The sequence below is a fragment of the Antechinus flavipes genome, chromosome 2 (genome assembly GCF_016432865.1).
Source record: "Antechinus flavipes isolate AdamAnt ecotype Samford, QLD, Australia chromosome 2, AdamAnt_v2, whole genome shotgun sequence".
Taxonomy (NCBI): domain Eukaryota; kingdom Metazoa; phylum Chordata; class Mammalia; order Dasyuromorphia; family Dasyuridae; genus Antechinus; species Antechinus flavipes.
Window position 1 is genome coordinate 636,661,503 of NC_067399.1, and position 144,179 is coordinate 636,805,681.

General features: G+C 38.1%; 4 protein-coding genes across 14 annotated transcripts in view; all 4 read left to right on the forward strand.

Annotated features, from left to right (window-relative positions):
- The first annotated feature begins 5,565 nt into the window (after positions 1–5,565).
- PPP3CB (protein phosphatase 3 catalytic subunit beta) lies at positions 5,566–55,787 on the forward strand. Of its 7 annotated transcripts, XM_051982150.1 has the most exons (16): positions 5,656–5,725; positions 6,835–6,906; positions 15,818–16,018; positions 17,632–17,756; positions 19,847–19,958; positions 20,906–21,051; positions 21,347–21,486; positions 21,590–21,667; positions 21,774–21,868; positions 25,151–25,276; positions 37,094–37,171; positions 42,482–42,508; positions 44,724–44,808; positions 47,745–47,842; positions 52,810–52,839; positions 54,187–55,787. In XM_051982150.1, exons 3-16 carry the CDS (start codon positions 15,991–15,993, stop codon positions 54,363–54,365), a joined length of 1,347 nt encoding a protein of 448 aa, XP_051838110.1. In that variant the 5' UTR covers positions 5,656–5,725; positions 6,835–6,906; positions 15,818–15,990; the 3' UTR covers positions 54,366–55,787. The 7 variants fall into 7 exon arrangements, with proteins under 7 accessions (XP_051838107.1, XP_051838108.1, XP_051838104.1 ...); XM_051982144.1 differs by lacking the exon at positions 6,835–6,906 and having other exon boundaries at positions 5,568–5,725; XM_051982147.1 differs by lacking the exons at positions 6,835–6,906; positions 52,810–52,839 and having other exon boundaries at positions 5,566–5,725.
- Positions 55,788–55,883: 96 nt separating this feature from the next.
- Positions 55,884–63,479, forward strand: MSS51 (MSS51 mitochondrial translational activator). 2 transcript variants are annotated; one of them, XM_051982152.1, is made up of 6 exons: positions 55,884–60,849; positions 61,079–61,234; positions 61,317–61,441; positions 61,692–62,258; positions 62,547–62,640; positions 62,858–63,479. In XM_051982152.1, exons 1-6 carry the CDS (start codon positions 60,665–60,667, stop codon positions 63,075–63,077), a joined length of 1,347 nt encoding a protein of 448 aa, XP_051838112.1. In that variant the 5' UTR covers positions 55,884–60,664; the 3' UTR covers positions 63,078–63,479. The 2 variants fall into 2 exon arrangements, with proteins under 2 accessions (XP_051838112.1, XP_051838113.1); XM_051982153.1 differs by having other exon boundaries at positions 62,788–62,950.
- A 3,832-nt stretch (positions 63,480–67,311) lies between these two features.
- ANXA7 (annexin A7) lies at positions 67,312–96,035 on the forward strand. Of its 2 annotated transcripts, XM_051982154.1 has the most exons (14): positions 67,312–68,426; positions 73,522–73,576; positions 74,960–75,158; positions 76,063–76,173; positions 78,349–78,419; positions 80,406–80,471; positions 86,603–86,705; positions 87,173–87,267; positions 90,307–90,420; positions 90,620–90,790; positions 92,884–93,054; positions 93,140–93,215; positions 94,834–94,946; positions 95,579–96,035. In XM_051982154.1, the coding sequence occupies exons 1-14, from the start codon at positions 68,167–68,169 to the stop codon at positions 95,699–95,701; spliced, it is 1,728 nt and encodes a 575-aa protein (XP_051838114.1). In that variant the 5' UTR covers positions 67,312–68,166; the 3' UTR covers positions 95,702–96,035. The 2 variants fall into 2 exon arrangements, with proteins under 2 accessions (XP_051838114.1, XP_051838115.1); XM_051982155.1 differs by lacking the exon at positions 80,406–80,471 and having other exon boundaries at positions 67,611–68,426.
- Positions 96,036–100,390: 4,355 nt separating this feature from the next.
- The window catches only part of CFAP70 (cilia and flagella associated protein 70), a 69,519-nt gene continuing 25,730 nt past the window's right edge, over positions 100,391–144,179 (forward strand). For 2 of the 3 annotated variants that reach the window (XM_051982156.1, XM_051982158.1), the window contains exons 1-15: positions 100,391–100,506; positions 103,053–103,239; positions 105,311–105,409; positions 105,567–105,646; positions 108,420–108,596; positions 109,101–109,283; positions 109,971–110,065; positions 112,929–113,028; positions 119,502–119,636; positions 126,210–126,359; positions 127,378–127,455; positions 129,692–129,783; positions 134,917–134,981; positions 142,531–142,718; positions 144,104–144,179. The exon at positions 144,104–144,179 is cut by the window's right edge and continues 56 nt beyond it. In XM_051982156.1, the coding sequence (XP_051838116.1) occupies positions 100,444–100,506; positions 103,053–103,239; positions 105,311–105,409; positions 105,567–105,646; positions 108,420–108,596; positions 109,101–109,283; positions 109,971–110,065; positions 112,929–113,028; positions 119,502–119,636; positions 126,210–126,359; positions 127,378–127,455; positions 129,692–129,783; positions 134,917–134,981; positions 142,531–142,718; positions 144,104–144,179 (1,768 nt within the window). In that variant the 5' untranslated portion in view covers positions 100,391–100,443. The remainder of the gene's footprint in view (positions 100,507–103,052; positions 103,240–105,310; positions 105,410–105,566; positions 105,647–108,419; positions 108,597–109,100; positions 109,284–109,970; positions 110,066–112,928; positions 113,029–119,501; positions 119,637–126,209; positions 126,360–127,377; positions 127,456–129,691; positions 129,784–134,916; positions 134,982–142,530; positions 142,719–144,103) is intronic. The other variant, XM_051982157.1, reaches the window with a different exon arrangement.

Genomic DNA, 144,179 nt, shown 5'->3' on the forward strand with positions numbered 1-144,179 from the left:
ACCCTTTATTCTTATTTTTACCTGCTAGAGCCAAGCAGTGGAAAAAATTCTCATTTTTAAGTGACAGCCCTTCAAGTATTTGAAATTTGCTATGGTGTCTGTCCTCTACATATCCCTAGTTCCTTCAGGTCATCTTTATAAAGCATGAACTTAAAGTCCTTTAACCATTCCTTCCTTCTTCCCAATGTCCATCCTAAAATTTGCCTTAAACTGATCACGATATTCTGACCAAGACAGAGTAGAGCAGGATTCTTGCTTATTCCAGGGCATTATGTCTCTCAATGTCACTTAAAAATGTGTTTGCTTTTTTGTCTTTCATGGTTGACAGGTTGAGCTTGCAAATCTTTTTTAAACTCCTGTCTGGCCATGTCTCCTCAATCTTGTACTTAAAATCATTTCTTGAATCTTGACATTGGTTTCTGTTTGTTTCATCTTAAATGATCTGGCCCCTTTGTTCTAGCCTGTAAAGATCTTTTTGAATACTGTTAGCTAAGGTGTTCAATTTCCCTCCCAATTTTGTGTCACTTGCAGATTATTTGCTATCTATACATTAGTCCAAGTTGATAATGTTAACAGTAGGGCCAAGCCTGAGGAGCTCTGCTGAGACCTCCTTAATTGACTTCAAACCATTAATCATTACTTTTGGGGACTGGCCCTTCACTAGTTTCAAATCTAGCTAATAGGCTATCCTGTAGTTCACTCTCCTCCTTTTCTACAAAAATTGCATGAAAGATATGTGACTAGTATTGCTAAAATGTGGGTAATCTCTATAGGACAGTCCTGGCGTATATCTGATGAAAGCATGCTGTTTCTGTGAGCACTGATTCATTTTCTAACTACTCACTGTCATTTCAAAATATTTTCAAGAATTTTTTCCAGGAATCAGTATTATACTCATTGGCTTCTAGCTTTTAGATTTCATTCTCTTCCCTTCTTTGAAAATCAGAACATTTGTCCTTCTGTAATCCTTTGTTCCTATTCTTGATCTTGTAAAAATCACTCAGTGGCTTAATCACATTTAAGATATATGAGCCAGGCAACTTGAACTCATTTCAAAGGGCTGCTCACTAAACTCTCAAGTTTAAACTGTCAAGTTGGATATCAGCTCCATTTTAGCAGTAATCCGTTTTTCCAGTCCAAAGATCATTTCCTTGACAGAGAAAATAAGCAAAAAAAAATTTTTTTTAAAAAGGTCCTGCCTTTTCTGTCATCCATTATTGTATCACACATCCCCCCCACTCCAGCAGCAGGTATAACCCTTATATGGAGTTCTTATACTCATAATTGCTTTAAAAGGTGTACACACACACACACACACACACATCCTTTTTGTTGTCCTTGGCTGTCCTGGCTAACTGCCATTCAATCTGATGACTCCTGACATTTTTCTTATATAGTTGTGCCATTTATGCTTTTCTATTTCTTTTGTCCTTCAATTAAACAACAATTAGCACCTACTGTATGCCAGGCCCTGTGTCAGGTCTTGGATAGGAAGATACAAAGAATGAAACAATCATTACACTAAGGAGTTTATCAGTCTTTGGTGGTTGAATTATCTGTATACCCTCACAAGTATCTGTTCAGACAACTCCCTTTTTTCTTCTTCACTGGAATTATTTGTCCTTGTGCCTTTAGAATTTCATTTTTGAGAATTTCCCATCTCAATGGAATGGCTTATAGAAAAGCATCATGTATTATGGTTCCTTTTGTTAGGAGGACCTAATCTGAGACAAGTACTGACAGAGCTATTTAGAATGTTAAAATTTGTTGAATTATTTTTCAGTTGTGTACAACTCTTAATGACCCTATTTGGGGTTTTCTTGACAAAAATACAGGAGTGGTTTGCCATTTCCTCTCCAGTTCATTTTATATGTGAGGAACTGAAGTAAATTGGGTAAAGTGACTTTCTCAGGATCACAAAGTGTTTGAAGTCGTATTTAAACTCAGAAAGACAGTGTTCACGACTCCAGGCCCAGCACTCTAACCACTGCATCACCCAGTTCTCCTGCAGAATATTAAAATATGCAACAATAAAGTAGCCTCCATTTATTAAGCACTTACTATGTGCCAGGTACTATGCTAAGTGCTGTGGTTCATAAAGGCAAAAAATTAGCCCCTGCTCACAATGTAATGGGGAGCACAACATGCAATGGTTGCACAATTAGAACAAAATGAAAGCCATCTGAGAAAGAAGGCACTGGGAAAGACTTCATACAGAAAGTGGACTTCAGCTGAGACTTTATGGAAGCTTTCATTGAGATAGACATGGGGAAGAGCATTCTAGGCATTGGGGGAGGGGGAATAGCCAGGGTAAATCCTCCGTCTGGAAATGAGTCAGGAACTTCAACAAGGCCTGTGAATCTGAGTTACATAGTACTTGCAGGGGAGGACGTTGTAAGAAGACTGAAAACCTAGCAAATAAGGGTCTAAGTTATGAAGGTCTTTAAAAGCCAAAAAGGATTTTTATATAAGAAATGGGAGCTGCTGGGATTTATTGACTATTGGTCAGATTCATGGCTTAGGAAAATCATTTTGACATCTAAATAGAACATGGATTGAAGTGAGGAGAAACTTCAGGCCAATTGAACTTGGCTATTACAGCAGGCCAGACATGAGGTGATAAGGTCCTGGATGAGCTTTGTGACAGTGTCAGAGGATAGAAGGAAGAGTTATTTTAGAATATATCACAGGGCTAGTGGACTAGCTAGTCAGTGGACTATATATGGAGCACACAGAGACCCAGGAGTTGAAGATGACACTTCAGTGAAAAGCCTAAGGAATTGGGATAATGAGAACAGGAGGAGAGAACTCTGGAAAGAGTATTTGAGGGAAGAGATGGTTTCAGTTTTGGATATAGTGAGTTTAAGATGTCCAGTAGGTGTTTGTAGAATACAGGATGAGAGGATGGGAAAGAGAAGGCTGGAAAAGTAGATGTGAGAATCATCTGCCGAGAGATGATCATTGAAATAATGGGAGTTGAGATCAAGTGAAATAGTATAGAGGGAGAAGACAGCATAGGACATAGTCTTTTGAGTCCTCCAATGTAAGAGGTGTCATCCCATATAGGATCAGACAGGTAAGTGGAGAACCAGGAGAAAGGAGTTTTACAAAAACAGAGAAGAGAAAATTGAGAAGTCATCCAAGGCTTCTGAGAGTTCAAGAGGGATTGAAGACAGAAAAGGTAAGAAATTTTAGTTCTTTCCTAACTTGAGAGAGATCAGCTTCCATTGAAAAATGAAGGCAAATTCCACATGGTATAATTAAGAGAGGGTGAGACATACAATAGGAGAGCTAGAGGGTGATAGTTATTGAGGATGGAGTTTGCAAATGAGGGAGACAAATGTTTGCACGTTTGTGGGAAGTATTGCCCAGACCTAAGGAAAACAATGGGAAGAGAGAAATTTGAAGGGACAGGAAGTGCTCTCCTATCAACCAAGTAACAACCTCTAATTTTTTTTTTTTTTTAACGAAATCTTGAACTAGATTCCACTCCACCACCCATAAGACCTTCTTATGGCCAGCTGCAACTAAAGGCACTGACCATTTTGTTTAATAAATAGCATTGATCTTGGAATCTGGAGTCAGGAGATATAGATTCAAGTCCCATTTACAATTCTTACAAGGAAAGCCTCAGTTTTGTCATCTATAAAATAAGGCTAATACTTGTACTGGGCACTTTACAGGGCCATTGTAAGGAAAGTATTTTTCACATATTGGGGCGCAAATTATTTCAATTCTACACTGTCATCTTCTTTCATGTCCCTTGCTCCTTTTCCCTACTGAAGATTTTGTCTTGCCAAACCCTAGCCTTGGATTACTCCTACCATCCACTCCCTTCATAATACTTTTTGTTCTTTAGTCGTTTTTTTTTTTTTAAATTGTGTCCAATTCCTTATGTCCCCTTTTGGGGGCTTTCTGGTAAAGACATTGGAGTAGTTTTGCCATTTCCTACTCTAGCTCATTTGACAAATGAGGAAACTGAAACAAACTGAGTTAAGTGCCTTGCCCAGGGTCACAGAACTAGCAGGTGTCTGAAACCGAACTGCAGCTCAGGAAGATGAGTCTTCCTGAATCCAGGCCCAGTACTCTATCCACTTTGCCACCTAGCTGCCCACTTATCTGCTACAGGAAGCTGGAAGGGTTCACAAAACCAGGCTGACTAGGTCCACTACAAATTTGTTTTAAACTCAACTGGGCTCTTACTGCATCAAGGCAATCCTTCTAATCTAATTTTCCTCTTCTATTTCCTGTCTCCTCCACTAGCCATGGAATTTTTTCCAAGACATTTCATGCTTCTTCAAACCCCACATGGTTCCCTTCCACTTTCCCTCTCAACTGAGAACCTTGCATCCTATTTAATGAGGGGAAAAGAAGGTATTTGCTGAGAGCTCCCTTTTCTCCCTTCATTTTCAATTCACATCACTAATGCATTTTGCCACTATCTTTTTCTTTACCCCTGTTTCACATGAAACGGCTCTCCATCTTGCCAAGGCGGACCCATCTTCTCCAGCAGGTTTCCCACTCTTAGAACCAGTCTTCAACCCATCCTTGTTTTTGAGAAACAGCCCAAGGCTTCCACTCTCTCCCTAGCCCCCACCCTTGATAAAAAGCACAAGTTATGGACAAATGGCTCGTGCGCCCCCCCAAAAAAAACAAGATCCGGCAGGACAAGGGTTACTTCTTTTAACCCTCCGTGCCATCCTTTTTAAAAAAAAGATCCTTTAGAAGTGGTTATGAGTAAAGGGCAACTTCTGGGGTCGATTCCCCTAAGAAAGCCTACATCGGCCCCCCTTCCTTGAGGATCATCCTTGCTGTTACTAGGGTTAGGATCACAGAAACAAAACAGAAAAACGGAACTAAGGTTTAAGCTCCGTCCTTGGAATCCAGGACGCAGCTCGGGACGCTCGCTAGCCCCGTGTCCGTCCGCTTGGCCATCCTCCTCCTCCGTCCCCTCCCAGGACCGTCGGGGCATTAAAGGCCTCGCGCCCACCTCCACGGCGCTGTACCTGCTCTACCTAGGGCCGGAACCCTTACACCTCCATTCTTTAAGGATGGAAGTTCTTTTACAGCCATTTTCATTGGGTTCTTCGAAAGAACCTTTCGAGGTCAAATAAGTTACTATCTCCTAAATTGTTTCCGCTGTGCTAAAAAACGCCTCCCAAAACCAAAGAAGTGAAGACAAGTCCAAAAGGCGTTCCTGCTCTCAATGGGCTTACAGTCTAATGGGGAGACAGCACACCGGCGGCTAGGCACCCACAGCTATGGGCAGGATTAGTTGGACTGAACATTAGGGAGCCAGAGAGGTGGGCCGGGGTCCCAGCTTTAGCGGAGCACCCATTTCGCGCTCGTCGGTCTTTCCCTGTTTTTCAGCTTTCGGGAGGCTTAGCTGCTGGCAAGAACTTTATCCCGACCCCTCGCCTCGGGACTGGCCTCATTTTTTTCCTTTTTCCCGGTGGTCGGTAATTTTGCTCCGGTCCCTCGAACGCGCCCAGCCCCCGCCCACGCTCGCGCGGTGCACGCCGGTCGGCCCCAGCCGCGCTGGGAGGAGAGAGGCTCCGCCATGTTCCCCGGCGGCGCTGCCGCTCGGCCCTGCTAGCCGCCGCCCCCGCCCCCGACCCCGCCCGGCCCCTCAGCTGAGCAGAGTCCCGGCCGAGCATGGCCGCCCCGGAGCCGGCGCGGACGCCGCCGCCGCCGCCCCCGCCCGGGGCAGACCGCGTAGTCAAAGGTGAGAGGCTGAGGAAGCCACGGGAGCGGGGCCAAGGAGGAGGAAGGAGGTGTCTGGCCGCCTCCGGGCGCGAGCGGGTCCGGAAGGGCGGGGGACTGCGTGGCGCGGGAGCGGGTGGTCGGCCCGAGGCCCACGGCCGCCGTGCCCCCTATGCAGGCCGCGGTCCAGCAGCACCCTCCTCCCGCCCCTGCTCAGCATGGGGGGCAACGGGAGCCGAGGGGAGTCACGGGGTACTGGAGGAGCGCGGCCGGGCCTAGCGGGGGGCCGCAGAAATGGGAACCCGAGCTGAGGGGGCTGTCAGGGCAGCGTCCTCTGAGGAGGGGCAGGGAGGGGGTCCCCAAGGCCGGGTCAGCCAAGGCCCTGCGCCGGAAAAGTTACCCGGGTGCCCTTCGAGGTGGGGGCGGGGGCGGGCGCGGGGGCGATTTTTTACGGTGTAGGTTTGCGAACCTCCGTGGGAATGTCAACTTCATAGATGTTGTGGGGGTTGGGGGGAATGGGATCGTTCCCTGCCTTGATTTGTGCTGCAGCCATATCAGTAAACCACAGGCACCCTGAAATTGTCTGCATTGCCTTAGCCACTGATTCTTTTTCCTTGGAAAGGTAGAGAACAGTACCCCATTTTCTCCTCTGTAAAATGCTGAGTGTCAGACCAGGCCGGGATTTCAGATGTGAACAGATTTTGCCCATATTAAATATTGTCTTAATTAAAGTATATATGTATGCATGTATATGTGTGTGTATATTTCCTTTTGTTTAGTTGGAGTTTTTCCCTTTTTTGGACCCCCAAATTTTGGATATCGGTACCTGTTTTCAAGCGTAACTGAGGGGGAAAACGCCTGTGCTTATGTAGATTATGTTAGCGTGTAACATTGTATCCAGTTTAACCTGAGCACACCTGGAGATTAGGGGTCCTCAAAGCCCAGCAGTGCAAGGGCAGAAAAGTTATTAGAAGGAGCTCTTGGAGGCCTTTGTGGAGTTAGTAACCCCGAGGTCCTGAAAAGGATAATTCCTCTCGTCTTCTTAAGGCTTTCATCTTCAGGAAAAGCGGGCCCTGACCCAGATAGAATCCTTTAAGGCCTGTTTAAACTCAGATATTACTCTCTTTTCAGTCTCAGCTAGTGATTTGGGTTCACTTCTGCAATCCCCCTAGGAAGATGCATCCAGCTCTAGGGTTTTACAAGGTGAGGCTTTGTGAGCTACTGCTTAATTTTCTGTCTGCCTGCTCACTGTAGTCCCTAGGCACTCTGGCAGGGATATTAGATTAAAGCAGTTACATTCCTGCAGCCTGGATTTGTGCTTTCCTTGGGCTTGTGAACCCACCCATCCTTTGTATGGTGATGCTTTATTTTTTTCTGCTTATATCATGGAAGTCAGATACATTGAGGTTTATTAGAGTAATGTGCTTTCTCCTCACATTGCATGAAAAGTAGTTGACATGGAGCAGAGGGTATTTGGATTAAGAATATAACAAATAAATATTACTTCTCCAAGGAATTTAATTGTTTGATGAACACTGCATCTTAATTATCTGTGTCCCTTTGTGACAATTGTCTTTTTTTTTTTTTTTTTTAATGGTATCTCTCAGACAGCTAGCTAGGGTGCCTAGCTTAAGGCATGTGTTCAAGAGTGGTACTAGTTAACACTCTTTATGTTCTACTTATTGAACATATTATAACATCCTAACAGTTCACCATGAACTTCAGTCACCATGAACTTCAGCATATATTCAGCAATATAGATTCAGAAAATCTTTTAAGTTTTTTTCATCTTTAGGTTTTCATTATATCCTTAATAATTAAATCAACATGATATGATGGTAGGAAGCAGCAAAACTTTAAAATTCCATTTACATTCCTATTGTTTCATTTATAGCCATATTTCTTTTAGATTTAAGATATGTACTGTTTTTTGACAGCTGGAGAAAATAATAACTTAACAAGCTAAAACCTCTTGGCATTCTTTTTCTAATTTGTCCTATGTTTTATATATACTATCTTTAAATGTACACCATGTCTTTTCAACATTGCTGTAAAGTTTTTTCTTTGTTTTCACAAATTCTGATTTTACATTTAATGCCATGGTCATTTGAGAATGGAATATGCATATTGTGATAAAGTACTCTGGAATTGAGAAATCATTAAAGAAAAGATAATCCAAATAGCCTCACTAATAAAGGTACTTGTGTTGATTACTATTATAGAATGTCAGCTGTTTCATTGTTTGCATTTGTATTTCCAATGCCTCAGACCCAGTGTTTGACACACTAATTAAAACTTGTTGCTTGACTGTTAATTTTCAGAATCAGGAAAATTGTATTTGAAGGTTGTACAGGTTTTGAAAGTTATAACAATCTGTATCATAATGTTAGTTGTGCAAGAAAAACATTTGACAAGAAATACATAAGCCTGGGATTCTATTATGAAACTATAGTATAACTGAAAAGAATGTTATCTATGTAATTTGTGTTGATTTCATGCAGCTGATTGTGGGTTATCCCCCTGACCTTTCTGTCCCTGGCTAATTAAAGCAGATGCTGCACTGATCCCATTAAGGAAAGCTTAAGCTACTTGAGAAGATCAAATTCAGCTTTCTATAGAAAACTAATGTGTACCAATTGGGTGAGACTATATACTTCCTCAAATGGTTCTATTAAATAATTGCCTCTTCCTCTATTCAAGAAACAGGAAAGAAGAACCTGGAAAAAATAAAATAAGATCAGTTCTTTATATGAGGGGTATATGTACCTGTGTGCATATGGACCTGAGTGCATTTCTGCTTTATAACCTGCCATACTACTGTTGATTGGATGTTTCAAACAGAAGACATTATATTTATCTTTTTTTATTCTCTTGTATCCCTCTAAAAAACATTAAGAAAATGTCGGGTTTTATCCTGATTATCTAGTAGTTCTATCTAATCTCATAAACAGGGATGCATTAGATTCATGAAACTAAAATGTATGGGGTGTTTTTTTTTTCCTCTTTTCAATTCAATAAGTATTTGATGATTGTTGTTCAGTGAAATGATGGGCAAAAATTTAAAAAAAAAAAACAAAAAACATTTCTTGCCTTAAAAAGAGGTAGCTTTTTTGGGTACTTACTAATATTTTTTCTAATTACATGTAAAGATAGTTTTCAGCATTTATTTATTTATTTATTTATTTGCTTTTGGGTTTTCTTTTTTTTTAATAGCTTTTTATTTTTCAAAATAAATGCAGATAGTTTTCAACACACATATTTGTAAAACCATGCGTTCCATATTTTTCTCCCTTTTCCCACACCACCCCCTCCTCTAGATAGCAAGTAATCCAATATAAGTTAAACTTGTACAAATAATTTTAAACATATTTTAAAAGAGAAAAACCAGCCAGCAAATAACAAAAAAGGTGAAAATACTATGATGTTGTGATTCAAATTCAGTTCCCCACAAATCCTCTTCTGCATGCAAATGACCCTCTCCATCACAAGTCTATTTGAATTGGCCTGAGTCACCTCATTGATGAAAAGAGCCATGTCTTATCACAGTTGATCATCACATAATCTTGTTGCTGTGCACAAAGTTCTTTTGGTTCTTCTCACTTCACTTAGCATACTTCACTTGACATCAGTTAATGTAAATCTCTCCAGGCCTTTTTGAAATCATCCTTCAGCATTAATTTTGTCAGATTTTGAGTTTCAATTTTTTCTTCCTCCCACTCTCTCCCTAAGACAACAAACAATCTGATATGTTATATATGAACACTCGTGTTAAACATTTCCACATTAGTCATGTTGTGAAAGAAGAATCAGAACACAAGGGAAAAACCACGAGAAAGAAAAAAAAAGTGAAAATAGAATCCTTCAATCTAAATTCAGACTTGGTCATTTTTTGTCTGGATGTGGATAGCATTTTCCATCAAGTCTTTTTGGAATTGTCTTGAATCATCATATTGCTGAGAACTAAGTCATTCATAATTGATCTTTGCATAATGTTGCTGTTAATTGTGTGCAATGTTCTCCTGGTTCTGTTCACTTAGCTCAGCATCAGTTCATGAAAGTCTTTCCAAGTTTTCTAAAATTCTCCTGCTCATGAAATGTGTTTCTTTCTAGAGGTTATTTAGTTCATTTTGTCATTAAGTAGGATTTCCCCCTCATCTACAGGTTCTTAGGTTGTCAGGAAGGTTGGGTTTGAGTCCTGGCACTGTCTTTACTCTCCATAAAATGCAAGTCTTGAGTGCTATCAATTTCCTCATCTATGAAATGGGAGTGAGAACAAGAAAGTAAAAGTCATTCATAAAGTTATGAATATAAATCATTTTGTGGCATCTGTATCAATTACTTATAATTGTTTTAAGTTTTTTGTGTTCAGTGACTGAATTAGAAGTAAACGGTGATGGAACTTCCCTATCTGTTTTATCCCAATCTTTGGAACAGCAAGTTGACATCATAGCATCATTTTTCATTTCATATTCTACTTGCTATGAAGATGGCCTAACTTCTATTTTTTCTGATCAGTCCATGCTGATTTGGCCTGCTACAAATTTATATGATTTAATTTTTACTGGATCTTCACTACAGCAAGACAAGACATCCTATTCTTCATTGATTGATTGACTATTCCACTTGACTTCAGCAAATTGCTCCCATTATCACCCTCATTCTCTCTTATCTCCAGCCACTCCCCATCTCCTGACTCCCATTCTTCTGCCTACCAATAGCTATAACCACATTTTCCCTCCGTCCTTAAAAAATCCTGCACTTATTCTGATCATTCTCACTACTTATTGGTCCATATCTTTCCTCTCTTTCATGGCTAAACTCTTTGAGAAAGCCACTTACAGTTGGGGTTTCCTCTTCCTTTCACTCTTGTAAACTCTCTGCAGTTTGATTTCTGATCTTATCATTCAATTGAAATTACCTTCTCCAAAATTACTTTGGTCTCTTATTGGCCAAGTTTAATGACTTTTTCTCATTCCTAATCTTCCTTGGCTTGCAGATTGGACAGGTTTACTTTAATTCTTCTAATTAATTAATTAATACTTTAATACAGAATAGTGCTCTCTGTGTTTTTTGTGACACTTGTCTCTGGGTTCTCTTTATATTGGTCTTACTGCTCCCCAGTCTCCTTTACAGATTCTTTGTTGTTTCATGCCCTCTGACTGTGAGAATCTGCCTTCGGGTCCCTTATCTTTTTACTCTCTATTATCTCATCAGTTTCAGTGGTTTCAGCTATTACCTCAAATCTCATGACCTCTACCTGTAGATATCCGTTTTTCTCTTTATCCATGCATCTTACCCTATCCTCTGCTGCTCTGTAGTCACATATCTTAATTACTTCCTAGACATTTTGAGCTGAATGTTCCATAAGTATCTCAAACTCATCTAGTCCCAAAATAGATCTTAACTTTCCTGCAAAACCTACTCTCCTTTTGAACTTTGTTATCCTGTGCAGAATATCACCATCTTCCCAGGGCCTTGATGTCATCCTTGACTCCTCATTCTCACCCCATATATCCAGTATGTTGGCAAATCTTCCCTTCCCCTTCCCAGTGTCTCCCATATATACTCTTTCACCACTCAGAGCTGCAGTTCTCATCACTTTAAGCCCTCATCCCTTCTTTTCCTGTTTCCTCCAGGATCAAACAAAAACTTCTCTCTGTGGCATTTAAAGCTCACCATAACCTGGCCCCTCTTAGCACCTTGCTCCCTGCCATGAGCTTGCCATACTCTACAACTTTTCTTAAATCCTATTTTTGCCAGGTAAGAAAGGACTTTCCTGGTCTCCCTAGTCTCTTTCAGATAACTTTTATGTAGCTTGTAAATGTTTATGTTGTCTCTATATTTATGCTTCTCTAGAGCAGGGACTGTGGGTTCAGGGGCCTGTGTCCATTGCTTTGCATAGTGCCTGGCATTACAGATGCTTTAAAATTTATTTCCCTATGAAGAACTCGGCAATTCTTTTGGCTTCTGTGGCAGGCTACGTTTTTAAGAATGTTTTTAAGTCACTTAGCAGGCTTCTTCCATGCTCTTATCTTAGCCTTACTAAAATTGTTTATTTTCATATGGGTTGGCAGGTGCCTAGGCTCATATCACTAAAGGTAATTACACTGCTTCTTTTAGGTACATTTTTCTGAATCAGTTTTAAATGTTAATTTTTATTTCAAAATCCATTTTTACCTGATTTTTAAAATCTCAAGTAAACAGACCTTAGGATTCTTTTTCTCTTATCCCCATTGAAATATTAACCCAGTTAAAACTAAGACCTAAGTGTGTCTCTAAGTAAAGCACTAGAAAATGTGAGAGAGAACTCTGTGTTGAAGAGGCCACGGAGGAATCATAGCTGTTAAGTAGAGAAGGAAGATGCATCAATGCATCTATTGATATTGTGTGGCTATGGGCAAACAATATCTTTACCGTTTGGGACCCTTGTTTTTTTCCTTCTATTAAATGGGAGGGTGAAATATGTAGCCTAAAGGTTGTCTTTGTGTAAATCTGATTGTTTGGATTTAGCAGAATTGGCCAGAGCTTTTAACAAAGCATCTCATGAGAATATCTGTATTTTATTTTGTTGTTAATGACCTTATTTCATTATAAAGACATATGTAGGAATTAGTTACATAATAATTGTTAGTATAATCAGATGCAAATTCATTAAATATGCAGCTAGTTGAAACTAATTGGATATCCTTGTATGGCTTATGTAATGAACTTTGGAATGGTAATCAATGAACAATTTTAATTGAGCTCCTACTATGTGGAGAAGAAAGTGATGGGACTTGAGAGGAGGATAACAAATCATAAGATGGCTCCTGTTCTCAAGAAGCTTATATCTAATTAAGGATGCAAGATATAAATCCATGGAGAATGATTAAATAGTGCAAAAGATCTCCTAAGCATAGGATTGATTGCCAAATAAGTGGAATAAAAAAGGATTCAGAGGAGATAGAAATCATCCCGGAATTTTTAGTGCTTAACAAAAGATTTTGTAGAGAATGCGGAACTTGAGCTGGGCTTTGAAAGATGGATAGAATATGAATAAAAAGAATGGGCAGGAATACTTTGGGAAGAGACAGGTGGGTTCAAGTTCAAATTCAGGTTCTAGGAATCATGGTTCAGCATTTTGCTTGGAGCAAGGTTTTACAATTGAGAATGGTAGGTGATAATTCTTGGAGGTAATTATGGAGTTCATTAGATTGTACATGTCCTTGGAATGTCAGACTAAAGAGTTGATTTTATGCTTGAGGTATGTGGAACATTTTTTGAGTGGGGGAGTGACAGAATTAGTGGGTTAGGAAGATTAATTAGGTAGATAATTTGCTGGGTGCATTAGAGAGGACTGAAATGGGAAGAGCAAAGAGACCAATTACATTATGGTAGAATAGGTGTTGAGAAGAGCCTGAACTAAGGTTGTAGGTAGCTATGTAAATGGAAAGGAAGAAATGGATTCAAGGACCTTTGCAAAAGACTTAGGACTCTGGCTACATATAGGGTGAAAGGAAAGAATAAATGATAATGAGAAATACCTGTGGCTTTCTTGGTAAGGTCCCGGGTGTGCTGTTAAAAGTTGTATTTTGAACAGATCTTGTGTTCTGGTTGTTATTGAATATTCATGAGCTGAACGAGTTTATAAATGCAGTTTCCTAAATCAAACCAGAACTATTCTCATAGCTTGATGAGAACACTGAATCCCATTTCAGTTTGAGAAACTTGTATTTTGGAAGTGTTTGACCTTTTAATTTTTATTAACATTTCTACCAAAAAGCAATTTTTGTTTATTTAAAAATCATTTGATTTAAACGCATATTATTAAAGCATTTGAAAATTTCAGATTCAGAAAATTCAAATCTAGGTATATTGTTTAATTTCTAGCTGGGAAAAATGATTTGCAACAATTTTTATTTTGTTAAAGTAAAGCTAAATCACATATAGAGAACAAAATGTATTTCCTTGGGCCTTGTTCCAGTTTCTGTCAGCAGTAATGGGAATAAATGTGTTTGCAGTGAAAAGAAAATAAGTACCTTCAAGGTTTCTGTCTTGATGAATCTCATAAGGAAAAGCAAGAGAGATTGGTGACTTCATATTATTTTAGAGGTGGTTAACATCTCTTTGTCAAATTTCATCTTGTATTCTTAAAAGGATTGTGTTCTACATATGTTTTTCAAGTAAGATAATGTAATTTTTTAATTTTTCAGTTGCTGGTCATATCTTCCCTCCCCCAACCTATCCACTTATCCATCTTTGTAATATAATCTGTTCCTATTTGGTCCCATCTATTTTGAGGTGATTCTCTTTTGAATACAATACTCATTTTAAGTTAATTTGGAAAACCATTTTTGTATTCTAGGATCTTTTTTAAGTCCAGCCTCAGTAATACTAAATGTAGCGGAGTCCCTTTCATAAGTCCTAAAAAAGAGCTTTTAAGCAGCAAAAGTAGATATAACAATTCATTTCACTTTGCTTTTAGAATTCTCTAGTTCTTCATTCAAAGACTGTTTGCTTTTTTGCTTTAAATATTCTGAAAAGTTTGATTATTTGGTTTTTCTGAGGATGTGGACAAGTTTAAGTTAGAGGAAATAAAAAATTGTAAAAAGTAGACAAAAAAACTTAAGCATAGTAAATCAGGATCCATTTATTATAAGAACAAAGGGCCCTATATAATTAATTTAATTGAATGTTTTAAATATTTGCATACTTATGTATATATCATTGTGTACAGGGTTGAAAGAAACAGTTCTTGCCTTCAAAGAGCTTACATTCTACTAAAATATAAGATAATTTGAGGAAAGGAAAGTTATAACTGGGAGATACTGGAAGAGCTTACTATAAGAGGTTTGAGCCATGAAAGAAGCTAGGGATTTTAAGAGGTAAGGAGAGAAAGAAAGGCTAGAACCACACCAGAGATTTTCTGGAAAGTCAGAAATATTTTCAAAATAATATTAAGATTATTTGCCTAATATTCTTCTCTCTCTCTCTCTCTTTTTTTTTTTTTTTTGAAATGTTCAATGTCTAGTTAGTGATTTTGCTTTGATATTTGGTACTGATATTCAAGAGAAAAGTTAGGGCTAATGGTAAGTTATTTGCACAGAGTTGGTAATTAAACTTCTGGGAGTTTATGAACTCACACACATAGAGAGAAAGGGGTTCCCCAAACCTTAGAGAGAGGTATACTCACTGTTAGGAGGGGTAGTTACAATGATGGTAATGTAGTGAAAATGACTGAAGATATGTAAAAGGAGTATCAGGAGAGAAGAGTGTAATAAAAGCAGAGGGAAAAGTTAAGTGTCCAGGAAGGAGGAGTGGTCTAAAAGCTGCACAGAAATTAGAAGAGCTGTTTTGGTTCAAGTAAAGTCAGAAACCATATCACATGCAGTTGAAAAGCTAGTGATACAAGTATAAGTTAAATACAATATATGTATATTTTATGTATATGTATACAATATGTATATCTATTCAATATTAACTTATACTTTAACATATTTAACATGTATTAGTCAACCTGCCATCTGGGGGAAGGGGTGGGGGGAAAGAGGGGAAAAGTTGGAACAAAAGGATTTGCACACATCAATGCTGACAAATTACCTATGCATATATCTTGTAAATAAAAAGCTATAATAAAAATAGTAATTTTTGACTATTTTTGACTACTATATAAAAATAGTAATAATTGAGAAAGCAGAGGCAGCGAACTTGGGAAAAAAAGCAAACAAACACTTATTAATAACCTTTCTGTGTGTTAGGCAATGCAACTGCGATTACAGCAACAAGGAACTGTCTTTGTCTTCTTTCTGTAGGGCAGCCCTTATAAAAATTGAGTCAATTGAAGAGATCTTTTTTGGTTTGTTTGTTTTCAAAGGCTAAGGGAGACCTAGTTATGTATGTGATTACCAGGAAAGGAGCTTGTAGGTAATGGCCGACTGATGATGAGAAAAGGAATATTTGGGGAAGTTCCTGGAGGAGAGGAGAGAGGATGAGATCAAGGGCACAACTGGAAGGATTTGCCTTGGCAAGAAGGACCACCTCACTGTCATAGCAGTAACTGAGAGAATAATGGAGGGTTTAGTAGCAATGTCATCAATAGTGATGCTGTTTTTTCTACTCTTTTAAAAATTTACAGCTGTCCCTTTCCCCCCAACACACCGCTTAACATCTGAAGAAGTGTTTGATCTGGATGGGATACCAAGGGTTGATGTTTTAAAGAATCACTTGGTAAAAGAAGGTCGGGTTGATGAAGAAATTGCACTTAGAATTATTAATGAGGGCGCTGCCATCCTTCGGAGAGAGAAAACTATGATAGAAGTAGAAGCTCCAATTACAGGTAATGCTTCTGTTTTCATCCTTATTTCATTATAAGACATATAGTTGATTAATTGAATTTAGAGAGGTTTTCATTTTAAATAACATTTTATTTTACATTGACATTGAAATTAATTTTCTTTTCTTGAAAACTGACATATTTAAAGTAAAGTAGATGTTAGAGTTTCCTGTATTTTATGTCTTATCAAACTTTGGGAAGGGGCAGTCATAGGATATATTTGTTTATACAGTTTTCAAGGAATGCGATATAACTGGATCTGGAGTCAGAGGTCTTGGTTTCTAATCTTGTCTGCCATTTACTATTAGGCAGCCAGCATATATTAAGCATCTACTGTGTGCCAGACATTATACTAGAAATATAAGTATAAAGAATAAAATTTCCTATTTCCAATGAGTATACATTTTTATAGGGGAGACAGGAAATAATATATAAATATACACAGCATAAATAAAATAAATAATGGGAAAGGAATTCTAAATGAACCAATATTTATATAGCAATTTATAGTGGCAGGCAACTCTGCTAAACTCTTTACAGATGACACTCATTTAATCCTTGCAAGATCAGTGATATTATCCCCATTTTACACTTGAAAAAACTGAGGCAAGCAGAGGTTGAGTGATTTTCCCAGTATCACACACTGGGGCCTGAGGTCTGAGGCTGGATTTGAATTCAGTCTTTCTGACTATAGGCCCAGTACTCTGTCTGCTGTGCAATATGTACAAGGAAGTTAAACAAAAGAAAATTGGGGAGAAAGGGCTCTAGCAGTTAGGATACTTGAGCTATCTCTTTTAAGGACAGAAAGGGAGTCGGGTGATGTGTAAGTGAAGGAGGCGGGTAGCACCCAGACTGGAGGTGGAGTCTGTGAAGAAGGGACAAAAGAGGAAGAGGTATCGCATCCTGGGAGGGTAAAGGTGTAGAAGCCACATGGAGTTCTTTTTGTCCTAGAAGAAGTAGGAAGCCACTGGAGTGGTGGCATGAAGAGCACCAAAGTCAGATGGGCACAAGAGGAAAATCTCTTAGTAGAAAGGATGGGCTGGATGGGAGTGGGGACAGATTGAGGAGGGAAGGCCAGGAGAAAGCAGTTGCAGTGATCTAGTTGGGAGGGGATGAGATCGTGTGAATGGAGAGCAATCTGATTTGAGAGGTTCTCTGGAGCTGAGTGATAGCTGATTATGTGCTGGCCCAGGAGTGACTTGGCAGTAAGTCGCCAAGCTGATATCAGAACTGAAATCCATCGCTTTTGCTTTTCCTCCCACCACTAGAAGATAATTGTAATTTCACTGTTTTGTTTTTATCTCAAAAGTAAGTTTTCTTTTTTTTTCCTTAAGAGGAACTTCCCAGGAAATACATGATACATTGAGGTGGGCAGTTCTGTGACTCCTTACAAGCCTCATGGAATACATTTGTTTTCTGTTACTTGGTTTCCATAAGTTGATTCTGTAAACAGATGACAATGGCCATCTCTATAATTTCCATAGGCCTATCCTGAGTTCCTTGTGAGCCTTCTCTTATCTTGTTCAAGTTCCAGAATCTACTCTACTCTACAGGGAAAATTAATACTTGTTTTTTTCCTTCTTAATTTGTTGTCTGTGATTGTCATCTCGTTCCAGTATGCGGTGATATCCATGGCCAGTTTTTTGATCTCATGAAGCTGTTTGAAGTGGGAGGATCCCCTGCTAACACAAGATATCTCTTCCTTGGCGATTATGTGGATAGAGGTTATTTTAGCATAGAGGTATATAACCAGATGTAAATATTCATTTTTACCTAAGTTGTTGGCCCAGACTTGACACTTAACTCCTTGGAAAAAAATTTCTTCCAAAATATTTACAAATTGATTTTTTTGTTATCATTCCTCATCATGAACCTTAGATTTGTTAAAGCTACCAGTTTAATCTTAGAAGACATAAAAATTAGCTTCTCTGTTCATAACCTTGATTTCTGTTTTTCTGATGGAAATTGTGAGCATTCTGTTATCTTTGAGGAGCTAATGACATTTATCTTTCTGATTCTGGTTTCCTAAAATCCTGTGAACTAGTAATCAGGAAACAGAAGATTGTCCCTGTGGCTATTCAGTAGATTGATTCAAGTAAAATATATTTTATTTCCTTTATTTAAATAATAAGGCACATTTACATAGCATTTTAGTATTTAAAAACACTTTGTTCACAGTAATTCATGAAGTAAGTAGTATGTGGAATTGGAGACTCAGAAAAGTTAAATTATTTTTTACTGTCAGGACTAGAATTTGAACACAGATTTGATTTTCCACTATACTACATTGAAAATATAGCTCTCCTTGGACAATACATTTATTTTTTGGACTTTGACCATTCCCTGTGGCAGTTAAGGTTTCTTTCATGCAGCTGATCTTTTATTTTTAAAAGTGTAGCAAGCACAAATCCAGGAAGAAATTCCATAGATAGCAAGTTTTGACCTGCTAAAATAACTTTCAGAATTTTATTTGATAGATTTTCAATTCACATGTCACTAATGCTGCCTCACCCTAAAGATTGCTAGGTTTCACAAAATGTACCTGGCAGCAATGGAATTCATCCTTTTTTATCCAGGATTTTATCATTTCCTTTCCCTTTTAGCACTGACTGATTTTAGTGCTTCACAAAAATAGGAAATAGTTCATCTTAACAAAAACTTTAGGAGATACCTCTCCATCTTTATCTACCCCACACAAAAAGAAAGTGGTAGAATATATTTGCCAACTTCAAGAAGCTTGGTGAGGTAATTGGATATTTTTATGTAGGCTTGTGTATACTTTTCATTATAGGGTTTCAAAGTTGGCCCTTTTCTATATGCTGTTACAAAAGTTAGATAGCAAATAACTGAAACAAATATTCTGCACCACACAGAAGATTGTCCCTGTGGCTATTCAGTAGATTGGTTCAAGTAAAATATATTTTATTTCCTTTATTTAAATAATAAGGCACATTTACATAGCATTTTAGTATTTAAAAACACTTTGTTCACAGTAATTCATGAAGTAAGTAGTATGTGGAATTGGAGACTCAGAAAAGTTAAATTATTTTTTATTCTGTTATCTTTGAGGAGCTAATGCCATTTATCTTTCTGATTCTGGTTTCCTAAAATCCTGTGAACTAGTAATCAGGAAACAGAAGATTGTCCCTGTGGCTATTCAGTAGATTGATTCAAGTAAAATATATTTTATGGAATTATCTGCTCTTTTAAAGTTACTTATTTTTTTCTTATGTAAACAAAATGTGTGGGTATCTTTACACATTTAGACATAATTCAGGCTCTTAAAATGAGGTTTATTATTGTTTGTTTCCCTGCATGTGATTTTTATAAATTGCTTTTTTTCCTAAAATGAAGTAAACCCTTTGCCTTTTCTCATTTAATAAGTGAAGAAACATTGCTTTTTTTTCAGCCAGTTGTGTTTAATAAAATCTACTTGTTTAAATCGAATGGCATAATTCATGGTAAGCCATAGAAAAATATTTTTCCTATATACAGTCAAGTTTTTTATTCTTAAATAATCTTCCCCGACCCTCTCCCTCCCCCCAGTTAATTTAGTTAGATAATAAATGGCCACCTTTTTCAAAGCAATGTTCTGGGTAAGGAATATATACAAGACATGGTTCCTTCTATGTATTAGTTTATATTCATTCAGAAAGAGGAGACAGTGGGCATATTCATTTGAACATTGAACCAACCATAGTCATTTCTAGACCTGATAATCATTGGATAATGGATAAGAGTAAAACAATGGGGCATAGTAAAATTCTTTTGACATTAATTCTATAGTGAATATTACACAAAACTCCTAAATGAAAATATTTTATTTTACAGTGTGTCTTGTATTTATGGGTCCTGAAGATTCTCTATCCAAGCACATTATTTCTTTTGAGAGGCAATCATGAATGCAGACACCTTACCGAATATTTCACCTTTAAACAGGAATGTGAGTACTGGCAGGAGACTTGTATCTCATTTCTCCTCTCTAAATTATTTGGATAATAATAGTTATGCAGACTTTTTACTTTGCAGAATTGATGTGTTCAAAGGTGTTCAACTTGAAGATTCTAAAGGGTTCTAAAGGATTTAAGGGGGGTTGATTCAAGATTTCCATATTAAATTTAAAAGAAAATTTTATGTGCTTAGGAATAATTTGTTAAAACTGTTTTTGAGAAAAAAGAAAAAATGTAACCCAAAAGAATAAATTCAAACAAATTTGTGGTAGCATCCTTATATTCTTCCCTCATACTTCTATTGACTATCTCTGCAAGTGTGAACACATTGCTGATCTTGTAGAGTGTCCCCCTTTTATGTTGTTTTAAAATCCCCCTTTTATGTTGTTTTAAATCTATTGCAATTCCTGCCAGTCTGTAAAATTTTTCCTATTTCTTTTCACACTTCCAATAGTAATAGAAGCAGTGGTTATAAGTACCTCTCTAAGGAAGAACAGTTGTTTTTTCCTCAGGTCTGGACCTTTTTATCTGGATACTTACTGTTTCTTTTCTTCATAGTAGTGTAAGATCCCTGAGGTCAGGGGACCATTTATTCTTTGTATTTTCAGGCCCTATTACAGTTCCTGAATGGGAATTTTAAAAATTCCTAGAATTGGATTTTCAAAAATAATGAAATTATTTTGACTTCATTTATGACTTTAATAAACACCTTGATTGGTTTGAAAAAAAGGTAAAATGTTGAGCCATTTGCAGGTTTTGCCTTCTCTTGGCATTGTAATATAAAGATAATATCTGAATACAGTCTATAGCATTTTGCTAACATTTATTGGTTAATTTAGGGAAAGAAATTTGTTTTAATTTTATTTCTCACTTTGCATAGCCTGCCATTAAAATGATTAGTAGTAATTTAATTCTATTTTTTCTTATTTTTCCTCTGAAGGTAAAATTAAGTATTCAGAGAGAGTCTATGAAGCTTGCATGGAAGCTTTTGATAGCCTGCCTCTTGCTGCACTTTTAAACCAACAGTTTCTTTGTGTTCATGGTGGACTTTCACCAGAAATACACACACTGGATGATATTAGGAGAGTAAGTATAAATATTCCTTAGTTCTAAAGTGGACTTGGGGAGCGCAGGCTTTCTTAGTTATAATTTCTTGTTTTCTTTTTAAAAAAACAACAATAAAACAAACTTACTTTCATGATCTAGGTTTGTTATGGTAAAAATGTATCTGTTAATATCTTTAACAGTGTTCCAATAGTGGACACTATGTATAGCGTTCAGGGTGGGTAAAACTTGCCCAAGACCATCCTCTCCTCACCATTTGATGAGTTCTTTCTTTTTCTTTTCTTCTTTCTTTCTTTCTTTTTTCTTTCTTCCACAGTTAGATAGATTTAAAGAACCTCCTGCCTTTGGACCAATGTGTGACTTGCTATGGTCTGATCCTTCAGAAGACTTTGGAAATGAAAAATCACAGGAACACTTTAGTCACAATACAGTTCGAGGATGCTCTTATTTTTATAAGTAAGGGGAAAAACCCAGGAATACATCACATTTTAGACAATAAAATGCCATACTCTTCAAAAAGCAAAGTGTTGCTTTACTTACAATTCTTTTCTTTTCACAGCTATCCAGCAGTGTGTGAATTTTTGCAAAACAATAATTTGTTATCGATTATTAGAGCTCATGAAGCTCAAGATGCAGGGTAAGAATTGTGCTTCCCTTAACCAAATTAACACCTTAAATACAAAATCAAACTTAGTAACTATGATTGATGCTTTACGATGCATATTAAGCTATTTGTTTTGCAGCTATAGAATGTACAGAAAAAGTCAAACTACAGGGTTCCCTTCATTAATAACAATTTTTTCGGCACCTAATTACTTAGATGTCTACAATAATAAAGGTAAGATGTTATTGATAAAAAATTGTTAACAACATAGAATTTTAAATGGCTTAATTTTTTTTAATAGAGAAAAGGTATTTTTTGAAATTATAATCATCTATTATTAAAATTTCAAACTGAGCTACAGGTTATAAGGGGGGAGTAAGCAGGAGTGAAGAATGAAAAATGTGAATCCTATGTAAAATCAATTCCAGAACTAATCATCCCAAAGTACTTTGGACCCTGTGAATTAAGTACATTGAGCGCAAGCCATATCAGGATTTTCTGGAATTCCCTTTTGAATCATGTCTTACATTTTGGCTCATAGAATTTTATTGTTTCCATCAAGTTGCTACAGCTTGGATTTTTCTTTTCTGTCTGTTTAATAATTTACATCAGTTCATTATTTAGCTACCATTCATCTAGTTTAACGTTGTCTAATATAGGTCTTTTTTTCTTCTCCTGAACCTTATTTCCAGGATCCCCACTATAAAACTCTTTGGGATAGTGATGTTTTATCACTTTCATTTATTTATTTATTTTTGCTGAAGTGATTGGGGTTAAGTGACTTACCCAGGGTCACACAGCCAGGAAGTGTTAAGTGTTTGAGAACAGATTTGAACTCTAGTACTCTATCCACCTAGCTGCCCCTATTACATTTTTAATTCATTCTGATCTCTTAGTAGCAAACATTTTGCTTAACACTCTGTCCCCTTTCCCCTTTCCCCCTCTCTTTCTACTGTGTTTTTCTCCACTTTTACTTCCTCACTCTTTTGTCTGATTCCACTGTCATGGTTGGTTGCTCTCACTCTCGAATATTTGCCCATCTGTGATACTTAGGTTTTGTGGTAATGACAGAGTAGCTTAATATAGTTCTGTGTGTGCCGAGGACACTGAAAATGAGATCCAGTATGCTCACGTAGTTCACATTTTCAGAACAAGGACATTAAGAGGCCAGCTCCTATTCTCTCTCTCTCAATATGTCTGGAATTTAATAGATTGTGTCATTGAGTCTAGTGTCAGAGTGGAGTGGGTGTATCAGGTGGAAGATGGGGGGGGCGAGGGTTTATGGATGTTAGAAGTGACAGTGAGGTCAGTGCCAAATATAGTTGTTTTTTTCTATAAGTTCAGCCTATGTAGGCTTTCTTAAAAATTTGTCCAGTAAAAGAATGTGATAATATATGTGAGATCTTCCATAAAGCTCGATGTGAGGACCTTCTATAATAAATTTGATAAGACATATTTCCAGGAACTTTTTACCAGTTACTCCATTTTAAAGTTGCTACCAGAGATGCTAATATCTAGAAGGTAGTGCCATTGGTTGCTTGTAAAGATTGTGTATTGATGTTTTGTTTACAAATCCTTAAGCTATTTTATAATAATACATAAGGAATATAAGGCTCATTTAAAGGAAAAACAAATCCAGATTCTGATTCCATTCTCAAAACTGGGCAGAATGCTAGATTTATCCTGTGCCAATGATAGATGTCCGCAAATGTGATTCCCTCAGACAGTATTACAGGAGCTGGCATTTGGTGCTTAGCACAGAGATTTGCAGCTTTACTTGTTTTCACCTGTTAGATCTTAACCCTGGAATAGATTAAATGATTTTTTTCAGCCCTTGCAAAAGAAACCCAGATCATTGTTTGTCAAAATCACATTTCTATTTGTTTTTGTTACATGTAGGAATCATGTTGGTGTTTTATGTTCCTGTGTAGTTTGGATATATTTAAGAAATTTTGCTTCATCTTAACAAATTTTCCAATTTGTAAATGTTATATTTTTTAAAACTAAGGCTAAAAAGTATAGATTAGTTTAGAATTCTCAAGGCTAAATTTTCGGGTTTTTTCTTATGATAAAATGTGTAGCATTATTTATGACTGCATACCACATATCTTAAGCCTTTTGAACATTTCAATACTTCCATAAAAAGCTCTAAGGTGTTCAGTGAATAAAGCTCTGTAATCAATAATAATCATGCCATTTTACATTTCCATAATGCCTTACAGTTTCTAAAGCTCTTATTTGACTTATTTGGTCTTCACAAGAACCATGTGAGGTAGGCACATTACAGATACTCTTATTTTATAGAGGATGAACTAGGACAACAAGGGTGGGACACATAGGTTTGTTGACTTTCCTAAGTTTTCATTGCTTGGAAATGACAGAGTCTGGACTAGAAATCAGTTCTTCTGACCTTTGAGGCCAGGGCTCTGTCAAAAAATACATGAATAAAAGCCAGTGACAGATTTTCTAGTTAATCTTGTTTTAAAGATATTATTCTCATTGATGACTCAAAAATTCAAAATAGAAAATTAAGATTCAAATTAAGTAACTTTTTATTGAGACTTCTATGTGGAAGGCACTTTTGGTTGCTAAGGGTATTACCATGACAATACAGGGCATCATCTGTACCTTCATTTGGCTTATAGTCTAGTAGATGAAATGTGACTTTTTCAAATATCTAATTTAGAGTAGACAGTCAGTGTATAGGAAATAGGGTTCAGATAAAAGAAAAAAACACTTCTAGTTTGGGGAAGATTTCATGATGGAGTGGAGGCATTTGATCCGAGCCTTCAACAACAGGTAAGGGGAGATTAGTTAGATATTCAAGGTGCAAGAAATGGTATTGAACAAAACTCTGGAGATAGGAACACATAGAACATATTCAGCAAATTCTAAGTAGACTAGTCTGGTTGGAGTTCGGAGTGTATCCAGGAGAGTGGTGTGAGATAAGTCTGGAAAGGTATGTTGGGATTATGTTTCCAAGGGTTTAGATTTTTTTTTTCCACTTTTGTATTTTACTAGACTCCTCCCCTCCAAAAACAAAACACAATTTTTTTTCCAGTGATTTTATCCCTTATTTCCCCAAATTGAGTGAAATATGCACATTTAAAAATTGAATTATTAATTAATTGTGGATTTAAATTAAATGCAGCTTGGCCACTTTTTTAAAATTACCTGCTGTTAGTTACAACTCGAGAAGTCTTTATGAAACTTCTCTTCTACCCCACATAATCTAACTCCTTATTTTTATCATTGAATTATCTCAAGGAGAAAAAACAATTTTTTTTATTTTTTTGAGAAAAGAACATTCTTAAAAGAAACCAGGCATTTTGCTCTTAGACCTGAATGAGGATATGGTTGGCCATTTTCCCTTTTCTAAAAGAATGTCGTAGCCCAAAATCAGTGACCTTCCTTCCCTTACAGTCCAAAAAATGAATTTAATATTTTTCCATTTTTCTGTTACATTTTGTGCTGAAGTTAAACGTTCTTACATTGACATTTAAACTTATTTTGCAGCTGCTGTATTAAAATATGAAAATAATGTGATGAATATTCGACAGTTTAACTGCTCTCCACATCCTTACTGGTTACCCAATTTTATGGATGTCTTTACATGGTCACTACCATTTGTTGGAGAAAAAGGTATGATTTACATAGCAGTAATGAACAATTTTACTGCTGTTTCTACTTGAGTTTACTTTTGTATACTGATACTTGCCTAGAGGAGCATGAAGTATGGTTTCACCATGGGTGCAGTTCTTATGTCAGTGGGTGTGTGGAAAGGAGAGAGCCTCAAAGATATTTTCGTTAGCTGTTTACAGCCCCCATGTGAGGATGTCTGGGGGGCTGGGAGAAGACTTAAAAATAGCACCGTGTTGTCTACAGCTGTTGGGTTTTCTTTCTTTTTTGTTTAGCTTAAATCTTATATGAAGGAGTGGTGGGATGGCTTTGCTCTGGAAGGGACTCTTCTGTATAAGTCTCATTTTCTGGGATGCAAGACGGAAGATTTTTAAATATTAGTCATTTCAGCAGTTCTGTATATATAATCTCAGCTTCTACCCTTCTTCACTTCTCATACATTAAAATTAATAATACAGAATTTAAAATACTAATTTTCTCACAATTTATGTATACTTTCTACAAAGAATGGAATTTTGAAAGGACACAAATGCTATTGTAAAACTTTTGTATGGTGTCCTTTAGAATATTTAGGATTCGTTTATTTTTTATCCTTTTTTGTCACTACTAGAATAGGAATATATAGGAAGTATTTCATTTTCCTTGAATGTAGAATATAATAATATAAGGGAAATGGGGCGGTAGTAAAACATTGTGTTCCAGTTTCTCCTCTATTTTTTTCCTCACCTCTTCCATGTTACGCAATGTTCTTTCTGTACAGGATGTACTGCTTCTGCCAAGGCTGCTTTTGGTACTGAAAGACATAGCCAGTATGCAAAACTGAATGTTTAACAGGTTGTCTGCAGACGGCATGCCAGTCTTTGATAGTTATAAGTTCAATATTAATATAACATAGAGATAGAATTACTATAGTATTTCAGGAGCCAACCAGTTAAGGGCTTAAGATGCAAGGATTCTATTACATGTAAAATCATCTTTCTTTGGACCAGCTGAATAGCTCTGTCATAGAATCATAGAGGCAAAGGACATCACAAAGAGGCTTTAATTTATTTCCATAGCTCTGGATTGTAGTACAGCTAAACCATATTATTTTTTAAAAAATTGAAACTGTATTTTTGACAACAGTTTTGCCAAATTCTTCACTAAGTTCACATCCTATCTCCCCCCACCCCAAAAAAAAAAAAAAAACTGTTAAGCAAAACTTCTTAATGGAATGATTGAGCCTACCTATGTTTGTGTTATATTTTGATGTTTATATATAGAGGGAAGAAAATCCTGCTAATTCCCTTTATACTTTTGTCTAATACATCCTCCTGATTTAATTTAAATTCTTCTTGCTTGAAAGATAAGATAGGAAGTAGCAATAGCATCAGTTTTTTTATTTTTATTTTTTTATTTCTTTAATGATTTCTAACAATAGTTTTATTATAATTTTTTCTATACAAAACACATGCATGTGTAATTTTTCAACATTGACCCTTGCAAAAACTTCTGTCCCACTTTTCCCCTCCTTCTCTCCACCTCCTCCCCTAGATGGCAGGTAGTCCCATACATGCTAAATATGTTAAAGTATATGTTAAATACAATATATGTATACATATTTATGTAGTTGTCTCGTTGCCCAGGAAAGATTGAATTTAGAAAGAAGGTAAAAATAACTTGAGAAGAAAAAAACAAATGCAAGCAAACATTAACAGAAAGAGTGGAAATGTTTTCTTGTAGTCCATACTCATTTCCCAGAGTTCTTTCCCTGGGTGTCACTGGTTCTGTTCATTACAGATCAATTGGAACTGATTTGGATCCTCTTGTCGAAGAGAGCCACGTCCATCAGAATTGATCATCATGTAGTATTTTCTGCATTATTCTGTGAATGGTTCTTTAGACTACACTACACTACAAAAGGAATATTTGATCCAGAAAAGGTTAAAATCTTGTGCCAGCTCCTTATCTGATTCTTGAAAGAGTTTAAATGTTTAGCTTGGCTAGCTTAATTGATTTCTGGGCTCTTTTGTCCTCCCCATTATAGTAATAGTTTTACATGATGGTTGGCTACTAAGTGGATATGGAGTATATAGAGTATTAATTTAGAATAAGGAAGACTTAAGTTCAAATACTACCTGAGACACTAGCTCTGATCCTGGTGAAGTCACTTAAATTCTTTGTGCCTTAGTTTCTTCTTCTATAAAATTGTTATTGCTGTTCAGTTGTGACTCCATTTGGAGTTTTATTGGCAGAGATACTGGAATGGTTTTCCTTTCCTTTAACTCATTTGACAGATGAGGAAACTGAGGCAAGCAAGGTTAAGTGATTTGCCTAGGTCACACAGTAAGTTTTTATAAAATAGGAATAATAAATAATAGTTACCCAACAGAGTTGCTATGAGGATCAAAGGAGATAATATATGTAAAGGGCTTGGAAATTATTAAAATTGTAAATAAATATTAGCTATTATTATAATTCAACTAAATATTTCTAAGAAATGTTACTTAGATTTGAGTTGTTAGGTGCTTTTGTGTTAAGTGTTTCTGGTAAACATATATATTAATTTTTTATAGTACACATTTCTTTTTGAATTACGTTGAGAGAGAAAAATTAGAACAAAAAGAAAAGAAAACCACAGGAGAAAAGAGAAAAAAACTCAGAAAAAAGAAGTATACATACCATATGTTGATTTATATTCAATCTCTTTCTGGATGCAGAAGACGTTTTCTACCCAAAGTTTACAGGATTGCCTTGGAGGTGCTTTTGTTTCTAAATAGCATTGTGCTAATTGCATTAAGCCCCCAAACAGTTCAGAATCTCTTGGTAGAAATCTGTAATTTTACAAAAGAAATTGGCCTATTTATCTACACAGGGAAGACTAAGTAGACAATAGATACCTATTGTGGATAGACCAACAACTGTAAGAATAGTCAAAACTGAATAAATGATATCACTTTTGCCAAGGTTAGTGTCCATGGGTGTAGGACATTGCATGTAATGTCAGGTTTTTTTCTACATGATGATTATTTTTTTTTCCCCCTTTTTAAAGTCTTTGTTATAAGGGATGGTTCCCTGAGATGATCATGGGGAGGGATATAGGAAGAAATTTAGGTAATTTAAAATTTCAATAAAAAGCTATTTTTAAAAGGTTTTTTTTTTTTTTTTTTTGCCCAGATTTCAAAATGGACCTTTTGTGGTACCTGTCCATCAGTATGTATACTGGAATAGGCAATACAAGTACATAGTGAGGTACACAAGAAGAGAGCAGGCTACATTGCTTTCAGGAATTATCAGAGCTTTTTTTACTGACCCTAGCTTCTCATGTAAATAAAGACCCATCTTTTTCATATTTTCATATTTCTACTGGTGTCTCTATATGGCAATGAAATATGGAATACATTGCTCATGATGGATGTAATCAAGAAGAGAAGATGGCAGAGACAGACAAGAGTAGCCTCACAGTATCAGAAATGGAAGGTCCCCAGCACACTGAGGGGAGGAGGATGTGTCAGGAGTGGCACAGAATGGGCAGAAATGAAATGAATGGGTTGCAATCTCTATTGTTAGAGAAAAATCCCAAATTGTTGCCATCAGAGATTCATTTAAGTTAAAAAAAAAAAAAAAAAGCCATGCATGGAGACAGTAGCTTTAATTTGTCTATAATTTCTTTAGTCATTAGCTTGTTTAAAAGAGGTCAATTTAGAGCTCTTTTCATTTTTATCTAATTTGTTGCTATTTTTTTTTTACCTTTGTTTTTACTACTTCATGATCTGACTGTACATAGACTGCTGTTTCTGAAATGATTCCCGATATGGTATTTCCTGTTTATGAAGTTATCCTCAGTTTCTTTCTTTCTTTTTTTTTGGTTATATGATTAGGCTTATTACATTTTTTAAAAAAAAGTATTCATGATATACATACATAAGATTTCTGAAAATTCTGTACATTTTTAGATTCCTTCTTTTTTTTTAGTCCACTATCATGTTTTCCATTGTATTTTTGCCAGATTTTTTTCTGCCCATTTAAAAGCTTTTAAACTGTACTGAAATTTTTGGGACACTCTATATATTGTCTTGCTGGAAACATCTCATCAGGATCTCTGTAGGAGTTCTCTTAATTACTTTATTCTCTGTAATAAAGCTTTGTAATAAATATTAGCATATAAGTTGTACTTATTTTTATGGCAGAATTTTTTTTAAGATGCTTATCATGAATACTATAAAGTTTGATGATCAAGTAACTTATAAAATTGTTTATTGTTGCCTTTGTGCAAACAACATAACCAACTTGGATAGTTCCTTTATTCACTTCTTCAAAGGAAACTTTTTGAATCATCTCTTAATTTAATTGAAACTTCTCTGAATTGTAGTTGCATTTCTGCACATAATAAGTACTTAATAAATGCTTTTTTATTCATTGTTAAGGAAGAATGGCAATATAAACATATTTCATCTCCTTCAGTAGTAGATCTTTGGACAAGAGCTTGGATTAAGAGTCCCAACAAATACTTTAATATTTATAGATAATCTAACCCTAACCAACCCTCCCTACTCTAACCCTAACCCTAAAATGCCTGCTCACTTCTCAGTCATCACAAGTGGAATGGGAATGAAAACAACACAGAGACATTAATTGTAGCAGATCTGACACAGCATTTATATTAAGATTTCCCTAATGAGTGATGGAGCCAATACTTAACACATAGGGACCTGATTGCCTGCTAGATGAAGAAGTGAAAGTGGCACTTAAGATTAACTTGAAAAGTTTGGACTGGGGCCTTTCCAAATATGCAAATATCCATTATATTAGGGCTCTTTTTTTTTTTTTTTTTTGGTTTGTTTTTTCTTTGATATTTTTGCAGAAGACAGTAATTTTCCTTTTCTTTGATGGGTGATAATAGGAGATAGAGTCCTAGAATTGGAATTAGAGAGACTTGAGCTTAAATCTAGTTTTACACACTTTCATCATTTAATCTGTCTGCTTTGGTCTCCTCAACTAACAAGAGGCTTCTATGTCCCAGGGTTATTATGAGGACTGAATGAAATACTATTTGTAAAGCACTTAGCACAGTTCTTAGAACATAGTAGGCACTTAATGCTTGTTTTAAAACCACATTTTATTTGGTATATTTGACATTCTTTTGAGATAGTACAGGGGATCTATGCTTAGTGGCTACAGATTATTCCACCATCTTGCCAGAAGTCATATAGACCAGGGGTATTAAAGTCCTGGGACTTGAACCAGATTAAGATGTAATTAGGAAATGTTTAGCAAAATATAGTGCAATGTTGATAATGTTGACTTGTGTTTTTCTAATTCAGTAGGGATCTATATCTATTTGGGTTTGATATCATCATCTAGACAATTTTATATTGTAGATAATATTTTTTAAAATAATATTTTATTTCTCCCCTCTCAGTTATGTGTAAAGGGTATTTTTAAAAAAGGATTAAAAAAAATTTTTGAGTTTCAAATTTTCTCTCTTCTTCCCTCACTTCCCCCTTCCCTGAGACTGAAAGCACGCACGCGTACGCATGTGTGTATGTGTGTATGTGTTTTTGTGTGTGTGTGTACATGTACAGTCATGTGAAACATTGCCATATTGGTCATGTTGTGAATGGAGGCATAAACCCAATGGGGAAAAATTGCAGAACTTGAAGAATAGTTTGCTTTGGGTGGCAATCAGTTCTTTCTATGGAGCTAGATAGCATTCTTCATGAGTTTTTTAGAGTTGTCTTGGATCATTGTATTGCCAAGAATACTAAGTTATTCTCAATTGATCATTGCACAGTATTGCTGTTACTGTGTACAGTATTCTCTGGTTTTGCTCACTCTATTTGCCTCAATTCATCTCAATCTTTCTAAGTTTTTCTGAAATCATTCTGCTCATCATTTTTCAATATAGTAGTTTTTTATTATAATCATACCACTGCTTATTCAGCCATTCCCCAGTTGATGGGCATCCCCTTAGTTTTCAATGTTTTCTTCCACAAAGGATCTGTTTTCTGTAAAAAGCACTGTTATAAATATTTTTGTACAAATGGGTCCTTTTTGTTTAATCTCTTTGGGAAATAGATCTAAGAGTGGTATTGCTGGATCACAGTTTTATAGGCCTCTGGGTGAAGTTCCAAATCAATAGACCATATCTTTCTCTTCATAGTTTGTTGGAGAGATATGCAAAATACAATATTTCACTGTGATTATTGCTTGTGAATTACACAATTATACTTGCTGATAATATTAATAACTTTTTGCTTTTTAACATTTTAAAAATATAGTACAAGTATTGCTATTCTCATTTTATAGAAGAGATTATTGAGACTCCAAAAGATGAAAGAATTTGCCTATGAATATACAATTAAGAATTTTAAAATCCATGATTTGATTCCAGATATTCAGGTTTCTGAGTTTGGTACTTAAATTTTTTTTTTTTTTTTTTACATAACTTAAATGATTCCTCCCACCTCTACAGTAAAACTCTCCTTTGAAACAAAAAAGTACAACCCAACTTAAAACACAACACATTGACTATGTCTGAAAATATGTGCCACATTTTGCACCTCTTCTACCACCTGCTTCTCTTGTTGAAAGATTGTTTTATCCTTCATTGTTATGAAAATCACATTTTATGTCCTGAAGCCCATTGAATTGTCTGTAATTTTCCCAATGGATATGTTAGAATTACACATGATTTCTTGATAGATGTAATCATACAGATAACTTTATTTACTAATCCTTTAATTACCCAAATAAACTGAAGAATAAAACAAGTAAAAATATGTTTGCCAAAAATATTTTCCATTGTTGTGAAAGTGTCCTAGGTGGAAAAAGTTTCCATCTTCCTTCCAAAATGAATAGTAAGATATGTCTCTGCTTCTTTTTAGATTCGAGAATTGCATTGAGAAGTAGTCAATGCAAAGAAATTGACCTAGAAAGTTGCACAAGAAACATTAAGTGGATGAATAATGTAAACAGTTTACAAATTATGACATTTATTTCATTGGGCAGCACATTGATTTTAGGTATCTTAGATAATCACTGCAAATGGCCCTATTAGAATTGGAGGAATAAGGCAAGCAGCATTATATTTGGGGAGAGTGCATGATTTCAATGATTCAAAGTTTTTTCCTTGTCACATAAGCCTGTTTTATGAAACACCAGTATTCTGCTGGTGATGACATATGGCTGGAAATCTTAGGATACTGATTTCATAAGAATGAGGTTGTAGGTGGCTCAGAGAGTAATGGAAAGGCATCTTGTGGGTTGCATCATATTGTCCCTGATGTCCTGTGCCCTAGAAGTAGCATAAAAGACATAAAGGAGATGTATGACGAGTAAAAGACGATAGCTATTTATTTAATGAGAATGAGGGGTGACAATGTCAGTTTTCCACTGCTGTCCACGAAAAGAAAAAAAAACTTAATTCCTTGCTCTATTATTTGGCATTGTAGTATAGAGCATAGAGCATCATGTCTGCTGATAGAATACCTCGTTCAAGTCCAGACTGCCACCTTCTTTCTGTGACTTTGTTGAGTCACTTAACTTTTCCCAGACCTCATATAAAGTGAGAGAATTAGACGATTTTTTCTAAAGCTGTGATCCTGAAGCCCAGAGTACATCGAGTATGGGATAGAAATTTAACGTAGAGGGCTTAGCCTTGGGAAGGAAAAGGAACTATTCTTTGTCAAGAGTATAGAACAATAAAAAATAAAACAATGAGGCAGTTAGATGGCACAGTGAATAGAGCACTGGCTTTGAAGTCGGGAAGACCTGAGTTCAAATCCACCCTCAGATGCTTAATATTTTCTAATTGTGTATATGTGTGTGTGTATGCACATGTGCACACACGGATAAGAGACAGACAGGGCAACCCCAATCGCCTCAGCAAAAAAAGAAAGAAAAGAAAAAATGGAACAATCTAGAGAAGTTTTAAGATGTAAATAAAGACTATTACTAATTTACAAAGTTTCTCTCTTTTTCTTAATATAGTAGGAGAGAAGGTCCTCTAATGAGAGTGAAGTGGAAAGATCTACCCACTGGTAGATCAGCCACAGTGGGAAATATAATAGTCATGTAGGCTACTGAGTAATAGTGAAGGCTCAGTTGAGATTTGTTAACATAAATTTGTAGTGGATCTTCCTAGTCCTAATTTCAGATTTTCTCCAGCAGCAAGCAAATGGGAACAGAGTAAATGACTGATGAAAGTAATTGAGAGTTGGAGTTTGGCAAGGCATGGGGGTGTTAGGACAAAGGTAGAAAACAGTGAATTACTGAACTGGTTATAAGCCTAGAGGAAAGAGATGGTTTGGAAAGATAGGGAAGGGAAGATTGGAGGAGTGAAATGATGAGGTTTTCAATAAAGAAGCATAATAGGTCAAGCAGAGAACAAATTGGAAGGATAGGTTATCAGGAATTTCAAAGTTCTAGGTTATAGTAGAGTAGTTTTGGGTGATGGTGAAGACACAGGTATCCTCATTCCTGTTTGTGGCTGAGGTAGAGTAAAGATAGTTTTAGAATGGGGAGTACTAAGGAAGTTGATAAACTTGCATTTGAAAGGAAATCCATGTGTTTATTGAAGTTCCACGTATGAAGGCAGGTTAAGAAAGGATTAAGTATGATCTAGAGCAAGGTCCTCAAACTATGGCTGAGATGTGGCAGCTGAGGATGATTATCCCCCTCACCCAGGGCTATGAAATTTCTTTATTTAAAGGCCCACAAAACAAAGGTTTTGTTTTTACTATAGTCCGGCCTTCCAGCAGTCTGAGGGATAGTGAACTGGCCTCCTATTTTAAAAGTTTGAGGACCCCTGATCTAGAGAGTGATAACAATTTTCAAATGAAAAAATTGAGACTATTTCTAGTCATGTGAGACTATGCTCTAAATTGGTCTTGATCAGAGAAATGCAAATTAAGACAACTCTGAAGTACCACACCTCATACCTCTCTGATTGACTAAAATGACAGAAAAAATGTAATGACAAATGTTGGAGGGGAAGTGGGAAAACTGGGACACTAATATAGTGTTGGTGGATTTGTGAATGGATCCAGCCATTCTGGAGAGTATTGTGGAACTATACTCAAAGAGCTATCAAACTGAATACTCTGCCCAGCAGTGTTTCTACTGGGCTTATATCCTAAAGAGAGCTTAAAGGAAGGAAAGGGACCCACATGTGCAAAAATGTTTGTGGCAGCCCTCTTTGTAGTGGCAAGAAACTGGAAAATGAGTGGATACCCATCAGAATGGGAAAATACCATAACTTCGGTATATAAATGTTATGGAATATTGTTCTGTAAGAAATGATCAGCAGAATGACTTCAGAAAGGCCTGGAGAATCCTACATGAACTGATGCTAAGTGAAATGAGAAGAACCAGGAGATCATTGTACACAATAACAAGATTATACGGTGATCAGTTCTGATGAACGTGGCTCTTTTCAACAGTTAGGTGATTCAGTCCCGTTCCAATGGTCTTGTGATGGAGAATGCCATCTGCACCTAGAGAGAGGACTGTGGGGACTGAGTGTGTTTCACAACATAGTGTCTTCACCTTTTTTTGTTTTGTTTCTCATTCTTTTTGATCTGATTTTTCTTGTGCTTTATGATTGTGCAAATATGTATAGAAGAATTTTACATGTTTAACATACTGCTGTCCAGGGGAAAGGTGGGGAAAAGGGAGGAAGAAAAAATTTGGAACTCAAAGGTGCACGTTTGCAAGGATAAATGTTGAAAACTATCTTTGCATATTATATTTTGAAAATAAATAATAAGGTATTTTCAAAAAATGATCTGGTAGATAAAATCTAGGATCTGAATAGGGTAATAAAGATAGAGGAAACTTCTAAAGGAGAAAAGTTTGTGAAGTGATAATATCTAAAGGTTGTTTGAAGTGATATTGAGGAATAATTTTGCCTATTTCTTCTTGCTAGTATGTTTGGGATATGAGAGAAGAGTATCAATATTCTGGTAAAAATGTGGTCAGAATTGCAGTGTTTTGCTGGGAGATCCAGGATATTGTAAGTGTAAGAAAATGGAAGGAAAATGAATTTCATAGGATCATATAGACTTAAAGATAATGGGTAGAGGCCATAAAGGTCAAGTCCAATCACACTTTTGCAGATTAAAAAAAAGCATCTGAAGCATGGAAAGAGTTTAAATGAGTTTAAAGTGAGAAGTGTATTTGATGGGGAAGCATCATTTCCTTTTGGGGATCCTCAATCTCTAGGGGCCTGAAAGGAGGTGGTATTGGGCTATTTGAGTAGATAAATATTGTAATTAGTTCTCTAGGGCCTCACCAAAAACACTCTTTCTTATTTCTAGTGTTATTGTGAGGGTTGTCCCCGTTCCCCCCCCTCTCCCGCCCCATTGCTGTAGGATCTGTTATAAGTACTAGAGCTTTGTTTTTCAATAATATCAACTGACATTTATGCAGTACATTGAGATTTGCTAAGTGCTTTGCCTGTTCACCTCCCATATGCTCACTTTTCTATGGGGATTTTTATACAGTTTTTTCATAAGAACTTGGGAATTGGTTCTACATGGGACACGGAGTTTTTCCAAACCTTATTATTCTCAATTTTTTTCTCTCTCTCTTTGAAACTCTTCCAAATATTTGTCAAGATCCACTACTACTATTTATGCTCCTTAGAATATTTTCCTAATTTCTTTCTCTCAAATGCTAAACTATTTCTTGAGTTAGTCTTAGAAATATCATTCAAGTCTTCTAGGTTAGTTTTAGCCATAATTTCCCATTTCCCCTCTCTCTGCTTAGCCATTTCAACTTCTATCCAACCATACTTCTCTTTTCTCCTACAACCACTCTTTCTATCAGTTCTTAGCTGGACATTTGTGGTCATAGCTTCCTATTTAGTCTTACTGCTTCTTTTCCCTCTTTTTCTTATCTACCCTACCTATGGTTGGTAATGTTATTTTCCTAAAACAGATTTGATAATGATAATTTCCATATTCTCTAAACTTGGGTAGTTCTCTGTTTTTCTTTGGAGCAAATATAAACTCTTCTATTTGCCATTTAAAGTGCTTCACAATGTGGCCTTTCCAAATTTAAAACTTCCCCCCTTCTCGTGTTTAATGGTTCATCTAGCATGGGCTTTTTGCTGTTCCTTGAACCATTGCTTCTGTGCTTGAGTTCCAGCATTTAACAGGCTTAAAAAGCACTTCCTCCTCACCTTTGTCCCCTATCAGGCACTCCCTTCCACAGGATTCCCCTAAACTCCTCAGTGTCCTCCTCAGAGTCATCCTCAGCACATAAGGCAGAGTCAGGCACCTCATGAATTATTAATGGAGTTTCTTAAAGTGGGTTGTAACTCCATGTGGGTCATGTAACTGACTGGAGGGGCGGTCACAGAATTAGGATTTGTCAGCAGTGTTGGGTTTGTATACCTATTTTACATACTTGTATACCAAAGGTCTCCTAAAAATTTCTCAGGTGAAAAGGGCTGTGAATAGAAAAGGTTTAAGCAGACTTGCTTTGGTCCAAGCCCTTCACTTTTTGAGATTAGAAAACTGAAGCGTAGAATGGTTATGGGACTTACTTCAGACCACATATAGAAGAAATGGGAAGATTGGAATTTGAATTCAGTCCCTGTGTTTCTCAAATCTGGTACTCTTTTCATTGCTCTTTTAAGTTATATAATCACTCTAATAGAAATATATTTGTTTACTGAATGTTTTTGAAATGTCACAAAAATAATTAATATATCCCCAAAGCATGTTAGGATAATTAGTAGCTACCTTAGTTGTAAAATTTATCACATGTGAATGTTTGCTACAATATGTGTGAATTAGCTAATGCAATTTTGTTCTTTTTTTTTTTTTTTAATAGTGACAGAGATGTTGGTAAATGTTCTGAGTATTTGCTCTGATGATGAACTAATGACTGAAGGTGAAGATCAGTTTGACGGTATGAATATTATTTTTACTGCTTTTACCTAGATCATTCTTTCAATACCCAGGCTCTATTAAAAAAAAATTGTTGGAAAAATAGTCATTGCTCTTAGAGAATTTGTACTCTTAGAAAATAAGATCAATTGGGTTTTTTCCTGTTTTTATGAATTTAAAGCATTTTTACTTTTGTAGGGATGTATGGTAAAGGTGATGAGATTTGGAAGGAAAGAATATAGGTTGTGAAAGGAAGGAAAGATGGAAAGATTAGTTCCTGGGAGCACTCTAGAAGGAAGGAAAGTGAAGGAATTGAAGGATGATAAAGTGCTTCCTGATTACCCCTGTGTGTTATGCTTCTAGCATATCAAAATTCTGCCTCTTCATTATTTCTTCTGAAAATCAGCATTAAAAAGCTCTTAATCTAGAAATTCATTACATTCCACAAGTTCACTTTTAGTTTGGTAGTTTGACTCTGAAGACATTTTCCCCTGGAAACAATGCATTTAATAATAATTAGAAGGTCCCAGATTTACCCCTAAACACCTATTTAACTCAGGTCACTAATCATACTATGTAGTGCCTAACTACTTTGTTTTATTTTTTTAAATGAATTTTATTAGTTACTTGAATTAAATATAAACATTAAATTATTTTCATTTCATATCACTTTTGATTTTTATCCCAGTAGAACATAAGTTTTTATAGTTTCTACATAAGTGGAAAAATTTGGAACATTTGCTTATACGCATGTGTGTGTGTGTGTGTGTGTGTGTGAGAGAGAGAGAGAGAGAGAGAGATTTTTTTTTTCCTACAGACTTTCTTATTTAAGTTTGGAGAAGATCTTCATCAAATTGTGGATATAGGGTGATGGATTTTTTAAAATTTTTATTTAATTAAAAAAAATTTGTCATAGAAATGCTTGAAGTCTACCCACCAAAAAAAAAAATTTCAGTCAGTCCAGAGAGAGTAACCACACTGATGAAACCATAATTTGCTTGAAGTAATAAAGTGATACTTCATAAAACAGCTACATTTATTAGTGGAGCTCACATTTTTGGCTTTTTTAATAGATAAATAATATTCCATCGTGTTATAGGCTGTAGTTTTTGCTTAACCATTCATTCCTTTAGCATTGAGTATTTGAGTTCTTTTCATTTTTTTTTTATTTTTAAAAATTATGCTGTTATGAATATGTTTATCCAGATAGGTGGTGGTTTGTTTTTGTTTTGTTTTTGTTTTTTTAACTTCATAAAGAGAAACTTGCAGAAAGACAAGTAGGAGTAGAGTATGAACATATTTGTAGCTTTTGTTATGTTTTCAGGTTGCTTTCCAGAATAATTGAACCAATTTGTAGTATCATCAGTAATTTTTGTTCTCAGTTTGATCAATATTAGTTTTATAATTTTTGTATTTCTTAGAAAGTATGAACTTCTTTTTGGTGTTTAGATTATCAGTTTATTTCTACTGACCTAGTCAGCTAATTGAAAATCTTTACAATTTTCATGTATTAATTTTTTATACTTTTTGATAACATGCTCTTATGATTGGTGCCTGTCATGTACATTCCCCTGCCCCTCCCCCCCTTTAACCTTTTTTCAAATACAGGAGGATAACTACTCTTTGAGTACCTGCCTGGCTAAATGATATTTAGTCTTCATTGTGCTAAAGTTGTTCATTTCAATTTGTTTTAATATAGTCATCATCACCATCAGTGCCCTCTCTTTGATAGGAATAAGTTTGTCATTCCTACAAAGCTAAGTTTGATGAACTAGTTTCTATCATAGTTTTAGTCCATTTCCTGACACTGCTAAGTATTCCTGTATTTTCTGTTATTTCTAGCCCATCAAATTTCTTAGAATATCATTTTAAACTATTTCTCATACATTGTCTATGGTTCAGTTTTTTGGATCTTTAAATGATGTACATTTTTGATAATTGTAATAATAAAAAAAGTTTTGATAGATAATGGGTTCACTACACCTTTCTTTGATGTAGTAGGTACCTACTATGCACCTGTATTGTGCTGGATATTGAGGAGATAAAGACAAAAATCAGATGTCCCTGTTACATATATTCTATTGAGAAGACAAATACTATTCATGGAAATAGATAAGGAGAAAGTAATTTTTTTTAGGAGAGCATGTTCTCATCTGATCTTTTTCAACCAATAGTGTACTTGGGGACTAGATTTCTACAGCTCTTTGTATTTGCCTATGTTTGTCCAGATAAATTTGACTTTTAATTTGTTAAATAATACCATGAGGATTTAAATTGGGATTACATTAAATTTATGTATTAAAGAAATATTATAATTTATAGTCATCATTTATACCTCAACCTATTTGCCAAGAGGATTTGAGGTAATACTTTATGATAGTTATAATCGTACCACCCAGTGCCAAAATGTTTTTCTGTTTACTCAGCTCTTCAGTGATTATCCCCCCCTTTTTTTTTGGCCTGGATATGTGTTTATAGTGGTAAAGGGAGAATCCATAGAGGAATCACCTTCTGCCACTGCATTTCAGCAAGTGTTCTGTAATTTATAGTTCTAGATAATTGTCAGGGATGTAGAGGTACAATAACTTTTTCAGGACTCCACAGCCAAAACATTGTGTCAGAAGAGGGACTTATAACCCAAGTTTTCCCTCTTCTGAGGTTATTGTCTGTCCACTAAGCTGTGCTGACTCTTAATTTTTTTTTTACCATTAACATTGTGTAAGTTCCCTTTTTCTTTTTTTCCCCTCATTTTGTTCTTTTTAAAAAAAAAAAAATTCTATCTTGAATTATTTCTAGTAATGTTTTGCTTTTATTTCCTTGAATTTTTAAAGTAGCTATTGTCATTTATAAAAAGTTTTGTTTTTAATTCCTTTCCTATATATTGAGTTTCCCAAAAATCCTACTGTAATTTAAAGCTATTAAAGCCTAAAACTACACTAAGACTTTTGGAACACACTCTATTTTATTTGTTTATAATGTTGTGAGTTTTTTAAACCAACAATTGTAGTTTAAATAGAATTTATGGTTTTTCTGGCCGTGATTCTATTTTTAATAGGAACAATTTTAATGTTTCTACATTTGGGTATGATTTCAGTCCTTAATTTTGGATATGCTTTATCATATTAAGAAAGGAATTACCTATACTTGATTTTTTTTTTAGAATTTTAATCATGAGTAAATGATAAAATCTCCTAAAACTGTCTTCATGGCACCTTGTAACTTCTGTCATATTTGTATTTTTCCTGTTAATATGAATGGTATAGAAATTCTTATATCATTGCCATTTTTACATTTCAGGAAGAATACAACTTGGTCATAATGACTTTTTAAAGCATATTTATAACAGTATTTCTATGGGAAAATATATTCAGTGCGCTAACTTTAGATGCCAGAGTGACTCCCCCATGTTACAACTACTTCAGCAAAAGTCAGATGGCCCATCTTTGCTTACCAGGCAATAGAAGTGAATAACTGACTCCAAGCCACAAGGGGTTTTGGGTGGGACTATTGTAAATATCAAGAGGTGTAAGGGGGAGTGGACTGAGATCTTAAGAATAGAAGAAGGAACAGGGAAGCTCTTGGGGAGCAGCAAGAGCATGTTAGAAATAATAAGTTGGTTGGCCCAAGTTTTTCTCCTTTTTTCCTTCTCTTTCCCATTGCCTAATTTCTTCCTTTTCTCTTCCTTCCTGATCACTTTCTTATGTTCACCCTTCTATGGTGAGTTAGGTAAAGTAAAACAAGCTAGTAGGATGAGAGATAGTTATCATTCCCTCTCATTGACTCATCTGTCACCACCGTACACTTTAATTTCTAGTCTGCCTGGCATTGGAACAAAGTTGGAAAGCAAGGTATGAAGGAAGAAATTAAGCAGCAGTAAGGAGGCAGTAACATTGTTGAAAGCAATGAGATAAAAGTTCTCTCTAGCCTCCAGGAAGAAAGAAGTTCTTAAAGCCTTTCTTCAAATTTAGAATCATTTTGATGAGATTACTGAAAAATGTATTAGGTTGTTAAATGAGATCTTTGTCACAATATTTGTTTTTTTCATTGTATTTGGTGGGGAGAGGAGAATACACTTTGTATTTTGTAGTGATGACGTCCTTAATATATACTGTCTTTTCAAAAAAAGACATGCAGCCTGCATATATAAATCACGTGGAATTGATTCATTTAACATCCTTTAAAATGTGCTATTTAAAAAATAATAATAATTTTTAATGTCCACTTTAATCACGAAAGGAAAAATCCTGTCATCCTGATTGTGGGCCTTTTTTTAAAGTATAGTAAACAAAAAATTTAACATGGGGTTTAAGGATATTTTACTAGTCTAAAAATTTGTTATGTTATGGAAGCATAATTGTGTAATGAAAATGGATTTGACATTAAAGGAATAGGGCTCAAATTCTGGTTTGCTGCTTATGTTTTCTCTGACATTAGGAAAGTCACTTAACTTTATTTGCTCTTCTATAAAATGAAGATATTTAGCTTATCAATTTCTATTGGGTTCTTTCTAGTTCAGAATTCAATATATTAGGAATAGATGGATTAGGATACAGAATATATATTGTGCTGATATTCTCCTTTTCCATTCTTTAGTATTGGGGATTTTTTTGCATTTAAATCTGCATGTAAAATCTGCTATTTTGCAACAAGACATTTCCAAAAGCTTTCCAATTAGACTGAGAGCAGAATGTCTACGTGCTGTTTTTAGTCAATGTAGAATTAGTATAATTCTGATTCAAGAAGTATTGTACGTTAGATGTTCATATGGTATACTTCTCTGTTTTTTCTTTTATTGAAAATAGGGAAGGTCTACTACTGAGGTGTTCAATAAGCACCTTCTCTGTATACAATATGGAACTAGGATTCCATCTTGCAAATGTTGGTGATCTTCAGGAACCACATGAACTCCTATCCCATTTATGTCATTACTTTTACTTGAAATACATTTCCTTTGGGTGATACATTTTCTTAGGCATGTCAAAATGGACGTGTGCGATTGTTTGTGGCACATTCTTTAGAAGTCTTATGTGTTTCCACGTGTTTCTCCTGTTCTTTAGTTATTTCTATTTTCATCAAATACTATTATGAGTCATGAACCTATCTCCTTAAAATTATCTTCTTGACTTGAGAATTTTTCCAATGGCCTCTCCCTTTTATTCACTAGTTTCTATAGTACTACCTTTTTCAAATGTGAGGACTTTTCATTTTCTTCCCTTTCTTCCCACATTCATTCTTCAGTACCACTGCCAAGTTAAATATCTATCTTTTTATTTGTCTCAACCATCTTTTTCTCCATCATTCACTTCCTTTTTTCTGGACTCTCCATCTGAAGAACGACTCATATATGGCAATAAAAAAGGTACAGACCAGACAGAGTTACCTTGTTTTGAAATATGACTTCATAAATTGTTTTATCCCTTTAAGTTAGTACGTTAGAGAGTTTGTGTTTATCTAAAATGATTCTCATTGGGCACTGAAAATTTATTTTAAATTTACCTATATTAAATTTTATTTTATTTTGTTTTGGAAGTCATATTCCAAGATGTCTGTCTTTCTGTGCATGGAAATATTTCTCCCTTTTTTCATTCCTCTCGTCTTTAGATTTCATTCTTTTACCTATTTGTAATACTTTGTATTTCTGCCTGCATGATTAGGGTGTGTTCAGTCGACTGTCTTGTTCCTTAAAATAATTTTACTGTGGATATTTATTTTAATATTATGCATGATGTGTTCATAGATTGTTCCAAAATCCTGACTTGTTATAGTGTTTTTATTTCAGTTATTTTTAAAAATTAGCTATATTTCATATCTATTTGACTTTCCTGAAATGCTTATAAGGTTTGATTTCACCTTGTTATAGTTTCCTCAAAATCTTAACTATAAAATTATTTTCTCTCTCTTTTTTTCATGAACTATCTGTTCAGTAGAAAAGAAAGTGACTTACAGTGTAACCTTGGACAAATCACAACTTCTCTGCTTCTATTTCCTTATCTATAAAATCTGGGATCTCTAAGGTTACTTTCACTTTTAACATTCTGTAATTCTAATTAGTAATTTTTTAATATCTATAAAATACCCTTTAGCCTTGATTTTATATGGTTCTGATTATCAAATTTGTGGGAAGTTTTGTTTATTTTGGGCAAAACCTGTGTTAAGTTGCAGAAGAAGCATATTCAGTGCTTATACTAACATGGTTTCTGAGCTTCATAAACATTGTAAAATTGTGTATTCTACAGACTGTCTCTTGTTTTCATCCTAGAAATTGAATTTCTTTTTCAGTTACCTTGAAATGGTTTTCATTTGTCTAGTTGTCATCTTAATTTACATGTGTTTATAGGCTGCTCAATTTATAACAAAGCACTTTAGCACAGAAGACTAGGTCACTCATAATTCTCAAAGCCTACAAGGCTCTACTGGCATTGCCTCTAAAATCTTTCCAAGACATTCTTCTTTCCTTTCTTTCATTCCTCCTCCCCTTCTCCCCTCTTCCCTCAAATAAAGATGAAGCACAACTTTCAGGAGCCATACTCCTGAAGGTAGGAGTGCCTGTAGTTACTATGCAGGAGCAAACATTAATTTAAAAACTACTATGTGCAGAGAATTGTGCTAGATGCTGGTGGATTTATAGAGTTTAGATAAAACAGAGTTCCTGCCCTCAAGGAGCTTACAATCTATAGAGGAAAGGCCCACTTCCCTTCTTCTGTTGGATCCAGGCCAGTCCTAGAATTGTTTAGAGGCTGAAAAGAAATGCATGACTTCTGTGGTTCCTCTAGCTGAGAAGTTCCTAAGTCTTCAGAGTCTCTTTTGACACAGTGAAATAGGAAACATAGTTGGTTGGCTTTTGGAAGGTAAAGCAAAATGTTGTTGACAAGCATCTTTGCTATAACCACCTTCACATAATGCTTAGAGATGTAGAAGTTTTCACTTTTATTCAAGACCCCAAAGGGATAATCTACTCTAGTTAGTTAGGATCTTTCCAGTTGAATAGTTATTATAGCATAGTTTTTTAGACCAATGTAATATAAAAGATTCAATGCTATCATTGTATGATGAGGAGCCTTTAATAATTCTAGCTTGTGTGTTATAGGCTTCTATGAGGATGAAGCAGTAAATTCTGCAGAATAATTGGCAATTTTTTTCTTGGCCATTAATTTGACAAAATGTTTTGTATTGGGATGGAGTTTCTTTCCCATTTGTGAATAATTATTAATTGGCCTTTTTTTTTTTTAAAGTAATCACTCAGTAGTGTGCAAGCAAGCAAGTTTGTGGATTAAGTTTTTTAAATTGTTAATCAGAGCTTAGCATCATATTGGTATTGATCCAAGTGTTGAAGAGAGAATCTTTCCAATATAAGATGAGCAAGTTTTCTGTGTGGTTGCAGGTGTTGGAGGAGGGGGGGGGGGGGGTTGATACAGATTGTGTGTGTGTGTGTGTGTGTGTGTGTGTGTGTGTGTGTGTGTATGAGAGAGAGAGACAGACAGAGACAGAAAAAGAAACAGGCTAATATTAACTGATATGTGTGAAGACTCTCCAAACTTGAGCCCCTTTCCCCCTTTTTTTTATTCCATTGAAAGTAGGATCAGCGGCAGCACGGAAAGAAATAATCCGAAACAAAATTCGAGCAATTGGCAAGATGGCAAGAGTCTTCTCTGTTCTCAGGTAATGGTACAATTTGTCAATTATTTTTGTGCATCAGTCATTTTTCTTCACTCTAGGACACCAAATGTATCTCACTTGGCATCTAGAAGCAATGTGCTAACATTCTTCTGTTAAGAAAGTGGTATTTTTATGTGTTAAACAGAATGATAGAGATTATGTTTGTGAAGTAAGTTATTGAGGTGTTGCAGGTTAAAATCGTTCATCTATGGTTTCCTGATGAATTCTCTGAAGATGCCTCATGTGTCAGTTTCTGTCACCCATCAGGATATATGGGACACTTTCCAGTTTTGCTATCCTTAATGTGTCTCTCTTGTTTCATAACTTTCCTCTTACTTCCCAGCTTTTGGAAGCTGACTTTCCATTTCTAATTTAACTCATTAAAGTACAGCAGGATCACTGTGAATGTACTATGAGGAAGACCCAGAGGAAGCATATCTTTTTTTTTTAATAGCTTTTTATTGACAAAACATACTTGGGTAATTTTTCAACATTGACCCTTGCAAAAACTTCTATTACAACTTTTCCTCTCCATCCCTCCATCCCCTCCCATAGATGGCATGTAGTCCCATACATGTTAAATATGTTAAAATATATGTAAAATATAGTATATGTATACCTATCTATACAGTTATCTTGTTACACAAGAAAAATCGGATTTAGAAAGAAGGTAAAAACAACCTGGGAAGAAAAACAAAAATGCAAACAAACAATAATAGAATGTAAATGGAAAGCATATCTTAATGTTAAGAAAAAAAAGATAATTTCAGTGGCTCTTCCATTTTTTTCCTTATTTTTAAAGGTTAATAATATGTTTGTCCCCTGAGAACTATTCAGAAGTAGTGAGCAGTAGCAATTTAAGTTGATATTGGAAATGATTAGATGAAAGTATTCTATGTACATTCTTTTTTAAGGACAAGTTTTTGTGATCTTTTTATTTTGACATTACCTAAATTTTCCATTCTCTCTCTCTCCCCTATCCTCCTTTCACTGAAGCAGGCTACCTGGTAGTCAAAGCTTGATTACTCTAATTTCATTATGTTGTTCTTAACATGGGCATTAAAATTGTTGCCACTTGACAGGGACCAAAGAAAATTTTGATCCATTTTGTATGTATGGAAGAAAATTCTGTGAGTTTGAAATATCTATTGGACTCTCTTTAAGCCCATTCTAGAGAAGCAACGGGAGTGGAGATGATAGGAACTCACTCAAATTATGCCCTTTGCTTGGTCTTGCCATGGCAAGGGTATTATGAAATCACTGAGTTAATGGCAGTATCTCTTGCACTCCTGTAATGTCTGACTTGCTTTTGTGTTCCCTTTGAGCCCCTCTAAAACCCTAATTGTATTGTGATGAAAAACAATATGGAAACAGTGAAATATGATAAAGAAAATCTCTCTGTCAGGTTATATATTGTATACTTGTCCACTTTTCCTGAAAACTCTTCCTCTGTAATTATTGACTGGATTTGGGGATTTCTCATTATTCAGCAAACTTTTGCTTAACTTAACCTATTCTGCCAAGCTAAGCTACTTTGCTTGGCTATTTATACACTATTGCCAGCAATTCATCTACTAAAAAGAATTTTGCTGTAGGCTTTTTAAGGATTGTAGTATTTTGATTGAGTGGTCTTCAGAATGGATATGGAACCTGCTGAGGGACAGTGTCCTAACCGCAAAGGAATCACCCTCCTTGTCTGTGGCCGGTTGTGAGATGGGTTTCTATAGCAAAACCACATCTGAACATGTCTTCAGCAGTAATAATAATAATAATAGCTAGCATTTACCTTACATTTGAATGTTTGAAAAACAATATCTCATATCTTCATAACAAGCCTCGGTGCTACTGTTATTTCAATTTTTCAGATGAGGAAACTAGAGTAGACAAGTTGTTAAGGGACTATTCTAGGGTAACACAGCTAATAAGTGGGATTTGAATTCTCTCCAGGTTCAAGTCTTTATGCACTGCCCCATGTAACTGCCCACAAGACTTCTCTGTTTGGCTCCTCTCTGTAGGGTACAAGTTCCCAATTCCTTCCTCTTCTGTGCCAGGGGTTCAGGCCCTCAGGGCATTTGTAACTTAACAGCTACTTGCGTACTCACACCAGCAGTTGATCAGGTGCCATTGGGAAAGTTCTCCTTCTGCCCCTTGACACTACCTACCACTCTTCCAATATCATCTGGGGGTTGCAGCAGATGCCCTTTGGCAAGAAGGTTTTTACAGGATGAGTTGCCATATACACATCATAGGTTTTCCCATTATCTTTCCCTGAAGGCCCACCCTTCTTCCAAACTTGACACTTGCTTCCTTCTAATCACATTGATTTATCAGCTTCAGGGTCATTTAGAGGATAACCTTGATATGGTCTTCAGTTTTTCACTCACTATCTCCACTTGGGCACCCAGTGATTTACCACATCTTTCTTGTCTGCCTCCACAACACCTCGCACATCTGTTCCCTTTTCTGTTGACCTAGCCAGAAATCTAGTTCCAGGCCCCCTCTTGACCGGACTCTTAATAGTAGCCTCTGAATAGTGCCCTCTGCCTTCAATTTCTCTATTTACCCATTCACTCTCTGAGGCAGAGCTGAAGCAGGGATTTTCCCAAAAGTATTAGCTCATCATGTTGCTTCTTCATATGGTAAACTCCATTGAGTCCTTGTTAGCTCTAGGATCAAATATAATTTCATCTTTTTACTCTCTTTAAAATATCTGTTCTTATATAAGTTTGGTAATGTAAACATATAACTCATATATAAGTAAAAGATATTCAGGGAATACATGCTCAAAAATTGTTTTTAAAATACTATTGTAAATAATAATTAGACTTAATTATTAAAGCAGGTGCTGTTTCTTATCCCTGTCCTTACTTATAAACAACCATTCTGACAGACATTTATAGTGAAAAGTCTTGATATTTGTTGTCTTTGTTTTTCTCCAGGGAGGAGAGTGAAAGTGTGCTGACACTCAAGGGCCTGACTCCCACAGGGATGTTGCCTAGTGGAGTGTTGGCTGGAGGACGGCAGACCCTACAAAGTGGTAATGATGCTATGCACCTAGCTGTGCCTCAGATGGACTGGGGCACCCCTCACTCTTTGGCTAACACTACATATAATGCATGCAGGGAGTTTCTTCTGCTTTTCAGTTCCTGTCTCAGCAGCTGACATGGGCAGGGTGCCATTATATACATATATATATTAGGCAGTTACTGGTCAATATTTGATCAGAGTAGATACTTGAGAGTGTGGTTATTTATTTCACAGAAAAAAAATCACAGCTCCTCAGATTTTCAGTAGAGGATGTGGGGCCAGCTCATGTCATTCATTATGTCTAGGAAGTCAAATGTAATTGATTATTTATTTATTTATTTAGAAGCATTATTAAAACTTCAGCTCTTGCTAAAAGCCCCTACTTTTAAGCATGTGAATCAAGAACATTCAGAATGCAAAAATGGAAAAAATGTGATTCCCAGTTTTTTATTGTTTGCTTTTCATTTATGTAATTGTATTAGATTGTGCTTATTTTCCATTGGGAAATTTTAGATATTTAATTTTAGTGTTAACAGTCTGCTCTGGGCCCTAGAACATTACTATGCACTTCATTTGCCGACAGATTTGTGCAAGGTTTTGTACTCTGGTAAATGATGCCAAAGTTTGTTTTCTGTGGTGTTTGTCAAATGTTCTATGTATAATTGATCGTCTCTGTAACATGCTGTTTCCTTCCTCTGCAGATGTAGCTGCTTTCTTAAATCTGTCTGTCTTTCTCTAGGTATAGCTGTATGTCTGTATAAGTATGTTAAATTAAACTACTCTATCAGACACTTGTCTGTTTCTTGATGTAGAAGCAATTTTGTAGCACCTTGTTTTAAGGTTGGCTGCATTTGCTGCTGCACTCTGTGCATTCTGAACAATTATGTAATCGAGTAGATACTAACTTATTGTTATAAGTGGAGAATAAAGGGGTTGAACTTAAATCCTGTAAGTCAAAATTGAAAGGGTGTTTATTAAGTGTGCCTATATTTTTGCATGAAAATAAAAAGAATTCTCATAAAGCATTCCTGTAATCTGGCTCATTGAATATTTTGTAACAAAAAAAGTTAATTCTTTTGAGTTTGTGTAAACACTTTTTTTAGAAAATTTATCACAGTTTAAAATAGGGAAAGAGTGAATGTGAATGTTTCAGACTATGTTCAGTGACCAAAGTCCAGGTTTCATTTCTTTATTTAAACAGTGGGGGAAAAAGTGACATGGACAGGAGCTGATTTACTTCTTTTGCAGCCCCCGCTGACAATGACTTTCTTATGGGTCATTGTTCTGCTAAGCAAAGCAGCACCTCTGATTTTGTTCCTTATTCGTAATAAAAACAGCTCCTTTTTTATATATGTAATAAAACTTAATGATTAGGGGAGTGACATAGGAAATTTTATTTTTAAACTTTACTTAAAATTTGAATTTAATTGAATTTTCACAATTTCATTTTATTCACCATAAAATTTAAATGCTAGCATTTCAGACATTTGTTATTTGGACAAATTATTTTTACTTGTAACTTGTACATGTCCTATTATTGTATGTGATTGTTTTGTCTACAACAATCAGTAATGTGTATGAGGAATCCCTCAAGCTATTTTGAAAAACATTTCCACAATTCCAGTTTTCCAAAATTTCATACTGAATGAGATTTCTCTCTCTCTCTCTCTACCCCTTTCTTCTTCTTTCTTTCTCTTCCTTCCTCCCTTCCTTTTTCTCTGTCTCCTCTCTCCCCACCACTTCCCCTTATCTTTCTCCCCCTCTCCCTCTCTATCCCTTTCTGTCTCCCTCCACTGATTTTTAGGAATTCTCTAATTCTCTTCCAGGTTGTGCCCTTTTTCTCTGGATGCAGTGTAATTAATTATAAGAGGAGAAAATATATTTGAATAGTTTTCTTAAATGTATATTAAATGAAGCAAGAAATGGAAGAGTCACCAAACTCTTCCCCTTTTCCTATTCCCAAAAAAGCTTAAATAGGAATGATAGTGTGATAACTTGAATTTTTTTATATTCTTCCATCCAGGAACTCAGAATAATAAAACTGAACAGAGAAAAGATTAAGTTGCTTAGCTAGATCCCTATTGCTAGTCAGTTTCTCTTAGATAGTTTGTCAGTTTTCCTTATTTATCCTCAGCATGTCTTGTATTCAGGCTTATTTGCAGTTGTCCACTTTGTTCTTTTATTTTCATACTTTTTTGGCAGCTCTTTTTTCTGAATTTACATATATCCCAATAGCCTAGGGAATTCTTTTGAAAACATTTCCCTTGTTGTTAGAGAATTTTTTGATAAAGCAGCAAGGAATCCCTCTTCTTCATGGACTATTTAATCAGCTTCGATTGGATCACATGGAAAAATTGAGCCCTAAATACAGGTAGAACATGGCAAATTCCTCTAAGGCATTATCTTGACTTTATGGCTTCAGTGTTCTGTTGGAGTGATTTCCTGGAACACAAAATATTCTCATGTGCAAAAACAAATATAGAAATATCTCTCAAAGCCACATATAAATGATTTTAAGATTATCTTAATATTTTGAATTATTTAGTTTCTATGACCTTAAGCACAGAATATATGGCATTATTAACACATGATAAAATTTGTACATATTTTGGTTTTTAGTCAAGTAAATGAACCAATAGTAAATAAATTTGATGAACCACACAATAAGATGCTGCCTTCACCAGGACATCTGTCTTGAAGTTGTGGCCATAAATTTCTTAATAATATCATATTCTTCCTGGTCCTTCATATGTCATTTGAGACATACGATTTAAACATTGGTGTGCTTGAATCTGTTAGGGCTCTTGTCAGTATGTCCTTGGTAGAGAATTGTCGGAGGAAAGAAATGCTTTTGGAAGAGTTTAACAATTATCAAGTGATATTCTTCTCAGTTTGTTGTTTATGCTTCAAATTGTCATCTCTCTTTTTCAAGCAATCTGTTTGTTGTGATGTTCAGGTTTAAATATGGTGTCATGGAATTTTCCAGAAGGTATTTAGAAGCACTCCCAGGCCTCAAAAGACAGCAGGGAATATAGATCTATCTTGGAAAATAGTATAACATCACTAATTTTTTAAGTCTATGAGGTTTAAGGAAATATGCATTATCACTTTTGAGATATTTTGCCAACTTTATTAACAAACTTAATTACTATTGATTATACTACTATAAAAGTATATTAAGTGTATATAAAAGTGGTCCCAAAAGTACTATTTTGATTATTGTAATAAAAAGAATTGCCATGACTCAGTAAGCTATGAACTGATTCACTTTAGTTACCTCTGTTCTCCAGAAAAATAATTTAAAGCACAAGCTCTTTCCCTCTCCCTTCCCCTGAAAAAAAAAGAAAAAACACAACCTAGGATTCTTGTAAAGATTCACTTTTTCCTATTAGGTTTTTTAAAATTGTAATGCTATTTATCTTTATTTTTAATGAGTGAGCATGCCAGTGGTGAACTGATAGAGGTGGCTGCTGTACCTAATGGCTTCTTGTTTGGGCACATTGCAGGGGCGTTTTCTAATTGTGCAGCACTATATTTTTAAGCTGTGAAGTATACAGTGGATATTACGTGTATGTCTGCTTTGGTTAGTAATGTATTTTATCCATTAAGGAAAATGAATTACTCCTTTGTTCAGTGTTCATGAAATTTCTTTTGGGCATCAGATTATTTTAAAGTTTTACAATCCAGCAGCTGTTTTTTCTTTCCCAGTCTCACTGAATTCTTTAAGATTTTTTGGTTCTCTTGCCCTTATAACTGCCTTAAATTAAATTTGCCTTCATTCTTATAAGATGTTTACAATTAAATTGTCCCCTCAGCACTTTTGTCAGCCTTATTGTAGAAGTAGCTGAAATTGTCTTACTGGTACTGGGCCCTGTGCTCTCTGATAGAAGATGGAGGCAGTCAGGAGAGTACTCCTCAACTGTGTGACAAGGAGAGCTAGAGCTCTGTATTACATTATCTTTGGGTTGCTTGGAGGGTTTTTTATTGGTAGGGTTTGAGGATAGAAGTGAGCAGAAGATCCTTGACAGTAAAAAGCACAACAGACACACTGGAGTTCTCTGATTGGGCCACAATGGCCCACTGTGGGACTCTACCTCTCATCCAGGAGCATATATCTGTATCTGTGCATATATGCCACGGGGAGTTCCTTCTTGGGACAGAAGAGAAAGGCATTTTCAGCATATGGCTGTGTTTCATTCTAGTTAGAGAAGTATTGGACTTGCTTGATGGTCTTTACCTCTTTACCTCAGGTCATAGGACACCAGTGGGAAATTGCCCTCAGATGTTAGTCTCTTTAGACTTTATAATTTTGTCTTCATAAGAGAACATCCTTCTAAAGAGAAAAGGCATTTTTAGTGTTCAGATTATAGCCATGGATGCTTATTGATTTTTTTCATCATCCTAAAACCACAGCTTCCTTGGATTTTGAAATTTATGCTGTTATTCTTCCCTCTCTCCCCTTTTGAATTTAAATGCTTAGAAAACCCAGGCAGTGAAGAGCAGAGTTCCATATATGCATAAAAGAAAGGACCCAGGCAGCATTAATTTTGATTTACTGTTAAATCCTGTTTTGGCATCTCTTTAGAGAATTTCCTTGAGACTGATGGATAGAACATAATAGAGACACGCTGTAAAATTCTTGAATCTTTGGAATACTGGATCCTAAATGTACACTTAACATAGGAGTGAGCTGGGGCAGGTGCTGAGCTGTCTGCGTAAAGGAATGACTGTCTCTTCTGTGCCCTGACCATTGTTGTCATAGTGCTGTGTGTAATTGTGCTGTGTCAGGAACTGGGGGCGGGGGAATGGGGTGGAGCTTTCCCTTGGATAAGGGCACGGTCTTTTTGGTTAAACTATGAATTGATGTAGCCTGGGGAACTGTGATATTTTAAGTTGATCATTGCCTTTTCTGCTGTACGATATGACCCTTCTCATCTTTCTTGTTCATTTTGCATGCCTCTGCTCACTTCTGTACAGCCACAGTTGAGGCAATTGAGGCTGAAAAAGGTACGATCAGAGTCCTTGCGCTGGGCAAAGATCTGTGGTATGTGGGTGGGCATCAGAAATGTCCCCTGGGGGGGTCTCACTCTCAGCTTGCACAGCCCAAGATGAATCAGACTCACTGACTCATCATATTTACCCGTAACATGCCTTTTTTCTCCCCTGAAGATTATGGTTCATAGTGATAGGACAAGGGAAGTTTTTAAATATTTTTCTAATACAGTGTCCAATCAGCTTTTAACATTCTTATTTTATTAGTATATAGCATGCTAAAATTTATCTCGCTGTGTCTTTAGTCGCTTATTTTAATGGAGATGTTGAAACTTATCCCACAAAGAGTGATTCACTTCATGTTTTGCATGTTTTTGCTCTATTCTGATTTCTTTTAGTGGAGTGACTTTAGATTTGGGGGTGGGTTTTTTGTTTTTGTTTTTTTGCCATTTTCTAGAATGCACCCAAATGTGCAAGAATTGTCATATATTTTCCCACCACAATTTGGGCTGTAGTCTGCTTCTATGATTCCTGTTTATGTATTTCATGTGTTGACCTCTGATAGTGCACATTGCTGCCTATGTTGCTGCCCCAGCCGTATGTTTGATACATGGTGCACAGATTCTGAGCCCCAGGGACTGCACGTGTGAAACAGCTTGTCTGTACCCACAGCGTGGGGATCTTTCTCGTGCATGTATGATTGAGGGATGCACCATGGCACTTGGAGAAGGATTGCCTTGACCTCTGTGGAGGGTTTCTGAATAATAACACTTGGTGAATGGTGTTCCATTGAGGAGTCTTCTCCTGTAGCATGAGACTAAACACCTTTGGGCATCAGCCATACTCTTCTCCAAACTCATGCAGATATTTTACCTCCTTCTTCATTTCACATAGGTGATGAGAAGGGTGGGAGTGCCCAGGCCTCCTCAACAGTTCTAATCCAGTAAATTTTAACCTGTTGCACTTGACTCTTTCTTCCCCTCATGTTTCTGGTGCAGTGGAGATCTCAGGGTCTGAGTTAGAATGAGCCTGATGCAGAGAGGTCAGACTGAGGTCAACTTGATACTGTTGATGGGTTTTTGATGGGATTGCATTTGTTTTTTTTTTTTTTCCTTCAATTTTTAAGGCTATGCTAACACTTTCCATCCATAATGCTCTGTTATTTATTTTCAAATAATTTACATCATGTTTGCTGTTTAACATTGTAGGGGGAAAACTCAACTTAGAAGTTTTTTATGCTGCTTATAGCCATGATTGCTCCTTTGGGCTTTTTATCTTTAAGAAAAATAATTTATTATTATTTTTTTGAAGTTAGACTTTTTTTTTCCTATTACTGACTTATCAAATTTGCATTTTGTTAAGCAATACGAGGATTCTCTCCACCACATAGAATCTGCAGTTTTGAAGAAGCAAAAGGTTTGGATAGGATCAATGAGAGAATGCCACCCCGGAAAGACGCTGTGCAGCAAGATGGTTTCAATTCTCTGAACACCGCACATACCACTGAGAACCACGGGACTGGCAACCACAGTGCCCAGTGACCCACGGCTTCCTGGGTACTCTCGCATCTCGGGCCCCAGATGAACAGGACACCCAAGGAGCCAGAGGGATCAGCTAAGCTGACTGTAAATGTCACCGGTCCCTTTGGAGAAACCATTGTGCTTTTGAGACCCCAATTCCCTCCCCAGAAGGAGGTTTGAGGGCCCTGGGATGTGCTGTGCTATTGATGAAGTTGCATTGCTGGCAGCCGAGCCAAGGTGGGGAGTAGAAAGCAAGGGGTCTGGGGGCTGTTTTCTGTGGAGAGCATCTTGACCTCCATTTATGCTTGTGATTCACACATTTAAGTTTACAAATGAGAATTCCTCCCTCTTCCTCCTAGAACTAGATTTTTTTCCAATCAAGACTTCAGACACACTTAAATACTATTTATTCATGGATTTTGGTTTCTTAAAATGTCTTTAAAGGTTATATTAGAATGGTCTTAAAATACAATTCTGGGATTACAAAGTTGTATTTTTGAATCATGGGGAAAATACCAAAAAACCCAGTTGGCAAATGTTCGAAGTACTGACCTCAAGTCTACAGTCTTCACTAGTTCTGTATTATAGTTTAATTTTTGATTATGGATGCATAATCTATCTCAAGGCAGAACTTTGTTACTTGATCATGGATCCAAAAACTCAATTAGAATCTTTTTTGCCCAAATCTTTTGAGATTTGTACCCTTGGGATTTAAAAAGAAAACTCCTAAATTTCAAAAGTACATAATTACAGAATTGCTCATTTAAGGTATCTTTAAAAAAGCTTGTATGTTGTCAAAGTAAATTTTACTTCAGATCATGTCTGTAAAACTTGACATTGTATTTTGTGTATGCATGTTTTCATTTTGCAAATATTTAATATATAGGCCTATGATGTACAGGTACGACATGTATAGGTTGCCTAGATGTTATGGGGAATTTTAGTTTATTGTGAGTATTCAAATTACTTCAGTAGCCAGCAGGGCTGTTGGCTTCCTATAATTTTTATGAATTCTTATAAAGGAAATGGAAAATGTCCTGGAAGTGTTTTTGTTTATACAAATGCTGCATAGAAGCTATGGTTCAGCTCAACCATTCAGACATTCGTGAAAGCGTAAAGTCAAAACTGCATGTTGAAGTTTTTATTTTGATAGTTACAGGACTGCTTGGTTAAAAATAAATGGAACCATGTGCTAGTTTTTCACAATTATTGGTCTGTCTAGAATGCCGCTCTAGCTGGTATCTCCCTTTACTTTGGTGACCTCATGCCCTGGAACACAGCTCAGAACTCCAGGCAGCGGAGCCATCTCTTATTCTGTTTGCCAGAAAGTGCACCCTGTATGGTCTCCTGTCTAAGTTGGAAATATTATGCATGTGCAGGACTATTTGAATATTTTATAAACAGTAGCACACAATAAATTCCATGCATGGGCCGCTGCTCTTATCTCTGTGTTGGGTTTTATTTGGAAGTTGTGATCTGATCTCACCTGGCTTAGATTTTTCAGATTAGAAGATTTTCTGAATCTGTGTCTATTCAATTCAGTAGGTACCATGGAGCTGGGAACCTCATCCTTTAAAAAAAAAAAAAAAAATGTGTTTTATCTCTTTGATAGTAAGCTGCTGCCGTGATTTAACAGGTCGAATTGCTGTCATCTGAAAGTTTGATTTCCTCGACATTGTGTTTGTGCTTTTGCCACCTAAATCTATATGGAAGTATATACTGTATATTTGTTGTGTAAATTTGCAAAAAGAAAATGTCAGTGTTTCAGACAATGTTATTGTGCCCTAGAATTAGTTCACAGTTAGTGTTAGCTACTTTTTTTTGACAGTAGGCAGGAAAAGTTTTAGAAGCTGCCATTATGTGCTATTAAATTTCCATCTTTGACACCTTTTCCTGGAAACTAAGGCAACTAGGGTTTGGTGGGTTTTTGGGGTTTTTTTTGCAAATAATAGGACATAATTGATAGAAATTAGAATATAACTTTTGTGCAATAGTAATATTAATAGATTATAAACATTTGTTTAAATAGTTATTTGAACTTTCCCTTGTTATTATAAAAAATAACCAACAATACTTTTTCAAGGATTATTTTCTCTTTAAATCAGTCATCTTTTTTATCCCTGGAACTTTCCCTAAAGTTTTAAACACTACTATAAAGATTATGATGCAGTTCACAGAGAAGATGAGTGCCTCTAAAATCCTTTCTAATTGCACATTTAGCAGCTTGTTGTATTCTGGGTGATCCCCCCTTCTCCCCCCTTAGACCTGATTGATTCACTATTATGCCTAAGTAATGTCTGTGGAGTGACATTGGCAGAAGGATGAAAAAGAGGGTACACATGGAGTCCTATAAGTTGATCATTTTTTAATAGAAACCCCTGTCTGCCTTTCAGAGCTAGTTTCATTGCAAAGTATAGTATTTATCAAGCAATTTTGAGAAAGAAGTGAATATGTATTGTACTAATTTGGATATTAAAAAATTTAATATCTTCTTAAACATGGTACACACTGCAAAAATATAAATTGTAATTTAAATGCGATGTTTCATTGTCTTTGGCATCATTCCCTTTCCTAATGAAGGATGACTCTTTTGTCATCTGTACCTAAAAAAAAACCAAAGTCCCCAAACCAATAGACCTTTTTTCTCTTTTAAATCTTGCAGTTGTTCTGCATTGACACTGTTGACACAGATTTACTTTTGTAGCAAAAGACTGAACATTGACTAAAAACCTCAAAAAGTCTCCTTTCACTCCTTATACTAGTTGCTGTTCACAAGTCTTTCTTGCCTATTGCTATTATGTGAATAGGTGGGGAAAATGGAACCATATTGTGGTTCAGTGTTCTTGGAACATTTATTCTGCCTTTCACTTAGCTAATCAGCATTTATTAAATTCCTACTTTGTGTTTTGAAGTTGCCCTATAATAGCTTTGGGACTCCTGCTACAATTCATTCTCTACATATATCAAGGGAAATGAACTTGACTGGTGACATTTCAAAATATTGGTGATTTTCTCCAGCTTTTTGTGATGTTTGCTTTTGCAGAGTAATGCTGCCAAATGAGACATTTGTGAAAAGTCTAGGTCCTTTACAAATATAGGAGGCTGAATATGACCACTGCTCTGTAGATCTTCATTAGGGCCTAGTGGATATGAACTAGGGATGTCTTTGACGAAAATAAAAATTAGTTTCTTGGTCTTACACATGCAGGTTTAATTGTTCATAGTTAATGTCAGTAACTCTTGCCTGGAAAAGCAACAGAATGGCTGACCCGATTCTGTGCATGACTGCTAAGATATCACAGGTCTCACCTTCATGAGTCACTAGTCCTGTATTATGAGTCAGATTGAAATGGAAATTTAGTCTATCATTTCCTGGAAATTATACCTTGTGAAGAAGTAGACAGAGGGAATCACCTGGCATTTCCACTCAGATACTTCACTTTCCTTTTAGGGAAAGTAAATTTTAGGGATTGAATAAGCTATTTTCCTGACTGTGTGTTTCACTATTTATTGTTGAGCTTTTTTTACCATCCTTTTTGCTGTTTTCTGCAGAATACATAAGCCTGGACTTAATCCCATCAGATTTGGTATACAGAATATTTATTATACTAAAAAGGGCATTCTACCCTACAATGTTAATGGAAAGCTTATCCTGGACACAGTTGATTCCCACCTTGCCCTAATCCGACCACTCTAATTCTCTGAGGTACTGAGTTATTGCCCATCCCAACAAAATACTGGTAAATAGATTCTATATGATTTTCCTTGAAGCATAGTCAGATCTGGACTGAACAAAAACATTCAGGATTGGAAGCAGCCTGTGGGGCCAAAGATTCTACCTCTGTCTGTCTGGTACCTTTTCCCTAGCCATCCTTTGGTGAATTTGAGGAGTGTTGACAGCCACCTGAGCTCCATTGGCAAAAAATAGGGGTCATAATAAGCCAAGTCTTTGGCAGTGGGTCAGTCCCCCACTATTCTCATTAGGGAGAATTTGGTCCTGGCAGTCTAGTTGGCCAGGGCTACTCAATCACAAGGGTCCAACATTTCAGCAGTTTGGAGAGTAAAGTGATAGGAGAGGACAGCTGTAGCTCAGCCATAGCCCAGAGTCTGAGGAGATCAAGCTTTCACTTCACTTGAAAGAAAGAGAAGGAAGGAACCAAGGCTTAGCAGGGTAAGTCACTTCTTCATCAACTTGTCTTCTTAGTTTATAGCTGAGTGAAGTGTTTATCCTCCAGGAGAGTGTTAATCACTGATTAAGGAGCTGAGTGGGGCCGTTTGAGCATACTCAAATAGATAAATATCTTTCTGCTATTTCCTTTTAGTTCTCTCTTTTTCACAAAGACCACACAATATCCTCCTCTCCCAAGGGAGAAAAAAAAAATCAATTTTTTAATTGCTGGTGGGTGACTCAGAAAATAAGAATTCAAATAAGAACAGACAGATGGGCTCTTCGGGTGGTACAGGAATCTGAGGGGGGGGGAAGATTTTGATTTAGTAACCTGCAGGGGGAAATTAAGGACTTGATGTGGGAACTCGAAATCTAAAACTAAATGTGCTGGGGCTGATTGGGATCAGGATTCTGGGTCAAGGGAGAAGTAGTATCTCCATGGGAGGATGGCCACACATAGAAGTTAGAGACTAGTGGAATCTCGCTCCCTGGAAATTAACTTTTTCTAGGCTGATGTAATGACCCTGTTTGGGGATGGGATAGGATGTGTGAAGAAGCTTTTAAGAGACTTCATTTCTACCTCCTTAACCTTTTCTGTCTCCTTGCATGTTCTTGCCCTATTCTTTTCCACTTCTGTCCTCTGTCCCTTCCCTTACTACTTTTACTGAGCTTTAAAGAGTCCAGGACTGTTAGCAGGAATGTTTCAGTCAGGGGGCCTGAATTTGGATCTCAGGCACAGATAAGAGGACAGTGATATATATAGATGCAAATGCATAGACCATCTCCATTCCATACCCTTAACCCTCTGCCAACAAATTATTTCAGTCTGTCCTGCATTGTTCATGTGCTTCCCACAGTGGCTCTCTCACTGCTTACTAGCCTGGGACTGACCCCATGAGACAAAGCCCTAGGGAGTCTATGTGTCAGCTTGTCCCATGGGGAGAGAAAGTCTCCCTAGAGATACATAAATGGGGCAGAGAGTAATTTCGTTATCATTTCTAGCCCTAATTGGCTTCCCTTTCTAAGGGAGAGTTCAGGGTTAACCATTAGGCTGATACTTCTGAGTTGAATTATAAGGTTTTGCTGCAAGTAACTGAGCTAACTAGTCTCCTTCCCCCACATACAACAAAAGACCTGCTTTCTTTGATATTGCTGAGGATTTCAGGGCAGATGGTGGAAGGGAAGCAGATTGTCAGGGTTATAGTTCCATAGCCCCTGGACCTGGCCACTTGTCAGTGTGAGTAGGAGAACTGAAGTGTGGGGAAGGAAATAGAGGATTTGAGCATTTCATTTTTTGCTAACTTCGGTCCTAGTCCAGAGGCTAATCCAAGAGTTTCTCCTATAAACGCAGAAGTTGGAAAGTTTTGATGCTAAGATCAGAACTTTTATCTGCACTCACAAGTGGTTTATTAAATATCATAACTGCTACCTATAATTTTTCTTTTACTTGGGATGGTTACTGCAAAGTAGTCCCTCTGTCTCATCATCATTGATTCCTTGTAACTTGCCTTTTCTGCCTTAAAATAGATTCAGGCTTCCCTACTGCTGCTTCTAACTGCAATGTTCTCTCTTGCCTTGGTTGTTGTCACTGGCCCAAAATGTTTCTTACTCCCCTGTGAACCAACTAGGCCATTCTGTTTGCTATACCCATGTTTAAGATGACCCTGTCTCTGCCTTTGCAAATATACCTTCCATCTCATAAAGCTTCATCTCCATCCGTCTCTGTTCACCCACGAAAACTCCATCTCCTCTAGGAACATTTTAATTAGCCTCACTTCACTGAAGATGTCTTCACAAAACATCGTCTTCAAGCACTTATGTGCTTGGTTTACATAATACCAATTTATACTTGTTTGTGTCTTTTTAAAATTTTATGATGTCTTTTCGTGTCTCCCCCCCACCTCCACCCCAATTAGATGGTTAGCTCTCCCACTAGACGGTTAAATCAGAAGCTGCCTTCTCATGTTATTCAAAATTCCCTAGTATGGGGCTCGGTGTGCAATAGGCACTCTAAATATTTGTTGACATCAGAAGAGTGCCCTCTCCCGAGAAACTTGAATAAGCTGTGATAGTTAAGCTCTGGCAGGCTTATTCCACAAGTATCCAACCCTCAGGAGGCCGTTCCACTTGTACGCCGCAGACTCCAGCTGACATGGCTCCTCGGCGAAGGCGCAGGAAGCACTCTGCACCAGTGGCTTCCCCCCAGGGGGCTCTGACCCCCACAGTCGCAGGTCCCAGCATTGATGCACTTGGCTTTCTCTCTTTGGAGAGTAATGTCCCTGGCCTATCCCAGGTTATCCTTCAGAAGCTGAACATGAAGAGCTATGAGGAATACAAGTGAGAACTTAACTTTGGAGAGAGGAAGGCTTTGTGTTTTGGGTGGGGGGAGTATAATTAGAAGGTGTGGGTAAAGCATTTGAAATAATCCCTCATGCCCCCCTCCCTCGGGGACTTGGCTGTGTCATTCTTGAAAGGATTAGAAATGGATGAGATTTAGAAAGTATGAAGGATTTGAAGAGAGGATGAGAGTTTGGGGGGCAGGGATTCTGCAATATTGTTTCTGCAGGGCAGTGGTGAATGGGGGAACCCCTGGGTCAGGCTTTGGGATTCGTAGCCTCAGCGACATGTTCCAACGCCTGGAAGACACCTTCCAGTTCTGCGCCCGGTGCCGAGTGCTTCCTGACCAACTCCCTGATTGTCAGCTCCTTCGCCGCTGTAAGAGGTAAGATATCGGCAGGGGGAGGTGCCGGGGAGAGTCCTGTCCGTGATTCCCTCTACAGACTTCTGTGGCCCTTCTCCACCAGGTGCAAAAATGTCTACTACTGTGGTCCTGAGTGCCAGAAGGCAGACTGGCCAGCACACAAGAAGGTCTGTGGGGAACTTCGGCTGGTGGCTATAGACCGGCTCTTGGAGTGGCTCGTGGTCACAGGTGGGGCTGTAGAAGCGGACACTGGTGGTGGGTGGAAAGAAGGCTTGGGGGGGGGGGGCGCACTATTACAGGGTCTAGGAGTAGGAGGCGACTTCGATCCTGGCGGAATGGAGAGGGACAGGGAGGATGGGGTAGAGAGAAGGAAGCTCGTATTCCTGGACAGAACTCATTTGGAAAATTGCTTTGTCTCTTACTAGACATGGCCTCTCTTGGCTCATCTCATTTGGATTTTTCTTTTTTGTCCCTTCAGGTGACCTCTCCTTACCTTCAGGGGCTTGGCCATGGCCGCCAGGGGCTGTTCAGGACTGGGATACTTGGTTTTCAATGTGGGGGACACAGCTGGATACCATGCTGGAATCTGTTTTGGGTAGTCATGCCATGTCCACCTTGTGGGACAGTGTTGGGCGGCCACGGCCGGACCCAGATAGCCTCCGGGGCTCCCTGCGACGGCTTCTCTCAGATACCCTTTCTCAGCCCCTGACGTTGGGCTTAGGGCTGCGGACATTGGTGGGGGGTACGGGGAAGCCAGGGGGGATCACAGTGCATGTGGTAGGTGCCTCCCATGTAGAGGCTTTCCTTACCAGCCACGGGGCCTATGATGAGCTCAGACACATGTTTCCTGGATATGCCCTCCACGTAGTCATGGTTGGTGTGGACTTGCCTGTGGAATCCCTCCCTCAGCTTTCCTCAGTCTTACCCTCAGCTTCTGGTACAGTTCAGCTCAGCAGCTACCAGGGCCTGTATCATGACTTCTGGGAAGAACAAATAGAGACGGGCCGGGCAGTCTGGCCAGACCTGGTAGCAGGGTTTCATCCAGGTAAGGCTGTGACTTCTTAGGGGGGCTGGGATCCCCAAAGGAAATATTAGTGCTCTCTTCACGAGAGGAGCCAGTGACCTGTAGCTTCTTCCCTCCTGTCCTTGGGACTCAGTTGCTTGTTCTGGTCCATAAGTAACATACTATTGACCTTGGTTGATCACTAGCCATTCCTGCTGCAATTGGGCCCAGATGGACCCCAAAAAGAAGCTTAGGAGATGGAAGAGAGGTTGTTGAAGTAGCCCCCACGATTCACCCACTTGCGTCTTGCCTTCCCTTCCTTGTTCTTAGGTTTCCATGCCAGCCAAGATTTGATGGCTGGCTGGCTGCCCACCCTACTGCTGCTTCGTGATTATGAGATCCCCACTATCTTCACTGTCTATAGGTGAGCTCCTTTACCCGTCCCACACACCTCGTTCTGTATAGAGGAGCTCCTCCTGCCCTCCTCCCCATTTTCATCCTCTAGGGGTGCCCTTCTTCTCTGGACTTGCCTGCTATGCCCAAAGAGCATGACCCTGTTCTGTATTTATAGGGATGAAGTAAGACCCAGGCTCTATATAGAGGGAGCCACCGATCCTGAGCTATTTCTCTGCCATCTTTAGTCAACAGGAGCTGACAGCCTCTCTGCAGATCCTCAGGAAACTGGAGACTGGAATTTTTGCTTATGGAGAGAACCCGTTCGCTTCCCTTAAACCTGAGCAAGCCTATACCAACCCCAACAAGCAGCCTGTGTACTGCAGTGCCTACTACATCATGTTTCGGGGGTCTGCCCGCCAATTGGATGGAGAGGAAGCAGCAGGGAAAATGAATCATAGGATGTAGACAGCTGGGGAAACTACAAACATCCTTTGATCCTCACGACAATCCTTGAGGGACCTTTATTAGCCCCATTTTATACTGGAGGAAACTGAGGCAGAATGATTTGCTTAGGGTCACACAGCTGGTCTATGTCTGAGGGCAGAACTGCACTTGCTCCCCCCAACTCCAGTCAGCTCATGGTCCCTGAATCAGTGTCTGGTCTATCTTTTAAGAAGTATCCCAAATACCACCTTTTCTGCTGCTCTTGGGATCCTTCCTGAGGGTTGCCCTCAAACTTTTGTCCTTGGAACTGTCTCTGCTCTGTTAGTGTCCCAGGTGCTTGTGAGCTCTTAGTTTTGGACTGATGGAATTCCTCTGTATTACAAGGTCCCTGCTGGCCCAATAAATTTCTTTAGGATTTCTGGAGTCTCTTGTTTATTAGCCCTGTTGCCTATTTTTGGATCAGATTTGGTGAATTGATTGGTAGAGGGAACTCCCGAAGAGGAAACTTCTACCAACTAAGTTTTGCAATCTGCTCTTAGACAATTGCCGGAAACATTGCCAATTAAAGTCCTTGCTCAGCTTCACACAGCCAGCCTAGTGTGTGTGTGCTGGTTGGGGGACTTAGAGCTGGCTCCTTCTGACTCCCAAGCTCGCTCTCTGCATGTCATACTGCTTCTCACTGTCTCTGACGTTGGGGGGGAAGGAGATACTTCAGATAGGACCTCAGGGCTGAGCTACTCAGCCCTGCCAGACGAATGATGAATAGTGTCTTTTAAAATTTTTATTAAAGTTTTTAATTTTTCATATTTTTCAAAACATGCATGGACAATTCTTCAACTAATGCAAGACATTAGTCTTGCAAAACCCAGTGTTCCAGTCCCCCCCCCCCTCCCTCATGCCCTCCTCTAGGTGTCAAGTAGTCTAATATATGTTAAACATGGTAGAAATATGTTAAATCTAATATATATACACGTATTTATGCAATTATCATGCTGCACAAGGAAAAAAGAGAAAATAAAATGCAAACGAGTGAAAATGCTGTTCTGATCCACACTCAGTTCCACAGCCTCTCTCTGGGTGTAGATGGCTCTCTTATCACTGAACAATTGGAACTGGTCTGAATCATCTCATTGTTGAAGAGAGCCATGCAGCTGGGTAGTACAGTGGATAGAGCACAGCCCTGAAGTCAGGAAGACCTGACTAAAGACACTTCCTAGCTGCGTGACCCTGGGCAAGTCACTTAACTCCCATTGATTCAGTAGGAAAAAAAACAATTGATCCTCGTATAATCTCGTTGCCCTGTATAATGATCTTCTGGTTCTTGAGCAGTGTCTTTTCAAGCCTGTCCCCTCAGCTTGTTCTCTCTCATCCCAGCTCTTGTCTTTGTGGAGCTCAGGAGGTTCCTGGGTCTTCCTTTCAGCTGGGCTCAATCACTCACTCACTCTCCACTCCCTCCCAGCACATTTCACATCCCAAGTGGGTGAATGTAATGCTACCTCTTACTCAATAAAATATTGATTGAGCTCAGAATGCACTGACACGTGCAGAGGAACAGAATAGGATCCTAGTACTTGGAAAAGCTTACAGTTTTAAAGAAACAAACATCATGAAACACATGCAAATAAAATGAAACACCTTTTGGGAGAGAGGGTTTCATGGAGCAAGCCTTCAAGAATGGGTAAACTTTAGAAAGGCACAGAGAATGGTGAGTGTGTCCCGGGTAGAGAGAATGATAGCAAAAGTATGAAAGTGGGATCATCCAGGCCATGGTTATAGAGCAGGAAATAATCATAGATCTTGGAGAAATTAGAGCTGGAAGGTTTTCAGAGACCATTTAGACCAGATTCTTAACCTTTTTTTATTTCGTAGATTCTTTTTGGTAATCTAGTGAAACCTGTGGATCTCTTTTCAGAATAATTTTTAATGAAGATACAAAATTTTGGTTTAGAAATTAGTTAAAAAAAAAAAGTCTTTTTTTTTCCTAAGCTCACAGACCCTTCCCCCCACCCCAAAATCTATTCATGGACGCATTCGGGACAGGATTAGGGGTATCTTTGAACTAAATACATTTTGTTTTTCTACATTTTATTCCTTGTGCAGCATGATAATTACATAAATATGTATACATATATTGGATTTAACATATTTCTACTGTCAGATCCTCTAATCTGGTCACCCATTTAATTTTAATAGTTCAGAGAATTTAAACCACAAAGGTTAAATAATCTGCTCAAAATCACACAAGTAGTAAATAATTATGATTGAAAACCAGGTCTTCTGCTTAAAAATCAACTTTTTCCACTATATTGTTCCATCTGGCTGTAATTGAAAGTCTAGAAAGGTAGGTTGGGGATCAAATGGGGAACAAACTAAAGTTTAAATACTTTAGTAGTCAGTGGAGGGAGTAGGATAATGACACACTCATCAGATTTTTGCTATAGGAATATCAATCTGGCTGCTTTGTAAAATGGTTTGGAGAGGAAAAACTGGATGAGCTATTTAGTAGTCTAGGAAATAGGTATTGATAATATGAATCAGGATGGTGGTGATGAGAATGAGAATGAAAAGACAGCTGAAATTCATCGTGGAGAAAGTGTGACTTAGCAGCTAATTGAATTTGTTGTGGGGAGAGGAGGAGTAAAAGAATCAGAAACCAGGTTCTGAGAGGCTGACTGGAAAAGAAAAATGGTGGAACCATTAGAAAATATAGTTATTTTTGGAGAAATTAAGATTAGATAAAGCATTCGAGACTCCCCAATACCTAACACTGTGGTAAGCACTGGGAATTCAAATACAAATAAAATTCTTGCCTTCAAGGAACTTAATTCTAGTGGAGTGGGGGTGGGGAGAGACATAAAAGGGAAACTGAAAAGGAGAGAGTTGCTATTCTCAATGGGCAAGGTGGAACAATTGAGCCTGTTTAGAGGCGAGTGGGGTTGGTGTGTGTCTGTCCAAGGAAACCTCTCAGATGGAGGTTCCAAGGAAGAGCTAAACTACAGAAAGAGATGCCAAAGTTGGATTTGCAAAAGTACTCCAGAGTCCAGAGGAGGATTTAGAGGCCATCAAAGTCCAGGGAATTAGAATCCAAATTCCAGAGGAGGAGGATACTGGCTGGGTCTTGAATTCTGATGATGTCCAGCAGGCAGTTGGAACTTTGGGACTGAATCTCCGCAGAGAGCTGGAGATAGAAATTTTAAGACTATACTGCCTAGAGGTGATAAGTGAAGCTTAATATTTAGGTGATCGATGGGGGAAAAAGATGGGACAGATTGATGATAAAACATTAAGGTTACCATGTGCAATGGCACCGTGTTAATCATTGGGGTTAAATTACCAACAAGACAGCCAACGAGGACCTTGCATTCTCCCCGGGGAGGACAACGCATGAAAGCATGGCATGTTAATGGCCTGGAAGTGCTGTGCTGCCCAAGATCTGGCCACGAGAAAGGCCGAAGCCGACCCTGAGCAGCCCAGAATGGTTTCAGGTGTAAAGTCCACAGTTCTGTTGGGAAAAGGAACTGGAAATGAGCTGAGTGCAAATGGCCAGGTTGAGAATTATAAAGCTGGAGCCAGAGACAACACAAATTTAGAAAATTGTGGCCTATGCAGTAGCAGTAACTGCTGTTTGCCTGGTTCGTTCAAATTGTTACAGATTTAAAGGGACACTGGAGGAGACTCTAGCCCGGCCTCCTTATTTGAGGTGAGGGAACTGTAAGGGGATTCTGACCTAGCTTCTCTACTTCCCCTACTTCCCACACTACAAATTAAACATTTCTCAACGTTGTCTAAGGCTTGCTACATGTCCCAACCCTTGAGCTTTTTTTTAACCCTGATGGAAGGGTAAAAGCATGTGAAAATGAAAAAAAAAAAAATTAAAGTTTGTAAGTTAAAAGCAGGGTGCTATGAAACTCAAAAGGAGGGAGATGAGTGCCTAGGATGACGAGAGAGAACATTTCTTTTTTTTTTTTTTAAATAACTTTTTATTGACAGAACCCATGCCAGGGTAATTTTTTACAACATTATCCCTTGCATTCACTTCTGTTCCGATTTTTCCCCTCCCTCCCTCCACCCCCTCCTCCAGATGGCAAACAGTCCTTTACCTGTTGAATAGGTTACAGTATATCCTGGATACAATATATGTGTGCAGAACCGAACCGTTTTCTTGTTGCACAGGGAGAATTGAATTCAGAAGATATAAATAACCCGGGAAGAAAAACAAAAATGCAAGCAGTTTCTATTCATTTCCCAGTGTTCTTTCTTTGGGTGTAGCTGCTTCTGCCCATCTTTGATCAATTAAGGCTCTCTTTATCGAAGAGATCCACTTCCATCAGAATACATCCTCATACAGTATCATTGTTGAGGTATATAATGATCTCCTGGTTCTGCTCATTTCACTCAGCATCAGTTCATGTAAGTCTCACCAGTCCTCTCTGTATTCATCCTGCTGGTCATTCCTTACAGAGCAATAATATTCCATAACATTCATATACCACAATTTACCCAGCCATTCTCCAATTGATGGGCATCCATTCATTTTCCAGTTTCTAGCCACTACAAACAGAGCTGCCACAAACATTTTGGCACATACAGGTCCCTTTCCTTTCTTTAGTATCTCTTTGGGGTATAAGCCCAGTAGAAACCCTGCTGGATCAAAGGGTGTGCACAGTTTGATAACGTTTTGAGCATAGTTCCAAGTTGCTCCAGGGATAACATTTCACCTATAGGAAACTTAGGGTTTCGGATATCTTCAAACAACTAGAGCTGGAAGGGGCTTTTGATTCAAACTCCTTCGCTTTACAGACAAACTCGGGAAGGTGATGACATTACCAAGGTCCCATGTATGTAACTGACAGACGTACGATTCACAAATCTTGTCAGGCGGAGAGCGCCTCTGGGACGCTGCCGTGTAGGTGCGATAACAGCGAGAGAAGGCTTACGGGCGCCGGTGCCTTCCTAAGGAGGGCCAGAAATGCTTCGGGGGCCCTAAAGCGCAGCGGATGAGAATTGTGTCCTGGGGAAGACCGTGCAACTACGAACTCCGAGGCGGTCCTCGGACCCCGGCCCGCAGAGGCGGAGGGAGGGGGTGTAGGGGATATTGGGGGTGTAGGGGATGCTGGGGATGCAGGGGGTGCGGGAGCTTTGGCAGAGCGGGAGGACAGGACTAGGTGGGCCATTCTCAGGGACTGGGAGGGTGGGGCCGAGGCTCTGCGGCCACCGCCCCCGGGCCAAGGAGAGAAAGGGGGGCCGCACCCCAAGCTCGGTCTCCCGGGCCAGGCCCCGCCCCGCACCCTATCCCGGCCCCGCCCCCGGCTCCATCTTGCGGGCCGGGCCAGCAGGGGCAGTGGCGCGGCTGGGCTACTCTGCGGGCAGGTGAGGAGCCTCGGCTGCCCCCCCTCCCCTCGCTGGCCCGGGCCGGGCCCGGGCCGCTCCCCTCGGGTGTAGGAGAGGAGGTGGGGGCGGAGGTGTGGACAAGTGCTGGGGTGGGGGACGCGGTGAAGTGGGAGCGGGACCCTTGCCCTCCTGCGTCCTCCTATCCCCTCCAGTCCCCTCCTACTCTACCCTTCCTACCCCCTCCTCTCCTTTCCTGCCGTCTCCCTCTCTCCCTCCCTCCTCCTCTTCTCTTTCCTATTCTTCCCTCTCCTCCCTCTCCTTCCCTTTCCCCTTCCCCTTCGGTTCTTTTCCCTCCTGCCCCCTCCTCTTCCCTTCTGCGCTCCTTCCGCATCCTCCCTTCTCCCCTCTCCTTTCCTGAGACCAGCCCACGGTCCAGCTTCCAGCCTTGGAATGGGGTGGTGGACCCAGTAGTCCCGGGCGGGCGGGGTCCGGGATCTGCTGCGTCACTCCCTCCTCCCTAGTTCCATTTGGTTTTTCGGTCCCCACCCTCCCGATAAGGAAGGTGGGAGCCTTAAGTGAGAGGCCGGGGTGGGGGTGGGGGGATCCTCACTCCCCCGATCCGTACTCCCCTCTCCCCCAGGGCTGCCCAAATCCATGCCCTCCCGAGCCTCTCCCGCCTCCTCCCAATGAGCCTTCCCTCTGCAGCCCGGGACTGCCGGGACATTCTCCGCCAGCTTCTCTAGAACCGCCCTCGGACAGCAGCCCTTTGCGTGTCCCCCCTCCCCCGCCCACCGGCCTCTCTGAAATTAGCTGAGGCCGGTCCTCTGTGGGAAATCCTGTCGCAGGCTTTCTGAAAGCTTGGGGAGAATGTGGCAGAGTTTGTCCTTCTCCGACCTGGCGGGGGTCACCTCCGCACGCCCGAGGGCTTGAGTGGAGGTCCCCAGACGTTCCCGTCTTAAAAACGCAGAAAGTCTATCCGCTAGGACAGTAGAAAATAGCATCCTCCCCAGAGTCAAGGATTATTACCAAGTGCCCGGCCCTACCCCACCCCACACCTCTCTCCGGAGGGAGCTCCCTCGCTTCCACCTCGTGGTCACTGGTTGGTTGGAGACGTGTTTGGAACTGAACCTAAAAAAGGTCCTCCCCAGCTGGGGGAGGGGGACAAGGCTTTTTCCAGGGAAGTAGAAAATAGGAACAAATCTGAGCCACTACTAGAGTGCTGAGACAAAATTCTCCATTTTTAAATCCTGAAAATTACACTTTGAAAGGTGAGACTTCAAGGAGGATTCCAGATATTTTTGGTATTTTAAGCAGCAACAGGAAATAATGACAATTTGCACCTTTATGGGACCAATCCCCTGTAGGGAAGCCAAAAAGACCACCAAAAAGAACTAGGAGGGAGCATGGAGTCTTCATTTGCTTCTGCCAGTATGGACCTTGCTTCTGACAAGTATCAAATTAGTATCTAATCTCTACTAAGTTGATAATGGATGTTAATGAAACACACTCACCCGTAATAGTTTTCCTTCAAGGACTGATTAATGCTGAGAATGTCAAGAAACAGATTTGCGGGGCAGGCAAGCCTTTGGCTCCCCGAGTCATATTAACGATATACTTTGTGCTCAGAGGCAACCAGCCATAGTCCCAGTTTAGGGCTTTAACCAAGCATCCAACTCATTTATTTAAATGTTTTTCCCACCCAGTGTTGGAAAGCAATCTCTATGGGGAGGGGACTTTACACTTTTCTTTTATCCTTCTTGTTGAGCATGGATTCATTTGTTTAATACATTTAGGGCAGCTGCCTCATTACTGGGCATTCTGCCACATATGTGAGGCTCTGAGAGAAATCCACTCCCTTGTCAGACTGACTCATGGGGTGGAGATGATTTGGGGGGACAGGGGTGTTTTCCCCCTCCTTTTGTGAAAGTGGGTGTTGCCAGAACTGTGTTGTTGGCCTAGTGGAGTTGAATAACTCCTTAGGGCCTTGCTGGAGCTGAGTTAAGTGATTTGCTTAGTCACTCAGGAGTTTACATTTGCTCAAGCCACTTGTGAAGTGTACATGGTACCTCCTGATGGCCTCAAATCCACTTCCTCAAAAGTGCACATACCAAAAAAAAAAAAAAACAAAAATTCAGGATGCCCGATACCTATGCTTTTTTCTACTATTTAAAAATTCTTAAAAGGGCAGAAGGGGAGGCGACTCTTAACCTTTTTTTGAATCGAGAATCCCTTTGGCAGTGTCTAGTGAAGCCCTTGGACCTCTTTCATAAAATAAGGCATAGAGGATTACAAAAGAAACTAATGTTGAAATACAATATCAAAATATTTTTAGAAACAGGTTCATGAACCCCAGGCTAAGAGCCCCTGCTTTAAAGCAAGAGATAACCTAGTAAATAAAGAGCAGAGAGTAAAGTCCTAATAGTGGAAACGATGTCTGGGGCCCTGAAAATTTATATTCTTCAATGTTCAAGTGGATCTGATATCTCAAGGATATGTCCTTTCAGCAATGCTGATTGCAGCCCATTCAGCAAGTATTAATTGAGTTCCTAGTTTGTGTTTAGCATTATGAGGAGTTTACAATCTGCTAGGATTAGTTAACAAGATTAATGAGCACATTCAAAAATAAATAGCAGAAAACATGACAAAGGATGAATGGTACAGAAGCTAAGTGGACAAGATCAGCCAGGGAAGGCTAGACAGAGGATGTGGGATTTAAAATGGGCCTTCAAAAGATAAGTAGAATTTGAACAATAGAGATGAAAGTGAAGCATTTTAAGTTGATGATAATAGCATGAACAAGGAGCAGCAATAAGCATTCTGTTTCTAGAGTCAGTCAAGCAGAGGTTTCACGTTCATCAGTCAACATGTAATGAGATTGTTTAGGCTAGGCAGAGCCAATTATGTAGGGACCTTCTGAATGCCAGGGACAGGAGTATGCACTTGAGCCTTTAGGCTATTAATAGGATTCAAGGCTTTCAAACTGGAGAGTGACATGATGAAAACACTGTCTTAGATTAATCTAATGGCAGAAGCCCCATAAATCGGACAGATGAAAAAATCGAGACAGACAGATGAGTTTTCTGTTGTTACCTAGACATGAGGTGACAGGGACCTGCATTTAGTGAAGTAGTCATGGGAATGGAAAGGATGAAAGGAATGGCTATGTTTTTGAAAGGAGAATCGATGACTGGGTGCCTATAGAGAATGAAGGAACAGGATGGATCAAAAATGATTGACACTTAGGAGACCACTAATGAAGGAAAATGGGAATTTGTTGGAGCTTAAGGGGAGAAATAGTCATGAGTTTGATTCACCATACTAGTATGAACTAATAATTTAGACTTTTTGCCATTCCAACCTTTCATTTGTTCATTAAAAAGCTTTAAAATTTTTTATTAAAGCTTTTTATTTACAAAGCATATGCATAGATAAATTTTCAACATTGACCCTTGCAAAACCTTCTGTTCTAAATTTTTACCCTCTTCCCATCCCCCTCTCTAGATGGCAGGTAATCCAATACATGTTAAATATGTTAAAATATATATATTAAGTCATACACACACACACATTTATACAATTATCTTGCTGCACAAGAAGAATCGGGTCAAGAAGGAAACAAAAAAAAAAACTGAGAAAGAACACAAAATACAAGCAAACAATAACAAAAAGAGTGAAAATATTATGTTTAAACCTAATATTGCCCAGCACTGTGCTAGGTTGAGGTAGGTAGAGATAAGCAAATGCAAAAAAAAGGAAATATTGTTAAACTTCGAGGAAAATAGTTTTCTGCATGGTGAATGAATGAAAGATGGCATTAATTATGTGATTACTACATTCCAGACCCTAAAGAGACAAATAGAAAAGTTAAAACAAAACAAAACAAAAAAAAAAACTGCTTTCCCTCAAAGAAGTTATATCCTGGGGGAAAAGACAACACTTATAAAAGAATGAAGGGAAGAGGAGAGTGTTTTGTTGGGAGGAGGTTAAGGGATGCTGAATGGAGCCATGAGGCAGTCTATTAGTGTTCCTTTTCCAGAAGCAGTGCTAACTTTTCTTTGGCATAAAGGATCACAGTGGGCAATTCACATATGGCTATTTCCCTGCCTCTAGCAACCAGAAAATTCCCTTCTGTCATCATTTGGGATGTGAGAAGGAAGTTCTTAAAATAATTCCAGTATTACTCTCAACCAAGGATAAGCAGGGAAGCAAATCTCCTGTCAAAATAAATATTCTCTGATATTTGCAATGTCAAATATTGCATAAATTATTTCAGGGTTGAGAAGTAGCAGGTGTAATTGATAAAAGGCATATGCTGGTTTCCAGGGATCCTGGATTTGAATCTTTGCTCTGATAGATCTTGATTATGTGATCCTGGGCAAGTCACTTAATCTTTCTTAAAACCTTTAACTTGCAAAGTAGTGGTTGAGCTGTATTATTAAAAGGAATTTTTCTCCCTACAGAGGAACTCCCAGTTCCTACCTATGAAATCACAGGTCTAGAAAAGAAATTATTGCTGTTTTAGATAACTACTGCTCCATTCCTCCATTAAATGTAAATAATGGAGAGTCAGCTATAGAATAAATTTGTATCCCCAGTTTTCATAGAACTCCAGACCTCAAGGATCTTAAAATCAATATTTCACAGATGAGGAAACTGAGGTTGAACCCTAGTCCCAAAGACACACAATTTAGCTTAAATGCCCAGAGTTGTTTTTTTCTTTCTTTCTTTCTTTTTTTTTTTTTTTAATATTCCAAGATGTACTTTATTTATGGGAGAAGTTTGGTATTGATAAGGGAACTTAACAATTTTCTAAAATAATCCAGTCTGCTCATTTCCTTATTTAATTCTAGGGTTAACTGTTGAACATTTGTAGTGTTTATCTAATACAGACATTGTATCTATGATTCTATGATCTATGAATTTGGGCTTTCTCATTCTCACTACATAGCTGAGGCTCTCATGCTACCCTTGCATTTGGAGCTTAAGGCTGGCTAAATTTTTATGAAATATCCAGAGTTTTGAAAGAAAAATGTGTTTCTTAACAAAATACAAACAAAACCCAATCCAAGCCATATATGTTTCTAGAGATTTTATACCTTCTAAGAAACTACCGAGAAAAATTTTTCTTTTCCAGAATGTCTTACCCAGGATACCCTCCTACGGGCTACCCAGCATTCCCTGGATATCCTGTAAGTATCACTACCAGAGGATGGGGAGGGGGTGATGGAGAAGAGAGTCAAACTTCTTCCAGATCATTTCTTTTTTATTAACGAGCATGAAAGGATCTTGACAAAACCCTTTGTGTCATAGGGAACTTAAAAGGCCCCTTCCTAGTGGTTCAGTAATAGTTGAGGGTTTGTGATCACTTTTATAAACGGGTTTGTCAGTTTCCATCCTGTGGCTTTCTGGGATGTTAAAGGCTGTTTATATTCCTAAAGGAATGAATAGGATTGACCTTGTACATTTCAACTTCACACCAATGGTAGACTTGCCAACCGCCAAGAACAAAAAGAGAACTTAGGATACTGTAATCTGATGGGAAACACATTGGCCGCTATGAATGTATCCGATAGAGATGAGAGTCATGATTGTGTCCATAGTTGTCAACCCTGGGGCAACTATTCCCACCAAAGCAGAGAGTCTTACTTCAACTTCCAAGTTTGCAAAATCTAGAAAAGTAAAATGATTCATCTAAGGCCATAAGAGAATCAGAACTAGAACTTTTGACCTCTACTATAGTGTTTTCATTCTTAAAAATAATTATTTAATTTTAACTTAATTATATTAACAATATTAATTATTAAATATCATCATCAATGTTATTTATTTTAAGCAATTACTATTTACATTTTCAAATTAGTGTATATTTCTCCTTCCCACTTCCCCTAGCCACTAAAAATAGTAAAGAAAGAAGTAAGGGAGGTTCTTTCTTCAGTACAAGCTCTAGAATTCCTTCTTTATTACCCCGGAGGAGCGGGGGATCCTATACTGTATTTTTAGATTTGGGGGATATGAAAACTATTCTTTCCCCAGGACTATATTCAATGGAAAGAAAGAAGGAAACAGGCATTTATTAAATATTTAATGTGTGTAAGCCTCCATGCCAAGCACTGGGGATACAAATACAAGCAAAAAAGGAAGATGGCCCCTGTCCTCAAAGAACTTACATTCTGATAGTGGAAAAATACACAAAAGGAAGATGAAAAATAGGGTAGGTAGAGAAGGGAAAAAGGATGAAGAGGGAGAATAGAGAAGAATCCAGCAAAAGGTCAGGGTTTTGAAGTCCAAAAAGTCAGAACCAATGCTAGAAGATACCCTAACCATAGCAGAGAACCTTGGCTCTTGTGCCTCAGATGGAAAAACTGAGGCCCGAGAGAAATTGATCACTTGCTGGTCCCAAGATAATTATTTTTGACCTAGTCTTGATAGATCAGAAGCCCAGGAACATGAGTGTAGAAGGTGTCTGTTGTTCTGTTAAGAAAGTTGCCAGGGTTTTTACATTTCTCATATTCTTTTTAAATGCCTCGGCTTTACTTGAGCACAGATTCACTTGGTGATTTTCTGATTCTCAGCCTGCAGGTCAGGAGGCATCTTTTCCACCTCCTGCTGGTCAGTATCCTTATCCTACTGGCTTTCCCCCAATGGGAGGAGGTGCCTATCCTCCAGCCCCAACTGGTGGTTTCCCCGGACCTGGAGGTTACCCAGGTTACCCTGCTTCCGGAGGGTATGCTGGTGCCCCGCCAGCAGGAGGAGCCCCGTCCTACCCTGGAGGTAAGTTTTACACCTTGGCTGTGGTGATCTAGGAGTAGAGTCCTAGATTCCTTATTTTCCCCATTCCCTTCTTTCCTGTTTGTGGTCAAGCTATCATAAATGTGGGATAGGGATTCCTAAAAAGCAGTCAGAATAGAGAGCTGATTTCAGCATTGTTGGGAGCAAAATTAGCACAATGTTCATGGTTAAAAGAGCAATTTCTTTTCCTTCTTTTATTATAATTTTTAATAGATCTTAAGAAGCATCAATTTCCAATAAAACAGGCCTGATCTTTAGAATGAAGGCTTTAGGTAGAAGCTTCAAGACACCGTTGTCTAAAGCAAGGGTTCCAAAATCCTTTTTGAATGTCACATATACTCCCTTTGTTATGAAAACAGGGACTTTTCAGGATCACATTCTTAAATGTATAAAATAAAGGATAGAGGATGACAAAGAAAATCAATTATATTGAAATATATCAAAAAAAATTTAAGTTTGCCGACCTCAGTTAGTCAACAGGCATTTATTAAGCACCCACTATGTGCCAAACACCAAAGATACCAAGAAAGCAAAACTAGACCCTGCCTTCATAGAGCTCACAATTTGATGGAGTAGAAGGTTAAGAATTCATATTTTTAAAATATAGAGGCAAATTAGTAAAGAAAATTATTAAAATAAACATGTAGGTATGGATTTACACATATACATGCATATATCTTTGTATATGATATTTAAAAAACAATGCACAATGATGTGGTAATTAAATTTATCAATTAGTAGCATTTTTAATTTCATTTAACTGATAGGGTGAATACTAATTATGTGTAGTCCTTGCTTAGAATGCATTTTGGTCATTAATTTTTTCAGTGTTTTCTCTGAAATTATGACTTTTATCATAATAATTACTGAACTTATTTCTCTACAGCTTCTCCAGGCCAAGGATTTGGAGTCCCACCAGGCGCACCTGGTTTTTCTGGCTACCCACAACCCCCAGTCCAATCCTATGCTGGTGGACCAGGACAGATACAGATCCCAGGTAGGTATTTACTGTAACCAAACAAAAAGCTGTACTACATTATTTTGACCTAAAATATTTCCTAATTATTAACCTAAATATTTCTTTTTAATTTGAAAACATTTATTTATTTTTATTAATTGCTTTTTATTTACAAGTTATATGCATGGATAATTTTACAGCATTGACAATTGCCAAACCTTTTGTTCCAATTTTTCCCCTCCTTTCTCCCACCCCCTCCCCCAAATGGCAGGATGACCAGTAGATGTTAAACATGTTAAAGTATAAATTAAATACAAAATAAGTATACATGTCCAAACCGTTATTTTGCTGTACAAAAAGGATCAGACTCTGAAATAATGTACAATTAGCCTGTGAAGGAAATAAAAAATACAGGTGGATAAAAATAGAGGGATTGGGAATTCTATGTAATGGTTCTTAGTCATCTTCCAGAGTTCTTTCTCTGGGTATAGCTGGTTTAGTTCATTACTGCTCCATTGGAATTGATTTGGTTCATCTCATTGCTGGAGATGGCCAGGTCCATCAGAATTGATCATTATATAGTATTGTTGTTGAAGTATATAATGATCTCCTGGCCCTGCTCATTTCACTCAACATCAGTTCATGTAAGTCTCTCCAAGCCTCTCTGTATTCATCCTGCTGGTCATTTCTTACAGAACAATAATATTCCATAACATTCATATACCACAATTTACTCAGCCATTCTCCAATGATGGGCATCCACTCAGTTTCCAGTTTCTGGCCACTACAAAGAGACCTGCCACAAACATTCTGGCACATACAGGTCCCTTTCCCTTCTTTAGTATCTCTTTGGGGTATAAGCCCAGTAGAAACACTGCTGGATCAAAGAGTATGCACAGTTTGATAACTTTTTGAGTATAGTTCCAAATTGCTCTCCAGAATGGCTGGATGTATTCACAATTCCACCAACAATGTATCAGTGTCCCTGTTTTCCCACATCCCCTCCAACATTCCGCATTATCTTTCCCTGTCATTCTAGCCAGTCTGACAGGTGTGTAGTGGTATCTCAGAGTTGTCTTAATTTGCATTTCTCTGATTAATAATGACTTGGAGCATCTTTTCATATGGCTGGAAATAGTTAATTTGAAAAATTTTAAATGGACATCATTATATGTCAAGGTTATAATATCTCAAGTGAACCTTTAAATCTTTTTTCTTAGCATAGTTTGTAGGATTATGAACTGCTCTAAAATTTTAATTTTGAATTTTTAATAAATGAGAGTCAAATTAGTTTTCTATTAAAAAAAGCAAATGAAACATTTCCAAGTTTAGAAACAAACTATCTCTCAACTTTACTACAAACTGCCCAGTTGCTTTTCCTTCAATACTTATTTCCCTTCCATCCTTTGGCCAATAGAAAATAATAATCTAGATCTTTCCTCAGATAAAATTAAGATTTTATCCACAGTTTGGAGAAAAGTATTCTTTCTTTTTTTTTTGGGGGGGGGTGTGAGGTAATTAGGGTTAAGTGACTTGCCTAGGGTCACACAGCTAGTAAGTGTTAAATGTTTGAGGCTGGATTTTGAATTCAGGTCCTCCTGACTGCAAGGCCAGTGTTTTATCCCACTGTGCCACCTGGCTGTCCTGAAAAGCATTAATTCTTTTTTTTTTTTTAATAGCTTTTTATTTACAAGTTATATGCATGGATAATTTTACAGTATTGACAATTGCCAAACCTTTTGTTCTAATTTTTCCCCTCCTTCCCCCCTATCCCCTCCCCTAGATGTCAGGATGACTAATATATGTTAAATATGTTAAAGTATAAATTAAATATAAAATAGTATACATGTCCAAACCGTTATTTTAAAAGCATTAATTCTTGAGGACATGGGCTCAATGGAGCATTGAGTTCATATATTGAGCACATAGTTCAGGGACAGATTGGTAAGGAGTTTCAATCGGCATATTCCAAAACAAACAAACTAACAAAACCCAACCTTACTTTGGTGTGTAATTATAACCCTGATTTTACCACTATACAATATATATAATAACCAATGTACTTTTCCCCTAAGGGGGTCTTTTTTATTTAATTATGTAGTTTATTTACTGTTTTATTTTCTCCCCATTGCATGTAAAAACAGATCAATGTAATTCGGAAGAGCAACCCATTTTTAAAGCATTGTTACATGGTTTATTTTTTTAAATTTGTAGGTGGGTTCCCCGGAGGACAAGTTCCTTCCCAGTATCCTAGTGGCCAAGCTCCTGCTCCTTACCCTAATCAGGTATTTGGGGACCTGCCCTTTCCAGCAGAAGGGTAACTGGGGAATAGCAAAAAGTAATGTTGTTCTGCTGCCATTGACAGGTTTACAATATAGAAAAATTGGAGTATCTACAGAGACTCAGTTGTAAACATATTCATGTGGGTCAGATCAAACCATCCTAGACCAGTTAGATGTGGGAAACCTCGTAATTGATCCTAAGGCAAAGGCCAACCAGGTTAGGAGGACAGAACGTATCTGTTGGGAAGCGATCACAGGGAGAGACGAGAGAACGTTGGATAGTAGAGAGTGAGTCAGCTTTAGGAGCAGGAAGAACTGGATTCAAATATAAACTGGCTGTGCGATCTTAGTCACATTTTTTGACCTCTCTGGAACTTAGTCAGCTCTCCATAAGTACCAGGAAAGTGCAGAGCTGTATTGGTAGAGGGAGTTTCCTTATTTGGGAGTTCTCTGTAGCAGTGAAGTCACAGGTACAGCTCCATTTTCTGTAAAAATGCCGGATAATGGGATAGATGCCTACTGAAAGTCTCTCTTGGAGACTTATTGCTGTATGATTCAAAAGAGACTACACCAGGCTTTGCTCTGAATTCCAATTCTATCACATGTAGACTGTGTGACCATCGACATGATATTTAACCTCTCAGTGCTTCAGTTGCTTATCTGTCAAACGGGGGTAGCAATACTCTCTCTTCCCAGAGGAACTAGGAATTCTTACATACAGGACAATTTCTCTTGGCAGGAGAGGGCAGAGAAAAATCCAAGGTATAACAGCTCTTCTGTGTGATTAAGATAGCTTGGAGGCAGAAGACATGAGGTGTTTGAGAAAGTGGGAGGTCAGAGCGGGAGACCCTGTGATCTGGGGCCGAAATATGTAGGGAGGCAAGAAGAGTCGCTGGAGGTACCTAGATGACAGTAACAAAAATCTGGTCAGGAAGTGAATATTAAAGGAGGAGAGGTAAGCTTCTGAGTGATGGTGTCCCAGGTAAAGGTTCGCTCCCCCGTCCCATGTGCCAGAGCATGTGAGAGAAGAAGCGGCTGCCAAGAAGAAGGTAGAAGGGAAGGGAACAGGCTCCAGAGATGGGTGCTATTGCTATCTCCATTTTACAGTCGAGGAAACTGAGGCAGACAAGTTCAGTGACATGTGCAGGGTCACACAGCTAGTAGGTCCCAAGGCTGTATTTGAGCTCTGCCCAAGGTCTGACCACGCAGGTCCCTCTATCGGGGCAGAGTTTCACAAGACAAAAGGAACTGGAAAGGAAGAGGTTCTGCACCTGTTCTAGATTCAGAGCAGGAAGGGGCCTTGCTCTCATTACAAATCAGAATGCTGACTCAGAGAGACATTTCCAGTGTAGCACAGACAGTCAGTAACATTTCAGATTCATGTCTTCTGACTCCCCATTCAGGGAAGTGATCTTTCCTCCGTCCTCCAGGAAGGCTCTCAGTTCCTAGGAGGGCAGAAGGGGGAGAGCTTGCATGGAGTTTACTGGGGGTGTGATGGGGGAGGGTACTCTGTCCCCTTCCTCGCTCACCATTCAGTGGGTTCCCAGGTCCGTTGGCTCACCTGGAGACGGGATGAGTCGGCCTGCTCCAACTTTATTGGGAGGGTGTAACTTCATTGGGGAGGGTTGTGAGGGCCACAGAAGCTGGGGTAAAGGGGTGGAATGACAGTCCCCAGGCTGGGTGAGAAAGCCGGCCTTTCAGCCTTCTGGACCTAGCAGGAGGTGGAGGATGGGAACTGTTACCCCCCAGGATTTCAGCATATAGAACAAAGCCCCGGGTGCCCTGTTATGGTTCTGACCTGTGTCTACCTCACAGGAACTGTGGCAAGGCCTAAAGTATTAATCAAATTTACATTTTTAGACATAATAACATAACCTTGAAACTTGGGTAACTGGGCTGTTTGTGGGAATTTAGAGTCTTCTGGTACTATTCCCAGAAGGATGATTATGTGCTTCCATTCTGTTTTATAAACTTCATCTGTTCTTTCAGATCAGTCCTGAATTCTTTCCTTCCTGTCCTGTTTTCTCTCCTATTTCTTTGGATTATAACAGTGAAGTGAGTAAGGCTTTTTCTATGCACTAAAGGCCTTTTGAAGTATTATATTCCAGAATTATCCTTATGTGCCTTTTATGCTTTCCTTTGTGTCTCTGAAAAAGATCATTTGTTAATCTTTCATTTTAAAAGAAAATCTGCATGAGTACATTAATAAGTCAATAGATACAAAATAAATTGGTTTATATCTTTGCACTTAACGTGTAGACGACATGTTTGTTAATTAAGTTGATGATGGAGTTGTTAATACCAAAACTGATGGATTGAATGACAGAATTTGGATTCAGAGAGTCCTTTCCAACCTGAAACACCTGGCCAAATCTCGTTTAATAGAGGAAAGGATATAGTCCTACATGTGGCTTTAGAATGTACAATACAGGGGAAGAATGACTAAGCAACAGATCAATCCATGGGAGAAACCCTGAGGTTTTATTAGATGCCAAATTCAATTGAGTTGTGTATTATGGCAACCAAACAACAACAACAATCTAAAGCCTACACTATCACTTCAAAAGAGCTGTACTTTCTTCAGAACAGGTATTCTCTCTACCAACCCCTTGGCAGCTTTCCCCACCTGAATAGATAAGCTTCAGGAGCTGCCATAGGGCCCAGACTGACCTGCCTCTGAGTGATGAGTCTTTCCTAGTATTGTCACTCTAGATCTCAGCTGGGGCACAGTCCGGCACCAGACTCATGTGTGAAGTTCTGTCGGCGAGTTGGGACCCTCCCCACTCTTGTGTTCCCTTCATGTAGCCTTTAAGATCCTAGGACATCTACACAAGGAAGTATCAGACGAGTCCAGGGAAGTCATCGGCAAGCACTTATTAAGCCCTATCCTGTACCAGGCACTGTACTAAACCAGGAAGATACAAAATCTCAAAAAGTCCCTGTCCTAAAAGAACACACTGTTTAAAAGGCTGAGTGAGTGTGTGTGTGTGTGTGTGTGTGTGTGTGTGTGTGTGTGTGTGTAACACTATGCAAACAGCTATGTAAACAACTGCCTACAAATGAGGTAAATATACAGGATACACAGGAAATATTCCCAAAAGGAAGTCACTAGCTAGGAAAAAGTTAGTAGTACTTAGTGTTAAATCAGGAAGCAGAACTGAGAAGGCAAAACATTGTGGGTGTTGGGAACAGCCTCTGAAAATGTTCAGAGTTGGGAAAAGATTAGGAAAAGCAAAGAAGTCTACGTCATCACATCGCAGACAAATGTTCGAAGACTGAAAAAGAAGGAAGAGGTCAGGTTATGAAGCTCATTAAGTAGCAGACAGAGCATTTTGTATTTGATCCTGCAGGTAATGGGGAGCCACTTAAATTTCCTGAATAAAGTGGAATGATAGGATCAGAACTGAGTGGAGGAGGGACTGGAGTAGGAAACTGGAACTTGAAATGATCCAGGGAAGCAGAAGGCGAAAATGAGGAGTGAGAGCATTCCAGACACTGGGGACAACCCGTGAAAATGTCCAGATTCAGAAAAGGGAGTGTCTAGTTTGAGGGACAGCCAGGAAGCCAGTGCCACTGGATTGCAAAGTGCATGAAAGGGGAGTGTGTGTGGTGTAAGATATATAAGAAGACTGGAAAGGTAGGGCTGTGGGTGCAGGTAATAAACGCCTTTGAATGCCACAGTGCATTTTATATTTGGTCTGGAAGTGATAAAGAGTCACAGGAAATTGTTGAATAGTAGGGAGAGTGACAGTGACACAGATCTGTGGTTTAGGAAGATCACTGGGTCTCTCTGTCTAGTTGGTGGAACTTGCAGGGATCCAGATTTTGGTACAACCTAAAGAACTTCCCAATGATTATGGGCTTATAGAGTTTCAAACTGGAAGGGACCTGGAGGTCTCATAATTTTATAGATGAGAAGACTCCAAGTGGTGAAATAGTCACTGGCTCTTATAGATATATAGATCCACCAGATGGTAAATTCCAAAGGTGGGATTGGAATCCACATTTTGTGGCTCCAGATTCATGACTTTTTCTTCTGTGGATTGCCTTGTGAAGTAATGAGCATCCCATTAGGAAAATGTTGAGACATGGAGCCTGGCTATGACTATCACTCCAAGATGTCCCACAGGGACATCTGTAGTGACTGGTGGGTTGCAGTGAATCTGGCCGAGGCTCTTTCTGTCTCAGCATTTGGTGGTTCTGTTTTGTTTATAACTCCAGTGCAGACAGAGCATGGGGCTTTTGTGGGCTGTAGCATACTGTTGTGGGCCACTATAGTGGACAGAGAGCCTGACCTGGAGTCAAGAAGACTCATCTTCCTGAGTTCAAAGCTGGTTTCACACACTTACTAGCCGTGGACCCTGGACAAGTCATTTAACACTATTTCCCTCAGTTTCCTCATCTGTAAAATAAGCTGAGGAAGGAAATGGCAAATCACTCCAGTATCTTTGCCAAGAAAACTGAATTGTTGAACATGACTCAATGAGTATAACAACAATGACAACAAAAGCATAATAGCAGATTAGTCTAATTTAAATAATTTGAGAGGAAGAATGACAGAGGTGAGAATGACAGTTTCTCCTGCTGTCTTAAAGTATTTGTGGATATTTGAGAGGAAGATAATTCTTGTTATACACAAAACAGTTGTCTCTCTTGTTCCACGTCATACAATCTGACCATATTACTCTCCTACTCTGGAAATTTCTCTGGCTCTTAATTGCCTCTAGAATAATAACTCTCTTTACCTAATTTGTATTGGGAATACGTGTGGTAAAATCCTTTTCCAAATAATGTTTATAAATACACTAATATAAAATACATAGGATTACAAAGGAAACAAACATGCATGCATGTGTGTATGTGTGTATATGCAATTATTAAAATATTTTTTAAAAATAAATTCATGAATCCTAAGTTTCTCCTGCCCTAGGATCATTGAAAGCTCCTCTGTTTGGTTTTTTAAATCCTGACATCTGGTCCCAAACTACCTGAAAGTCTTATATACATTACTCCCCTTCCTACACTCTATTGTCCAGTCCAGCCAGACTCTCCCAGCAACCCCACACTTTTGTACTGGGTTTCTTCTATGCCTGGAACATACTCCTTTCTCATCTCCACTTAATTAGCATTCCTTGTTTCCTTCAAGACTTTTTTCAAGTGCCACTTTTCTACGTGGAGGATCTGTTGATCTCTCCTCCCCATTCCACTTGTTAGTGCTTCCCCCTCCAAATTACTGTGTGTTTGTTTTGTATGTATTTAAATATATCTGTGTTTCTTCCAATAGATGTAAGAGGACTATTTCACTTTTCACTTTGTATCTCCAGCACCTGGCCCAGTTCATGACACATTAATAAATTCTTGGGCTTTATACCATTTTACTTTGGGCTATGAAGGGAGTCAGCCTATTATTTGTGTTTGAGCTCTGCAGGGGCTACATTTACTCCACTGTGGATCAAAATGGGACCCCTTCTATATTGGTCTTGCTGGGCAGGTTATTGAGTTGGTGTGACTAAAATGATCCATTAGCCTGGCGGCCAACTTTCTGGTAACGGGAGGACAGCAGTCCTTCCTTCAACACTTCTGAGAGCTGTGATTTTGTCAGCTTATAAGCCTTCTACTGATAGATATCACAAGCCCAGATTTACCGTGGCCAGAAAAATCCATTAGCTTGTCTCCCTGCCTTTGGCGAGGTTGGCCCTGGGACAGTCTTTATTGAGCCTTGTATGCTGGACCTTTCTACCTTAGTGAAGAGTGTGAGCTATCAGAGTTTACTCCTTCTGAGCCTGATGCTATTTTCCCAGAGTTCCTGCCATGCCATGGTGAGGCATTAAAGCGGGACTTTCCTGCTGCATTATTTTTGTCTAATTGTATTCTAAGAGATTAAACTTACCTCTGACACATCTCTAGTTGCTGATAATTACATCCTCAAAAGGGACATTCCTGCTTTATTCAGAGTTTTTCTGGGAATTAATATGATAACATATAAAGGACTTTCTTTTCCAACTCTAAAGTACTAGCTGTTGTTTTCATTTTCCATTGATACTTTGAGAGCAGTGTTGAGAGGCTGATATATCAGAGCTTGACATGGAATGGTAGCCTTATAGCCATTCTACTTTTAATTGCGTTTCATATTCTTCTTTCTTTCCTGGTTGGGTAATAATGGATGGGAAGAGTTTTAGAAATTCCTGTAAAAAGAGTGTTGACAATAGTCGACACATAGAGTGTAGACAATAGGTTTTTTTTTCTTCAATAACTTCCCAAACTGGGGAATTCTCCTCATTAATCTTCACTCCTATTGGTTGTGACCTAAGTGCTTCTTGGTAATCCCATTGATATTTTAGGTTCCAAAACCTTAATAATCGTAGGCTATCCTTATATCCTTACCCCCGTGAAGCAGCGACTTTGATATTTTAAGAGGACCACAAACTTGGGAGGAAAAGCTAGACCAGAACAAACAAAGCCCTTGCTGGAGGAGATTTCTAGTGTAGGAACCAAATGGAAGAGGGATGCCTTATAGAAGGCGAGGTCCTTCAGATGTTCATGGGGTTCATGTCTGCACCTCTTATGCCTGTTGCCCCAAGCTCCCACACATTTCTAGGCCTTCCAGTTAAGATCTGGAATCATTCAAAAGCATCTACACCAGAAAAAGCCTTTTGTCCTGACTGATGCACAATTGATACCCTGTGAAGCTGATATACAGTATAGTAAACTTAGGATTTACTGATATTACTGCCTCAGAGGAGCTTTATTGCCACTATAAGAGCCAGGTGTGGATACAGTGAGCTGGGTTCAAAATAATAAAAGAAAAGAAATTAAATTGTCTTTAGTAACCGTACAGTGATCTTAATGCTCCCATGCTTCTTCCTAAAGCAAAAATCCATCTTTTTAATGTCATATTATTCTAATGATGGCAAATGGCTGTGAGTCATTCACAGTTGGTGAGAATTTAAGCTTGTGGGGAAGGACAACCTAAATGTACGTGGTGGGGGTGAGTAGGCTGCAACATTTTGCTGATGAAAAATTGCACAAAAAATGGTGTAAGGGCGTACTCAGAAAGAGAAAGGAAAGTGGGCCAGGGATGAGGAAGGGCAAGGAGAAACCAGGAGACGGTCTCTGGGTTTGGATGTTTTCTATACCATCCCAAGAGCTGGAGAGAGGCCCCCCAGGTGTCAGAAAGACCCTGGGGGGATAGATTGACTGGAAGAGGGAGCATGTTAAAGGTATACCCATATCAGCTTTTGAACTTTAAACCCATAAAACTATCCAAGTATTAGGTAAATTCATAATTTTTAAAGACTGCCTGCTCAGCTTCTTTGCATTCTTCTGTTTGGGTTTTTTCTCATCAGAGCCCCATACAAAGAATTGAATGAAGTCAAGTTACAGGAACAAAGTTATAATGTTTCTCATCTGAAGCCCAGTGGTTGCAACGTTATGTTTCTCCTTGCCCTTTCCTTAGCAAGTTAGGAGATTTTTATTTTATTATTAATTTTTAATGCCAGGAGATCTATGTTCTACTATATCGAGAGCTTTTTTTTGTCCCACTTTTAGGTTGAGTTCTGCCAAGTATCTTGTTTAAGCACTAGCCAGTAGCAAGGAGTCTCTTTTTTGCTCCCCTACCCCACTCCCATTTCTACCAACATGGAAACCAAGGTGCAGGCAGACTAAATAATTTACAAATAAGCAGGTCAACCTTGAATAGAAAAGCTAGCCCTATATAATAGAGATTCAGTTTCATTTACTATCTTCTTTCTCTGTTCTGCTCTGTATGTAGAAATACTCATTTTACTTGATGTTCTTTGTCTAGAATAAAAAATAATTAAAAAGCTAAGTGACTTGCCTAATTAGGATCAAAAGCTCATCATCCCATACCCAAAATTTGCAGGGTGTCTCTTTGGAATAGTGGAACACATTAGGAAGAGGCTAATTTTGTTTCCTGAATGTTCCTAATGCTAACATTTAGAATCTCTACCAAAAATTTGCCCCCCAATCCAGAACTAACTCCCTGACCCTGAATCTTTAAATCATAGCCACTGTTAGAGTTGAATCTTTTTTCTACCCTTCTTCCCATTCCCTTACCTGTTAGTGTGATAAGGAAAACCGACTCTATAGAGTCTTACAAGTTGGATAGCCTGCTAATGTAATTGAGCTTCCTTGCCCTATTTGATTTTTGTACTTCTTTTTCCCAGCCAGCAGCCATGACTCAAGGTACTCAGGGAACCATCCGACCTGCTGCCAACTTTGATGCTGTAAAGGATGCAGAAATTCTCCGAAAGGCCATGAAAGGATTTGGTAAAGAACAAATGAGATTTTTTTTTGATCTTCAACAAATTAAAATAATAATACACAAGCCAGGCATTGTGCCATTTAACCATTTAAAACTGTTTATAGACATTTATGATTACTATCTCATTGGATCCCCACAACCATTCTGGGAGGTTGGTACTATTATTATTCCTACTTTATAGATGAGGAAATCTGAGGCAGACAGAGGTGAAGTGATTTGCTTAGTGTCACACAGCCAGTGTAGCATTTGGGGAAAGATTTGAATTTAGGTTTTCTTAACTCTGGCCCTGGTGCTTTATTATTCACTGTGCCATCTGTCTGTCCCAAGTTAACTTAAAGCTGCTTAAGGTAAGATAAAAATAGCTTTATAAATTCACAAGCCAAGCGTTCACATGAATTAGTGGGCACTTTTTAAGCAAACTAAGATATAGTAAGAAAGACTCCTCTTGACATCTTTGTATGTGATTTTTCAGGGACTGATGAGCAAGCAATTGTGGATGTTGTTGCCAATCGCTCCAATGATCAAAGACAGAAGATTAAAGCAGCTTTTAAGACCATGTATGGAAAGGTACGTGTTTGATTTTTAAATTCAGTGAGGAAATAGACCCAGTATCCCAACATGGTGGTAATGATGAAGTCTATATCTGAGGGAAAATGTTTTACTAGTCTGCATAGAACAGTGCTACTGTGACCTGAGATTGTTCAAGGGATTATATTTATTTTTCTTGGGAGCTGTAGCCCTGAAATGGATGCTTCCTCTCATAGTGCATTTTATAGTCCATCCATACTTTCAATATAATTCATGGTTGACCATAAATCCTCCATAGAGGATCCATCAAATACTGGAGTCCTTCTCCTAATTCTCTTAATATTTTGCAGATAATAGTGCAGTGCTCAGACCATCTGACTCTTCCCTTGATACACGATGGCTCATCCCTTTTTCTGGTCAAACATCTACTTGATGATGCCATATATGACCTGTTGCATGCACGTCATCCTTGGTAATCTGCTGCAGCCTTCCTCAAGTCAGGTCAACAAGTATTTATCATGTGCTTACTATGTGCCATGCACCGTACTGCAAAAACCCACCATACACTTTCCATAATTCCCTGGGTTACGTGTAATTTTCATTCCCTTGAGATGTTGGGGTCCATGATTTTAAAAACTCTTAATATTGATCAACAGAAAAGAAAGAGCAAATATACAAAATAAAGAATCAAAAATGACAAAATCCCCTTAGCATTTAACAGACGAAAACCAAACAAATGAAAAGACAACCAACAAATGGAAAGTGTTTGTGTTGGCTTCCCTTCTAAGTCAAACCAAAGTGCTGTCACCGTTTTGTCTTTTATAGTTTTATATAATATACCTCTGGTCATTGTGTATGCTGCTCTGGTTCTGTTCATCTTGGTTTAAGGATAGGGAGAGGGACTGAACCTATGATTTTATTGATCTAAGGGTTTTCTGGATGAGGAAATCTCCATCAGTGCAGATGGGCACATTCTTGGCAACTCTGAGTCTGTAAAAGTGTGCAAGGGCACCCAGAGGCTGAAGCAACTTTTTTCCCCCCCCACCCTAAAGCAGTTGGGGTTAAGTGACTTGCCCAGGGTCACACAGCTAGGAAGTGTTAAATGTCTGAGGCCAGATTTGAACTCAGGTCCTCCTGACTTCAGGGCTGATTGAAGCACCTTTTCTAGAGTTACATGGTACATGGACAGTATGGCAGGATATAAACCCCATTTCCCCTATCTCTGAAACCAGTTCTCTATATGACTAGGACATTGTACCTATCTGTTTCAATTTGCATTATTTTTTATGTCTTCCTATCCACTATTCAGCCTTCATTTCTTATAAAGATTCTTGTAGACCTTGAATATACTCTTTTTTTCCCCCTAGGGCTTTTATGAGATATGAAAACTACTTTCATAGTTAGGCCCCCAAAGTTGTTCTAACTAGCCTCCTAACTCATCTTTCTACTCACTTGAGAAATAATTGAGCAAGATTTTCTTGGTCAATAATTACCACTGGTTTATTATTACTGGGGAGCGTTTTTCCTCATTGTCCTAGAGAAAGATTTAAGGATAATCTGTGTGCCTCCCCTTTCTCCCCCCCCCCCCAAAAAAAAATCTGTCCTCTTACCTGTCTATCTTATCAAGTCTCAATCTGTCAATTTGGAATTCTAAATCCTTCATTAGTTAGCTAGTTAGTTAGTTAGTTAGTCCTCCTTAGCATAGACATATTGATCAAGTTGGATTATCTCACTTTATCTCATAAAAACCTCTGTTGTCCTAAGGCCAAGAGTCAAGACCTGATTTCTCTCTCCCAAAACCCAACCCTATTTCCCTTCCTGAGAACTTCTGTGGCAAATGTATGTGGCCTGTACCATGGTATTTCAAATAATCTTAGAGTTAAAATGCAATTTAGTCTTCTTGCTCTGAAATCAGTTCATTTTCTGCCTTAATAAGAACATTTATATGACATTTTAGGTTTTTAAAGCATTTTCCTCATAGTAACTATACAATATAGGCAGTGTAATTGTTATTATTCCTATTTCATTGATGAGATGTTTAGTAACTCACTTTTTTTGGTCAGTGATATCATTTCCCAATCATTTGAGCTTGAAATCTTATTCGTCTCTGGCTTTTCCTGGGTCCCTGAGTTTTCTTTCCTCATATTAACTCTCATATCTGTTCTTTCTCTTCCTCTCCCTCTGCAACCATAGTATTCCCTAATAGGCCAGAGCATTACTATGGTTCCTAGCTGGTCTCCAGACCCCCATCTCTTCCCACTCTCCTCCAGCCCTCCTATCCCCACCTTTCTACATTCCCCCTAACTCTGTATTCAACTTCTCAAAACCTTCAGTGGTCTCTATAGATTATTATAGGGAACCTTCTTCACAACCTGTTGCAATTGGGCTTCACTTTATTTCTGTAAATCTGTTCCTGTAACACTAGTCTATTCATTATTTCTCAGCATAATCTATTTTTACTCACACTTCTCTCCATTGCAATGTTTTCTACTTTCTTCTTGATTTATTAATCCCTGTTCATCTTTTACTGCCCACCTTGAGTCTTACTCCATAAAGCTTTGACTAATCCTCAGTGAACTCCTGTAGTATTTTATTTATCAAACATTTCTTTTGAGAGCTTTATTGTCTCTTATTGTTTATCTTTTAATATTTTCATACCCCTCTCCTGACCTAGATTGTAAGTATCTTAATGTTAAAAATCATGTCTTAAACTTAGTTGTATCCACAGAACGGATTAGTGTCTTGCATATGAAAGGTGCTCAAGTATTTGTTGTCTGACTGAATTGTTCTCCAGTTGTTGTGTGTATCATTATTATGCCTGTGTGTCTTTCTTTGCATGTTCTATTTTAGTAAATAAAAATGTTTCTTAATAGTCTTCCATTGTGTTGGACCGGCTGCTTTAATAAGTGCTTATTGAGTGACTGAATGAAATACCTATCTGTGAAATGAATTATGTTTGTGTTTATATTTTTCTTTGTACATAATTAGGTCTTAAATTCGGGTTTTTATGAAAACCTCATTCAATAATTCCCATAAAAACTGATCACATTTTTAAACTCTGGACTTGTAATTAAATAGGATTTAATCAAAGATCTCAAGTCTGAGTTAAGCGGAAATATGGAAGAATTGATCCTTGCCTTGTTTATGCCACCTACCTACTATGATGCTTGGAGTTTACGGAATGCAATGAAGGTACTGTATAATATCCTGAAAATTTTATCTTATTTCAGATATCAAACCTGCCTTTATCTTTGTAAATATAGAAACAAATGTCAATTAACTCTTACTTTAAGAGAACTTGTTGAATTGAACAATGAGATATAATTTTTTTCTTTTTAGTATTTTAGAACACCACCACCACCAATAATTTTCCTTCCTCATTTTTGTAAAGGGAGCAGGAACTCAAGAAAGAGTACTGATTGAGATTTTGTGCACAAGATCAAATCAGGAAATTCGAGATATTGTCAACTGTTACCGATCAGAATTTGGACGAGATATTGAAAAAGACATTCGATCAGATACCTCAGGACACTTTGAAAGACTGCTAGTATCCATGTGTCAGGTGAGTAGAAGATTTCAAAGATATATTGATGGGTGCCTGTGGGAGAAGGTTCATTATGGCAGATAGTATCTGACTCTTTAAGTACCTTGGCTAACCTTTATCCTTTATTCTTTTCAGACCTAAGTTATTTGTCCTCTTTAGCAGTTTAAAGCCCTTGACAATGACACTGGAGCCTTTACTCTGTTCATTCAGTCCACCTGCCATTTAACCACATCTAACCAGCTACCATTTAACTATATTTATTCAGACACGACTGCACTTGGGAGTCAGAAATGAAGTAGTGGAGCACTACTTAAGTGAAAATTGTTTAGGACAGAATGAGAATGTATTTTTTAAAAAATGTATAATGGAATCAGAACTTAGACTTCAATAGAAATATCAGCTTTATGGATCCTCAAATAGTACAGTATTGCATTAAGAGATAAGGATTAGGTGGACAGAGTTAGAAAGTCAGGGAAATAGGAGATTCACTTTTCTTTTCTAGCAAAATACAGAATCTCAGAGCTAGAAGAGATCTTTGAAGTCCTTTAATCCAGCTCCTTCATCCCTTTTGTTGTCCTGATTCTTGGGATTTAATGGACAGAGGATGGAGGCTATAACTTAATTTTTGTGGTAGTGACTAATAATCTCTCAGGGTTGATTGGATGGGACAAGAAAGCCTGGCTGAATTTCAGTAACCTTAAGCTTCTTCCTCAAAGATCCATGCCAGTATTCTTCTAGTGATGAACTTATTATGGCTGTGAGTTGTAAGAGTCTCCAAATAACTGAAATTGAGAACTATTCAGAGAGCAGGGGCATGGTGCACATGAACAAGATGCAAAACATTGCAAACAGAGAATTATGATTAAGGGGAAAAGACGGAGGTTGGTTCTGTAGAGAAAGTAAGGCAGAACTATGGATAGTCCTTGAGATCCACTAGTATTTTCTTTCTTTTCTTCCCTCTTTCCTTTTTTTTTTTTTTTTTTTTTTGTGAGTGTGCACTTGAAGGTTTGCAAAGCACCTTAAAACATTCTTTCATTTGAGCCTGAAGAAACTCCAATACCAGGTGCTATAGGTTTTATCTTTATTTTACAAATGAGGAAACTGAGGTGGTTACAAAGCTGATAAGTTAGAAGCTGAATTCATACCCATCTGATGGCATTTTCTTGCTGTGAAAAGAACTCATGTGGATCTCAAGTGAGAAATGGCCAACAGTCACATAGACTAGACAGTCATAAGTGGGTTATAATTATCTCTTTTTGAGGGCATTGTATAAATGTGATAAATCAAGCTTAATATTTGATTTAGTTACAATTTCACTTTTTTGGTTATACATATATATTGATTTTTTTTTTTTTATATTTCCTTATAAATTATGTTGGGAGAAAAAAATTAGAACAAAAGGAAAAAACCATGGGAGGAAAAAAAAAACAGAAGAAAAAGGAAAAAAAAGTGAACATAGCATGTGTTAATTTAAATTCAATCTCCATAGTTCTCTCTCTGGGTGCAGATGGCATTTTCCAAACAAAGTTTATTGGAATTGCCTTCGATCACTGAACCACTGAGAAGAACCAAGTCTGTCACCGTTGATCATTGCATAATCTTGCTATTGCTGTGCCACTTCATTTTAATGCCTTTATGGTGTTTTCCTTTTAGGTCATGGAGTTATGTAAAAATTATAACTCAGGTATTATTTCTCTAATACAGTTTCTTTAGAAATGAAAGTTATGTTGGGGAACTCAATGAATTAACTTTTTTCTTTGATCAACAACTTTATTTTTTAAAATAATAGCTTTTAAATTTTCAAAATACATGCAAAGATAGTTTTCAACATCTACCCTTGCAAAACCTTGTGTTCCAAATATTTCTCCCTCCATCCCACCTTCCCCCTCCCCTAAACAACAAGTAATCCAATATAGGTTAAACATGTACAAGTGAATTAACTTTTACTATTTCTTAAGTCTAAATGTAGTACCTTGTGCCGCCGTTTCATTTTTTGTATTTGTAGCCCCATCACCTGCCAGATAGTAATTGCAGTTTACCAAAAAGTGATCGAGGCATTGTCCTCTAAAAATACAGTCTTGGTATTTCTTGTTTCTCCTTTTCCTTGTCAGGGTAATCGTGATGAAAACCAGAATGTAAATCATCAGATGGCTCAGGAAGATGCTCAGCGTCTTTATCAAGCTGGGGAAGGGAAATTGGGAACTGATGAATCCTCCTTCAACATGGTTCTTGCCACAAGAAGCTTCCCTCAATTAAGAGCTACCATGGACGCTTATTCCAGAGTATGAGTCTTTTTTTTACTCCCATAAGACTTGGGTTATATTTGAAATGTGAAAATGTTTTAATCCCTCTAACTCTTATTTGCAGATCGCTAATCGAGATTTGTTAAGCAGCATTGGCCGAGAGTTTTCTGGAAATGTAGAAAATGGTTTGAAGACAATCTGTAAGAATTTGTGTTTTTGCTTTTTGTTTTGTTTTTGAGAATGGGGTTCATACTTCTCTGTTCTTATCAGCAGATTGGAATTTATCAGGAGAGCTTCTTTGTTAAGTCTCTGGGCAGAATTCATAGCCAGCCTTGTGTTTTGTATAGAGGTCCTGGTGAATTGTTGATATTTACTCTTGAAGTTATTGGCCCTTTTGTCTTTGATGATGACTTTCACTCTGACTTGTAAAGGCAGTTTTTAATGTGAAATACTTACTTCTGGGATAAGCAGCAGAACTATAAGTTCCTTACATACACAAGCATTCATTATGTCCACAGGTTGGCCAGGGATCTTTTTGCTTTTGAAAAATTGCTGTCGTCAAAAAACAATTTCTGATGTTCAGGACCTTTCTGTAAGACAAGAATAGAATTTTTCTACTCAATAGAATGGAACTGAGGGAGGTAATGTTACTAAATATAGCCTCAGCGCTCAGAAAAGAGATCTCTTTATAAATATCATTTCATGGTCATAGCTAATACTCTACATAGGTGGTAAATTCTTTTTGCCAAAATGGAAATAGGAGGTAAGTCAACCTTTCTGAACAACACCACCCTCCCTTTTTGAAAATACTATCTCTATTAGCTTCAAGGTAGTCCCACAATTTTTGTTGCTGCTGCGAAGTTTTTTTTTTTTTTTTTTTTTTTTTAGGTTAGCTCTAATATTCAGTTTATGTTGTCTTGTCTATTTTGCTTTATAAACCGTGGGGTGCATTGCCTTCATTCCCTTTGCTTTCTGATCTATTCTGGTTTCAGTTTCCAGAATTATCATTGCATCATCTAGTAACACTGCAGACAACTGTTTAGGAAAGAAAATTACCCTGGTCCTTAGCTAATCCAAAGAAGGCTTTACTGGATTCATAGTTGAGTCCATGATTTGCCAATATGTAAAAGACCAGACACATAACTTTTCTGGCAAAGAGATCCTGATCTTGAGCCCAGGTCTTGGCCCTCTGAAACTGTTGAGGAGAAAGCCTCAGATGGGAGTGTAAGATGTTGCTTGGCTCTCCTAGTTCTGAGTAGTGACCACAAACACAGGAAATTATACCATGTGTCTGGCAGGTTTATTCCAAGAATTGACAGCCCTTTCTCTCTTACCCAAGTACATTGGAAAATGAATTTTTAAAAAGCTGAGAGACCAATCCAGGTTTCTTACTGCTCAATTCACTATTCTGTCCTTTAGATCCTTATACCTAGCTCTCAGACACAGAAGATAGTAACAGTGTACTTTTGACATCTCTGTAGCTTTTAGAACCAGTGTTGCTGTTGCTTTTAAATAAGACTTTACTTGCAGTGGCTACAGATTTCCGGCCTTGAGATATAAAATTAGCATCTTCTTTCCAGAACTGTGAGGAACTGGGACATATTTGCCAAAGGGTACTTTCGGGGAAGCAGGGAACCTGTGAATGAGAACATGCAGAATGAGGAGATGATATTGAATAAAAGAAGAGAGGACATGTCCACAGCAGACAGAGGGAGGAGTTGGGCTAGGAGTAGGGGAGAGGGATCAGAGGTTCCGGGTCAGATTCCTGTGCATAGCTATGGAGAATCTCTCTAACTCTGCGTTGTTTTTGCCTGACAGTGCAGTGTGCCTTGAACCGTCCAGCCTTCTTTGCTGAGCGGCTCTACTACTCCATGAAAGGGGCTGGCACAGATGATTCGACCCTTGTGAGGATCGTTGTCACCCGAAGTGAAGTAAGCCTTTCTAACTTTCCACCTGGTTATGTCACCCTCCAGCTTGGTGGATTCCTCATTTGGTGCCCTTAGTTCAAAGTTGCCAGTTGAGATTCTTACAGAGTCAAGGTCATGGAAAGTTAACCCAATAAAACATTGGGGAAATTCTCTGTTAGCTGGTCACTGGTCAAGGATGTTAATTCACCTTCCCTGCCTAGAGAGAGTTCAAGGCCAGTTAAAACGATACATAGAGAATAGCATTGTAGGAAAAATACTTACAATGATAATCATATTTTTGAGAGGCTACCCCCTGGGGAGGGGGGTAGGGATGTGCATTAATTTATAGGGAGGTGAAAGATTGATGCACCACTTACTATTTTGCTAATATAAAAACTTGTGCAAAAAATCTGTTTCAGCTGTTTCTAAATCCAAAGGCTTTTAAAGTGAAAATATAATAACATTTTTGGAGATATCTGTTCTTTACAAATCAGACCTTCATTGCTTAGTATTAGTCATAAAACAAGTACAAGTAGAAAAATGTCCCTGAACATTTTTCCCTCTCTGCTTTATCTGAAATTAGAGCCCTTTTATCAGTCAAGAGGATAAATGCCAGCCTTGATTTTTAACAGTTTTGTCCTTCATCTTTTGTGCAGATTGATCTTGTGCAAGTGAAACAGACATTTGCACAGATGTATCAGAAGACCCTGGCAACGATGATCTCCAGTGACACCAGTGGGGACTATCGCCGCCTGCTCATGGCCATTGTGGGCCAGTAGGAGGATTTTGTTCTGTTTTGTTTTGTTTTTTAAAGAAACTGAATTAATCAGTCTCACTATCTTGAAGACAACTATCCTGCATGCAGCAAAATCAACCGTAGCCTAACCAAATGTGCTTTTTATTAAGGACAGCGTCAGGGTTAATGTGCTTAGTTTGCACATGCTATATTCTTGCCTTAATTCGAATGTTATTTTTATTCTTTACAAAACCAATGTCAAGCCATGATGTGACAGTGATGTAATAATAATGTATTGTATGGGGGAAACATAACTTTTACCACTACTGTCTTATTCAAATCAAGATTATGGAACAAATAAAAATCATTACAGTGCAGCCCTGCGTAATCATATCTGACTAGACAAGCAATGTTAAAAAGTTATGTGGTCTGTAAAACCCATGGATGGGTGCTGCCATCACTTAAACGGTTAAAGCTGGGACAACTTTATAACTACTTTTTAAAAATGCAAGTATTTTAAAAAATCATTATAGTAATTTGCATCTTATTTTGTGTGAAATGGCAATTTGTTTACAAGCTCATTTTCCACCTACAGAACAAATGTCACCTACTTGTTCTTTTCAAAACCAGAATTACAGCTCACAATTTCCGAGCAAACTTTAAAACCAGTCACAGCTTAATCCTAACTTGGGAAGGAGAAGGTGTGAAGGGAGGCAGCCTGCGGCGTGTTTTGTTCCCGGGGAAGCTGCAGGGGCCTCGCAGAGCGGGGCTCCTGCCTTGGTTTCTTTGGGCTTGACTGTGCGCCCAGCTCGGGTGGGCGGCCCGAGGGAGGATGTAAATGAACAGCGTGGTTCCCGTGGGCTATGCAAAAATGAAGCAGAGAGGGAAGCAGGAGGGCGGTGTGGGTGGGGAACAGAAATGCCCGGGGAACCACATGCTGACGGGGAGGGCAGCAAGAGCGGGGCGGGACGGTGTGTCCGTGGGGGCTGGACCACCGAAACGGGGCTGAGCGGCAGGGCGAGCTGCGGGCGCGGAGGAGCCCAGTCCGCGTCCGGAAGGGCGCTCCCCAAGGAGCCTGTCTGGAGGCGGGGGCCCGGGATCCCCGCGTTTAGTCTGACAGTAACAGAACGGGCGGCCGCTAGGGGGCGCCGCGGAAGCCGGAGTCTGCAAGACCCGAGTTCAAAGCTTACTTCCTCCGCCATACTAGGTGACCCTCGTCACGTCCCTCAACTTCTCGGGGACTCCGTTTTCTCAAGTGTAAAATGAGTAGGCGGGCCTCCATAACCTAAATGTAGGCTTTCCAGCGCTCCGGGGAAACGCGGGGAAGGCATGATTTCAGTGCTAACGCTTCAGGGACCCCTTGGTCTTAGGTCTCCGAAAGGTAGAGCTTGGGACCACAAATTCCAGCAGTCCAGCCAACCCCGCGCATGCGGGAAGACCCGTGCTTGCTCTGGGGTCGGCCTAGTTTCGCGAGAAAAATGGTGTCTCGCGAGACTTGCGGGTGGTTGCTATAGTAGCAAAGAAGCGTTAAGATTCCAGTTCCACCAGGTAAGACAAGGAAGATTCTTCTGTTCCGATCCCCCCGGTCGGCCCCCCACCCGCAATTCCTGATACCGAGAGTTCCTCTCGGCCACTGCTGTCCTTCCCGCCTTGACCTCCGTGCGGCCCCCGAGCCAGCGCGGCTCCCGGCGGAGCGGCTCCGGAGCGCCTGCTGGGTACGGGCGGCGTGCTGCGGGATCGCTTCCTTTGCACCCAGTGCCCCGCGCGGGTTTGTGGGATGGTCACGGGCGTCCGGGACGCCTTCCTGGCCTCGTACTAAGCGCTGGATCGGAGAGAGAATCCTCGTGGGTAGGGTTGGGAAGTGGGATGTGTGGTTGGGCCTGGAGTCAAGTAGACCTGAGTTCAAATTCGCCTCCAGTCTTTTCCTAGTTCTGAGCTCTGGGCAAGTCACTGAACTTCTGTGCCTCAGTTTTTTCATCTGTAAAATGGAAATCCTCCCATTTGTGAGGATCCGAGGAGATAGTCGTTGTAAAGAGCTTAGGACAGTTCTGGCCCATACTAAATGCTATATAAGTTATCTCAACTAATATTATTATTATTATAGGAGAAGACTCCATTCAAGCTCTGAGTCCCTGAGAGTAAAATTGTTTAACTGGGCTGTGCCCCGTGATGACTTCTTGTGGGTAGAGTGTAGCACCTGGAGGCAAGGAGATGAGTTCAAATCCAGCTTCAGACACTTGGTAGCTATGTCACCCTGGACAAAGCACAAACTGCCTCAATTTGCTTCCCTTTCTTAAGATGCCAAAAGAGGATACCTCCCATGGTGATGGTGATGACAAGATGGGACAATTACAAAGTGCTTTGCAAACCTCGGGATGCTAAATAAACATTCCTCCCCCTCCTTTATCTTTTTTTTTTTTTTTTTTTTTTTGCTGAAGCAGTTGGGGTTAAGTGATTTGCCCAGCTAGAAAGTAGTGTCTGAGGCCAGATTTGAACTCAGGCCCTCCTGACCTCGGGGCTGGTGCTCTATCATTAATACGGGGAACTTATATACTGAGAGAATTAATAGCATTATTAAGTCACAAGTCTTGGTTCACACATACATAAAAACATGTATATGTACATATACACACACATACATATGTACATATACATACATAGATACATATATAAACACTGTCATTCTGTTCATGCCCTTGGAGATGGGTTGGAAGCTGGATTTGAACTCAGGTCTTCCTTATTCCATTAGCACTGTTATCCACTAAACCATCTAGCTTCCCCTGTAAAATGAGTTACCATATGATAATGCTGGAAAAGAGGTTGGGATAAGTGTTTCTGGGCTCCAGAAGAGGAAGAAATCATGTTTGAAAAGATCTGTTTGAAAAAGATCAGCGAAAACTTTATGAAGTCCCTGTATATGAGCTGGGATTTGAAAAATAAGTGAGATTTCAGGGTGAGATGGGTGAAGAAGAATGACATTCCAGAAAATTAATAGGATTAATAGGACCAAGAGACAGAGAAACAGGCTTTAGGGGGAAAGTGGCATTTGATTTACAGCAGGTAAAGAGTAGGGACAAGATTTTAAATATAGGGAATGATATGAACAGTACCACAGAGTACAAAGTAATTCTGTTTGGTTGAAGCATTTGGAAAGAATAGTAAGAGATAAGGCTGGAAAGGTAAAGTAGTGTCACATTGAATGCCAGGCAGAGGAACTTTAATTTTGGTTGATAGGCAATGACCATTGAAAGTTTTTTTTTTAAATAACTTTTTATTGACAGAACCTATGCCAGGGTAATTTTTTACAGCATTATCCCTTGTACTCACTTCTGTTCCGATTTTTCCCCTCCCTCCCTCCACCCCCTCCCCCAGATGGCAAGCAGTCCTTTACATGTTGAATAGGTTACAGTCTATCCTGGATACAATATATGTGTGCAGAACCGAACAGTTTTCTTGTTGCACAGAGAGAATTGGATTCAGAAGGTATAAATAACCCGGGAAGAAAAACAAACATGCAAGCAGTTTATATTCATTTCCCAGTGTTCTTTCTTTGGGTGTAGCTGCTTCTGTCCATCCTTGATCAATTGAAACTGAATTAGCTCTATTTTTCGAAGAGATCCACTTCCATCAGAATACATCCTCAAACAGTATTGTTGTTGAGGTATATAATGATCTCCTGGTTCTGCTCATTTCACTCAGCATCAGTTCATGTAAGTCTCGCCAGTCCTCTCTGTATTCATCCTGCTGTCATTCCTTACAGAACAATAATATTCCATAACGTTCATATACCACAGTTTACTCAACCATTCTCCAATTGATGGGCATCCATTCATTTTCCAGCTTCTAGCCACTACAAACAGGGCTGCCACAAACATTTTGGCACATACTGGTCCCTTTCCCTTCTTTAATATCTCTTTGGGGTATAAGCCCAGTAGAAACACTGCTGGATCAAAGGGTATGCACAGTTGGATAACTTTTTGAGCATAGTTCCAAATTGCACTGAAAGTTTTTAAACAAAGAAATGACTAAATCTATGCATAAAGAACATTAGGCAGGAAGAGGGAAAAGAATAGAGGGAGGGAGGACCTGTTAGGAAGTTATTACCATAGTCCAGGTAATAAAAGCTTGTACTAGAGTTTGATAGCAAAGAGAATAGAGAAGAAAGGACGATTAGAGAAATATTACAAAGCTGCATTTAACAGGAATTAGTAATTGATTTGAAATGATAAGTGAGCTAGAAAAAGATTAAAGATAATTCTTAGCTTTTATATAGGAAAAATAAAATCAATTCTCTGGGGAAACAGAATAGATTACCATGTATAATCCCCACCCCAACATTTTTGCCTAGATAAAAATGAATATCAAAATCAGCTGTAAAGGGAAAAATCAAGAAAGCATTGCTGAAGGTTTATGTGAAAGTAGGACAGGTTTTTTATTGTCCTGTTGGGGTGAGTATTTTATAAACTAATTCCACATATAAGACCTTTATATGCATATAAGACCATATAAGACCACTATCTGCATGGTCATTTTGTTTTCCACTATTCTCTTTCCTGAAGTACTACCCAGCTGCTAGAAAAAGTAGGAGAGGGGTAAAGAGCTGTAAAACAAGCATGAATAGAAATGATTTCAAGGGCAACACTGACATAAGAATTGTGTCATATATAACACAAGTTCCTTCATAGATTTTCTGTATTAGAAGACACATCTATTCCTTTTCTTTGTAGGAACAGCAGAAATACTGTGTGTTCAGGTTAAGCCGAGTAACTCAGCTCTGCTACTACTATGGACACTTCATCCGCAGCTGGCAAGCCAGTACAGATCACTGTGATGGATGGATATGACTTGGTAAGGTGATTTTTGACAATTTCATGTTTCTCATTTGAGCTCCTCATACGTTCTCATGGCTAAGAAATTCTGTGAAAAGACAGAACTCCTGGAACCTTTAGCTGAGGCTCTGATTCTCCCTGTCAATCATTTCTATTTGTGAAATATTTAGAGCAGGACCACTGGGATAGCAAAGGGGATCAAATTCATCTCATGAATGAATGAAAAAGCACTGACTGAACTCAGGCATCTCTTGGTGATGATGTGGGTTCAGTTCAGATGACTGCCATAAAGCAAATACCCCAATAAAAAGCGAGCCAGTATTTATAAAAGTTATGTTATACTGTAGCTTATTAAGTGTGCGATAGCATCGTGTCTAAAACAACAATGTACATGCCTTAAGTGAAAAACACTTTATAACTAAAACTTTCTAGCCATCTGACCCTTCAGTGAGTCATAAACTTTTTGCTGGTGGAGGATTTGTGCTTCCAAGTCAATGATCGTGGACTGTTCAGAGTGGTGGTTGCTAAAGGATGAGGTCATCTCCACAATTTCTTAAAAACAACAATGAAATTTGCCATATTGTTTGACTTTTCCTTTCTCTTTTAGAAGCCTCTGTTTGGTTATTAACTGGTCTGATTTCTATTTGATTATGTCTCTGGAACTAGGGAAACCTAAAGAAAGGGAGAGAGACAGGGAAATGGCCAGCTGGTGAAGCAGTCAGAACAAATAACATTTATTAAGTTTGCTGTTTTATATGGGTGCAGTTCATGGCTCCCCAAAATAATTAAAATAGGGGGCATTGATCACTGATAGTAGTTCACGGTCACAGATCACCATAATAGATGTGATAATAATGGAAAAGTTTGAAATATTGCAAGAATTACCGAAATATGAGAGACATAAACATGCTGTAGGAACAAAGGCACCGAGACATGCTCGTTGCCACAAACTTTCAGTTTGTAAAAAGTACAGTATCTGTGAAGTGCAATAAAAAGAAATAAGCCTGTACTTACTATGGGGAAAGCCCTGTGTTTGGGGGATTTATTCAGTGAAGGAAAAGAGAACAAGCATTTATTAAGCACCATATGCTTCTGTGTCAGATCCTGTAAGAACTTGATGATGATTATCTCATTCGATCCTAACAATAACCTTGGAATCCGCCTGCTAGTGTTCTCTCCAGTTTACAGTTGAGGAAACTGAGGTAAACAAAGGCCGAGTGACTTGTCCAGGATCACACAGCTGGTCAGTGTTCGAGTTTGGACTTGAACTCGGGGCTTCTTGCCTCGGGACTCCCGCCTTGTCCCGGCAGTTAGCCACCTTTCACTGGTGAAAGTGATTGCTGCCCTCGGGTGTTTGAAAAGCTGTCCGGTAGGGGATGGAGACTCGATCTTCGCCTCAGGCGGCGGAACTGGGGCCGGGGCGCAGGACCCGCAAAGAAGCGACTGGGGCTGCTGGTCAGCGGGCGCCTCCTCCGCCTTGAAGCCGGCGGCGTGCGGAGCCGGCCTGCTTGCTGGGGGAGGAGGAGGAGGGCGCGCTGCCCATCCGCGGGGGTCTGGCGGGCGCCGCAAATGACCATCCCTCGATTGGTCCGAGCCGCTTTTCTTTGTCAGGAGTGGGAAGTGCTCGCGGAAGTCCCGTCCAGCCCCACGGTTCTGGGGTCCTGGTGCTCCTGTCTCCCAGGTCCGCGCCTTGGCAGCCAAGGCTCGGCCCGGAGAAGGGCAAAAGGGCAGGAAAGTAATAGCGCCTGGGAGCTTGTCACGTGAGAAAGGGATGGATTTAAGTGTTCTGCTGGGTCCCGGAGGACAGACAGCACACGGAAGCTGCTTGTGGAGAATAAACTAATAACGGGGAGAGCTCTCCCACGCTGGATGACACTGCCGGGGGATTCCCCTTTGTGGGAGAAGTGCGTGGTAGGGGACCGCCTTTGGGGGGTGTCCCAGCATTTAGGCCAGTGCCCTGCACAGAAGAAGCACTCAGAAAACGCCCTTCTCCACCCATTCCGTTCCACTGGCAAAATCGGGGGGCTCGGGAGAGGCCCTCTCAGGACCCTCCTAGCTCTGACATTTATAATCCCATCAAATAAGAGAAAGTTAGAGTTCCTTTGGGTAATAGTTCATATCACCTAATTATTGTAAAAAAGAGCATCCCTTCCTCATCTGTCCCCTTGGATTTACCTACTTGTAATGATTCTCGAGCATCGGATTGCAGTCAGAGGGACTGGAGTCAAATCTCAGCCCTGTCATTTACTATTTATATGAGCTTGGTCAAGTCATGTTACCTCTAAGGCCTCTGTTTTTTCATCTCTTGAATGAGGGTACTAAACATTTAGATGAACATTAATATCCTTTCACCTCTCCCATCCATGATCCTTTGAACTACAATCTGAGAGAAATAAAGTGACTTTTTCTTGTGTAAATAGTGTTTATTGTGCCCAGATGAATGCTGAGCACATATATTCATGTGGAACTGGCAGAAAAAGGGAAGATGAGGCAGTGAATTGTGCTTTTGATGGCAAAAGTGCCATTTGAGTGTATTTGTAACAAGTTTATATTTCTCTCCAATAGAAAGGTAGTAAAGGGGAAGCTCCAGTTACCTTCGTTCGAGCAGAATTTAATAATGCAGTCTTGGGAGACTCGTCAAAAATTACTGTTTCTTCTGAAGGGACAGCAAAATACAACTTTACCAGCAGTTTTGAGTTCACTTCCGATGGAGCCAATACTTTAGATGACCTTGCCCACAAACCTGTATTCTGTAAGTCTTTGTGGTTCTAAATATTTTTGTCTAAATAGAAACGGCATGGCCCATATAGAACAATAATAATAATTTTATCTTGGCGACACACCATTTCCAAAGTAGACCACAGTTGCCATCTCTCAGTCATGTCTAGGGTTGTACACATTGGAAATCAAGAAGCATGTTGGGGTACTGCTCTCCCCTACATCCTTAAAACTACAGTGGTTCTTGGTAGCCATTCACAAATTTGTGCTTGCCTATCCACTAACAATATGGAGAAAAGTTTCTTTTCCATATTTACAAGAATAGAGCATTGTGGCTCAGCATTCTCTCATTGAATCAGGAACCATATTACATATATATATAGCACATTGAATTAGGAGCCACATTACATATGTGTATGTGTATATATAACACATTGAATCAGGAACCATATTGCATATATATGTGTGTATGTATATATATATATATATACACACATATGTATATAGCACATTGAATCAGGAATATGTATATTTCATATACATATAGCACAGTCTGATCACAAAGCACACCAAGTAAACTTATTTATCATGACTTTTGGCTATGATGGGGATCTGAAGGTACTCAGTGGACATAATAGGGGAAGTCAAACATCCTGCCCTATTGATCTATGGACAGTTTGTACATATTTGAGCTCTGTCTGTTCCTGGCAGAAGTGGGAGCATCCCATTGATCACTAATCTCAAGGACACTTTGATAGCGGATTGATTTTTGTAGCACTCAAGTACAGAACTTTATATCTGTGCATATAGCTCCTTGCACCACTCAATATTGTCCATGGTTTCTTTACTATTATTATAAGCCAAGCCTATGGTTTTTTCTTTCCTACCAAAATAACTACTAGCTTCTGGTCTTATCCCAAACTCAGGATATGATTTTCCCTTCATTGCTTCCTTCAGTCCAGTCTGTTATCAGAATCAGAATACAGACTTTCAGAAAGCAGAAGGGATCTCAGAAATGGATGGGATGCCAGAGTCTAACTAGGCAAACTTCTCCTGTTGAACAAGACTTTCATCAGCATACCCAACAAGTGGTTTTTGAGTTCATGCTAGAAGACCTCCAGTAAGATGAAGTCCTCTATTTTCCAGGATGGCTCATTCCACTTCTGGAATTGTTAGGAAGATTTTCCTTACCTTAATCCTAAATTTGCTTTTTTATGACTTGTACTTTATGTTACCAGAGACTTTTTGATGAAAACTTTATTACTGAATTATTTTCTGCTACTCAGCTCTTGATATGACTGTAAGTTCTCTAAATCTTTACTCCTGGGTAGATAATTTCAAATGTTTATATATCTGATTTATAATAAAACTGTTGCACTGAGCCTACCCATGTTTTCAAATATAGCTCCCACAAATATACTCCTCCATATAGTTTATTGAGTCTATATACCTTTTTTTAGTGAAAACAAGATTCAGATGAATTTTTTTTTAAAAAAGCAATACTAATGGCAAATTTGCTCCAGCTGATAGTGAATGCAATGAAACTATTGTTGTGTCAGCCCATGTGGTATTTTTACCACTATTTTTACAGGCACCCGGCATAGGTGAGCAGTGCTCTCGTGTTCTATGCTTCTTTTGAACATGAAATCTATAAACTCACAGTTTAAAAATACTCATGTGAAAGTTACAAGCACTATCTGTTATGTTTCTCTGTATGTTGATTTTGTTATGTACAATATACTCTACTGACTGCTGTCCAAAAACCTAAACCTGTATCTTTGAAAAAATATAAATAACCCAGAAATGGGGGAGCTCGTTTTGTGAAAAGTATTGGAGGAATACAACAATTTGTTTTCATAAGAAGTGGTGTGCCCTCACTACACACAGTTTGGAAATCCCTGCTCTGTGAAAGGTGAATAAGAGAGAGCTCCTGGAGAGGTCTTATATTGTCTAATAGGAGTAAACAATCAGTGACACTGGGATCTTGCATTCATATTGAAGACAGCTCTCCTTTGTCCCAGACACTTCTGGTGATCTTATAGCCCTTCTGTTACTTAATGGTGGACCTAGAACCTTTTTTCATATTTGGTGTTTTTCTATCCTAGTGACTGTGTTTGAAGTTTTACCAAAGGAAAAGAAACAGAAAGAGGAGAAGACTGTAATTCTGGGTCAAGCTGTTGTGGACCTTCTTCCTTTGCTAGAAGGTTAAGTATAAAAACTTAACAAAAGCCATATATAATAAAGTACATTTATTTTAAATCCATGGAAAAGCAAAATTCAAACCTGACACATTGCTGCCTCTAAATATTTTAACTTGGAATTTCCTTTTCTGAGTTTAATTAATCTTCTTTGCCTTAACAGGAGAATGCACATTTGAAATAATGGCCCCATTACATCCTGTGGTTGGTTCACCCTTAGAGAATCTTCGGCCAGGAGCCAAAGTGAGTGGGTTTAAAATAAAATGATATTTTTTTTATCAATTACACTTAAAAACAATTTTTAACATTCATTTAAAAATTTTTTGAGTTCCAAATATTTTTCTTTCCTCCTTTAATCTCCCTTTTAAGATGATAAGCAATTTGATATAGGTTATAATATGTGCAATCAGGCAGAACACATTTCCATAATGGTTATATTGTGAAAGAAGGCACAGGCCAAAACAAAACAAAAACAAACCATGAAAAAAATAAAGTGAAAATAGTATGCTTTAGTCTGCATTCAGACTCCATCAGGTTTTTTTTTTTTTCTGGAGATGGATAACATTTTTTCATCATTAGTCCTTAGGCATTGTCTTGGATCATTGCATTGCTGAGAATGCTAAGTCCTTCATAGTTGAACGTGTACAATATTGCTGTTACTGTATACAGTGTTCTCCTGATTCTTCTTAATGTATTCTACTTCAGTTTGTTCAAGTCTTTCAAGGTTTTTCTGAAAACATCCTGTTTGTCATTTCTTATAGTGCAATAATAGTAAGCGGGGTTTTAATACTTTTAAGTTTACTCTGTAATCTTTAACAGCAATTTGTTCAATCTTATTTACTGGTCTTTTAAAATGCAATTTTATTTTGTTTTACAAGAATCTAATATGATTTGGATTCTTGAAAATATTGTATTGTGCATGGCAACCACAAGATTATATAATGATCAATTCTGATGGATGTGGCTCTCTTCAACAATGAAATGAGTCAGACCAGTTCCAATTTTCAGTGATGAAGAGAACCATCTACATCCAGAGAGAGGACTATGGAAATTGAATATGGTTCACAACATAGCATTTTTACTCTTTTTGTTATTGTTGGCTTGCATTTTATTTTGCTTCTCTTTTTTTTTTTTTTCTGGTCTGATTTGATTTCTCTTGTGCGGCAAGATAATTGTATAAATATGTATGCATATATTGGATTTAAGATATATTTCTACCATGTTTAACATAAATTGGACTACTTGCCATCTAGGGGAGGGAGCAGGGGAAGGAGGAAAATTGGAACACAAGGTTTTTTCAGGGCTAATGTTGAATAATTATCCATGTATATATTTTGAAAAATAAAAAGCTTTAATAAAGGGGGGGGGGGGAAGAGAGATTACATGTAGCCAATCTTAAAAAAAAAAAAAAAAAGAAAAGAATTGTATTGTGAACCATTTTCCCAGTTGTCTTTCCTTATAATGTCATGGTAGAAGGTATTGTAGAAAGTTTTTAGGCTCTTGCCACCAAGGGCTGGAGTGTGATAGAAGCAATATCTGTTTCACAAAGGTTAGGCTAGTTTTTGTTAATGGGAAGGGAAAGCTTCTTTGTGAATTGATTGGTCTAGGAATTTGGGTCTAGAATTATTGCCTGGAGAATCACTTCAGCCTATAGAAAGCTGAGCTATTCTACTCTTATGGGTTCCTGATTGCCAAAGCACCCCAACATAGCCTTCTGTCCAGGTCCTACTTCCTGACCAATGAGGAGGCAGACAGGGCTTGGATCAGTGGATGAATCATAATTCAATCTCCTTTCTATTGTCAAGTAAACTTTGTATTGGATGTTCTGTGGTCTATGAATATTTCATTATATTCCAGTACTGCCCTGAGGCTACAAGGAGCTAAATTAGACTAGGCCTAAGGCAGGAGACAATGCCATACTCTACTAGTACTCACCAAGATCTTCTAGATGAGTTCTCAAACCTACAGTTTCTCTCCCCTTTCATTTTTTGGTTGGAAGAAGATGGGGAGGAAGAGGTGATGGATCAACCCTTCACAGCAGTTTTATTGCAGCTTGCTATTCAAAAGAGTTTTAGTAGAGTTTTTTATTTTTGTTTTTTTACTGTGCTACCATTTTGTAGTTACCCCACTGTATCTCAATAAATGATATTAATGGTCATTAAAACATAAGCAGTCAAAGAATTATGAATAAGAATAGTTGTAAATATAGAGAGATCCCATATGTCAAGATTTTTTTTTTTATCATATTTTGGTTCCCACAATCCCCTTTGAGTTAGTATAGTAAGCAACTTTAGGAGTAGTCAGTATAAAGGAACAATAACAGGAAATAAGATTGCAAAAGGGAACCTAGAAGTCACCTATAGACCATTCCAGATCAAAAGAGCATAATTTCTGAACCATATCATATATTGACATAAAAATCACATCTTAGGAAGCTTTGCTGAGTCAGGGGAACCGATCTGGGCCTATGATATGTAAATGGGAAACCCATCTGAACCTATGATATGTAAATCTCAGGCAAGTTCCAGACTAGCAGAACCCTAAATGTTACTAGAAACTCTTGAGATGAAATAGATCTGTTCATTTTAAAGTTTTACTGACAACTTTGAGATGATAAGAATATGTTACTGTATTAACTCTCAGGTGACACAGAAAAGAGTTAGTTTGTTTCCCTCCTAAACTATAAAAATGAGAGTCTAAACTCCTATCCCCCAGGTACTCTTCCACGTCCATCAGGTCCATTTTGCTACGAGTTCCCAACTTTAATCCAATATTGTGTTTCTCTACCCATTCTGTTCCCCATTGCTGCCTGCTTTCCTCCGATACTCAAGTCTCTACCACAATACCCTCTGTCACTGCATCCCCTGCTTTTTCATTGCTTGTCTGTCTTTCTGTGCAGCTCTTCCTCCTTTAGACCTCTGCCATCCTGATTGTCTTGGTGAGATCAGTTGGATTAAAAACATACAAATCTAAAACATTATTATGATTATTTCAATTTCACCTTCTTTTTCTTCAGTGTTGTCTTGAGGTAACAGTATCTGTCTCAGAGGCATTACTGACTACAGCCCAGATATTGGGTGGGAACCTTTTAAAGGTGACTTTAGAGGCTGCCTATTCTGTGCCTGAGAGCTTTGTGATCACAGGACCTCAACAAAATTACATGGTTGGTTTGCAAGTTCCATCAGTTGGAGAGGTAAGGATGTGACACTATATTTCATTTAGGTATGAATTTTGTCTCATTTATATTATGTTTCTGTGCATAGTTATTACTTACAAGCCCAAGAAGAAATGCCTTCTTCTAATAAATGGCCTTGTCTCTAGGTTCAGATTCCTTCAAATGAATTTCATTTTTATTTTATCTAGATTTAGAAAGTATTCTCTTGGTTAATTTGATTGGGATAGAATTAAATTAGTCAATTGAATAATATCATTAATTTTTTATTTAAATGTCTCAACTACATTTACTATCCCTATAATTATTTGTGGGTTTTGTTTACATATGTTTGCTCCACTAATATTTTTTATTTTATATGTATTTACATTTTCAATTTGTTTTCTGTAACTATGGAAGATATCAGTGGGGGAATGAGCATCCTCTATTTATTTATTTGTTTAAAAAGCTTCTAATGTTTTTCTGTTGCAAATTAATTTCCTTTTAATAATATTTTTTATTGAAAATGGAATTTATTTTCTATAGAAAGACTATCCCATATTCTTCAGAAATGGCATCCTAAAACTTGGTGGGGAAAGGGAACCGGTACCCCGGCCCAAAAAATGGCCCATTTCCAACATCCTGGCACCAGGAGCTCAGTACATTCCTGATTCTTTCATAACTGGTGGTCCTTATGTTGAGGAAGACGGTGAACTCAACAATCCAGAGGTGAGAAAGGTTGAATATGTATCTGCTCAGTTGAAGATGAACAAAGGGTAACCTGAACTCAGATGTTATCTCATACATTTACCAGTTAACTTTTGTGTATATCAATCAACTCCCTAAAATATCTTCTTAGTCATAGCCAAATCAGAATTACAGATCCATTATCTATCACCAAAGCTTAAGGACTTTTTTTAATAAAGGAGTTGGTAAATAGAAAGGATAAATATCAGTCTGAGCATAGACACAGACATGTTTCTTGCATTTTCTTTCCCATGATCATTCTTGTGAAAAATTCATGCTTCAGTCACATGCTCTCTCTCTCTTCCCTCCCTTCCCTCCCCACTTCTCTCTGTTTCTCTCCACACACATATATATGCACACATATACATACATTTATATTCTCTCTCTCTCTTTCTCTCTCTTTCTCTCTCTCTCTCTTTCTTCTGGTGAGGCAATCAGGATTAAGTGACACACAGCTAATAAGTATCAGTTGTCTGAGATCAGATTTGTCACTGGGTCCCCCAACTCCTGAGCTGGTACTCTTTCCACTGTGTTATCTTGTTGCCTCCTGCATATATTTTATGTGGGATCATTTTTGCTATGAAGGACCCTGGACAGAGATGTTAATTCATGTTGGGCACATAGTATTGGCAGTTGTAGATTGAGACCTCCAAACTGGTCATTTTCTAGGACAAAGACTTCAGGAACCAAGCAGAAATTACAAAGAAAAGAATCGTTTGGGACTTGGAAAGTCGCTGTTACCTTGATCCTCCAGCAGTTGCCAAGTAATGTATCTGTCTAAGAAACAAATCTGTGTTAACTTGATTTAGCTCTTGGGGCCATTAAGTTGTTTTGAGTTTTTTTTTTTTCTTCCTATCTCACAAAGTTCCTGGCCTTTTAGAGCAAGGCTAAATTGAGAGATAGGGATTTGGGTTTAAAGAACTCTAGCAAATGTTTGTTTTATGTGTATCTCAATGGATGTCTCTAATTTTTGCAAAACCATGAAATATGAGGATATTCTTTTGGAACACAGTATATTTGTTGCTATTTTCTTTTTTAATTTTAATTTTTAATTCTGAATTTAAACACTCTCACACAAAAAGAACATACATATAGCAGAATGCAAAAAGAGGATTTTCTATGAAGCCATAAATATCTATTCCATATCACATTTTAAAAACATATAAGAAATTCTTTCTTTCAAAACTGTGCTTTCTGTTCTTTTTTTGTCCATTTAAAATTTTTTTCAATGGTTCTTTTTTGGCATTACTATTGCAAACTCTTTCTTTCAAAACTGTGCTTTCTGTTCTTTTTTTGTCCATTTAAAATTTTTTTTCAATGGTTCTTTTTTGGCATTACTATTGCAAACTCTTTCTTTCCCACCACCAATTATTAAAAAAAAAAGGAAGAATAAAAAGGTGTAACAAAGTCACAGAAAATGAAGACACACGGGGATCATATCCAAAAATGTGCATACATACATGTTTGGGCTATTAGGTGGTACATGGGGTCTGAGTTCAGCTCCAGCCTCAGATACTCACAAGCTGTAAGAAAATCACTTAACTTCTGTCTGCATGAGTTTCCTCAGTGATAAAAGGAGGATCATAATAGGCTCCCACCTCCCAGAATTGTGAGGATCAGATGAGACCATATTTGTAAAGTGTTTGACACAGTTCTTGCCACATAATAGTTTCTGTATTAGTGCTCGCTATTCATTCATTCATTCATTCATTCATTCATTACCTTGTATCCCTCACTTTGCTGTAAGTAACATAAAGAGAAAACAACTAAAAGACATAGTTGGAGCTTAAATCAACTTCATTCGAAGGGACAGAAAAAATTTTCTGAGGCTAAATTTTAATAATATTTGAAAGATCATAAAAGAGATGCCCGACAGACTGGAGAAGGGCAAATGGTGCTTCAGTTTTCAAAAAGGACAAGCAAAGAGGTCACAAGCTATAATCATTGGGTTTGACTCTAATTCCTGACAGAATTACAGAATATATATTTTTAGTCTGCTTTTTAAATTTAAAATATTTTATTATTTTTAAAAAGAGAGATGCCATTGGTTATGTATTGATCAGAGTTCTTAAGTTTTTTAGAATTTTTTTTTCTTTATGATGTTGTTGCACTTGATTAAATTTTTTTTTCCAGGTCTACTCATGTTGCTCTTCATCAATTTGTATTATCCGGGATTCTTTTAAATTGTCTGTTTTCTATTTCTTACACAACAATAATTTTCCATTACCTACACATTCACAATTTGTTGAAGCATTTTTTGCTTCTCCAAGAGGCAATCTAAGTCACTCCCTTAGATTTAGAATCCCTTTTTCGCTTCTCTTTCCTTTTCTTTTCTCCTTTTTTTTTTTTCCTTTTCATTCTTTCCCCATCAGTTTCAGAAAGTCTGTATGGCTTACAGATCTTCCCTCCCAACCACTTTCTCCTTTCTTTTAACTCCTTCCTTTTCCCTATTGCTGTTTGAGCTTTTAGGGATAACTCTGGAGTTGAGTTGGAAATATTTCTGTGCTAAATGCTTTAATTATGTGTATATTCAACCCTCTTTTGTCTGTGTCAGCTAATACTTGAATTCATCTCATGACTTCTTTTCCTCTGCTCCTCCTTGCATGTTTTTATGATCTTCTCAACTACTTTATCTATGAGCAATAGCTAGTTCCCTATCTTTTTTCTACCTTCCTTTCTCTCCCAACATCTATTTTTGAAAAATATAACTCAGTGCCCTATGAAGACATTAAGGCGCTGATGTTTTGCTTATTTCTCTTTGTAATGGAATATTAGCTCTGTATCATCATACCTTCCCTTCCAATTGGTTAAATAAATTTACCTTTTTAGATTTCTCTTGACAACTGTATTCAAATTTCAAAGTCCCTATTCAGCTATAGCTTTTTTCATCAGAAATTCTTTAAATTTCTGTCCTCTTCTCTTCCATTAAAGATCAAATTTTCTTCTGTAGGATTATACTCAACTTTCCTTGGCAAATTAATCTTGGTAGCAAATCTATATTTTTTGTCTTTTAGATTATTGTATTCCAAAATATCCTCTTCTCTGTAATAGAAGCTATCAGGTTTTGTGTGATCTTGACTTGTGTTTCCTTGGTTATTTTTGGATGTTTGCAGTATTTTTTTTTTATTTGATGTAGGACCTCTAGATTATGGATTGTGATTTTGGACACATGATTTTACTAGACATATTTCTCACTGCAGTGACAATTTTAAGTTTGTGTTCATTGTGTCTCATGGACTTTGTATAAAATGATGGGAGAGCACATCTCAGGTCTATGGGTAGATCATTATGTTATAATTATTCTTGCTTTGCCTTTTTTTTAGTAAATATTTTGATTGAGTTAATGGAGTTAAATGGTTGATTTGATAAATGAGAAATATACTGGTGGGGACTTGGGAATTAAAGTTAGGAAAATAGCTATCCTTCAGAGTTCTCCCTAGAAACCTGAGTTGATTGTGGCCATGCCCATCTCTCAAGAATTCTCTCCCCATCTCACCTCTACCCCGGCCTCATCCACTAGTGTGAAAACAGATTTAGTGAATGAGCCAACTCAGAAAGAGAGTTTAGAGAGAGAAATCAACTTTACTAAAACTGGCTTTACATAGCTATCTCTTTTTTGTCTCATAGTTTTCAGAAACGAATTGCAGATTGCCGTTTCTGGTCGGTGGAGATAACAAGAGTTCCCATAATTCCTGTGATGAAAGGGAAATCTGCAAAAGTTGATAGGGTATGTATTCAAGTTAATTTGCTTACATGGGAAATGGTGTTATATAACTTAAGATTTGTCATACTGAGTTCATTATTCATTTAGTTCATCATTCTATCTCTAATTCTGATATCAAAGGACATTTTTTTAAAATTTTGAGTTCTAGATTTTCTTCCTTATCTCTAGCCACAATTAAGAAACCACTTGTGGTTATACAAAACATTTCCATAAAAGTCCAATTTTTACATTTGTTTTTAAATTTTTTGCAAAGGACATTTTGAGAAGGGACCTATTTGTCCTTTTTGATGCTAGCTTTAAAAGAATAGAAATTTACTATTTTACCCTTAATAATTTAAATGTATTTATTATCCATATATTTGTCTTCCTTTTGAGCCTAATTTTTTATCTACATTTTTATCAGAGTAACATACTTCATAAGTTTGCTATTATTACATAAATTTTCACTTCCTTTTATTTTCTTAAATTTAGTTCCTTCAAATGCTAATGTGTTTTTTTTTCCTAATTCTGGTGTATTAGGATTTGATAGTTAAGTCTTTCTTCATCTAATCATAACTAAGTCTTTCTTCATCTAATCATAATGTTTATTGATGAGATTGAGGTAGCAATACCTAGTTCAAAATAAACATGTGACAAATTCACAATGGCCATTCTCTTTGGCAGAGTTAGCAAAGAAAAAGACAAGTTCTCTTGGGGAATTAACTAGGTGAGAGTAAGCCATTGACTGGCAGGTTAGACTGACCAGAGTTATCTAGAATAAGGAGAAAGGTGCCATAGGAAGGCACTATAAGGGAGAGAAAAAAAGAGAATAACTTCATAATGGGCTGAGCCTTGAAAAGAACTTAACAAAGATCTTTATCATAAGCTGATCTTTTGTAGGGGAAATAGAGCCTTTGGGGGTTTAACTTCAGGTGTAAAGGCATGAACTCAAGAAGGAGGGGTCAAGGAGCCAGACAGAAAGTACCTGACAGACCAGGTCCCAGACCTTTCTAAAGATCTGCTAATTATTATTTCAAAGGTTGTTTAAAGATACTTAGAGATTGAGAGATGGACAATGAGGGTTGATAAAGAGAGTTGTTTCTAGAAAGTCTGGGAATAATCTGATAAAATCGCTTCTTCCTGACAGGGGAAGAGAATAAAACACATCAACAAAACCTTCAAGATTTCACTAGAATTTCAAGAAAAACTGAGACATCTCACCTGGATTTTCTTCCCATTTCGTCTTAGGTACCTTAAGCACATTGGATTTAACTATCCTGAATGATGTGCTGAAATTTGGAAGAGAAAGCTGCTATGAAGGAGTGTGTTGCGAGTGTGTTGCATTAGGAAAACTCCCACTTCTTTCCTAATCTTTGTTTTCAAAGTTTAAAATGCTTTGATAAATGGAAAATGAATTTCTAATTCTCACATGACTTAGGATGATCAAAGAAATGGATGGGCACATGTCATCTGAAAACAGATTTTTAAAATTAGGATTTCTCCTTTTGAAAGATAAATTGTTGAGTGGGGATATAATTGAACTCTATGAAATCATAAATGATGTGATTTACTCTCTCTCCCTGTCAGGAAGAAGCCCAAATCCTATTTATATAGAATAATGGGGAATAAGAGTCTATTGTTAATCCATCCATCCTACTTCCAATATATTTAGCATCTTTAAAGACATTCACAATCACCTTTGAGACAATCCTGATGGTGACTTAACTTTCCCAGACTGTCTTATTCCCTTAAGTTAAAAGTCATAATGTAAACTTTATCAATCATAATTGCATACAAAAAGGAAGTTTGCTTTCCATGACTATCTTGATTGGCATATTTTTAGATAGGACTGGGACCTGGTCTGCCAGGTGCTTTCTGTCTAGCTCTTTGAGCCCTCCTTCTTGAATTCACGTCTTTGCACTTGAGGTTAACCCCCAAGGCTCTATTTCCCCTAAAAGATCAGTTTATGGTGAAAATCTTTGCTAAATTCTCTTCAGGCCTATGAGGTTCTTTCTTTCTCTCCCTCACAGTGCCTTGCCTTTAATGGTGCCTTTCTACTTACTCTAGCTAACTCTGATTAGTCTAATTTCCCCATCTCACAGAGTATTTCCTTTCTCCTGGTTAATTAAGAGTTCCCCAGGGGAACTTTTTTTTTTCCTTACTAACTATAAACTTTCCCAACTTTATTTCATATTTGCCACTTCTGGTGCCTATTTTATTTCTTATTTTTATCTGTAACCTCTTCTCCTAAGTAAACCTTTCTTTTTGCCAAGAGAATGGCCATTGCAAATTTATTGCATGTTTGTTTTGAACTTGGTACTTGCTACTTCACCATCATCATTATTGTCAGATGTAGGTTTTATTCTCTTTCTTCTCATTATGGAGTCATGGGATTTAGACCTGGGAGGTCCCTTACAAACCATCTCATCTAAATGCCTCATATCAGAGCTGAGGAGGCTGAAGTTCAGACCCCCAAGGGACTGGCTCATTACACAGCTGGTGAGCTGAAGCACTCTAATACGTGGTTCTTAGGCCACTACAGGAAACTGACCCTCTCAACAGAAGAGCTTGTTTAATGGTCTTTTCTACTGGGCCTCATCCTAGTACTCTCTTGTATTCTTCTAAAAATTTTCAATAGTTTCCCCTCTGTATTTTTGTGCTCCTCACCCCCTCATCACCTGTCGGTTCATTCTCTATATTGATCTGTATAGTAGCATAATCTTTTTGCTCATACACAAAGAAGTGCCTCAGGATGATGTTTCTTATATGTTTGTGTCTAATCTTCCTTATTTCAAATTCTAAAAAAAATTTGTTTCCCTTTTCTTAGAAATTACTTATTTTTCTCTATTAAAATAGTATAAAATTAGATGGATAATTCCTTCAGTTTTTCAAAAAGAAAAGCAATTTAAAAAATTTCAATGGTATTTTATATTTCCAAATACATGTAAGGCTAGTTTTCAACATTCATTTTTGTAAAACTTTGTGTTCTTACTTCTCCCTTCCCCAAGACACCAAGATTAATATTACAAATCCTTTAAGTTTATTTCCATAGTTACAAAAGTGAATGTTGAAAATTATCTTTTCATGGATTTGGAAAAATAAAATACTACTAAAAAAAGAAATAAAATCTCTGCATAGTTCCCCAAGTGTAATATACTTCTGGCAGCAATAACCTTAAATGTCATAGAAATTGAAGAAAGCCTAACCCAAGTTAGCCTGATCAAATATACTGTTTGTAGGAAAAGAATCTCTTTTTCAGTATAACAAGAGATCTGCTCATACTGATGTGAGTGAGCTCTCTAAGGATCTCCTTCCACTGGCAGCTTCTTCTCTGCCTGTATACCTTCCTGTCTGCTTGTGGTCTGCCATCACCAGGCTAATTGAAGGCTTTTATCTTTGGCTTTTGATGAATGGCCTGAGTCTTCCAGTAGTACATATTTGCTAGCTACTGCATTTAAATCATCGTGGACAAAATACTGCAGTCTGTTGGCATCTACCATGTCTTTCTCCATTGCTCTTTGGGCCACCCGCATTTTTGATTCTCTGGAGATTGGTGTTATTCTGTGATTCACAGCCAATTACCATCACCAAGAGAATGTTGGCGTTAAAAAATAAGTAAAATTGGGATTGTTGAAAGAACTATATCATTTTCAAGTGTAGTCCAGCCTACATTCTTCCCCCATGCAGTTCTGAGTTCAACTTATGGTCCATCTGCAGAGACTGTCTGCAGCCAGGTAGTATAGTGAATAAAGTGCTGAACCTAGAATCAGAACAACCTGAATTCAAATCCAGCCTTAGACACTTACTAGCTATGTGATGCTGGATAAGTTAATTAACCCTGTTTGCCTCAGTTTCCTCATCTATAAAGTGAACTGGAGAAGGAATGACAAACCCCTCCAAAATCTTTGCCAAGAAAACCCCAAATGAAGAATTGGACATGACTGAATAACAAGAAGAAACTGATATGTATTGATACATTAATTCATCTAGTTATGTGTTGTATTCTATACAATAGGCACTCTTCATTCCACTTGATTTTTCCAGACTGAATGATTTGTCTTATCTCTTTTGTGAAATTATAGAGTATATTGAGGAGAACATTTAGTATTTGATACTTTGATGCCATCAGTAAGGTCAGCCATACACAGGAGCTTTTCTAGAAGATTTCACCATCCATAGGAAAACCCTCTTTCTGTTTGGACATTGCCATGACCATGGGAAGCACTTAACACATTAGTAAAATAATGAGAACATTCAGAAACTTATAATAAGAACACTGAAGGGCTGATGTTATATAATATAAAGATTTATTAAAAGAACTGAGATGTTTACTTTGGAGAAAAGAATATATAAAGGGGACATTTCAAGTATTTGAATGGTTGTCATGTGGAAGAGGGAATAATAGATTTGTTCTGTTTAGCTCCAGAAGGTAGAATGAAGCATAATGGGCCAGAGCTGCAAATAATTGAGTTCTGTTTAAAGTCATGGAGAACTTGTTTTAGAATTAGAACTGCCCACAAATGTCCCTAAGTGGACTAGATGCCTTAGGAGGGAGCAAACTCCCTTTACTGGAGATCTTTGAACAGAGAATCATTGACCACTTCTCAGGCATGGGGTGAACAATTGGGATTTTTTTCCTAATTCCAAAATTCTATGATTCTTTATGCCTTGGGTGATAATGATTATTAAAGGGTGATTGAAGATGCTTTTCTTTAACACTCTCAGCTCCATCCCAGGTTTTTTTTTTTTTTAGTTAGAGCATTTTTCCTTTGGTAATCACCACAGATTGGAGCACCAGATCCATTTAAGCAATTAACATTAATTAGCTTTTGCAAAAAGATCTTTACTGCAAAGGCATAGCAAGAATTAAAGTTAGGAGGCATTTTCCTCTAAGCATCCAGGGACACATTATCCCTAAACCACCTTAGTTCTTAGGGAGTGTAGGCTTAAATTTAAAGCAGTTTACACATAGCATTGACCCCCACCAAATTCACTTCTGAATAAGACTGGTCAATAAATAGATAAGTCTACATCTCTGCTACTGCTGAGCTAGGTCAAGCAGGATACTTCAAGGTCTTGGCTTCTACCTTACCGTGCTTGACCTCCTGCAAATCCTAGTATGCATTCCAGCTCCCAGATGGAGAGAAGAGTTAAAATCTTACTTCCTCTTTTCCCACTGAAAGCTTATAACAGTTTTTGTTGTCTCTTCTGGATATAGCCAAAGGTCAAAGAAGTAAGAAATTTATTTTGTGTGATTGCATGGTTAATGCCTTTTGAATGTGCCCTAATTCCCATTCAACAGCCAACCCATAATATCTTCACTTTGTGGGTTAGCAGATGGCAATCAGTTACAGAGTGGGTACGTATGCTCTGAATCTGGGGACAGAACCCTGCCATTAGACAATATCACACTGTTCCCAAAGCAGGTTCCCAAGCCCTTCCATGTGGATGGACTGGTGCCAGGGAGAGCACACATGTGTCCTGCCCATGGCACTCTACTTTCTGAACTTCCTTTACATCTTCAAGGGGATAATCTGCCAGCTGCTAGGCGGCATGTTTCACTCTTTGTAATGGGCTGAGGCTTGAGTTGATGCACTGAGGTCCCAAGCACATGAGGCTAAATAGTAATTGGACCATACTCTATTAATATATAAGCTTGGAGAAAGAATGGCCTCCACCCATTCTTTGTACAAGTCCTGATGTGTTGTATAGGAAATGACGATTTTGGTGGGTGGAGGCAGGGGAGTGGAAAAGGAAGGGGAGGAGAGCTCAGACCTCTCTGCTAGCTCTTTTTGTCATTGCAACGACTTTTCTGTTTGTTTTCTCTTCTTCTTTTTGCTTTTTTGCTTTGGCAGTGGCAGTTGGGGTTAAGTGACTTGCCCATGGTCACACAACCAGGAATTGTTAAGTGTCTGAGGCTGGATTTGAACTCAGGTCCTCCTGGCTTCAGGGCTGGTGCCCTACCCACGGAGCCATCTCCTCCCCTTCCTTTTCCACTCCCCTGCCTCCACCCACCAAAATCGTCATTTCCTATACAACACATCAGGACTTGTACAAAGAATGGGTGGAGGCCATTCTTTCTCCAAGCTTATATATTAATAGAGTATGGTCCAATTACTATTTAGCCTCATGTGCTTGGGACCTCAGTGCATCAACTCAAGCCTCAGCCTATTACAACTTTTGGATAATTCTAAGTGATGGGGATTTTTGCAACATTTAGACTAAATTTATCCCTCTATAGCTTCTCCTTGTCTGGGTCTGCCCTCTGCGGCTGAACAGAAAAAGTCTGATCCTCTTTCATACAATATCTCCTCAAATAATTGAAAATGGCTATCAAGTATTGAAAGGTCTATCTGTACAATAGATGGAAGAACTATGAGCATTCGATGAGTAGAAGTTATAGAAAAGCAAATTTCAGGTCCTTGGCTTTTGAAACAAAAGATAATCAACGACATTGATTCATATGACTAATAGTTTTTCTGGATTTTTTTCTTCAGGCTGAGGATGAAGCACAAGTTTTTTTTCATGGTGTGGCCTATGTTAATATGGTCCCTTTGTTGTATCCCGGTGTGAAGAGAATCCGAGGAGCTTACCGTGTTTATCCTTATGCAGATAGTACAGTATATGAGAAGGTAAGAAATAGCTTCATATGATACATGTCTTTTATATTATCATTAATGAGGAAAGCATCTTGTAAAACTTAAAATGCTAAAGAAATATGAATTATCATTATATCAGAATTTTCACATTGTCTGCAAGAATGCCATTTTTTTAAGAAAAGGATTTTGGAAGTATTTTTTTACTCTTGGGATATTGTTATACAGTGTTATCAACATTAAAGAATAAGAGGAAGATCTTAAGTATACTGGATAAGATTCTCTGTTAAAAATCTGTAGAAAGATATAAATGAAAATTGCACAAAATGAAAGCATGGATGATTTGTGGTCTGCAAGGAAGGACAAACAGACTAATTTTTGAAGTTGAGGTTATGAGACATTTAAAAATTCAGGAATAAATAAATAACTATCATGGAAAAATCATTTGTCACAGTGCAATTCAATAAGCATTTATTAAATTAATCTGGCCAGGAATCTTTCTTCTGAGCTCTAATCTCTTACCCCCTACTTGTTGGGACATTTGGAACTAAATATCTCTTTGACATCTCAAACTCAACATTTCCAAAATAGCTCCTTCTTCCCCAACCGACCTTCTTCCAAATTTCCCCTTGTTGAAGACCCCACCTCCCATCTACTTACTCAGGTTTGGAACCCTTGTCTCATTTTCAGCTCTGATCTTCCAAAATCCACATATCCACTCATTCTCAAATCCTGATCTATCTTTCTTTCCTTTTTCCTTCCCTTCCTGTTATGGGCCAGACCTCTGTACTTGAAACAAGGAATCTTACAAGGTTCTTACTAAGTGGAATTGATGAGATAGTGGTTATCTAGTTTAACATGGTAATTAATAGTTCTCTAAGTTCAGTATGACTGATTTACTCTTACAACAAATAGTGGTTCCCTAGAAATATCATGATTGGTTTATACTCCATGTACTGTAAATGATCTAATTATAAGAGAGCATATACACTGGGACAAACTCAGCCAGGGTCAGCCACGGAGAAGACAGAGGACTGGAGGCGGGAGCTCAAGCTCTCGAAGCCAAGGAGAGACATTCACTCCATCTCATTCCACTGTGGCAGGCCTGTCCTCCTGCTTCCCCCACTGAGACCAAAGGCCATTTGAAGGCCACAAGGAAGCTAGCTGGGCCCCAGGCAAGGAAACTAGACTGTGAAGAAGAAAATAAAGAATTTGAATTTTAACACCAACTATTCTTGTGGTGATTACTAAATTGAAACAAGGCTGTTCCAGAGACCTCCAGAAAACCAACCAGAACACTACATTTTGGCACCTGTGGGGCCCAGCATTCCTTTCAGCAAAGTAATCACCACAAGAATAGCCAGGTGTTAAAGTCCAAATTCTTTTTTGTCTCCTTGCCACAAAGGTGGACCACGGAATAAATCTGTCTCTGGGTCTGACCCTGGCTGAGTTTGTCCCAGCTTATATAAAGTATACTGAGTATAAACTAATCATTATATCACTAGGAAACCATTATTTGTTGTAAGATTAAATCAATCATACTGAATTTAAGAGCTATTCATCACCATGCTAAACTGGATAACCATTGTCTCATCAATTTCACTGAGTTAGCACCTTATAAGAATCCTTGTTTGAAGTACAGAGTTCTGTCCCATAACATCTTCCCTCCCCTTTCTTGTTCCCTTCCCTTCTCTTCTCTGTTCTCTTCCTTTCTCTTCTCTGTTTCCTTCACTTCCCTGTCCCCTCGCCTTCTTTTCCCTTTTCCCTTTTTCCTTCCCTTCCCTTCTTTTCCTTTCCCTTCTCTTTCATTTTTCCTTCCCTTCTCTTCTCTTTCCTTTTCTTCCTTTCCCTTCCTTTCTCTTTCTCTTTCCTTTCCTTTTCCCTTTCCTTCCCTTTCCTTCTTTTCTCTTTTTCTTTCCTTCCTTTCTCTTTCTCTTTCCTTCCTTTCTGCTTTCTCTTTCCTTTCCCTTTCTTTTTATTCCTTTTCCCTTCTTTTCTCTTTCTCTTTTTTCCCTTTTCCTCTTCCCTTCCCTTTTCTTCTTTTCCCTTCCCTTTTCTTCTTTTCCCACCCCTCCCTTCTCCTCCCCACCCCTTCCTTCCTCTCCCTTCCCTTCTTCTCCTCACCTCTCCCTTCCCCTCACTTCTTCTCCTCTCCCTTCCCCTCTCCTTCCTTCCCTTCCCCTCCCCTCCTCTCCCTTCTCCTCCCCTTCTCTTTCCCTTCCTTTCCTTTTCCTTTCTTTTTTTTCCCTTCCCTTCTCTTTCCCTTCCCCTTCCCCTTCCCTCCCCTTCCTTTCCTCTCCTTGTCATTTTGTTTCACTCAGGCCAGAAATGCAGTGGCTACTCACAGATCTTGTCCCAGTCTGATTGGCATGGGTGCATTGTCCTACTCCATTTCTGACCTGGGTGGTCCCCCCTTTTTGGGGGCTTGTCGTACTAATGTAATTAGTACAGACATTCACTTGGCTCAAGACATCCTTCAGCCTCAATCTTCTCAGTAGCAGGAATTGCTGATGGGCCCCCATTCTTGGCAGAAGCTCTAACTCTGTACCATCTCCTCACTAATAAAGCCTCCCTTCTGTTCAAGCTCTCATTACCTCTTGTCTAGTGCAAGAGCCTCCCAGTTAGTCTCCCTGAGTAGTCCCTTCCCATTCCAGTAACACTGTAGTGACTTCTGCAGTACCCGTCTGATCATGCTTCCCTTCCTGCCCCCGCCTCCAACCCCAGTCAGGCCTTTATCCTACCTGTGCAGCTTTATCACACACTGTGCCTGGACTCTGTGGTCCAGCCAGATCGCCACCCTTGTTGCTCCTCATGCATGGTGTTCCCTCCATGCTTTTTCCCTGACTGTCCCCTATGTCTAGGATGTAGTCTGCCCTGGCACCCTTCAAGATTCTGCAGCAAAGTAGTGAGGGCCTCCCTCCCTCCCCTCGAGCTCTCCTTGTATCTGCTTTGTATGTCTTATATAGCATACTCTTTGGGCAACTCCCCCAGTTCCCATATTCCTCCCGACCCTCCATGAAGAGGCTACCTCAAGTGCAAATTATTCTATGGGGGTGAATCCTGGGTGATAGTAGGTACTAAATATCTGCTGATTGATCATTATTGATGCTAACAGAAGAGGACAACCAATCAGTCTCCAGATCACTGGAGACCATGACATACAAAATTTTTTTTTAATTTTATTTAATAATTACTTTATATTGACAGAATCCATGCCAGGGTAATTTTTTTACAACATTATCCCTTGCACTCGTTTCTGTTCCGATTTTTCCCCTCCCTCCCTCCACCCCCTCCCCTAGATGGCAAGCAGTCCTATATATGTTAGATATGTTGCAGTATATCCTAGATACAATATATGTTTGCAGAACCAAACAGTTCTCTTGTTGCACAGAGAAAATTGGATTCAGAAGGTAAAAATAACCCGGGAAGAAAAACAAAAATGCAGATAGTTCACATTCGTTTCCCCGTGTTCTTTCTTTGGGTGTAGCTGCTTCCGTCCGTCATTTATCAATTGAAACTCAGGTCTCTTTGTCAAAGAAATCCACTTCCATCAAAATATGTCCTCATACAATATCATTGTCGAAGTGTATAATGATCTCCTGGTTCTGCTCATTTCACTTAGCATCAGTTCATGTAAGTCTCGCCAGACCTCTCTGTATTCATCCTGCTGGTCATTCCTTACAGAACAATAATATTCCATAACATTCATATACCACAATTTACCCAGCCATTCTCCAATTGATGGGCATCCATTCAATTTCCAGTTTCTAGCCACTACAAACAGGGCTGCTACAAACATTTTGGCACATACAGGTCCCTTTCCCTTCTTTAGCACCTCTTTGGGATATAAGCCCAATAGAAACACTGCTGGATCAAAGGGTATGCACAGTTTGATAACTTTTTGGGCATAATTCCAGATTGCTTTCCAGAATGGCTGGATTCGTTCACAACTCCACCAACAATGCATTAGTGTCCCAGTTTTCCCGCATCCCCTCCAACATTCATCATTATTTTTTCCTGTCATCTTAGCCAATCTGACAGGTGTGGAGTGATATCTCAGAGTTGCATGACATACAAAATTGAAAGAATTGCTATACTTACTCTGGAAGAGGACGTATTACTAGGGGTCCATTGTGCCCCCAAGCATTGGACCTGCTGTCACCTGAAAGGGAGATTAGATTTCTGCTTGACTCTGGAGAATAGAACCAGGAACAACAGGATAAAGTTGGACAGAGGTACATCTGGACTCTGCAAAAGTGGAGGCTTTCAAGCAGAGATTGAATGGCCATTTGTGGAGGATCTAGAGAAGAAATTCTTGGTCAGGGAAAGTTGGACTGAGTGGCCTGTGAGGTCCCTTCTCTCTCTTAGATTCTCTGGATGCTAATGAGTGAATGAATAAATAAATGAATGAATGCATGAAAAGCATGTGTTTATTATGTTCCAAGGATTTTTCTAAGAGTTTAAGTCACAAATACAAAGATGAGTCCTGTCCTTGAGGAGCTTGTATTTTAGCAAGGGAAACAGCACATTTTCACAGTGATAGCTGGGGAAGGAAGTTTGGATCTTGGAAGCTGTGATCTCCTGGGTGCCTTTTCTCAGTCTTCCTCCTTCTTGACTTCTCTGCAGTTTTGGATGCTGATGGCTCCTTGTTCCCCTTACCTTGGGTAATATCTCCCCCTTCACTTCCACGACACAGCTGTCTCCTACTTCTACTCCCATGTGCATAGAATCCTTTGCTCACATGCCAGCTAAGTATTTCTGCTCTCCATTTTATTCTGTATCATCTACCTTGGTGTTCTTCCCTCTTCCTAGGGCAGCAGTTATCATCTAAAAGCAGATGGCTCCCACATCTTTGTCCTGAAATTCAGTTCTGATCCACTTCTCACAGAACATCTTCCCCTCCATGGCCCACTGATGTTTTGGCTTCTCCATTCACCCACTCAAACTGTCCTGTTCATCCTTCCAGTGATCCAGGTTCACGGTCCCAGTCATCCTATGCTTTTCTCTTTCACCTATCTACTGCCTTCTAGTCAGCTACCAACACAGATCCCCTTCCTTCTACTTCCCTTCAACACTTAATTCAAGCCCTCACCTCTCGCTTACATTATTATAATCGCCTCTGCTTTCATTGGGAGGTAAGTAGGTGGTGTGATGGATGGAGTCACCAGGTCTGGAGTCAGGAAGACTTGAGTTCAAATCCAGTCTCAGACACTTAGTTCCTTTGTTTCCGTAGGCAAAACACTTAACCTTGAATCTGTCTCTATAAAATGAGGATAATAAAATCATCTACTTCCTAGAGTTGTTGTGAAGATAAAATACGATTGTATTTGTAAATATTTCAGTTTTATTTCAATCAAATCAGTTTCAAAACAATTATACTTATTTCCTCCCTTCTCTCCAATCCGCCCTTTATATAGCTGCCAAAATAATCTTTTTACCAAAATAACTATGTCAGATCTAAAGTCAAACCTTATATTTCTATAATAAAATGTAAACTCCTCAACTTGGCACTGGAGGCCTTGCCATAATCCATCTCCAGTCTACTTTTCCCAGCCTTATTTCATATTCCTACCCTTCAGGGACGTTGTGTTCCTCCTCTCTTCTTCTCCATCCTCCTCCTCCATTCTCTTCCTCCTCCACCTCCATTCTCTTCCTCTTCTTTCTTTTCCTCCTCCATCTTCCTCCTCTTCTTCCTCCATTCTCCTCCTCCTCCTCCTCCATTCTCCTCTTCCTCCTTCTCCTCTTCCTTCTCCTCTTCCATCCTCCTCCTCCTCCATCTTCCTCCTCCATTCTCCTCTTCTTTTTCCTCCTCCTCTTCTTACTTCTTCTCCTCTTCTTCCATTCTCCTCTTCCTCCTCCTTTCTCTTCCTCCATTCTCCTCCTCCTCTTCTTCCTCTTCTTTCCCCTCTTCCTCTTCCTCCATCCTCCTTTTCTTCTTTCTTCTTCTCTTCCTCTTCCATTCTCCTCCTCCTCCTCTTCCTCCACTCAGGCCAGTGCTGTTGTTGAATCCAGTTTCCTTTGCATATGACAAAGAGTACACTATCTATGGTTGATTACTGCATTTTATTTTTTGACTCAAGTTACTTTGGAGTGGCTGGTAAAAGTAAATGTAACCCAAGCCCTGGTATTGAGTAGCCTGACCCACGGAGTACCTTGAACCTGCAATACTCTTTCTGGAGACCTAAAGATGGCTGTAAAAAACACAACACACAAAGGCAACCCATCTTGGAATAAATGTAAAGATTTGTATTGATTCTCAGGGTCAGATGCTGGTAGATGCTGAATTGTGGCAAATGAGACCAGTTAAAATTCAGTATTGGTTTTGCTTATCACAAAAGAGGGTTATAGGAGAAGAAAATAAAAAGGATATGGTTACTTTATAAAAAATGCAAAAACATTTTTAAAAGTGTAAGGTAGCTTCACTTCAAAACTCACTGAGATCCTTATGGAAACAGGGGAACTATTTAGTAATCAAGGTCGTGTTAGCTTTTTGATTCCCTAATATTGTAATTAGCTAAAGCACTGAACTGTGTCAAAAAATGACTTATGATTTTGTCTTTACTTTGTTTTATTTTTCCTCTGATTCTTTCTTTCTTTTTTTTTTTTCAGACAAAGTGTCTGTTTAGCCTTTTCCGGGATCTTGGACACCAGAACAAACTGGGAAACATTGCAGGGGTCAATTCCCCACTGGCTAAACCAATTCTCTCCAAGAACCTGAAGGAGGAAAAGCCGCCCAAAGAGAAAGACACTGTAAGGAAGGTGTGGAGCTTAGAATGTGTGCGGCATGGCAGGCCAAAAGTGTCTGGAGGTGGTACTTGAGACTAAATTGTCTCCTAAACTTACTCCTCATGCGCTGTCTCAGATATTCAAAATGCATTCTTGACCTTCTAGTGCTGCAGGAGAGCAGTGGGTTCAGAGGTGCAGAGAAAATACTAACACAGGATTTTCTTTCAGTCGAAGCTTTATTTTGCAAAAGCAGGTGGGCCAAGGAGCATGGGTAATTAATTGGTAATTAGGGTCAGGGCGAGGAATGCATGTGGACCATAAATCTGGCTTAAGCCATAGTTAGAAATACTAAAATTGCTAGAAATGCAGAGATTGTTAGAAAGAGTGTCTTTTTAGACAGTATCCTGGCCACAGGACTTACTGAACATAGAAATAGTTAAAGCATCAAAGTGCTTGCCTGGGTTCAAAGAACAGTTACTCAGGGAGTATTCCTTCTGTGGCCTTAGCCAGTTAAGCATGTTTATATCAGTGACTTTAGAAAATGCTTATATTAGTCATGTTTATAGGCTAGCGTAGGGCCCAAGGTCAGGGTCCAACACGTCCCCTACATAGGATCTCCCGAAAAGTTGAGGAAGGGAGGCTGGCTTTGGTGTCGGAGGGCCTGATTTCAAGTGTGGCCTCTGATGCAGACTAAGTGTGCAGACAAAAGAGGACCTTCAGGTCTTGAAAGCTCGAGTGACTCTAACTGTATATTACAGACAGGTCATAGCTGATCTGGAGGGATCTGATCAGATCATCTGATATCTGCATTCTGTGGAGAGAGTTTCCTCCATTGGAATTCCCCCATACCTATGAAATCACAGGTCTAGATCCAAAACAAAATCACCACCACAGCAGCAATAAGAGCAATGAGAAAGTCATAGTTTGTAGCATTGTCTGTATTGCTTTCCTTGCTAATCCAGAGACACATGATATTTTGTCTGTTGAGTTTTGTGCACTTTCTTTCTTTCTTTCTTTCCTTTTTTTTTTTTTTTTTTTTTTTTTTTTACAGACATCTAGTATAAAATCCCAGAGCTCAGACAACCCTTTGGAAGGTGATACTTCTCTGAACCAGAACTCAGAAGGACAGGTAATAATGATTCAAAGGCAAAGCCAGACTTATGCAGAAGTCCCATCTTCTTCCTGATGTGCATTCTGGGGAAGCTGTAGTAGACAAGTGTTGATGAATTTTCTGAGTTTTTCAAACTTTATTAGCTTATGTTATAAAAAAAAATCTATAAAGAAAGGGCTATCCAAACAGCCCCAAGAGACCATCTGGCCTCATGGAAAAGAAAGTGCATTTTGAGGATACCATCCTAACTGTAAAATTTTTTCAAAGCCAAGCTTCAAGCCACAACCTTTAAATCTAAGCCACTATTATATAGGCATCAATTTTTTTAAAATATTGTTTTATTTTTTCTGGTTATATATTTATATTAATTTTTAATATGCATTTCTTTATGAATCATGTTGGGGGAGAAAAATCAGAACAAAAAGGAAAAACCACGAGAGAGAAAAAATAGAAGAAAAAGGAAAAAAAGTGCACGTAGCATATTGATTTACATTATTCTCCATAGTTCTCTCTCTCTGGATGTAGATGGCATTTTCTGTCCAAAGATTATTAAGATTGCTTCAGATCACTGAACTGCTGAGAAAAACAAGCCTTTCATAATTGATCATTGCACAATATTGCTGTACAATATATTCCTGGTTGTGCTTGTTTTGTTCAGCATCAGTTTGTGTAAATCTTTCCAGGCCTTTCTAAAATCAGCTGGTTATCATTTTTTAAACACTAATATTCCATTGCTTTCATATACCACAACTTTTTCAGTCATTCCCCAATTATTGGGCATCTACTCATTTTCCAATTCTCTGCAGACACAAAAAGAGCTACTATAAACATTTTTTGTACAGGTCTATCCACCTGTACAAAATCCACCTTTTCCCATTTTTTATGATCTCTTTGGGATGCAGGCCCAGTAGAGACACTGCTGGATGAAAAGGTATGCACAATTTTATAGTCCTTTGGGCATAATGCCGTTCCAAATTGCTCTCCAGAATGGTTGAATCAGTTCATAACTCTACCAACAATGCATTAGTATCCCAGTTTTTCCACATCCCCTCCAATATTTACCATTATTTTTCCTGTCATTTTAGCCAGTCTAAGGAGTGTGAGGTGGTACTCCAGAGTTATTTTAATGTGCATTTCTCTAATCATTAGTGATTTAGAGCATTTTTTCATAGGACTATAGATGGCTTTAATTTCATCATCTGAAAATTGTCTTCATATCCTTTGATAGGAATCAATTTTTGAGGAAGAATCATTAAGCCTTAACAGAATTTTCTTTAAAAATGTCTTTTCCAGGGGCAGCTGGATGGCGCAGTGGATAGAGCACCAGCCCTGAAATCAGGAGGACCTGAGTTCAAATCTGGTCTCACCAAACACTTCCCAGCTGTGTGACCCTGGGCAAGTCACTTAACCCCAATTGCCTCAGCCAAAAAAAAAAAAAAAAAAAGAGTTCAAAAATGTCTTTTCCACTAATTTCTACATTTTAGTTTAAATTTCAACTGAAATGTATTTTATATTCTTCATAATGAAATCCCATGATTTTTTAAAAATGTAATAAATGTGGAAGAAATGATTTTTCTTAAATTAGAAAATTTTTTCACATAACTTTCATGTCTTCCCAACAAAACAGAAAATTCAAAAATCAAATCAAGTTAGAAGATAAGTACAGACATCTTTTGTATTCAGAATTCTGTCAGAGGCACAGAGAAATGCATAACATGGTTTTTACCCCCAGCAACTAAAGTCCAATAAGGGAGAGATAATATGTATTATTCTGACACAGATGATATTGATTGCCAAATGAATAATAATGATAATAAGTATTATGATTTCAGAGAAATAAAATAGCTTCCTGTGGGCTATACTGTTTGGGAAGTTTTGTGAAAATGGAAGCAGTTAATTTGGAACTTGTGATTTGGGGAGGATTCAGAGAAACAAAAGAGGAAAAGCAGTGTGGTCAGTGGATGGATCCATGGGATCATAGAGTCATGATCCTTGGGTAGGAGTTCTGTCACTGACTTCTCTGTGTAACATTAGGCAAATGGTCACCTCTCTAGGCTTCAATTTCCTGTGAGTGAGTAAGGACCATTTTTCTACCTACCTCTTTTGTTTCTCTTCAGCTTGATCTGTTGCTGGACACACAGTAGCTGCTTAATATAAATGTTAACTTAGAAATACTGACACTTGTACTCCTCCACTACTGCCAAAAAATTTTTTTAATAGAATGATTCAGAGAAAAGAAAAATTGTTTTCACAGCAATATGTGGAAGCCGGAACATACCTCCTTCTGGAGTTTGAACTGGAGAAAGCCTTAGTACCGAAGCGATTGTCAGAAGAACTTGCATCTCGGTATGTAAAAAGATTGACCAAATCTATGTTGTGAAAATAGTATAATGTTATTTAAAAGGAGGCAGCTTTGACCAGAGTCTCTGAATCCTATGTGCTAAGCAGCGAAATGGGAGATGGAATATTGAATTCTCCCCTTTTCTCTATGCTTCTGTCTCTTTGTGATATAATGAAAAAAAATGCTTAATCTACCAGATAATATCTATATGCGTATATCAGTCAGCAGACATTTGGTAAGCACCTATTATGTGTGGTAGGCATTGTGCTTAACAGTAGGGTGCAAAGAAAGGCAAAGATTAATCCCTACCCTCAGGGAACTTGCTTTCTAATAGAGGAGATAGCATGCAAATTACTATATACAGACAAATTACATACAGGATAAATTGGAGATGAACTGCACTAGAATTCAGGGAGATTGGGTAAGACTTCATGTAGAAGAGAGTATATTCATGGGGACTTGAAGGAAGCCAGGGAAACCAGGGAAGCCTGGGAGTAGAAATGAGGAGAGAGGAATCCAGGGATGGTGGCTGCCCAGTGAATAGTGCCCCATTGGGAAATAGAATGTCTTGTGTGAGGATCCCCAAAAAGGCCAGGGTTGTTGGATCCCAGAGTCCAGTGGGAAGGTGTTGAGGAGGAGAGGAATGGCGTAAGGGTAAGAAAACTGGAAAAATGGGGAAGTAGGGAGTACCACGTTATAAAGGGCTTTGAATGCCAGACAAGGTTTTTTATTTGATCCTGAAGGTGATATGGAATTGCTGGAGTTTACTGAGATGGGGAAGAGTTGATCAGACCTGAATTTTAGGAAGATTCATTGAATAGCTTAGTGGAGACTGAACTGGAGTGGGAGGAGACTTATGAAAGGCAGATGTGATGAGATAGTTAAATGGAAAATCCTAACTAAAATCTTAATCTTATCTATCTATCTATACACACAAATATGTGTATATATGAACAAAGATAATGATATATGTAGATAATCAAATATCTTTTTATTATCTAGAAACAGCTGAGTTGACAGCACAGTAAGCAACAGTATTCATAGTGTGAGTGTCATTGATTACATTAAGATGAATTAGAATTTTCCATTTAAGGATCAATCACTAACTTTTCTTAAACCTACTTGCCTCAGACATTATTTTCAAATTAATTTATCTGGCTTTGATGGCTATCCTTTGTCTTAACAATTTGATATATATTTCAATATTTCGCTGACATTTACGGTTTAGATATTTGAACAGATATGTTAAGGTCAAATTTGTCTCTCATTGGGGCAGGGTGGTGCTGTGCACAGAACCCTGCATTTCGAGTCAGAAACTTGAATTCTTGCCTTCGTTCCACTATTTATTTCCTCATCTTTAAAATTAGAAAAACGGCATTTGCATTGCTGCCTCACAGTATTAACACAAGGATCAAATGAGGTTTTCTTGGGAAAGTTCTTGAACAGCTTAAAGTACTAAGTAAATGTAAGCTCTCAGTGCTGTGAGCCAGAGCTCTGCTCTGATATCTGGTCACTGTAGCCCATGGAGTAAGTCAGCCAGTCCTGCCTGGTCATGGAGGCTTCTAGGATGGACCTCAGAGATGGAAGGAGTCCCTGGACTCTGCTGATGTTTGGAGACTTACCACAAGAACAGCACTTGCACATTGGTTAATTTTGTTAGTCACAGCAGTTCACAAAGCCATCTATTAAGTGGTGACTGCATCTGCGGAGGGTATATAGAGCAGGAAAAGGTCACAAATCCCTAGTGGAGAGAGAGCTGGACTGGATTCAAGCCTGCCAAGATCCTCACATGGACCGTGGACATGTAATTTCACTGCTTGGAACCACAGTCTCCTCATCTGCAAGGTGGGAATAGTCGTGCCTTGTCTTACCTACAGCTAAGCTAGGGTAAAGTGCAAATTCAGACTCCAAAGCACGCCTACAAGCTAATCGTCACCAAATACCTTCCTGCTGTAGAGGACAGTCCTGGGAGCTTATTATTGGGCATTATCCCAAGGCAGAATGAGCAGAGATCATCCCTTGCAGTAATTGATCCCATCCTTCTCCGGAGGAGGGAAGATGAAGGTTGCATCTCTCCTTGGGCATCTCTGCTTTTGTGCCCCCTGCCAGCCATCTAGAAGTGGAGGGCCCATAGAGTAGGAGCAGTAATGTGGACGTGGCTCTCCAGAGCAGGCTGGCACATTTGAAGTGGAGGAGGCCCAGAGTTCTCCCTGGGGAGGAGGCCATGGAGCCAGCTCTCTCCCATCTGTCAGAGTCTCTCCTCCTCCAACAAGCAGCTTCCTCAGTTTTTCTCTTCCCTCCTCTCTATCTTCATCTCCATTAATTTCTTCCTCATTTCCTATGAATCTGCTCCTGCTATCCTTAAAAAACCTTCCCTTAACAGAAGCAGCTACACTCAAAGAAAGAACACTGGGAAATGAATATAAACTGCTTGCATTTTTGTTTTTCTTCCCGGGTTATTTCTACCTTCTGAATTCAATTCTCCCTGTGCAACAAGAAAACTGTTCAGTTCTGCACACATATATTGTATCTAGGGTATACTGTAACCTATTCAACATGTAAAGGACTGTTTGCCATCTAGGGGAGGGGGTGGAGGGAGGGGTAAAATCGGAACAGAAGTGAGTGCAAGGGATAATGCTGTAAAAAATTACCCTGGCATGGGTTCTATCAATAAAAAGTTATTTAAAAAAAAAAAAACCTTCCCTTAACCTAGTGGGCATGCAGCAGCTTTGGAGTCAGGGGACCCTGGGCAAGCTTCTGTGTGTTCATCCATCAAACATCCATCCATCAAACAGGGATAATAACAGAACCGACCTCACAAACTAGGAAAGCTCCAATGAGAAAAAAGATGCGAAGCATTTTGTAAACCTTAGAGCTTTATTTGTGTGCTAATGTTTCCCCAGGCTGCCCTCCTCTTTTCCACCATTCACCGATGATCTCTTGGTCAGTCATTTTTCGGTGGTGTTTGACGCTTTCTGATCCCATTTGGGTTTTGTTGGCAAAGACACTGGAGTCGTTTTGTCATTTCCTTCTTCAGTTCATTTTACAGATGAGAAAAACTGAAGCAGACAGGCTGAAATGACTGACCCAGGGTTTCCCAACCTGTAAGTGTCTGAGGCTGGATTTGGACTCGAGCTAGCCGCCCCTTCACTGATAAATGACTATTAAAAATGGCCCCAGTTCCTGCTGCCATGCAAAGTCCTTCCCTTCCTTTCCTTGCTGTACCTATTTATTCATTTTTCAACCCCTGCAAGTCTGGTTTCTGTGGATGCTGATTTCTCCAAAGTTCACGATGACCTCTCAGCTGGACAGATGGCCTTTTTTCTTCCCCCACCTCCCCAGAGCTTTCTGTGGAGATCAGTATCCCTTCCCTTCTGTGCTGCTTCTTCCCTGAGATGCCGCAGCTGCTTTCTCCTGATTCTCCACATGCCAACCTGACTGGATTAAGGCTTCTTTTTTAAAAAATTAATTAATTAATTTTATTTAATAACTTTCCAAGCCAGGGTAATTTTTTACAACATTATCCCTTGCACTCACTTCTGTTCCGATCTTTCCCCTCCCTCCCTCTCCCCCTCCCCCAGATGGCAAGCAGTCCTTTACATGTTGAATAGGTTACAGTATATCCTAGATACAATATATGTGTGCAGAACTGAACAGTTTTCTTGTTGCACAGGGAGAATTGGATTCAGAAGGTAGAAATAACCCAGGAAGAAAAGCAAACATGCAAGCAGTTTATATTCATTTCCCACTGTTCTTTCTTTGGGTGTAGCTGCTTCTGTCCTGGATTAAGGCTTCTTAACCTGGAGGTCTGTCACTCATATTTCATTGGGGTTTGATAACTTTAATACATTCGGTTTCCTTTGTATCATGTGTGGTTAATTATATGGATCTGAAGCTTTGTTCTGAGCGAAGGTTCATAGACTTTATTGTATTGCCAGAAAGGTCCCTGACCAAAGTTTTTCAGAACTCTTGCTTTCTGTATTTCCTTCCTTGATCACATGCATTCTCACATATTTACTTCCGTGCTCTGCATGGATGAGTCCAAATCTAGGTGTCCAGCCCAGGCGTCTCCCTTGAGCTTGAGCCCCTCACCTTCCACTGCCTGCTGGACATTTCTATTTCTAGATCTCTCTGTTACCTCCTACTCATCATGTTCATATTCTCCCTCCCACTAGCCCAGCTCCCAATCTCTTAGCCTCTTTCCATACTATATTTCCATACTATATATTCCATACTCTTATTATATTTATTTGCACACATGTTGTATCCTCCAGGACCAGGATTGCCATCTTAGTTTTGCATCCGTTTATCCTACACCAGGTACTGAGAGTGACCTTGGCCATAGGAGAGGGTCAGTCCATATTGTTGGTCTGAAATGATTTAAGAGCAGAGATGAACACTAATAGAGAATCTGCTGATCATGACTAGGTGCTCTTAAGGCCTTTAAGATTTGAGTGGGTTTGGCCTTCTCAGAATTTATGATACTGTTGTGATAAAGAGAGCGTGTAGTACATAGGATGAGAAAAAGATTCTCTTGCTCTGTTAGCCTCCTGGATGTTCAGCCCAGATAGCAACTTAAAAGTAACTAAATGGCACAGTGCATAATCCAGAGTCAGAAAGAGCAGAGTTCAATTTTTTCCTCTAGATACTTCCTAGAGGTATGACTTTGGGCAAGATATTAAATCTCTCAGCCCCAGTTTCCACATCTGTAAAATTAGGATAGTATTAGTACCTACCTCTTGGGATTGTTATGAGGATGAAGATGAGATAATATTTGTAAAGTGCTTTGCAAATCTTAAAGTACTATGTAAATGCTAGCTATTGTTATTATTTTTCTTCCAGAGAACCATTTTGCTTTCATTTGAAACTATGAGTTCTTTAGCATAACCAAAAAATATGTAAAAGAAAAAGCCAGGTAACACATCTGGGAAAATAAGACAAGCCCATTATATTGCTTTCCTTGCTTGGCTTACACCAATACCTTATTTAGGGATGTTTCATTTGGATTTATAGTAAGGAAGAATGGAACCTGCCTTTCCCTTTGGGGCAGGAAGAATAGGACCATTCTAGGAATTCAATGTCATAAGCCTCCAGTATTTAATTATAGATAAAATATAACTCTTTTCCTCTCCTATCAGAGTCAAGGAAATCATTCCTCTACGACCTGCCCTTGTCCGTCGAACAGGAGGCGCTCAGAAGGCAAGTACCAGAATTGAAATGAAATCACTACAGTTATCTCTTCCACATCTCAGGGATTGGGGTTGCCCTGTGGTCTGGAAAATTGGCATACATTTTTTTGACCTTCTCTTCATACCAGAGAAGAAGTCTGAATTTTTTTTTCTTTTATGGGGTGTTTATAATACCTTATTATAAAATTTGGGTTGATAGTATATAATATATATAAATTTTATGCATTTCTGAGTTTCTAAACTTTTTTCTGTGTCATTTTCTAGCCTTTGTATAATATCTGTAGTTTTCACAAATCTCCCCCTAAAATTCCCATTTAATTTCTTATGTCAGTGGGCCATATACCAGAACCATGATGGGGAAGGTCATGATGTAAAAGGGATAACACTAGTGTTAAGATTGTTAAGCATGTGTAAATTTAATGCTCCTGACTTACTACTAAGAGAACAGCCACTTTTGAATTGTTTATCCAGAAGTGGGTATTGGTTATTGAGGGAAAATTGCCTTCTTATCTTTGGTTCCCTTTGAAACCAATGGTTTCCAGTATAAAGGTATAATCTGTGTCTGTAAAAGAGATTTGCCTTCTGTAGTTTCAAATGCAGAACTTTATTAGCATTATTTGTAGCCAGGTACAATCAACAAAGCTAATTGCCCACAAAATCATATTTATGCAGTGACTTGGGTCTTTTGTATCATAAAATTGTTTTTTGTGGATTAAATATGTGGGATTGATGGGAGAAACTTGGTGACCATTGAGTGTCCTGGGCATTTTGTTCCCAGGAATCCCAACTGATACCACCTTGTCAAATGAAATTTCTCTGAGATATAAATATCCGTGTGGTAGCAAGACTTTCTTAGGACCATTAAGGTCACAAAAGGCTTCAAGAAAGTGGATGGGGAGTTAATGTATGTATGTATGTTTTGTCTTAGAAGAGTTGGGATATATCAAAAGTTGTGAATGTTCAAAATGGCACTAAGGCTTTTGGACTACTCTGTTTTGTGGGTCTTTTGGGATTGGGGGCAAGATAAGGACCACATCAACCTTTACATTAAACAAAATGCTTGGTTTACTTTGCACAGATAATAAAAGTAGAGTAACAAATTAGATTTTTGTTTTTTTCAATTCATCAATGAATTGCCATGAAAAATGGGTTGATATTGTGTTATAATGACCCGTTATTACAAGGTATCGTGATAACAACAAAAGAATCTTATACCCCTTATATTGACCCTGTTGTTCAATTCTACAGTTGTCACCAATAGTAAAAATCCCAAACCTTATGGAATTATTTGAATGGTTATAAATGAGATTACTTTGTAATTCAAACTTCATCATTCTCAAAGTTAACTGCTATAAGCTGTCATCAGACTGGGAAGGAAATTAGTTTGTATTTAGAGTGTTATATGTTTCTTTGAACCCACCTTATTAATTCAGTCAAATTTTGACTTCAGAGCCAGGATTCTTTTTTTTTTTTAATTTTTTAAAATTTCTTATTTTATTTAATTTTATTTTTTAAAATAACTTTTTATTGATAGAACGCATGCCAGGGTAATTTTTTACAGCATTATCCCTTACATTCACTTCTGTTCCGATTTTTCCCCTCCCTCCCTCCACCCCTTTCCCCAGATGGCAAGCAATCCTTTACATGTTAAATAGGTTACAGTATATCCTGGATACAACATATGTGTGCAGAACCGAACAGTTTTCTTGTTGCACAGAGAGAATTGGATTCAGAAGGTATAAATAATCCGGGAAGAAAAACAAAAATGCAAGCAGTTTATATTCATCTCCCAGTGTTCTTTCTCTGGGTTTAGCTGCTTCTGTCCATCTTTGATCAATTGAAACTGAATTAGCTCTCTTTATCAAAGCGATCCACTTCCATCAGAATACATCCTCAAACAGTATCATTGTTGAGGTATATAATGATCTCCTGGTTCTGCTCATTTCATTCAGCATCAGTTCATGTAAGTCTCGCCAGTCCTCTCTGTATTCATCCTGCTGGTCATTCCTTACAGAACAGTAATATTCCATAACATTCATATACCACAATTTACTCAACCATTCTCCATTGATGGGCATCCATTCATTTTCCAGTTTCCTGCCACTACAAATAGGGCTGCCACAAACAGTTTGGCACATACAGGTCCCTTTCCCTTCTTTAGTATCTCTTTGGGATATAAGCCCAGTAGAAAAACTGCTGGATCAAAGAGTATGCACAGTTTGATAACTTTTTGAGCATAGTTCCAAATTGCTCTCCAGAATGGTTGGATGTGTTCACAATTCCACCAACAATGTATCAGTGTCCCCGTTTTCCCACATCCCCTCCAACATTCCACATTGTCTTTCCCTGTCATTCTAGCCAATCTGACAGGTGTGTAGTGGTATCTCAGAGTTGTCTTAATTTGCATTTCTCTGATTAATAATGATTTGGAGCATATTTTCATATATCTATAAATAGTTTCAATTTCTTCATCTGAGAATTGTCTATTCATATCCTTTGACCATTTATCAACTGGAGAATGGTTTGATTTCTTATAAATTAGAGTCAATTCTCTATATATTTTGGAAAAGAGGCCTTTATCAGAACCTTTGATTATAAAAATGTTTTCCCAGTTTATTGTTTCCCTTCTGATCTTGTCTGCATTTGTTTTGTTTGTACAAAAACTTTTCAATTTGATATAATCAAAATTTTCTATTTTGTGGTCAGTAATGATCTCTAATTCTTCTCTGGTCATAAATTCCTCCCTCTTCCATAGGTCTGAGAGATAAACTATCCTATGCTCTCCCAAGTTATTTATAATCTCATTCTTTATGCCTAGGTCATGAACCCATTTTGACCTTATCTTGGTGTACGGTGTTAAGTGTGGGTCAATGCCTAGTTTCTGCCATTTTCCCAGCAATTTTTGTCAAATAATGCATTCTTATCCCAGAAACTGGGGTCTTTGGGTTTATCAAACACTATATTATTAAAGTTATTGGCTGTTTTGTCCTTTGAACCTAACCTATTCCATTGATCAACTAGTCTATTTCTTAGCCAATACCAGAAGGTTTTAGTAACTGCTGCTTTATAATATAATTTTAGATCTGGTACAGCTAGGCCACCTTCATTTGATTTTTTTTCATTAATTCCCTTGAAATTCTTGACCTTTTATTTTTCCATATGAACTTTGTTGTTATTTTTTCTAGTTCATCAAAGTAGTTTTTTGGGAGTCTGATTGGTATAGCGCTAAATAAATAGATTAGTTTAGGTAGTATTGTCATCTTTATTATATTTGCTCGCCCAATCCAAGAGCATTTAATATTTTTCCAGTTGGTTAGATCAGATTTAATTTGTGTGGAAAGTATTTTGTAGTTTTGCTCATAAAGTTTCTGATTTTCCCTTGGCAGATAGATTCCTAAGTATTTTATACAATCAGTAGTTACTTTAAATGGAATTTCTTTTTGTAACTCTGACTGTTGGATTTTGTTAGTGATATATAAGAATGCTGATGACTTATGTGGGTTTATTTTATATCCTGCAACTTTGCTGAAGGTGTGGATTGTTTCTAATAACTTTTTAGTAGAGTCAGAGCCAGGATTCTTGACCTTCAAAGTTTCCAGGCTAGATTCCATAATGATTATATTATTAAGGGGGAAGGTAATTAGTATTTAGCAGGGGAAGTCATGATCACTAAAAGTCAGCATGGTTTGATCAAAAATAGGTTATGCCAAGCTAATTTTGTTTCCTTTTTTTTTTTAAACAAGATTACTAGCTTGATAGATCAAGGAATGCCTTAGATTTCAGCAAGGTAGACTTTATCAACTCTCTTAACCTTATCCTTGTGAACAAGTTGGAGAGAGATAAATTGGACGTTAGTATGATTTAGATAGATCTAGAAATGGTCGAATTCCTGTACCCAAAGACTAGTGATTATTGAAAGAATGTTTAATTAAATGGAATAAGGTCTTCACTGGCATGTCATGATAGTCTACTCTTTTATTTTTTTTGTACTTAATAGTAGTTTTTTCCAATTACCTGTAAAGATAATTTTCAACATTCATTTTTGTAAGATTTTGAGTTTCAAATTTTTCTCTTCCTTCTTCTGCTTCCCCCTTTCTCAAGGGGACAAACAATCTGATATAGTTACAATAATGTTAAAATTTCCATATAGCTTATGTTGTGAAAGAAGAATCAGAACAAAAGGGAAAAACCATGAGAAAGAAAGAAAACTGAAAATAGTCTGCTTCGATCTGCATTTAGACTACATTCTTTCTCTGGATGTGGATAGTATTTTCCATCACAAGTTTTATGGAATTATCTTGGATCACTGTATTGCTGAAAAGAGCTAAAGCTATTATAGTTGATCATCATATAATACTGCTGTTACTATATACAATGTTCTCCTGGTTTTGCTCATTTTACTTAGCATCAGTTCACATAAGTCTCTCCAAGTTTTTCTGAAATTCACTTGCTCATCATTTCTTATAGAACAATAGTATTCCATTATATTCATATATCACAATTTGTTCAGATATTCCCTAGTTAAGTCATCCTCTCAATTTCCAATTCTTTGCCATCACAGAGAGCTTCTATAAACACTTTTGTACAAGTGGGTCCTTTCCCCTATTTTATGATCTCTTTGGAATACAGACCCAGGAGTAAATGCTGCTGGATCAAAGGGTATGCACAGATTTATATCCCTTTGCACATAGTTCCAAATTTCTCCCCAGAATGGTTGGATCAGTTCACAACTCCATATGATAGTCTATTTCTTGATCCTGTTCTGATCAGCAATTTTTGTCAGTGATTTGCATGAAGTCACAGAGAAGAACATGCTTTTCAGTTTTGTAGATGGCCAGAAACTAAGAGTGTAAACAAATAAATTGAATATTAGATTAGGGATTCAAAAAGATCTCAATAAACTAGAACTATTCAGTTCAATTCAATCCAAATACTTGGTACAAAGTATTTGCTAGGCATTGAAAATATAAATGCAAATGAGAAATATTTTATTGGGGGTATATTTCATGTACATAGGTCAGCAAATACAGAAAACAAACTTGAAAAAGAAAAGAGCGTCGACGTCTGAGGATAACCGGGCAGTCTTGATAGTGAAGTCTTGATAGTATGGGAGCTGAGTCTTGAAGGAAGCTATACATTCTGGGAAGATGTCATCATATTAGTCATGGAGGAATGGATTATGTAAATACATAGGATTGGGACATATAATAACATGTCTGAGAAACAGTTATATAGTTTAGCTGGAGTGTAGAATCTACAAAAGGGTATGTATTATGAGACATCAATCTGGAAAGCTAGATTAGAGCCAAATGGTGATAGGCCTTCAATAACAAAATGGATATTTTATCCTAGAGGTAATAGGTGGCCACTGAATGTTTTCAGAATGCAAAGTAACATGGCTAGACTTGTCATGAAATTTTATTTTGGAAACTTTATGGAGATTTGTTTTGACTTATTAATCTAAAAAGTTTAATTTTTTTTAATTGAATTTTTTTTCAATCAGTGAAAGTCCTCTGGCTCCCACCTTCCTCCACTCAATCCCATTGAGAAATCAAGAAAAATGTTTTAAAAGCTCTGTTACAAACATGTATAGTCAAGCTGAATAAATATCCACATTGAACATGTACAAACATATATATCAATCATCATTCTGAGTCCATCGTCTCTTTGTGAAGAAATGAGCAGCATATTTCATGAGTCCTCTGGATTTATGGTTGATTGGTCATTTATCAAAGTTCCTAATTCTAAGGTGGTTGTTTACTTTACAATATTGCTATTGTTATATAAATTGTTCTCCTGGTTCTGTTTTCTTTACTCTGTTTATACCAGTCTTCACAAATTTCTATGAAACTAGTCCCTTCATTATTTCTTACAGGACAATAATAGTATTTTATTACATTCATATAATACGAATTGTTCACCTATTTACAATTAATTGCTACTCCTTTAATGTGCAATTCTTTGCCATTTTCTAAAGAGCTTCTATAAACATTTTTACAGTTATTATAGTTATAGTTTTATAGTTATTATATAGTTATAGCTTTTTCCTCTTTCTTTGGCTTCTTTGGGATATAGACTTCATAATGGTATTGCTAGGTCAAAGGGCTATGTACAGTTTAATATTATTTAATATTAATATTATTAATTAATTAATATTAAACAATAATCCAAATTGTTTTCCAGAATGGCTGGATCAGATCATAAATATGGTTATACAAAATGAATTCTTACATTAGCTATGTCAGGAAAAAAGAAAGGAAGGAAGAAAAGATAAAAAAGAAAAAAATAGTCTTTAGTCTATATTCTGAGCCCATCAACTCATTTATATCAACTCTCTTATGTTGACCTTCCACCTATACCAACAAACATGGTTTGTATGTTTTCATCATCAGTCCTTTGGAATTGTAGTTAGTCATTGTATTGATCAATTACTAAGTCTTTCAAAGTAGATTCTTTTTTCAATATTGCTATTATTGTATAAACTGTTCTCCCATTTTTGTTCACTTTGCTTTGTACTAATTCATGCAGTTCTTTCCAATTTTTTCTGAAACCATTCCTAGCATCGTTTCTGTAATTTCTTTGGGGTATAGACCTAGAAGCATTACTGGGTCAAAGGATAAGCACATTTAAAGAGGTTAGATTTTGGGGCAGTTCCAAACTGCTTTACAGAATATTTGGAATAGTTCAGAAAAAGTACTTGTTAATGTACCTGTTTTCTTACAGCCATTATTGGTCATTTTTTGTTCACTTTGTCAGTTTGATAAGGGTGAGATGATTCTGTAGAGCTGTTTTAATTTATATTTTGCTGATTATTTGTGATTTAGTGGATTTTTTTTTTAATATGGCTATTGATCGCTTGGATTTCTTCATCTGTAAATTTCTTATTCATATCCTTTGACTATTCATTAACTGGAGAGTGGCTCTTTTTCTTGTATATTTAACTCATCTATATATATATCTTAGAAAGTGGGCCTTCATCAGGAAAATCTGCTGCAAAGGGTTTTTCAAGATGAAATTTAATAGGAAGAAATGTAAAGCCCTAACAGTGGGCTTAGGAACTCAATTTTCCTATATGCAGGAAAAAGAAGATATGATTCTACTATAGTTTATATAAAAATGACCTAAGAATTTTAGTCAGCTCTAAAGGTGTTTGATAGAAATATCTATAAATATATGATAGCACAAGAAAGAAAAGAAGGAAGGAAAGAAAGAATTATCTTTAGTCATATCAATTCATATACTGTCCAAAATGAGGGAGATGATAGTATTGCTGGAGTATTGTGATTAATTTGCTACATTTTTGTAAAGACGATGATTGACAAGGTGGAATTCACTCAAATTGCTTAATATAAGTAAAACATTTCCTAAAATCTAAGCAGTCAAATAGGCTGACTTTGGAGCTATTTTCTATGTACTAGAGACTTTTAGGTGAATGCTCTTTAATTGCTTTGTTAAGTTAGTTGAAAAGAGTATGTCTGATTTGGATTAGGAGATCTCTATAGTCCCTTCTGTCTCTGGGGTATTATGATTCTATAATTCTGATTCCTCATTTTTACTAGGCAGTCGATGATTACCACACTCAGATCCAGAACATTGCCACAGCCATCTTAGATGAATACCACAAGATATTTGGCAAAGAGCTGACTACAGGAAAAGATCTGGATAACCAAACTCTGGAGGATCACAAGTGCCAACTCAATTATGAGCTCAATTGTTCTGGAAAATATTTTGCTTTTAAAGAACAGCTTAAGGTAAAACATTCATTCAAAAAAGTGTTTTCCTTATTCTAATCAACATACCACCCTCTTTATATTCTTTCTCCAAAGAGCTTTTTACTACCAGAATAGGAGAGAAAATGACAGCTATTTAGTATCAGGGCTGGGGCTAGAATACATATGCTCCTACCAGATCAGAACTTTTCCGACTGACCCAACTTGGTCCTATCCAAATAGACATATATATATATCACCATATTTCTAGAAGTTTAAAATTGAAGATAAAGATCAATCAGTAGTTAGACCATTTGAACACAATCCTGATTTCTCAATCTGCCTACACCAAAACAATATTTTACATTGTACAATGTAGGCTTTCCCTGGGGTTTTCTGGGTTGACTCAGTTCAACTCATTAAAGATTTAATCAGGATGTTTTTTATTTGCTTTTATAACACTGTAATAAGTTTCTTGGGGAATAGAGAAAGTAGAAGACATGATTCCTATCTTTAGGGAGTTTCTAATCTAATTTAGTAAGAGAGGGAATACTCCCCAGTCTTTAGTATAATTTAATATATAAACACTGGGCCTTGGTTCCCCTTCATGCCACACCTGATGAAAAAAATATATAGCATATCTGGCCTCAAGTAAGTTATTTGCTGACAAAGTATCATGGATACTGCTTTCTCTATTTATTTCTACAATGTAGTTTCATACAAGAACGAATATTCTTCATTTCTCTCTAGTCTGTATTCATTTCTCCACAGAAATAAATGCTCTTTTGGGAATCTGGTTGCATTGAACAAAATCTTCAGTAGTCAGTATTGTAAAGAGCAATTTTATTAAATTATAATTAAACTTTTTAAGACAGATGCAGTTGACTTTCCAGCCTTAGCTTTTATTGTTGGCAAAGAGGAAAGTGGTAATATCCCACAAGAAGAAGAAGAATGGGAAGATATGGTGGAAAAATCACCTGATAGAGCTGACTGGGTATAAGTATAACAACAGGCATAGTCAGCCAAACAGAGACAAAGTTGAATTGGAAAAGGAACTGCTGAGGACAATTTTATAATTGTAGAAAATTTGCTGAACGAATGCAGCAATTCTGTGGCTAGAAAGGCTTCAAGAAATACACCAAAGGAGTATTCTCTTTTTATTGTCTGAGGACTAGCAAAGGTGGGAGCAAAGTTCAGAGGGTCTTGTCATAAGGTTAACTGTAAAATAATGATTTTTTTTGACCATAGCAATTTCCAAAGACCACCTATTAAGTAGATGGTAACAGAAACCAAGGGACAAATCATTTAGCCTCTGAAGAGTTAGCAAGAAGGGATTTGGTGCAAGGTCTGGATAGAAAATGGGGACCAGTTTTTTTACTTGGTGTATAGGAAAGTGTTGTGAGATGGACATTTCTGTATTCCTGCAGCATTCAGTAGTGAAGATTGTGAGAGAGAAGTACCTGAAGACAACTGCATTTGAAAACCAAGAAGAGCTGCAAGCCT

What these genes read in the sequence shown, in the direction of transcription:
- PPP3CB (XM_051982144.1), top strand. Translation starts at nt 5,656, where the DNA reads ATGGCCGCCCCGGAGCCGGCGCGGACGCCGCCGCCGCCGCCCCCGCCC. An exon ending in GAGGTTATTTTAGCATAGAG is followed by an intron (nt 17,757 to 19,846) that starts GTATATAACCAG and finishes TTTATTTTACAG; the next exon opens with TGTGTCTTGTATTTATGGGT. An exon ending in CATGAAGCTCAAGATGCAGG is followed by an intron (nt 21,668 to 21,773) that starts GTAAGAATTGTG and finishes TTTGTTTTGCAG; the next exon opens with CTATAGAATGTACAGAAAAA.
- MSS51 (XM_051982152.1), top strand. Translation starts at nt 60,665, where the DNA reads ATGGCTCCTCGGCGAAGGCGCAGGAAGCACTCTGCACCAGTGGCTTCC. An exon ending in AAGAGCTATGAGGAATACAA is followed by an intron (nt 60,850 to 61,078) that starts GTGAGAACTTAA and finishes TTGTTTCTGCAG; the next exon opens with GGCAGTGGTGAATGGGGGAA. An exon ending in GGAGTGGCTCGTGGTCACAG is followed by an intron (nt 61,442 to 61,691) that starts GTGGGGCTGTAG and finishes TTGTCCCTTCAG; the next exon opens with GTGACCTCTCCTTACCTTCA.
- ANXA7 (XM_051982154.1), top strand. Translation starts at nt 68,167, where the DNA reads ATGCTGGGGATGCAGGGGGTGCGGGAGCTTTGGCAGAGCGGGAGGACA. An exon ending in CTTTGGATTATAACAGTGAA is followed by an intron (nt 80,472 to 86,602) that starts GTGAGTAAGGCT and finishes TCTTTTTCCCAG; the next exon opens with CCAGCAGCCATGACTCAAGG. An exon ending in TTAAGACCATGTATGGAAAG is followed by an intron (nt 87,268 to 90,306) that starts GTACGTGTTTGA and finishes GTAATTAAATAG; the next exon opens with GATTTAATCAAAGATCTCAA.